The sequence below is a fragment of the Acomys minous genome, assembly GCF_964271855.1.
Source record: "Acomys minous genome assembly, chromosome: 12".
Taxonomy (NCBI): Eukaryota; Metazoa; Chordata; class Mammalia; order Rodentia; family Muridae; genus Acomys; species Acomys minous.
In genome coordinates, this window is record NC_140493.1 from 52,996,595 (window position 1) to 53,118,123 (window position 121,529).

The following is a 121,529-nucleotide window of genomic DNA, read 5'->3' on the forward strand; positions in this document are numbered from 1 at the left end:
GTTCTGCTTTTGTTTTTCAAAACGGAGTTTCTCTGTATGGTCCAGGCTGTCCTGGAACTCACTATGTAGACCAGGCTGACCTTGAACCCTGAGATCCACCTGCCTCTGCCTCCTAAGTGCTGGGATTAAAGGTGTGCACCACCAGGCCCAGCCAGCCTTTTAGGTTTTAAAAGCCCACCTCAGGCCCAGTGTCTGTCTCTTCACCTGCTGCCTGTGGCTTAGGATGTAAAACCTTCAGCTACTGCTCTAACACGCCCATCTGCGTCTCACCATGCTCATGGATTAGTGCTCTAAGACTGTAAGCAAGCCTCCAGCTAAATGCCTTCTACTATGAGTTACCTTGGATATGTTGTCTCGCCACAGCAATGGAACAGTAACTAAGAGAGCAACCTTGGCTGGGATCTGGAACGCATTATACAGACCAGGCAGGCCTCAAACTGACAGAGATCAGCTTGCCTCTGATAAAAGGTATGTGCCACCATGACCCGCCTCCGCTCTCTGTCTGTCTGTCTGTCTGTCTGTCTGTCTGTCTGTCTGTCTCTCTCTCTCTCTCTCTCTCTCTCTCTCTCTCTCTCCCTCTCTCTCTCTCTCTGTGTGTGTGTGTGTGTGTGTGTGTGTGTGTGTGTTGTGTGTGTGTGTTTGTGAGTGTGAGTGTGAGTGTGTTGGGTCCTGGAGAGCCAACTCAGATCATCAAGCTCTGTGGAAAGGACTTTTACCCACTGATCCATCTTGCCAGCCCTCAGTTTTGGGGTTTTGAGACTGGTTCTCGTGTAACCCCTGGAACTCCTTATGTAGCTGAGAATGACCTCACGCTCTCAATCCTTCTGTTTCTACCTACCTCGAAACAGGGATTACAGGCAAACCCCACCATGCCCACACGTGTTTTCAGTGGACTAAGACAATGTAATAGAAACTCTCAAAAGGAACATTTCCGTGTTTAATTTTCATTGTTTATAAATGCGGTGGTCTTAAGCAGCTATGTAAGTTGAAAACATTTAAATGGCAAAAATAACCTACTTGACAGAACACATATTTTTGAGAATTTCTTACGTCTGATGGTCAGTGATGTCATACTGACCTTTCAAGCCCCGGACCTTCAATATTGGTCAGGGTAACACAGAGGTAGAAAAGAAGGGCCTGTGGACATATTTGCTCATATGTACACATACAGAATTATAAATTACATTTTCATAAGTGTATAACTTTTAGACAGATATAGGAGGGTGTCTTAAGACAAGGTCTAATTCCTGGTACCCATGATAGAGGCAATAGAGAGTCCTCTGTCTCTGCTTTGTAGGGCCTGGGATTAAAGGCAGGTGTGTGCCTCCATGCCTGAAAATATACACGTTTTACATAGTTGTAATATTCTGAATACTTAAGGCTTTTAAAAAATATTTACTTACTTTGATTATATGTAGTAGGTGTGCATGCGCCATGATGGTTATGTGGAGGACAAAGGACAACCTGTGGGACTTAGTTCTATTTTCACTAAGTGGGGTCTAGGAATCAAACTTTAGGTCCTCAGGCATCAGACACCTTTATGTGCTGAGCCATCTTGCAGGCAGTGATGGTTAATTTTGATTGTCCACGTGACTAGTCGTTACAGGATGGGGACACTCACCTCTGAGTATGTATGTGAGGAGGCTTCAGGAGAGTGGACCTGCCCCAACCCGCGGCTTCATCCACCGAGAGACTGAAAATATGAATACACTTTAGGAGGTAGTGGGATCATGGAACATGGGGATGGCTGGAGAAAGCTAAGCTCCAGAGCATGCTTTGGAAGGTGTGACTGGGTCCTGGCCGCTTCCTGTTACCATTCTCTGTATCCTGGCTACCATAAGGTAAGAAAGTCAATTCTGGGCCACGCATGGTGGCTCAGGCCTTTAATCCCAGCACTCTGGAGGCAGAAGCAGAGGCAGAGGCAGGTGCATCATTGCAAGTTTGAGGCCAGCCTGGTCTATAAAGCAAGTCCAAGACAGCCAAGGCTACACAGAGAAACCCTGCCTCAAAAAAAAAAAAAAAAAAGAAAGAAAGAAAGAAAGAAAACAAAAGAAAGAAAGCCAATTCCACCACATGCTCTTGAGGCCCTGGTGGTCCTCGTGAGCACAGTGAAGGAGCAATCCAGCAAGGGTCAACCTTCTAGAGATGTAAACCAAAACAAGTCTGTCTGTCTTCTTCCCTCCCTCGCTCCCTGTCCACCCCCCTCTCTCTCCCCCCTCTTTTTTTTTCTTCTGAGACAGGGTTTCTCTGTGTAGCCTTGGTTGTCCTGGATTTGTAGATCAGGTTGGCCTGAACTCATGGAGATCTGCCTGTTTCTGCCTCCGAGTGCTGGGATTACAGGCATGCAGTACCACGCCTGGCAAATAAGTCCTCTTTCAAACTGTTTCAGGTATTTGACATAGAGATAAAATGTCTTGGCAGACACACACACACAAGAAATTGTCCAACAACAAAAGACAGATAGTTCCACTGATTATAAACAAGTCACAGATCAATGTGGGCACAGGCAAGAAGGATCCCAGAGCGTCAGAGGAGCTGGGGCTCAGTCAGGAGAAACGCTCACCCTCAGTGTTCCATGTCTGGTCTGTTAGACAAGAGGCCAACCTTACTTAGAGGGGACTTCCTGCTTGAGGAAGCAAGGACTCAAGGGACTGGCTCTGTGGGTGCCTTTGCATTTCTCCAATGACCACAGACAGCAGACACGGACAGTCAATACAGCGCCACATTGGCCTAGGAACAAGGAACAGGGATGATGTAGGAAACGAGTGAAAACTCACAAGAAGAAGTGCCTGTGGGGCAGGAAGGAGGGATCCTCCATGGGGTAAAGTGCCTGCCATGCAAGCACGAAGAGCTGAGTTCAATTCCCAGAACCCACCTGAAAGTCACACCTGTAATGCTAGCCAGCCTAGGTGAATCATTGAGCTCCAAATTCATTAACAGACTCAGTTTCAAAGAATCAAGTGCCAGGTTTAGTGGCGCACGGCTTTAATCCCAGCACTCGGGAGGCAGAGGCAGGTGGATCAATGAGTTCAAGGCCAGCCTGGTCTACAAGGTGAGTCCAGGACAGCCAAGGCTACACAGAAACCCTGTCTTGAAAAACCAAAGAACAAAGTGCAGAGTGACAGAAGAAGAAACTTGATGCCAACCTATGATCAACACAATTGTATGCATACACATGTGGGTGTGCCTGCACACCCACGTGTACATACACTACATGAACATACACCAGTCCTATACCACAAAAATAAATAAAAGATGGAAGGAAGGAAGGAAGGAAGGAAGGAGGAAGAACTGTAAGTGTAACTCCCAGATGTGCCTGCTCCCTGCCAGAGAGCCCACAGTCTCGGGAGCAGATGGTAAGTGTCTAAGACATGTGGACCACACAATCTTTGCCACAAACACTTAGCTCAGCTCTGTCGCTAGCCAGAAGGGCCACAGACTCCAGAGACAGGTGCCCAGCACTTACTCACAAAAATATATGAAGAGCATCTCGGATTTTTCTTTTGATTTGTTTTTGTTTTTCGAGACAGGGTTTCTCTATATATTCCTAGCAATCCTGGAACTCCATCTGTAGACCAGGCTGGCCTCAACCTCAGAGATCCACCTGCCTCTGTCTCCTAAGTGCTGGGATTAAAGGCTTTTTTTTTTTTTTTTGAGACAAGGTTTCACTGTGTAGCCTTGGCTGTTTCAGACTCACTTTGTAAAGCAGGCTGGCCTGGAACTCACAGCGATCCACCTGCCTCTGCCTCCGGAGAGCTGGAATTAAAGGCATGTGCCACTTCACCAGGCTGATAAAAAGTGTCATCTCAAACACACAAAATGGACTTGAATCTTTATAAAGCTAGGTACACGATGAAGACCAGTGTTCTTAGTTACTCTGGAGGTTGGAGGGATCCGCTGAACCCTGTTGGCATGCTTTTAAGTGTATTTTTATATTTGGTTCCTTAAATGTCTTTTTTTGTTTGTTTGTTTGGTTTGTTGTTGTTGTTGTTTTTCGAGACAGGGTTTCTCTATGTAGCCTTGGCTGTCCTGGACTCACTTTGTAGACCAGGCTGGCCTCGAACTCACAGCGATCCGCCTGCCTCTGCCTCCCAAGTGCTGGGATTAAAGGCGTGTGCAACCACGCCTGGCTCCTTAAATCTCTTTCTCTCTTCTTCACCCCACTCCCTCCCAACACTGCCACACCAGCTAGGAGAGGAAAAGGGTTAGTGAGTAGAGAGGGCATAGTTTTCCTTAGCTACTTCCTGCTGTTCAGGGTTGTCGACTTCCTTGGGGTAAGGCCAGTCCTTGTTCCCTGACATCTCCCAACTTCTTTTCATCCAACTGCATCAACAGCAACCAGAAGCAGCAGGGAGAAACACACCAGCAGCCTTCCTCTTTCTCAGAGCCCCCAAGTCTCTCTCTTTCTGTCTCTCCCTCCCTCCCCCTTCCCCCCTTCCCCCCTTTCCCTCTCGCCACTTCCTCCCCCTGCCCCCCTTTCTTGGTCTGGCTTTTATCCCCCTGGCAAAGACCATGCCCCCACACGAGGCACTTCATGGCACTTCACAGCTGACAAAATTACATGCCCTCTCAGGAGGCAATTATCACCTGTGGAAAAACTGGAGCAGCCCCCATATCCCACACGTGGGATTAAAATAAAAACATGTTTACGGATAAACCAAAATTTCCACAACAGAACCCCCAAGAGGTCAAGACCAGCCTCGGCAACATAGCAAAGATCTTGTCTCAAAAACAGCGTACACCATGTCTTAGCTAGGGTTTCTACTGCTGTGGTAAAGCACCATGACCAAAAGCAATGTGGAGAGGAAAGGGTTAACTTCACTTGCATTTTTCACATCACAGTCTAACATGAGAAAGGATTCAGGGAAGGAACATAAGACAGGAATCTGGAGTCAGGAACTGGACCGAGCCATGAAGGGAGTACTGCTCACTTGCCTTGCTCTTCACAGCGCGCTCAGCCAATTTTCTTACAGCACCTAGGACCACAAGCCCTAAGGGGACACTGTCGATCAGCAATCTAGAGACTGCACCCCAGGCTTGCCTTGAGGCCAGTCTGTCTGAGGTGTTTTTTCTCAGCTGAGGTTCCCTCTTCCCAGGCGGCTGGCTTCTATGGGCCTTCTTACAGTGAAGTGTCCAGGGTTAAAAGCGTCTCTATGACTGCGTTCTACCAGAGCTTTCTTTCCTAGTCTCTGGGACTTCCCTCTCCTGGGTCAGTAACTGTTGAGTTTCATTCTGTCACTGTGGCAACTACAATGAACCAAAACAACTTAGAGGAGGAAGGGTTTATTTCCATTTGCAGATTACAGTCCATCCCTCTGGGCAGGAACTTGAAGCCGACTCCGGAGGAACACTGCTTGTTGGCTCATTCTTAGAGCCAGGCTTAGCTAGCTAGCTAGCTAGCTTTCTTTAATTTCTTTAATTGTATTTTATATGCATTGGTGTGAGGGTGTCAGATCACCTGGAACTGGAGTTACAGTTGTGAGCTGCCATGTGGGTGCAGGGAATTGAACCCGAGTCTTTTGGAAGAGCGGACAGTGTGTTTTTAACCACTGAGCCATCTCTCCAGCCCCATTAGATAGCTTTCTTATGTAACACAGGAACACCTGCCCAGGGAAAGGTGCTTTCCACAGTGGGCTGGGCCCTTCTATATCAATTATCAGATAATTCCCCCACAGACATGCCCACAGTGTCGGCATAATGTTCTTGTGACTGTGTGCAGTTTACCCTCATTCTCAAATGCTGATTCCTAACCCCACTGTCTGGTTTCAATCCTGACACTGCATTCCGATGTTTATTCTAAGTATCTCCTGCGCCACGTCTGTGTAAACATGTCCCCACTTGTTGCCAATAAAAGCCAGCTAGCCAATGCTGAGCAAGACAGAGAATAGGGTGGGACATCCTGGTCCAGTGAGGGAGGAGAAAGATCAGGAAAAACAAGAGGGGTGCATGAGGGGAGGATCAGGAAACACCAGATGAAATGAACTTGACCTAGGAGATGAGTTCAAAGCAAATATAAGGTGGGAAATCTGAATGGCAGGAAACTATACTAGCTAGGAGGTTTAGGATGGAGTAAGTATTGCAGTGTTGCACTCTAGGCTAATTAAATAGATCCTAGTCTCTCTGTGTGGCTATTTGGGTATATACTTGGCCAAGGAGAAACCGCCCATTTGTTAAATTAATAAATCAATATTAAATGTTAATAATCATTCAACAGCACAGCCAATCTGTTCTGGAAATCCCTCCATTGGAACTCCCCTGTCTGGTGACTGAAGGACATATTAAGGTGACAGTTAAAGCTAAAACAGGTAGTGACCATCAGCTGTGCACTCTGTTTGTGGTCAATGCGTGCATTGGGCAGGATTGAAGGCAAGAAGCCTGCAGCCCTTTCATCCTGGAGGCCGCCGAAGAAAAGGCACTCTGTGGTTCATCAGAGGCCTCACCTGACAACTTGAAGTCTTTCCAACGCAGTCAGAAGGCAGGATATTCCATAAGCCCTTGTGGCCACCATCCCTACTGCAATAGTCACTGTGGCCATCTTGCTTTCGGCAAGATCAGATTCCATCTGGTGACTGAGAGATAGCTTAAGGGCCTGTTTTGCTGGGGCATGCTGTCACTGAAGTCGTCTTTAGAAATCAATGTGTCAGTTCAGAAAAGCAGCCTCGCTGGGTGGTGGTGGCGCATGCCTTTAATCCCAGCATTTGGGAGGCAGAGGCAGGCAGATCTCCATGAGTTGAAGGCCAACCTGGACTACAGAGCAAGTTCCAGGACAGCTATAGCTGTTACACAGAGAAACCCTGTCTTGAAAAACCAAAAAAGCAAAACAAAAACAAAAACAGAAAAGCAGCCTCGCTGGGTGATGGTGACGCACACCTTTAATCACAGCACGCGGGAGGCAGAGGCAGGGGGATCTCTGTGAGTTAGAGGCCAGCCTGGTCTGCAAAGAAAGCGCCAAGGTTACACAGAGAAACCGTCTCGAAAAACCAAACACCAAAAACAGAAAAGCGGCCTCAAGATCCACCCATCTTGGTTGAGTATAAGGTCACATTAAGCACAGCTATCTCCATAAGTGTGTTGTTTTTAATTACTCTGTATTATCTGTATTATTAGTAGGCCTGGCTAGCAATCAATCAGGACATTGACACTTGTTATTATAATTATTATTTTTTTTTTGGTTTTTCGAGACAAGGTCTCTCTGTGTTAGCCTTGGCTGTCCTGGACTCACTTTGTAGACCAGGCTGGCCTCGAACTCATAGTGATCCGCCTGCCTCTGCCTCCCGAGTGCTGGGATTACAGGCATGCGCCACCACGCCCAGATGACACTTGTTATATTTTAAAATATAACAAGTTATATTTTAACTTGGTTAACCTGGGGCAGGGCAGATGTCAATCCTCTAAACTACCGCCCATAGTGGGGCAGGTATCACATATCCCTTGCCATCTGCTTCTAATAATTTCTATCAAGCTACCTCCCATCCATAATCCAATATATTTGCTGATGTTCTTCATCTGGGTCAAATTTTCCATCCATGCCGGCATTGTGCTTTCTTCCATCTACCCCATGGCGGCCTCTTCTCTCTCTTTAGATCTCCTCCTCCTTTTCTTCTTCTTCCCAGGATTCCTCTCTCTTTATAAGTCTAGGAACCTTAGCCACACCTATCTCCTTTTGCCCTGCCTAGGTGGGATGGCTTTTTATTAATCAAAAGGTGGGTCACAGTGATAACAAGCAGTAATTAGTATCAAAATACATTAGACCATCCCCCAACAATAAGTGGTTTTTTTTGGGGTTTTTGTTTTTGTTTTTTTTTTTTTTTGGTTTTCGAGACAGAGTCTCTCTGTGTAGCCTTAGCTGTCCTGGACTCACTTTGTAGAACAAGCTGGCCTCGAACTCACAGTGATCCGCCTGCCTCTGCCTCCCGAGTGCTGGGATTAAAGGCGTGTGCCACCACGCCCGGCCCAATAAGTGTTTATTTAGGAGTGAATTTTTTGTTTATTTTTGTTTTTTCAAGACAGGGATTCTTTGTGTAGCTTTGGCTGTCCTGGACTCGCTTTGTAGACCAGGCTGGCCTCGAACTCAAAGTGATCCAATTGCCTCTGTCTCCTGATTAAAGACGTGTGCCACCACACCCAGCCTAGGAGTACACTCTTAAGTGTGCTCAGAGCACAGGGATGTGCCCTGCGGTACCTGCCTTGCTTAGTCACTAATACACACATTTCAGCTTTCACTGGGCAAAGCATTTCAAATGGAGGGGACCTACAGGCAAGCACTACCTTCAAGAGTGTGGAGGGACAGGAGCAAGAAGGAGGTATTGCATTGCTCAGAAGCATGAGAGGAGATGCTGCCTGGAGGCAAAGAAGCTGGATTGTCAGCTGGAGAGATGGCTCAGAGGTTAAGAGCACTGGCTACTCTTTCAAAGGTCCTGAGTTCAATTCCCAGCAACTACATGGTGGCTCACGACCATCTCTGATGAGATCTGGTGCCCTCTTCTGGCATGCAGGCATACATGCAGGCAGAGCACTGTATATGTAAATACAAGGAAACAAACAAAGAAGCTGGCTTATCCTTTGCCTGGAGCCAACTGCTCTCACTCCAAGTCCCTACATAGTTGGTATCCCTCACTGTGCCCTCAACAGTCACCACTCAACCCCAGCATTATTCTAAATAAAGCAGATAACCATGTTTCTTCTTCCCTCCTCACTGCAGTCTATTCCATAATCAGCTCTTGGCCGAACAGAAATTGGCTGTCAGAGGTTCCTAGAGGTTCCTAGATGTGGCCAGTAGCATCAGCAATTAATGGGCATACACTCCTTGGGAGTTGAGAAGACTGAGCTCTCATCGGGCTCTTCACAATGGAGGGAGCTCCTCGTGATGGTTAAGATGGAATCTAGAACCACCTAGATGGTTCTGTTCCAGTTACATGTCTGTGATGGGCTAAGCTGATTGGGATAAGCAGGTGAGAAGACTCATCCTGACCCGCCAGATTTACTAAAGAGAAAGCCTGCTAAGCACCAGCCCTCAGCCCCGTTTGTGATTGTTGATGCGTGGTGAGCAGATACCTGAAGCCCTACCGCTGTGCCTTTTCTGCCATGATGGACTATATCCTGGGACTGAATCAACATAGACCCTTCCTTCCCTGAGTTGGTCAGGTATTCATCATAGCAACATAAGCAATGAGTATGGTAGTCTTCAGGGTTCCTGCTGCTTAAGGCTCAAGTTCATCTTCCGCTAAAATGGTGGGCAGTGCCCTTTCCAGCTTCAATGTCTCCTTTGGTCCTTTCCCTACTGTCATGTCTACGATACGACCCAATCCTCTCATCCCCACTCTTTGGGAATTCTCCTTTCTCTGAACTCTCTAGACATCTTCCTCATGTCCTCCCATCCTGTTTTCAAACACACTCAAAACAAGCTGTACAAAAATAACCAGCAAATGGGTGTGGTGGTATACCCTTTAATCCTAGCACTTGGAAGGCAAGGGCAGGCGGATCTCTGTGAGTTCGAGGCCAGCCTGGTCTACAACGGGAGTCCAAGACAGTCAAGGCAACACAGAGAAACCCTGTCTTGAAAAACCAAAAAATAAAAAAAGTAAAACTCAACCAAAACAGCTAAAAAGACAAGCAAAAAAACTTCAGTGGCAAATCTGATAGCATTTCTTAACGTTTTCTGTTGAGTGGTTCCTTTTCTGGCTAGGCTTTAATGCTCCTGGAGGTTCAAGCCTGGGCATTTAAAGATTCTTTTTTAAAAAAAATTTTTTTTAACGTAGATTACATCCCGATTGTTATCCCCTCACTTATATCTTCCTGCTCCCACCATTCCTCCCTCTTTCACCCAATTCCCCTTCCTCTGGCAGGAGGGGAACCTTACCTCCACCATAAGCACACAGCCTATCAGGTCTCATCTGGGTAGCCTGCTTCCCCTCTCTCTGAATGTCCGTGGGCCTCCGCACCAAGGGGAAGTGATCAAATTGGGGGTACCAGAGTTCATGTTAGAGGCAGTCCCCCGCTCTCCCCACAATCGTGGAGAATGAGCTGTCCACAGGCTAGATCTGTACACGGGTCTACATTTAGAGATTCTTGACCTCTTAAACAAGCAAAAGGTGTCATCAGGTGGCAGTGACAGCAAGCGGCAGTGCAGGCCTCTAACCCCAGAACTCAGGAGGCAGGGGCAGGCAGAGCTCTGAGATCAAAGCCAGCCTGGTCTATGTGGAGGAATGTCTTGAGTGGATGTAACAACTGTCAATAAGATGCTTTTTAGCCAATCAGCTGGACAGGAAGTGGAAGACAGGACTTCCTGGAGAGGAGGAGGAGCTGGGAGTTGACAGTGAACAGTTGACAGTTAATGGAGTTGTGGGAGAGAAGCCGCTAGGGAAGGATCAGATTGGCAAGGGCTTGGGATATATGTAGGTTATGAGGATTAGTTTATTTTTGTTTATTGTTAGATTAGTAGCAGTTTAGATTCTGCCCAGCATAGTGCTTGCAGCTTTGAATTACATTTCAGTCTCTTTGTGTCAGTTATTGGCTTCCTAGGCTGAATAGATACAATTTATTGTAACAGATCTACAGAGCTGGTTCCAAGACAGCCAAGGCCTCACAGAGAAACCCTGTCTTGAAAAACAAAAACAAAAAGTAGAAAAGAGTGCAAATAGCAGGGGAACTTTATTCAAAGCAAAACAACACGGGAGTGTGCTGTCAAGATAAAGTGGGTCATATGGATGAAGATACTCAGGGCCCCAGGTTACTGCCCTAGCTTCTGAGGTCTGGAGGAAGGGGAGTTAGTTACTTAGGGCTGTAATCTGGATGGTTCACTATTTGACAAGAGTGTATTACTACATCGTTTCTACTGTACATGCCTCCATAATGTGTGATGTTAACTACATGCACACCCAATTACAAATAGGCATAACATGGCAAACGGGGTTTAAAGTTCACTTTAAACACAGTTTGTCTTATAATTCATATACTCCAAACTAGTTCTGCCTGGCCTCTTTCTTCTCCTTTCATTACTAGAATACAACCCAAGAGAATCTAAGATGCCAATTAAGTGGAGAAACTTGTTCCATTTTTCAGAATCTCCCTCCCTCCCCCCTCTCTCTCTCCATCACATGCTGGGGGGTGGGGGTGGGGTCATAGGCTGTTGGCTGCATTGTTCATAGGAGTGCACAGCCCAAGCCAAGCGGCATCCAGGCTTCCTAAACTATTCCTTATGTTTGTTTGCCTCATCTTGTCCTTGCCTTCTTGTATGGGTTTCCTTTTCTTCAGGCCTGAGCACAAATGTCACCTCTCAGAGGCTAGCCTACCACCCAAGCATGACATTTCCCACTGGAAATGGAAAATTTTGCCCCCAGTACACCTGGGCAAACAATCTTGAGAGCAGGCAGCATGGCTAACTTGCACACTGTGCCCTTGAGCCTGTCACTAACAATGGACATAAGTTCTACATCTATAGACTCAACCTGGGATATATAAAGTACTCGGGGGAAAAAACCATCCCTGCTGATTGGACGTGTGGAAATTTTTCGTTCTTGCTCCCTAGCAGTCTAGCAACTACTCATACGGCATTCATGAAGCCCTTATCAGGGGTACTGAGAGGCCAGGCATTGTATGACTATGTCCCTAGGATCTTAAGCAGCTGTCACCTTCTGTATTTAAAGGACTTAAGCAGGTGCAATTTCAGTATGTGTGAGGATCTTAAAATCAGTCCTCCATGGATAGTGAGGGACAATTGTATGCTTACATGGACTAGAATATACTGTAGTAAATACGACCCTGATATCTAATGTGATCCAACCCATAAAACCCTGTTTAGTTCCTCCAAATAAATTTAGTGCCAGTTTACGAGTTGTTGTCCTCCTCAGGCCACATCAACTTTCCCCCAAGTTTAGTCCACAATTCATATGAGCAGAATTCCATGGTCTCATGGTTCCACTTGCCCCAGCGCCCCACTGCCTCTGCTATTCTTGGACACTGCTCTCCGGGACCACCACTTGCTAGGATGTTTCTAACAGTCTTCATTCTGTCCTGTCCCTGTATCCTTTAAGACATGGTCCATATTCTTTTTATAAGGTCTTGCGTGGCTGGGCTGGGCTCAAACACTTGATGATCCTCTACATTTTGTGTGATAGGACTCACAGGAGGCTCAAAGACCTCTGGCTAACCCACCTGACTAACGGGCTAATCCCCATGGTCTTAGGCCATGGGCAGGGGCCGCTCTTCCTCCCTATTCCTCTGGTCAAACTGTTGCTCCTTTCTTTCTTGCTCTGTTTGCCATGAATTTGGCACATGCTTGCTGGCTCCTTCTAGAACGTGAACTCATAAGACATTTCTCTTTCTTTAGCTTTTGAAAGGATTGGTCTGTGCGGCTCGGGGACTCTCGAACACCCTAAGAGGCTTGAAAGCGTTTCTTCCGGTCGGCAGCATTTCCGAAAGGATTTTCCTGGGTGCGGTCACCAGGGTTTCGGTTGACCAAGCTACACGGCATCTGCGCAGGCGCGGGCGCGCGGGGCATCACGGGCCGCCCGGACGCGGAAGATGGCGGACGCGGCCGTGGGTAAAGACAAGTGCGGGGACCAGCGGCTCGTGTCGCTGCCCCTGTCCCGCATCCGAGTCATCATGAAGAGCTCCCCTGAGGTGTCCAGCATCAACCAGGAGGCGCTGGTGCTCACGGCCAAGGCCACGGTGAGCGGCCGGCGGGGCGGCGAGAGGGGCGGGCGCGGGCACCAACCGCCCCTCGGGCTTCACACACGCCCGGCCTTTCGGTGGCCCTGCGGGGGCCGCGCGCCTCTGCCTCTTCCTGCGCCTGCGTGCTCTGCACCACCCTTGTCTCAGCTCCGCCCATCGCGCCTCTCCCGCTGTCCTCTGCCCTGCTTCGTTCTGCCCACTCACTTCGCTCCCAGCGTTCCTCGCGTCCCGCCTACCGCGTCACTCCCGCCGTGCCTTGCGCGCGCGGAGTCAAGCGCACGTGTGACTACAGACTTAGGTTCTGTAGCTGACGTACCGCTGCGTGATGTTGGGGTTCTCGAAGCTTCCAGGGTGTCTTGGGCTCTCCAGCCCTCAGGCCTCCCGAAGTTTTTACGGTTTTATGCAGACAATACCTAGCGGTCATAAGTTAGATTCCAGGGACAAATTATAAACGCACAGCTCCCTCCCAACACAGATCGCTTTGTATTTTTATTCTGTTTTATATTCCTGGAACTCTGTAGACCAGGATTACCTTAAACTCAAAAGAGATCGGCTGGCCTCAGCCTCCCAAGTGCTGCTGGGTTTAAGGTGTGGGCCCCCCACGCTGTGCTCACGTGGTCTTGGCCATGTTTCTGATTCTAGAGGAAGCAACCTTACCCTTCTGGGTACTGGGTACTGGAACTAAAAATTCATGCGACCACTAAAAGTTTGGTCTTGAGCCAGGCACGGTGACGCACTCCCGTAATCCCAGCACTAGGGGAGGCAGAGGCAGGAGGATCTCTTTGAGTTTGAGGGCAGCCTGGTCTACAAAGGGAGTCAAGTCCAGGTCAGCCAGGACTACACAGAGAACCCCAGTCTCAAAACAATAAAGTTTGGTCTTGATAGTGGTGGCCCAGGAACCTTACTGCACCAAGCCCCAGCCATGATAACTGGCTCTTGATTGTTTTCCAGCCTCTATTTGTAGAACTCCATTGTGTGGTATTTTTACAATATTTTGGACTAGGGCCGAGGGAAGAGCAAATCTCAATTAGAGCCTGACAAAATACAGCAGTCCCCTCCCCCTCCATCATTGGATTGGTCTAGGTCCACCAAATACAAGTCTTAGGATAACAAGCCCCTTTTAGACAGTGATGTACTATTTACAGGTAAACTTTACACATCTTATTTCTAAAACATCTCAAGACCGTAGGGGAGCTTCCTGTTGTTTCTGTGCAGTCCTGGGACTTGTGTTTCCTGTTAAGATTCATTTTAGCATTAAGGTCCTAAGAACTCTCTGCAGACCCTTCCCTCCTCACTCATTAGCGGAAATAATACTCAACCTTGGAGAAGGCTCAGTTGATGCCATTTTTTGAGCCTTGGGATCTTGTCAGTTCTGCTCCTAGAAGGTACTTGGGCAAAATGAGATGTCACTTTTCAGTTGTTTTTTACTAAAGTTTTGAGTAAAGAACCTCTGACAAGAGATTCAAGTAAACTGAAAACATCTTCCCAAGACAACAGACATGTGGCAGCTCACATGTGTAATCCAGTCACATGGGAGACTGAGGCAGGAGCATCTCCAGGAATTCAAGGCCAGCCTGGACTACAGAGTTCTTTCTTTCTTTCTTTCTTTCTTTCTTTCTTTCTTTCTCTCTTCTATTTTATTTATTTATTTTTAGACTGGGTTTTTCTGTGTAACAGCCCTGGCTGTCCTGCACTCACTTTGTAAACCAAGCTGGCCTCAAACTCACAGAGATCCACCTGCCCCTGCCTCCTGGGTACTGGGATTAAAGGCGTGTGGTACCACACCCAGCCAGATAATTTTTGTTTTGCTTTTCAAGGCAGGGTTTCTCTGTGTAGCTTTGGCTGTCATGGATTCACTTTGTAGCTAGGCTGGCCTCAAACTCACAGAGATCTGCCTGCCTCTGCCTCCCAGAGTGCTGGGAATACAGGTGCTACCATGCCCAGCTAGAGATACAATTCTTGTTTTGTTTTTGTTTTTGGAGACAGGGTTTCTCTTTGTAGCCTTGGCTGTCCTAGACTCACTTTGTAGACCAGGCTGGCCTCAAACTCACATGGATCCACCTGCCTCTGCCTTCTGAGTGCTGGATTAAAGGCGTGTGCCACTACCACCTGGTTAGAGATACAGTTTTTGAATGGTCTTTTACTCCATTTTATAAAGGCTGGTGACACCCTATCTTCCACCCCACCCCCCTTTTCAGAAAGACAACAGCTCCTGTAGCTCAGACTAGCCTTGAATTTGATATCTAGTGATAGCTGCTCTTGATTTCCTGTGCCTCTTGCTCTTCATTTCCTGTGCCTTTTGCCTCCACCTCTGATATGACAGTGCTGATATGTTAGGTGTATACCACAGTACCCCTTGAAGCCAGTCGTTATTTATAATCACTTGTAAACCTTTTTTTGTTATACACTGGAGCTCAGCTGAGACATGCCTGCTGCCTGCTGCCTCACTGCTTCCGTTCTGGTTTCATGTTTCTTTCTCCTGTAAACTGATTTCTGTCATTGAACTTGAGGAACCAAGATAATCTGAAGTAGTAATGGAATTTTAAGCTTATAAAGTGTGTGCTGGGTCATCAACGTTGGCCTTTCATTTGATCTTGTTGTTGGTTTAGGAGCTCTTTGTTCAGTATCTAGCCACCTGTTCCTACAGACATGGCAGTGGCAAAGCCAAGAAAGCGCTGACATACAGTGACTTAGCCAGTACTGCAGAGGACTCAGAGACACTTCAGTTTCTTGCAGGTACTTTTAATCTTTGGGACATTCTGGTTTAAACAAAACAAAATTTGTAGTGAGCTATTCTTCCCTTTATTGTATTGCTTCAGTTTATCCTGACCTGGCACAGGGAGGTGTTTATAGCCTTCTCCATTTGAGCTTGCCAAGAATTGTAGAAGTCGACAGTATTCCCAAGATGCTTGGTTGGCTAGGCAGACTCACTGAGAGCTGTAAACTTGTCCAGTTCCCCTCACCCCCAAAACACAGCAGCTGGTGCTTGCAGCCACGGGTCAGGTTCTTCGAGGAGGAGCTTCAGGGCTAGCCCAGGGGCCAGCTTAACCTTCCTCAATTAGCTTAGACAGTGCTGTTCACAAAATCAGGTCAAAGACACACAGTTTCCCAGCTATGGAATGTGAGCAGGTCTGTAGGCCCACCCCAGGAACCAATGTGATTCTTCACCTTGCATTTCATCTCGGGTAGAAGGTATTCTAGGGTTAAAGGTGGAAACAGTACATTTTGAAATTTGCATTGTTGTTTTGATGCTTCACCATAACCAGCTATTGATGTTTCCTGTTTTTAGATATATTACCAAAGAAGATTTTAGCTAGTAAGTACCTGAAAATGCTCAAAGAGAAGAGGGAAGAGGAGGAGGAGGAGGATGAGGAGGAGGAAAGTGATGCTGGTGAAGCCCTGGCGTAAGCCAGCAGCAAGTGCTCGCAGTGAGCCCAGTGACTGACTAACAGCTGGGAAGTGACAGGCACTACAGCTTGTCTCAGACTTACAGCTTGTTGCGTTCCCTCTCACAGTGGGAAGGACTGGACAGCAGCCTCCCTCCCCCATGGGCACCCCTGGGCAGATGGTACTTCTCTGGCTTTGAGACTGGCAGCACATACCACTGAGCTTCACATCGAACTTGCAGAGAAGACCTGGAGAGCTGTATGCCAGCTGTGTGGTCACGTGGACATCCTGTTCTCACAGATGGCTACGCCGTACTGTGCTACCTTTGAATTTTGTATATTTTTTAAAAAATGGACTACACAGTTCTATTGTACAGAAATTTGCTTTTCCTTTTCCATTAAAGGTCTGTATGTATTTTACAGTAACATGCTATGTTGACGTTTTAGGTTCATCGGCTTTTCTAATGTCTTACTCCCTAAGCATTTTGTGAAATTTCAGAGTAAGCATTTCCAGCTGGAGATGTGACCCAGGTATAGTATGTTTAGCAGGCCCAGGGCCCTGGGACTGCTCTCTGCACCAAAACAAACAGCAGGCACATCTAAGTAGCTGCCCTATTCCCAGAGGAGAGAACCCATCTCATCAATCACATGCAATTGAAGAAGCAGTCTTCTGTGTGTGTTATAGTTAAGAGTTCTATTGCTATGACACCATGACTAAAAAGCAAGTTGGGGAGAAAAGGGTTTTAGTCAGCAGACACCTCCACATAGCTGTTCAACACCAGGACAGAAGCTCCAATAGGGCAGGAACCTGGAGGTAGGGGCTGATGCAGAGACCATAGTGGGTGCTGCTTACTGGCTCAACCCAGGGTTGCACTGCAATCTTTTACTTATTTATTTTCTTTTCCTTTTTCCAAGACAGAGTTTCTCTGTGTAGCCCTGGCTGTCCTGGACTCTCTCTGTAGACCAGGCTGGCCTCAAACTCAGATTCACCTGCCTATGCCTCCCAAATACTGGGATTACAGGTGCAGTCCACCACTGCCTGGCGTTACAATCTTTAATTGAGAAAATGCCTTATAGTTGGCGTTTCCTCAACTGCGGCTCCTCTCTGAGGACTCTAGTTTGTGTCATGTTTGCACACAAACCAGCCAGTACACTGTAAAGGTGTCAGACAAGCTGGCACTGGGGATAGATTGTTCTGTTCCTACCATTTCTATCCAGTAAAACCATCTTATGATCTATAAAATTTGACATTTTCATTTTGTGTGTTAGTTTTGCTGTATGTAGCCCAAGCTGGCTACTTGTGAGCCTGTCTCAGCCTCCCAAACAAAGAGCAGGGATTATAAGGATTTGCCAATCCTTCTGGCTAGCAATTTGTATGTAGTTTGTTACAAATCACTACACACAACACCCAAAACCCATCCATAGTTAATCTGTGCCCTTTACCTGCACATAACCACTGCTTTTTTCCCTCCCCCCACCTCAGCATCTCACTGTGTAGCCCTACTTGGCCTATAACTCCTATATTCTGGGCTGGCCACCTCAGCCTGAGCATTCAGAGTAGAGACAGCAAGATCCTCTGTCCCTAGTTTTACTTTTAAAGCACATTTTAAAAACTGATTTAAATAAGCCACTTTAAAAAATCCACTCTTGAGCCAGGCGTGGTGGCGCACGCCTTTAATCCCAGCACTCGGGAGGCAGAGGCAGGAGGATCACTGAGTTCGAGGCCAGCCTGGTCTACAAAGCAAGTCCAGGACAGCCAAGGCTACACAGAGAGACCCTGTTTCAAAAAAAAAAATTAATTAATTAATTAAAATCCACTCTTGACTAGGGAGGCAGAGGGAGGTGGATCACTGTGGGCTTGAGGCCAGCCTGGTCTACAGAATGTGTCCAGGGCAGCCAAGGCTACACAGAAACCCTGTCTCGAAAAACAACCAAAAAAACCAAACAAACCCCAAAATCCAAAAAAAATCTACTCTTGGATATACAGATTTATCACATGCAACATGTGACCACTATTAAGAACAATTCTAGCACCCTCTTGAAAACTCTTGAGAGCATCTCCATCCCCATGTTACCCTGGCAACCACCGAGCTGTCCTCTGACTCAGAATAAAAAGACTGATAAACAAAGCAAAGCGTTAAGAGCCGTTGCCTGTTGCTGCTATGGTCACAGGTTTGACAGAACTTGTTCTACCACAGCAAATGTTCATTCTAGGGGCTTTCATTTGCCAACCCTCCCTTCTCTTCCCAGCACCGCCTACACACTTTTCACTTAGCTGCACAGGTCAAATCAGCCTGGGGAGAGGCCTCCAGGGACTCCACCGTGTTTACACCGAGCTTACTCAGAGCAGGCAAAGAAGAAAAAAAAAATCAGGACTCAAGTTCTCACAGTCTGGAGGGCAGGGCCTCGCTCATGATGGACTCAGCTGAATGCTGTTGCTGTGTGGACATCAGCTCTCACACCACACTGTTCTGCCTGTGGTGCTCGTCAACCCCAGGTGTTCGGGTGATGTGGAGCACACCTGAGCTAGTCCATCCTTTGGGCAGAGGCCCTGGCTCTGCAGAACAGGACGAAGACCCCTCTGGAAAGGTGTGCTCCACTGGGGAAGCTGGATTTGGCCTGTGCACTTGCAGCCCACTCTCTCACAGAGACAGGAAGTAACTGGACAACTGGAGTAGGCAGCTGTAAATATGAGGAATTTTATTTTATTTTTTATTTTTTTGCTGACATACTATGCGGCAAAACAAAATTGACACCATACAAAATAACTTTATAAAATATCATTCACATCATATTTTATCAGATTTACAGCATTCTGTGCATGTTAGGGGGCTACATAAGGAGGTGAAAAAACACTATACCAAACTTTTAGTATTAGTTTATACACACAGTAAGAACAACAACATAAGTAGCGGTTAGGTTTCCCATGAATTTATTGCAAAAATAGTGCAAACTATTTAACCTAGTAAGCGGTGAAAACAAACTTGAAAGGACCCAGGTAAGCTTAAACAAGACAAGAGATGCACAGAGTCTCAGCATTCAGCTTTCTTCAGCAGCTGTCTTGTCCATGCAGACCACCCGGCCAGGCCAGCGTGGGTGAGTGCTGAGAAAGAAAGATGCGAAGGCTGCCGCTCCCAGGCCCGTCTGCCCAGCAGCTGCACACTGGCAGTGCCTTTGGGGTCATGCTACTTATTCAGTGGACACCCATGAGGTCCGTGTGTACAAGTTAAGATGCTATAACTTTGCACTGAAGATACCCACCCTTGGGTGATGTGGAGAAGGGAGTCGAAGCAGCATGAACACAAAAGACGTGAAGGGCATGGCCTGCTGAGAAGCAGAGTACCCTTTTCCTCAGGTGTGCTTGGGGAAAGATTCCTAATGTAGCATGACCTTTAGAGCCACATACTGCAGGAGGGAGAACGAAAGAGACTAACTTTTTCCGGTTTTTCTTTCAACAGACTATTGGGGTCCAAAAAAAGCACAATATCTGAACAAAATAAAGTAAAACATAATGCTACATAAAAAAGCAAAACAAAACAAAACAACCAAAAAAAAAAAAAACCAAACCAAAATGCAGCACACGCAGGTCTTTGATTTGAGGTACCTATGTAAATTTCATCACCTGCCCAAAGTACTTGTTAGGTTAAAATAAAATGCTTCTGGCAAGTCAATTGCAGGGCATTGATTACAGAGAAAGTGCAGTAGCTCTGAGCTTCACATCCGTATGCAGCATACTAAAGGGGGAGTTAGTCTATAAAATATAGCTTAAGTATCATCCTGATGGGAGCTTAAAAAAAAAAAAAGACCCACATACATCTAACTAGAATCATCTCTTTTTTTTTTTTTCTTTTTTGATTTCCTGCAAAGGGGAGGGTGGGGAGCAGAAGAAAAATGGGGGGGCTCGCAAATCACCTTTCAGAGTTCTGCCATCAAGTACAGTTGGTTCTCTTCTAGAATCCAGAGATCTCTTTAAAAGAGTAAAACTATACACTACAGGAAAGATCCCTAACTTTTATTTCTTAATTGGTATAAAATCAAATTTGTAAGACTCCAAAATATTGTGTTACCTCCAAAGAATTATGTTAAAAAAGATTGCCATAGTAGGAAAAGTTGTAAACTGCCAAATATAAAAGTGTGGAAAGCCATCGATCTCGACCTTACTTTCTTAGCCATCAGAAAGTGTTCCTGGCTTCAGAAACCCCGGGCTGCCTCGGAGTGCAGTCTTCCCCACCTCAGCCAGGCCTCCAGCCTGCCGGGAGCTTCCCCCTCTTCTGCCCAGACTGTTTAGCACCGTCACCATGCAAACCAGGAGATGGAATCGACAACAGTCCATTTGCTGCCTATGAAAGAAAGTCCTATACAAAACATGCCAAAGGAAGAGGGTTACAAACAGCTAAGAAAGCAGACACAATACTTGGGGCATCTTTTTGGGGGGTGTGGCCCCTTTGATGGCACAGAAATGAAGTGATAGCTATGAAAACATGCGTAAAAGAGTGTGGGTGTGTTAACTGTAAAGTCTGCTCTTGGACACATTCCCCTTCCTTTTCCTAAGAGGGTAGGTTGGGACCCCAATACACTATAGCAGTTGGATGGGTTACTTGCACGGTCAGTTGGGCTTCCCACTTGCAAGAGAAAATGACTATTTTGAATTTCAAAAATGCATTAGGGTTAACATAAAAGGCACAAAATAAATAAAAAGATATTATTAAAGAAACGGAAATAATGATTTCAAGTTTCATGTGGAGTTATGTCCTATTGTTTGGTTGCTTTTTCCAATTTAATTTGACAGACTTAGTAAATAGCACCCAACTGTTTAACTGAGGTAGATCCACATTGTAAAGAAAGCTGGGTCCCCTCTATTTTATCTCAAGATTGAAGATGTTTTTACAGAAACAAAAATCTGTTGTAATCTATGTAGAAGCAATGACAGGTGGCAGTACCTGCAGAGAGCGCGGCCTACGAGCCGGCTAATGAAACCCCAGCAACAGAGGCTCATCTCAAAGCAGGGGGGAGAAGCCAGACATTTGACGGTGACCCTGCAGAGGTCTCTAGACAGACTGCCACAGAAATGCACATGATCTGTTGTCATCAAGCCACACAGGAGATCGCAAGTGAAGGGGAGAAGTGTGTCCCTGGCAAAAGTTCTTCTCAACTTCAGAGGGAACACGTGCTGAGTTAGCATTGACCATCTTGATCTGGACAGTTGAAACACACTTTGCCTTTTTGTTTGTTTGTTTGTTTGTTTTTTGCATACTCTGAAATGCACAAATTCACTATTTGATTAAGGCTTAATTGTAAGTGACATCACTACTGGCATTACGCGAGAGGCCTGGTCATCCTCACGATCCAGACTGGTATCAAATTGAAGACAATGACATGAAGCCTCAGAATTGGGTTTAGCAGGTACTATAATTTTATAATTATTTATACAATCCATGTAGCAAATGAAAAATTATACAGAGGGGCCAAGGGTTATAAATAATAGTTTACACAGGAACTGTCAATTTACAAAACAGCACTGCATGGTTTCTAAACCGCAAGCACAAGACGTCATCACACAGATCCACTGTACAGGTACAAACATGTCCATGACATACAGAGTACCACCTGAAACAGGCGCTCGAAGCCACTCCACTTCTCAGAATGTGGCCAACGTTCAAATGGATGTAATACATTTTGATTCAAAATGTCTTCTAAAATGTTTGGGGGCAGGAGGAGCCACTGGGGAACTTCTGAATTCATTTTTGGTTCTTTTTCAATTATTTTATAAAAATAAAATAAAACCAGAAAAATTGATAAAAAGCCAAGGGTTAAAACCCCTCAATACAAAAAGCTGGGTGGTGGTGGTGCACACCTTTAATCCCAGCACTTGGGAGGCAGAGATAGGCAGATCTCTGTGAGTTCAAGGCCAGCCTGGTCTACAAAGTGAGTCCAGAACAGCCAAGGCTACACAGAGAAACCCTGTCTCGAAAAACAAAAAAACCAAAAGTAAACAAAACCAAACCAACAAAACCAAAAACAAAACAAACAAACAAAACCCCTCAATACGTATTAGGCAGGTAATCTGAATGTATAGGAGGTTAGAGTTGGGGCTATATGCTCTCCCTGTACCTATGAGGCAGTAGCCACTGTTGCACAGAAACATAATTATTCTCTTACAACTTTAATTTTTTTAAAAATAAAAACTCACTTGCCCCTACAATTATGAAACATGAACTTTTAACAACTACACTGAAATTTCTCCTCAAACTTGGGATTCAAATTTAAATTTAATGCTGAATTGTACCCTTTTGGAGTTTAATCATGTTCGTCTATTTGGCTTTGAAGAGGAACCAAAATTGTTAATGCATTATGTCTCCGCAGCAAGTGCTGCACAGGCAAAGGCCTTGTCTATGTAATTAATTAAAAAAAAAAAAAGAAAAGAAAAAGAAAACCAGAACAGACTACTTTTGTTAAAACCAACAAATGTACTCCTTGACACGGAGGGAGGTCTTAATTAGACTGGCCTAGGAAATGGCATCATCCCTGGCTAGAGAAGGTCAGTGAAAGAGATTACACTACAGGCATGTCAAAGCTGGAGTCCTAAATTTCCGGCCTAAGTGACAGCACACCTAAGTGAGCAGTTTCCCCAGCATCACAGAACAAAGGGACAACAATGAAAAAGCATTCCAAACTGACATTAGGACCAAATAGCACCTTACGCCTGAGGACTTCACAGGACTCACAAACACATGACTCCATTTCCCCCTAAACCTACCTACACTACAGCAGACAGTGTTGCTGAAGGGCGGAGACTGCAAGACCAGTAAGCAGCCTTTGCCGGCGCCCGCCCGACCAAGGAATGGTCTTGGGTGTCTCCCGAAACCGCAGCAGAGGTGCCCCTGCACATCAGGGCACAAAGAACAGGATGGGGCTGAGAGTGTCTCCATAGCTGCGGGCTGCAGGGTGACACCAGACTTTGTGAGAAGGAGCTGAGAGCTGACCGAGCTACCTAGGCAGTCAGCTAAAGCCCAGCCCCAGCATGATTCTGAAAGGACACGGTGAACAGACTTTAAAGGCGCAAGGTGTGGGTGGACCAGGTGTCCAGCCAGTGAAGCCAGGGCCTGGAGGGAGAGCTGAGGCCACCTGCTCTGCAGGAGTGAGGACCTGCCCTGTCCCAACAGTGAGTGGCCATTACAACCTGTAGCTGTCCCTGCGAGCTTCTGTCCCCACACGTGTGCCACGCTCTGCTGATGGCTGGTGTGGGTGCTCTTTCTTGTGACCTCATTTAAGTTAGGTAGCTTAAAGATGCGGAAGGAACTGAAATAGGGGTATCTTCACACCTACATCCTGGTGACACTTATAGGTAAGAGGACAGTGTCCGGTGTTGAACGTACCTCTGTGTGAACCCAAATAAAGGCAGCTCGTTCAGCCGTCCAGGCCCCCAGAACCGCCAGGGCTTTGCAAGGCTTCACACAGAGCTCTCTCGCTTCAACCAGTAAAGCAAAAAAATGTGAGCGGAACATGGCAGTGGCCAGTGCTCTGGGCTGTTTGGTATCCCTCACAAGTGTCGTGAGTGGCAGGGTTGGCTGCCTCTGTGTCGGTGCCCCCTGAGGGCTGTGGCTCGTACCACCGCACCCAGGCATGACCCTAACATCCTGCACTTTGCTGGATTCTCACCAAACCCCAGCCAAGTAACTTGGGGTGCAGGTCAGGGGCACCCACCCTCCGTGCCTCTGCTTCTCCGGACAGAGAAAAGCTGCCCCCGCCCGACCAATCCCCAGGCGCCTGCCCTTCCTGACACTTTTCATCTGTCCCTCAAGATTCCCTAAGCCAAGCTGGGCATGGAGGTGCACGCCTCTAACTAAGCCCAGCACTTGAGGAGGCAGAGGTAGGCGGATCTGGTCTACAAAGGGAGTCCAGGACAGCCAAAGCTACATAGAGAAACCCTGTCTCGAAAAACAAAACCAAAAAAATTTTAAAAAATAAAAAAAGATTTCCTAAGCCAAGTAGTGGAGGAATCTGGGAGCTGATGCTGACTTTCCAATATTAGCCCAAGAAAACTTTAGGAGGAAAGAGGCCAAGGTCTACTCTTCTGGACAGCAGAGTAGACAACCACCAGAGAGCTGGTTAGAGGTGGTGGGTGCCCGTGACAAACCTCCTGCAAGTTAGAGACCTGCACTGCCAACACTAGTGGAAACTTCTCCTCAAGCAGAACCCACTGCTCCTTCCAAGCAGATGGCCTGGGGTCAGAGCACAGTGCTTTCCGTCCTTCACTCTCACACAGGGTCCCAAGGGCAGCGATGCCTGCACTAGCTGAGTCCATGCAACTGCTTAGATACATGATCTGCACAAGAGTCGGTGTTGAAGCACCTTCATGAGTTTATAGTGTATAAAAAGGGAGCAGAGAGCGGGGAAGCCACTTTCAACCCATTCATAAGCAAGCAGGGGTAAAGATGCCTTTTTACATTACAAAGGAAAGGAAAACCGGGCAGGACCAGGCTCTCTCCAGGCTCAGCCACATGTGGCCCTGTACAGAGCCATTCCCTTCAGCCTGGGGGATGCATGGTTCCCATGGAGAGAAGCCCTTCTGTCAGCCTTGCCACTGCTAGAGTCTTGTGTAGCTGGGTGGCACTGAGGAGTCCCTGGTCAGCGACAGCAGGAGGGGGCCACCCCAGATCACAGTATGGCACACACATTTTCAAGCCAGAACTGAATAGAGGAGTTCACAACTCAATTTATTCAGGTGATATTTTGGCTATATTCAGTGTGGATAGCAATGCTTCAGAGCAAACACAAATCTATGAGAAGTCAGAGGTAGCTTTTATGCATCTGTCTGAAAGGTTTTTAGAAACCACCTTCTGTAGTGATTTGGCTAAGCCGATACATTCAACTTGAGACAATAAAAATGGCTGAACAAATCCAAAGACACAGAGTGAGGCTCTGCAATGGCAAAACACACACACACACACACACACACACACACACACACACGGTGATTTGAGTGTAAAAGCTCCTTCTGCTTCAGACACTGGGTACGCTGACCACACACAGTTCACGTTGGGCTGAATAGAGGTGTACTTAGAACCAAGCAGGGAAACAAGGCATGAGGGGCTGCACCGGGTGGGCTTCAGGTCTGCCTGCCATCCATGGACACACCACAAATGACAGTCTGACACAACAGTGACCTCACAGCTGGCCAAAGAAATGCAGCAATGGCCTGTTAACACTGGCTGGGCTAGTCCTATCGAATTCAAGCTGACAAAGGCCACACGGAAGTAGAACGGCATACTTTGGGGGCCTGACCGATCACAGGAAAACCAAAAAGACTGAAGTGTCACAAAGACTCCTAACTACTGTTTCCATTTAAGCCTTCAGGTCTCCTCACAGAGCCTGCCGTCCCATACAGAGAACTGCTTGTTGTAGAGTTGACACAAGGCTAGCCATGATGCTTGAGAGACAGAGCCCAGCCCGCACACTCTGGCATGTAATACTGAAACGTGTGTTGGGATTGCAGAAGTGAGGCGGTGTCTCACGTCCACACCACTCTTGCCACTGTGAATCTGTTTACAATCACTTTAAATGAGTACAGCAGATATGGAGTTGGACGCAATAAAGAAAACTGTCGCAAGATCAGTGCAACTCACAGGAATCGTCGTGCCTGCAATAGGGCACTAGTGACAGAGTGAAGTGTGCTCTGTGTACAGTAAGCCAACCAGCATGGTTACTTCAGGGGAAGGGCTTAAAACAGAAACAAAAGATCTGCATTCACAAGTGAGGTGTATGAACACCAAGGGAGTGTAGCTTCTACTCAGGGCACATTTCTTTTCTCATGGGCGTGAAAGATGACTTGGGGATATCGCAGCAAGGTTGCTTATGGCTTGTCTGGGGCCACCGGGATTGTCCACTGCCTGTGTAGCAAAATGCCCATGAAAAATCCTTGTAACAATCCAAAAGGTCAGGGCCATGCTGAAGCACCCTGAAAGTTCCTGTGACCAGCCAGTGCTACCACCACAGGGACTACCAAGAGGCCACCCAGCCCTAAGGCCTCCTGGACACTCAGGGGTCCCAGCTGCATGACTCGGGACTGGTCTACCCTTAACACATTGTATCAAATATAGAATTTGATTGAAAAACTGCTTGTAAAAATAAAATTCAAATCACCCTGCAGTGCAAAAGCATACCGCTGCATCTATAAGAAAAACAATTCATCCAGAAAAACTACATCTGTGGCTTCCAAAAATAAAGCATTCGCAAGCCTGAAGGTAAACATTGGGTCATTTATAAAAGTTGGGGAAATAATCTCTACCATATCCGTCAGGTACCACGTGCATTGGGATAGCCAACTAGCTGGATCAAACCAGAGCAGGAGAGGAAAATAAATACAACATGTGCATTTAAAAACAATAAAATAACATAGAGCAACAAACAAGACCCGCCCAGCCCTGCTGCAGGGGCTGTCTTTCTGTCAAGCGCTCAGTAACAGGTGAACATCAGACATAGGTGTTGGGCCAGCTGAGGACAGCACGGAGCGAGCGGTCTCCCCACTGGCAGTGCCCTGTGGCCTGGAGGCCAGCAAGTGGGTGAGTGTGAGGAGTGGCCAAAAGGCCAGATCTGGAGAAGGCAGAGCAGACCCAAAGTGGTATCAAGTGTGCACGCGAGGGATTCCCCAAATGGGAGAGCTAAGCCAAAACCAAGCAGCCCCTCCCTAGAAGGAGAGGCGTGCTCAGCTTCAGAGTCGGCGGGAACTAGGACAATCTGGGCTTATAACACGCAGTGACATGATGGGAGGCCTGCTAATATTACTAAGGGCTAATCTACACAGTGGAGCCTTGATTTCTCCCTAGAGTTTCGCATTGCTTCATCTGCTTGGGAGAACCTGCTGCATGGTGCACGCAGTGTGAAGGGATGGGTGTCATGACTGGTCTTTAAGAGTGAGTATCTTACAATGTACTAGGAAGAGTCCCAGCATGAGAGTCTAGTTGGGCAGCCTCTCTTAAAGAGACAGGCACATCCTAGTTTTCCTTCCAAATAGATACAGAGCACAATAACGTAATCACATTCAGTTTGCTTAAAGCAAGGCACACCTTACTTAACAGTGGGGTTGGGAACACAGCTCGCAAGTGCACAGTTCTCAAACTTGGCCAGGTATCACCTCAGGAGATAACGGCACCATCGCCAGTGTTGGGTACAGGCAGTCAGAAAGCTGGCTCCCCTAGAAGAGGGCCTGGGTTTCCACCACACTCTGAGGCCTTACACTGTCTCAAAACTTATGTTAATAATAATAAGGGAGGGCAGAAATTGGGAAAAACAATTGTTTACCTGAGAATTGGAGCTACAGCCATTTATAAACTCTGCGCCATCGGACGTGGACAATGTGCATCTAACTCAATCAGGGACATTTGGTCTGGGGATGTTTTTCATACTAAAAGCGTCACAAGCAGGCATGGGCTACAGAAGGTACTTTTCTCCAAGTATTTCGGCCCATCAAAAAGAAAACTTATCCTTCAAGATGACCAGAACAAAACTCCCAGCTGAGATATTTTTCCCCAGCCCACAAGTGTTCCTAGGTGTGAGCTTTGACAGGGGTCCTTCCTGCTCCCATGGCATCATGGGGGACGGCCTCAGAAAGCCTCAGAGCCACAGGGGGGTTGTTGTTGTTGTTGTTGGCCTCAAACACAAATGCCCAGCTGGCTGCAAGTGCCAGGGTGGCAGCAGGCCTGAGAATCTGCATTCTAACTAACTCACTTGCATGAGACTGAGATCCCATGGCAAGAGGCTGAAAACATACCTTAGACACACATGGTTTTAACAATGACTGAAAATAATCTAATTTCAGAGTCTAAAAGTTTACCAGGTGAGCCAGTTCTTCAGCCTGACCATGCTAGGTGAGCTAAGTGTTTCTCATATCCTTTCGGAAAGTTTGAGAAAGTGCCACTTGCCAATGGGATAGCAGGCAGCCCCAGTGCTTCTTAGACTGGAGGTTTGTCACTTTAAAAGATTTCTAAAGACACAGCAAGAAGAGACTAATGTCATTAGTAAGACACCCACATGCACACACAGATACACACACCCACTGAGGGTGTGACTTCCCAGGTCACTGCGTCCGCCCCTCCCACCAGCTCCAATGCAGGTGGGTAACGGGGCAGAGGTGGTACTGTGTCCTCTAGCATGAGGCGCCACGGTAGGGGGAGGGGGGGGCACCCTCCCTCCACCTTAGAGTCAGAGGTAAATCGCGCAGAGCTGGGGGTTGAAGACCATCAGCAGGGGTAGAGGAAACCCACAGAGCACAAAGCAGCACAGAAGAGAAGGCTCGTCTCCTTCTGGGAACTTGCACGTGGAGGGAACTTGCACGTGGAACGGACCTGATTCTCAGCTTCGGTACAAGCACAAAAAGCCCCAGGGGACACACACACTGAAGTGGCCACTGCCATCCACAGAGCCACTCGTAGTGTTCCTTTCGGTTCATTGGTCTCTAGGCTGGCAAACACCACCCAGAGCAGTGCATGCCTCCCCTGCCGGCCTTGCCCCCCGGCAGCCCCTGGGGCACACTCTATTCCTATGTGCCAGTCCCATGCCAGCTTTCAGTGCATAGATCCTGTGAGACCCACCTTCCATAACTGCACACCGAGAGAAGTGCACTCTTACGTGAACTTGTTTCCCAGCAATGGAAGAATAAATAAATTCCATTTGTGCTTCATCGGCTGAGCGACACACACGGACGAGGCAGGGGAGGACGGCAAATTACTGGCAAGCACGCTGTCCTTCCCGAAGTACAGGCTACACAGTCCACACTGGGGAGGGGGGAAGGGGAGGGGTGCATCGCTGTCACATGAAGCCACTTGCATATTCCTCTACTAAGCACTAAAAGCCACAGAGGTGGCCTGTCTTCAGGCTCCAAACAGCTCCTGCTGTGTGAAACAGGTCACAAGAAGCACCCCATAGTCAACAAAAGGGAAAGAGCATCTACCTACCACATTAATACTGCAAACCAGATATATATATTCTTCTCTTACATTAAAGACATAACAGTGAAAAAGGATTGTACTGTATTTATCACCACAGACCCGTATTCTTTAGAAACTTTGGAAAATAAATGTCACAGTCCTACAGGACAAATCTTATGATTAGACTGTCAGTATATTGTCTTTTTTTCTCTTTTTAAATAAATTTTTATCAAAATGGCACTTGTCTGCCAAATCTCTCGGACTTGTCACTGCTGTAAACACACGTGACCGTACCCTCTGCCACTGCGCCTTCGTTCAGGCCTCGAGGGCAGGCAGTGGCAGGCGAGAGACACTGTGGATACCTAGCAGCCTCTGCCCTGGGGCTGCAGAGCACGTGGTATCCCTTAGAACTCAACATTAGTGACAACTTCTTAGGGCCAGGCTTTAAAACTCCAATGGTGATGGTGTTGCATTCACGCTCAGAGCCTTCACAACTAGTTTGAGCCCATCGATTTCATTGAGAATCAGGTGTTAAAAACAAGTAAATCGAATGACCAAATAAATTAAAAATGTTTTAAAGCCCTGAGAGTTCATAGACTGGTTTTAGGACATTTTGTTGTTGTTTTTGTTTTTAGGGACCGGGACTCTCAGTGAGCAGCTTTTAGGTTTGGCAAACCACGTTTCCTACAGTGGGGTCTCATACAGGCCTGCAGCTCAAAATCCAAGTCTGAAATCTGGGACGGAAGGCATTCTGGAAAATGGAGGGTCTAATAAAACCAAAGACGTCTCATGTTCGATGCTGGCTGTCACAGAAGGGTTGGGCATCTGTTGGTCTGAGTGTAGCTGGTCTCGTGTGAATCCAACTTGGTACACAATCGCTAAACACTACAACATGTCAAGCAAAGTACATGGTGCGCAGTGTGTCCTGATGGACCTGGACCGCCTTGGCCAGCGCTTGGTGATCTCGCCCATTGCTCTGCCCAGAGGTATGGCTTCCTTCAGCGCTGCAGACACGGGAAAGAAGAGAAAGAGTGCGGTCTTTACTGGACACCAAGTGAGGAATTGAGCCAGGTACGTGCATGGAAAGCCATCATCAAAACCATCCTTGTCTGAACCCCCCTTGCAGGAAAGACACTTACCTGTCATGCTCTTTATCCACCAGGTGGTACCTGGCTCGGAAGGCCACCAGGTGAGCATAGTACGCTGGCGCAGGTATTGACACAGAGCGCGTGCAGCGTACATAGGTGTGACACAGCTGGTAGGTCAGAATCTGCAGCTCGTCAGAAGAAAAACGATTGTCATCCCAAAGCACGTGGTAGTGGGAAGGACGGCTTGTCCCCTGGAAGAGGGCAGAGGACCAGAGAGACTCACCATGAGGTCTTTGCTAAGAACAGCAACCAGTGTGCCTATTAAGACAGGCACAGTTGGGTGAGGTGGTACAAGCCTTTAATTGCAGGAGAGGCAGGCAGATCAATGTGAGTTCGAAGCCAGCCTGGTTTACAAAGCGAGTCCAGGACAGCCAAGGCTACACAGAGAAAACAAGACAGGCATGGTGGCACATTCCTGTGGTCCAGCACTTTTGAGGCTTGAGGAAAGAGGATTCAAATTTGAGGCCATCCTTGGGAAAATACCCTGTCCTCAATGCCCAGAAGCATCTATTCTTCTTGTTGTTGTTTGTTTTTCAAGACAGGGTTTCTCTGTGTAGCCTTGGCTGTCCTGGACTCACTTTGTAGACCAGGCTGACCTTGAACTCACAGGGATCCACCTGCCTCTGCCTCCCAAGTGCTGGTATTAAAGGCGTGCACCACCATGCCCGGCTGAACCTTCTATTCTTAAAGGCCCCATAGCTATAAAAACAGATTATACATGTATTTATTTACATATAGGAAAATCACAACCAAGCCATTCCTCCCTACTTCCAACCAGGCCTTGCCTCAAGGTCCTAGGTCACCACGCCCAGCTCGTAGACTGATAGTAGATGGGCCGTGACTCAAGACAGCTGCACAGAGAATATTTAATGTCCCTAATACAGAGAACTGATCAAAGTCTGAGGTGACTGCTGAGTACAAAGGGTTCCCCAGCCTATCACCATAGACCTCATAGACGTGTTAGAATATCACATTACACATCACACCTCATAAATATGCATTTCATGCAGGGGGGGAAAAAAGCATTTTAGAAGGAACTGAGCCAAAGATAATGCCCTCTAGATATATTAGGTATTCTACAATATTTTATTTATAACACCAAGAAAAAAAATCTCCCATCAAAGCTATATATTAACATTCAAAAAGTGGGAGGAGAAAATTTGATGTACCTTTCCCTCCAAAGTCTGCTGCAGAGGAAGAGTGGCACTCACACAGCAGCAACACTGGGAGCTCCTGCCTGCTGACCTGCTGCTAGCCAGTCTTCAGCAACCTCGCTCTTGCATCAGAAGATGGCAGAATGCTGCTATAGAACACTCCAGTACTTCCTTGTCCTGGCATTGTATTGGTAGTAGCTGAACACGAGCCCCCTGCCCCCACCAGGCTCTAACCACAGTAGTTTCCTGTAGTCTCACCTTTTAGCTCACTAGCTGCCAGCACCGAACACTCTTCACTTGGCCTTGACCGTCACCTCACTGTTCCTTACACCTTGGTCTCACAACACCCACTTCTACACAGGTCTCTTCCTAGCTCTTATTTCCCAGTGTCTGACCCAGAAACAGTCTTCTAGTCCCTAAAGTGCCCCCTCTGGCCACAGAGTGAACTGGATCCCTGTCTGCACACTGAAAACACACCTCAAACATATGATATCACAAACGTCTAGACTGGCAAAGGGAGCCTCCCCCTTACCTGGATGCCGGCATGACTGCACAGGTAGAAGTCAAACTCAGTTGGGTGAGTAATTTTTGTGTCCACGGTTGTGCCTGCTGGAATGTTCCCACTCTTTCCAACCTGCAGCAACACAGAGAACTCATCAGGCATGGCAGGGCAGGTGGGCAGGAGCACCCATTACTCAGCACACACAACTGGTAAGTACCAATGATCTCTACAGTGTAACTTGGGCTGGGGTTACTGTTCACACGGTACCCAGATGCTACATCAGGCACGGCTGTTTACTGAGGAATCTGACAGAACAGGCTCCAAGAGACTAGGCTAGGCTCTCTATTGGCTAAGGGTGAGACCAACTCCAACTCCTCGGGTTTCCATCTCCACATCCCAAGTACTGGGAGCGAATTCTGCGCCATCATGCTCAGCCTAAAATATTTCTCTCCTGTGGGACTTTCTTTCCTTCTTTCTTTCTTTTTGGTTTTTCAAGACAGGGTGTCTCTGTGCTAGTCTTGGCTGCCCTAGACTCACTTTGTAGACCAGGCTGGCCTTGAACTCACAGTGATCCACCTGCCTCTGCCTCTCAAGTGCTGAGATTATAGGTATGTGCTACCATGTCCGGCCTTGTTAATCTACTTTTCAAGAAAGTCCTCTGATGTATATCCTAGGCTAGCACTGAACTGTTTACATTCCTGCCTTGGACTCCCGGAAGCTGGGATTGCAGACATCCCAGCAACATCATGCCAGGCTTAGGAAACAATACTCCTTGAGGGTGCTGAAATTTGTCTGCAAGGAAAACTCATAAAATAACTACATCATTAGGGAACTGGAGCGGTAGGTCAGTGGCTAAGAGTATTTTCTGCTCTTGCAGAAGACTGATTTGGTTTCCAGACCCACATGTTGGCTCACAACCATCCACAACTCAGTTTCAGAGGATCTGATGCCCTCCTCTGACCTCCTTGAGCAGTGCATGCACGTGGCGCACTGATGCACATGCAGGCAGAACACTCAAATGAAATATGTAAGTCTAAAACTAGTAATAATATTAAAATACATAGCTGCTCCTTTACTGTTCTCTGCCACATTTTGTCAGGATTCACAGCTGGCCTGAGGGTCTGTGAAGGGAACCTGCCTGTACAGCCTTCTGGGCCCTGAGACTTCTGGCCTGGGTGGCTTTTAAAAAAGAATGTTTGGCTTTAGCTCCAGGTGTGATTTTGTAAAGAGACATAACTCCATAAGCATTTGTGGCACATTTCAAATTTCACAGGCTGCTGTCACTCTCTGCCGAAGCTGACGCTGCCAGTCTCCTCTGCTTCCCTGGAGGGCATATTCCCCCTCCCCCTGGGCATCAAGGAGCCACTTACACTGTCCTCACTGCTTCCCCATTATTGTCCATCCTGGGGAGAGAAGCTGCCTCCAAGCAGTAGTACCTCTGGCAATAGAGACACGGAGCCTGCAAGGGGACCCCAGCTGTAGGCCCCACAGCCTCCCTGCACGGTCTGCAGGCCCATTTCTCATTTTACAATAAATGCACTCAAGTCTCCAGGCTGAGCTGATCTGGTTGAGACCATTTGGCTTTGTTTGGCTGTGAGTGCTCTGTAGTTTCTGTTTGTTCTATCTTTAATGCATGAGCTACAGGCAGCGAAGTGAAAGTGTCAAGCACTCTTAAACTTCATTTGCATAATGATCAAAATATGTGGTTTCCACAAGATCAAGGTTGGAAAGCACCCGAGACTTCCTTGTCCTTCCATGTGAGTCTGGCACCTGTCGCCCTCCCATTCTTGCCTTTTTCAGGTTCTGGCAGAGGTGCATCACAGCAGCCACCTGCGACACTGTATCTGTCAATTTCCCTCTGAAACTCTGTAAACTTGCGTTGTATTTTTCTCTGCATCATTTTAGCACACAGCTGTGGGGCACAGGAGACCACAGCCGCAGCACTTTACTGGTAGGTGTGTTCCGTTCATTGTGGCTAGGTTACTTCAGTCTCTCCAAACACTCATGAACCAACACTGGGCTACGCTGGAGGCCATGGGCAGAGCTGAACTGCAGTGACCATCTGGCAACAGGATGGGGATCCCAGGCCTGACCAGACCCACAATGCTGGATTCAAGGTCTGGTAGACACCCCAAGCTCTTGCCCCTCTGGACAACCTATGACTCTCAAAGAGCTGCAGGCCTCAGTGCTGTTAGAAGCACAGAAAACATTTTTCTGGGTCTTGGGATGATGGCTCAATCAGTGCAGTGCTTGTCATGCAAGCACAAAAGCCTGACTTGAATGCCAAGTGTGGTCGCGTGCTCTTGCAATCCCGGCGTTGGGAAGGCAGTTCTTGGCCCTGGCTGGTCAACCAGCCTATTATCCTATTTGCTCCGTGCATGTGGACACAGTCACACACGTATCCATATGCACATGAGAAAAGCGAGCACGAGCTGCATAGGCTCCCAAGTCAGAGACACTCTCTGTGGAGAGCCTGGCTCCATTCTCTCACAGCCCTGAATGGCTCATGGCTCTCAAGTCTCTGCTTGTGCTGTTTTCATTCCCTCCTGCCTTTCTTTTTGAGACAGGGTCTTGTACTTGTTTCATAGGCAAAGATGACCTAAATTCTTGCTGCTTTTTCTACCTCCTGGTGCTGGGGTTACAGTTTCTGCAAAGCTGGGGTAAGCATCTTATCATCAACCAAGCCACACCCCAGCCCCACTGCCATGAATTCTGACAATTTTTTTTTCTCTCTGAACCACCTCTCTCTCACTTATCAGATAAAGGACATTTTATGTCTGGATCTTCCTTGTCAAACTCAGGAAGAGCCTTGCTGGATACCTGAGCCTGGGTCCTCAGGAAGCACCAGTCTCTGCAGACTGTGGCAATCACAGGGCTCTGACTCACCCGCTCATTCTTGTCTGTGCAGAAGAGGCGCGTGTGGTGCCGCTTCTGCACCACGATGAATGTGATCCCCGGCTGATAGTCCTTCTCCAGCTTGATGCAGGCCTCTCGGATGGCCAGGAGCTCATGGTGGAGTACCTGCCGGGCAGAGGCGGGCATCAGACGCCTTGCTCTGAAGGCATCTTGTATACTGGGAACAGCTTTCCCAGTCTGGCCAGCACAGCCTCAGCCGTTCTGCTGCTGTGATAAAGACTGACCAAAAGCAACTTGCAAGAGAAAAGGGCTTACCTAGTGCGTGCTTCCAGACCGCAGCCCACCAGGGGAAAGGAAGGGCAGGATCCCAACAGGAGGCATGGAGGAACGTTACTTGCTGCTTGCTCAGCTGCCTAGCCTTCCTTCTGTCATGTTTGTTTATTCTGACTGGCCTGTAACTGACTTTGCAGACCAGGTTGGCCTTGAATTTCCAGAGATCTACCTGTTTCTTCCTCCCCAGGACTGGGATTAATGGCATGCCAGTACACACACCTCAGCTAGCTTTGTCATACAGCCCTGGCCCACATGTCTAGGAATGGTGCTGCAGAGTAGACTGAGCTCTCTTACATCAAAAAAACAATTTAGAAACGGCCCACAGGCATGATGCCCACAGGCCAACCTGACTGACACAACTTATTTGAGGTTCCCTTTGCCTCAGATGACTAGTTTATCTAGATTTGGTAGTAAAAATTATGGCCACATTTATATCTATATATGGACTAAGGACACCTAGGTTCTATGGTTACAATTAGAAAGCCCACAAAACTGCTTAGCTTGGAATCCATAATGTTCTCAGTGCTTGTAAAACAGCTCCAGTACGACTTGTGGGCATGGATAAGAGTCAGACCTGAGCTCCTGTGTGATCTTAACCACCACACAGCACTCAGTAGCTCTCACATCCTCCCACCTGTCAACTGTGCGTCCTGCAATGAAGGTCTCATGTGTGGCACGTAAGTGACAGCAAGAGTGGACTTTTGTTGTGTGAGGACAGTGTCTCCCCACCTCTGCTACTTGAGTGCTAGGATGTCTGACCCCCTCAAATTTAATAGTCTCAATCAAGCAGGCTACAGTGTTTCAAAAAGTATGTCTAGAATTCTTTTTTTATTTGTTTGTTTTGTTTGTTTGTTTGTTTTTTGAGACAGGCTTTCTCTGTGTAACAGCTGTGACTGTCCTGGACTCTCTTTGTAGACCAGGCTGGCCTCGAACTCACAGCGAACCGCCTGCCTCTGCCTCCCGAGTGCTGGGATTAAAGGCGGGTGCCACCACGCCCAGCTCTTATGTCTAGAATTCTAGTGAAGCTGAGGAGGTCAAGGGAGGAGCTCAGGAGGCTCCACTGAGAGGCAACAGGGCTGTAGGTCTTTGGAGTACATGGTGGAAGCTGTCACCAGGGCTCTTGCAGAATACAGCACTAGAGGCTTTTCCAGAAAGAAACAAGGCAGACAGTGCACTCCCAGCGACCATGAATACCTGTTCTAAAGAGGAGAAGGTGCAGCTTCCGCCCTTAACAGGAAGGCACGTATACTCTATTGCATGCCATCAGCCTGTGATCAAGGCAAGCACTTCAGATCTTCAAAACGCCCAGAGCACACAGCACAATTCTCAGTCGGCCCTCTTATTCCCTAGACTCAGGTTCTATCCTCACCCAGGTCTCTACTGCCAGAGTTTATATCTGAAACTCCACTCTCACCTTCCCTGGTATGACACAGTCCACACCCATAATCTGCCCTCCAAACTATGACCGGCCAATGGACGAAGGCAGAGGGCAGCGCAGAGCGGCCTACCTGCTGGAACTGGCCCTCGGAGACGCCATCTCGGTAGAAGATGATGCGGGTGGGCTTGAAGCGTGTCGATTTGTAGAACTGAATGAGCAGCTCGCGCACCATGGCGGCCAGGTCCTGGATGATCTCCTGGCGGTGCTGCTGGACGCGCACGGTGGCACAGTAGCGGTTGGGGTGTGCGTCCATGCTGCCCACGACCTGTGGGACACACAGTCAACAGGTGGCAAAGGCTCCAGGTCCCTCTTCTAGGGTCCATCTGGAGACTAGCCTGTGAAGAAGCATCTTCTCACAATGTCCCTCACAGAAGAAAGTACTGCTAAGTACCTTCTAAAGATGGGATGCTTGCCCCATTGTACACAAGAAGAGATAATATTGAACCCTCACTCTGTGTACAGACAGATGGTTGAATTATCTGTGTGAAAAAAGCAACTAGGGGTGCCTCTAGTTTTTCAAGAACAACCACTTCTCCTAATTGCTATAAGCATATCAAAAACTCAGTATCCCCAGGAAAGTCACAGCCCCTGAAGCAAGCTGGCTGTTTGAGGGGTCATCTGAGGAAGCAAATCAGAGAGCCAGAGCACAAACTATTATGCTTCTAGGGTTCTGGGGTCAGAGGACCAAAGGCTAATTGACCGACCACAGCTGGGGTCTGCCCCCTTTCAGGTTGGGGGAAGCACTTCCTTCTACCTTGCAGCATAAAGGAAAGGACCCTGTGTCCTGGGCAGCAGGTGACCTGTAATTCCCCTGAGAAGCTTTACAGAGCAATGTCTTTAGGCCCTAGCAGACTCCTTGGGCCACAGGTTTTCTCTCAAACATAGTTCCTCTCTTATGTGAAAATAAAGACCCAGAAATATTTTAAGCTGGCATAAATAGAAATAAGTCATTGTGAACAGACACCTGTTCCTATTGATTGAGAGCCATGGGTACCAGGAACAAACACAGATTTCTGCTCAGGAGAACTGGGTAAGTTTGGCTTTGATGCCTCCTGTTGGTTGCTGACTCACCCATCCCTGGAATCAACATAAAGCAAAGCAGCTGGGCACACCTGTGAGGGATTTTCTTGAGTGGATCATCCGAGGTGGGAAGATCCACCCAAAATCTGAGTCACACCTTCTAGCTGCAGCCTTTTGCTTTTTGTCTGCTTCCCAAACTCTTGTTGGCAAGTTTTATCTATCTTGTTGTTGTAGGCAGATTCCAACTTAGACTGAAGACCAGTAACTCTCCTGGAGTTCTCCTGGACTCCAGCACAAAACTGGAAATGCAGAGACGGCCAGCCTTTTGGGCCTAACAACTATGGATTATCCTGTTATAAGACAGCCTTTAGCTGGGCGTGGTGGCACACACCTTTAATCACAGCGCTTGGGAGACAGAGGCAGGTGGATCTCTGTGAGTTCAAGGCCAGCCTGGTCTAAAAGAGAGTCTAGGATAGCCAGGGCTGTTACACAGAGAAACTGCCTGGAAAACTCAAAAGCAACCAAACAAAATGACACCCTTTAAATCAGTCCAATAAATTGTGTGTGTGTGTGTGTGTGTGTGTCTGTATGCTGTTCCTCTAGAGAATACTAATACTTGCCTAAGCCTTCTGTACACAATAGCACAGAAAACAAAGCTAACAGTGAGAAGATAGGGCCCCAGGTGGCAAAAGGCCCAGAAGACCGTTGGCCATGCCGGCTCTTTCTGACATCAGGGATTCTGACACTTGGCCACCTGAAAGCCACACCCGAGAACTACGCACAGATGATGCACATGGGAGCCCCTTCCAGTCTGGGAGTTGGAATGGGGCCCCCGCTCTCTATCGCATCAATTCCCCACCCTTTATGACAGATTAAACAACTACACTGAGGCTGGTTAGCATCTACGGCATCCCAGGCACTGAGCAAGTATCCCACATTTTTTCACAACCCTAAGGCTGATAGCAGTACATGTGGAAAAGCCCAGAAGGAATAAGCTTCATTGCAGGAGAGAAACAGCAGAGTGTAGCTTAAGGCTGAGGCTCAGCGGGGTGAGGCTGGTGCTGGCATGCTGAGTGAGGGGTGCTGGAGCCCATTCTGACTGAGGCTCCATCTGCAGGCCTGATGCACTGATGCTGGAGAAATTGTTGGTGCAGGGAAGGCATTTGTGGGGATGGGACCCATAGTTCAGTCAAATGATCCAAGAGAACTATTGTTTCCTTCCATGCACTCAGCACCCTGGCCCCAGAGCCCTGCGCTCTCTGACTAGAGTGGTGATAAGAGGACAGACACCCTTTGCCCTCTGCACTCCAAAGGCCAAAGCTCACTATTGGAGAAGTACACGGCTGGCAAAGGGACTGCGTGCTGGGTGGTCAGCCAAGGTTGACTGATGGACAGGACAAGCCCCGAGGCTATTGTTCCCACCAGATGCACCACAGACAACAGAGCAAGCACACACCTCTGTGACCTGTCACCTCCAGCACCTATTTGCCATTAACTCATGATCAGACCAACCAAGCAAGTAGGTGAGTAACCTTCATGTCTTTCTCCTCACCACACACTGCAAACCGGCCGGACACTTGAGCGCCAAGCCGCCACTCTGCCACCCCGACCCCAGCTACATGACGCTAGCAGAGAACCCAGAGGAAAATGTGGCCACTCACTGCGGCAATCGAAGGCTTCTTCCCGTCACCAGCTGGTGGGTGGGTGACATCGGCTCCCAGGAAGATGACAGGTTGCTGGAACACTGGAGGCCTGTAAGCAAGTGGGTGTTTGAGGCCCCGGCTTGGGACGCTGCATAGATGTCTGACTCTGTCCCTCTGGGAGGCAACCCCTGCACTAACAGGGGCAGTTTTCAAGAGCTCTCCCTGCCTCTATCTCAGGGCCAGGATGACAGGCACGCAACACCACACCCATCTAGTTTATGCCAGCTTTGAGCGCAGGGCCTAGTGTGTGCCAGGCAAGCACTTTACTGCGTGACAGCCCCAGGCACCAGCAGAATCTTTACCCATAAAGAAATACATAGAGGGCTAGAGAGATGGTGTAGTGTTTTAAGAGCACTATCTTGTTCTTCCAGAAGTCATGAGTTCAATTCCTAGCAATTGGTGCCTCACAACCATCCATACTGAAGTCTGATGCCCTCTGGCACACATGTGTACATGCAGATAGAGCAACCATATACATAAAATATAAATAAAATATGTATGCGCGCGCACACACACACACACACACACACACACACACAGAGTGAGGTCTGTTATGCACTTGAGAATGAGCCTAGGAAGGGAGGGACCAAGAGCTTAGTATGCAGCTGGCCTGGCTGGGTACTGGGGGTACCTTGTTCAAAACCTTCTACCTCCATAGGGTAAACTCCAGGATCTCACTGGCCCCATGGCTCATTTTGTTGGGAGCAGGGGCTGCCAGAGCAGAGGTTTGAGTGACATCCTGGGTCTCCAACCACAGAACGCACTCCCAACTCCCAAAATCCCAGCCATCTCCTTTCACAGGCACCACTTCTGGCTGAGACCTTTAGGCTGAACGTTCACTACCTGAGTGGTGGTGTGCATAGTGAGGTCAGGGGAGAAGAGAAAATGATAGTCCTCAATGCAGCATACCGAGGACCTCCAGGCTTGTCCCGACTTCTGTACTGCAGGGGCCTGGCCTTTCATACACTGTCACTAGGAGCAGATGCTACCTTTATTTCCACAGACACTTCTCTTCTAGAATGGGCAACAAGAACACAGAACCTCCACATGACTTTGTGGCGGCTGCTATAGCTGGAGAAGGTGGGCAGCATGGCCACCAGAAAGGGGTTGACCTTCCTGCCTTCCTGCAGCCCCCGCCCCCACATACATATAAACTTTGTTTTGAGACACAGCCCCTTATATCCCAGACTGGCCGTGGACTTCTGGCCTTCCTGCCTTCTCAATTGCTGGGATCATTAGAGTAGGCCTCCTTATCTGGTTTCTTCAATTCTTATCAACTTCCAGGCCTCACACCTACCCCTCAGCGCCAAAAGAAACTTGATTCTTCTACAGGTGGTATGAGACCATCACAAAGAACCAAAAGACAATTTGACACCTGTGGGCAAGGAGAGGTGAGCTGGCCAGAGGGCTCCCTTGTCCCTAAGTGTGTGGAGTCCAGACCCTACGGCGAGAGCAGCCGTGACACCAGCCGAGCACCACACCACATCTCTATCTAAGGTGACTTCACAGTTGTACAAAGAGTCAGTCAGGCACTCAGAGGGGAGTGTGTCTATTGCACACTGAAATGTCAATGAAAGTCATGTGCAGTGGAGACCCAGGGTGACCACAGCAGGAGCTCCCACTCAGGACAGAACACACGAGAAAGGAAACACTTCCTAAGTGCATGTGCATCCATGTGCCCTTTGCAGGGAGAGGAAGGCAAGTGTCCCTTCAGCCTCCACTATGCTTCTAACCATCCGTTGGGGACCGGCACCCGGCCTCAGATTTTGGATGTCATGTCTAAGACATAGACCCTGCTAACCACACTTGAGATGCCATGTCTCCTGGCCTCACTCTCCTCTGCTGAGAATAAGGCAGGAGCTGGGTATCACACCTGATCGCTGCCCTGCTACCACCAGGCTACGGGTACGGACAGGTAGCAGCTGTATTTCTCCATGTGGGTGGATGTGACTCACCTGCCACAAGCAAAGGCACATCTGCCCTCATCTTTCTCTAATCTGTAGCCCAGCAAAGGTTCCTATGAGCCCAGCCTGCTGCTGCCTCCCAGGCTCCTCTTAACTCTATGCTGCCATGGCAACCAGATTCCTCTTTCAAGGTCTCCTGTGACTTCCATATCACTGGGTCCAACGATCACGCCACTCAGTGTGGCTCACTGGCATATTGTGATGCAAGACACACTTTCCTGGGCGCCGTGAGTCAGAGACCTCCCTCCTTGCCTGTTCTTTCTATTCCCAGTGTCCCTGAGCTTTACCCTGGGCACAGGGCTCAGATCTCCCTGCCATTCTCTCAAGGGTGCTCGTCCAGCGTCATGGCTCCCGCATCTGACAATGGGCTTTCCCTACCTCCTGCCGCAGGCCACAGTCCTGTCTTCCAGCCTGAGCCACATCTCTTTTATACTAACTTGACCAAAAGCGTGAGGCAGCTGCCTTCCCTCCCCTTCAACCTCTTCAGTCTCGTCCACCTGACTCTACGTCCAAAACAGCTGGGCTCCTCATCCTGCCTGTCCGTCACTTCAGCCTGGCATAGACCGGCATGAGAGGCCTCCCAAGTCCATTTCATGTGGAGTGACAGCCAGTCCCCAGAACACAAGCCTGCCCATAATTCCATTGGCTTTATAGTTTCCTCAACCAAAGCTATTACTGTGGTCACTCTCAACAAGGAGGGGCTAATATTAACTTTGGCCTTGTCCTCTATACCCAGGGTGGGACACCAGCCTCAGGAGGCATATGAGGGGACACAGTTCCACATCGCTGTCTCTTGACCTTATGGGGCATGCTGGCAGCCAGCACTTGGCCTAACTTCCTGGCCCAGGTATAGGACCAATAGTGGCTCCTACTGGGAACTTTCAGTCCAAGTGCTCTGATCCTATCAGTAAGCAAGCAGCCTTGGGTGACTAGAGTGGGAATCCTGAAGTCTACATTGCAGCAACGTTCCAGGGACCAGTTAACAAATGCTTGGAACCCCATTTCTTGACCCATCTTGACCTCACTCACCCTCCACCCTATAATTTTTTAGTGGAGATTGCTGGCCCTGGCACATGAAGCAGGCTGGCTGCTAACCTTCAACTCTTAGAGAACCACCACACTGATCCAACCCCATGCCCCTGGTTTTCAGGGGCCCACATGAACTTAATGTGAACACTTCTCTACTGACCATTGAAACCAGCTGGTGTATGTGCAGGGTGTGGCACCTTACCTGCCCTGTGGCAGCAGGATGTTGTTGACGCCTCCCAGTTTGACGTTGATCTTTAAGCAGAGATTGGATAGGGTCTGTGGGGTGGTCCTCTGCACATTCTTCATCTGTACGCACTGCGTGGCCATCCCAAGCACTGTGTCCCCCACACGCTTGACTTCCGCTGTGGAGCAGAGGTGCACATGTCACGGCTCCTAAACAGCAGCAGCTGTCTTCTGCCTCTCTTAGGCTGCACTGGTGCAGTGCTCAGCCACGGCAGCTGCACCAGGCGCCTACAGTCAGCTTATGGAAGATGCTGGCAATGGAGGGCCAGAGTTCCTGGCTGAATCCCGCTTTAGCACTGCCAGGCACCTGTGCCGGGCTCCTTCAGTACGGGACGCTGGAGGCACATCTCATACCACCTATTTGTGATCCAGGGCCCAGGGTGGGGTGAGCAGAAGCTACTATAACCGAGGCTTCGTCATGCCTCAGCAGAAATGACACCTCATGTTAAGTAAATGCCTGGAGAGCTAAAAATAAAACCATCGGCCTCCTCAAAACTTTTGGCAAACAGAACTAACATCAAAGAGCCACTGGGATGCACTCCTCCATCCTCAGAGTCCTCCCGAAGCAGCTGGCACTGCTCCTGGGCTGCTCTAGAAACCAGGACTCCAGAGGCACCACTCAGTGACTATAACCAGCACCACCATGAGAAAGGCTTCTTTGACCTTGGAGGGGAGAGGCATGGCTGTCTTGGGTCTGCAGTCTGCTTTGGGCTAGAGAGGATGGACCTCTACTTGTAACAACCACCAAGAAAGCCCAGTTATTTTTCTTGGCTCCTGCACCACCATATCTCACACCAATACCCTCTGCTTAAAGCCTGTGGGGGCAAACAGCTCTTACCATGAAGACCTGTCCATACAACCTCCCTGCCCTGTCGGCCCCGTGAACTGACCGCTGTACCTGATTTAGTCCCTCTTCTCCAGGACCGTGGGGCTGTCCACTTACGCCTGAGTAACTACCCTCTGACACAGAGAAGCCCATCCTCACCTGCGGTGGTGGCAGAGTCCTGGGAACCAAGGGTCAGTGGTCCTCCTCAGGAACATGGCCATTATCAGGGGACTCACTTCTATGTGGCAACACTGGTGCCATAGCACGAACATGAAACCAACCCTTAAGTCAAGTTATGGACCACTTGGAGTTGCTAGACACCTGAGACTGTGGCCTCCTGCAGGACAGTGAGGATGGCCCCAAACACAGACCAGAGGAACCAGAACTCCCTCCCAGGTGCAGAAATGGGCAAGAATCAACCATTTAGTTCAGTCAACATAACGGGGAACAGGCAACCAGCACCCACTAGAACCCACTCAACTCCCTACAGCCTACTGATCACCGACCTACCGTACACAGGAGTTTTGCCAGGAAGGATGACCACTACCAGCTGTAGGCCAGCGTACGTGTTCTTCAGGTGCCGGAACATGGGCTCCACACTGTCTGCCCCCTGTGCGTATTTGCAGAAACAGGGCTGGCCCTGGATAGGCATCCCAGCATCCCGGGAGATCTTCCTCAGTTGCTCTGTGAAGGACCTGAGAGAAAAGGCCACTTTGTTAAGATGTACTGCAGATGGTATGGAAGTCACATCAACAAGGGCTCTAATACAGTTTAGCAAAGTATACTTAAAAAAAAAAAAAAAGAAGACAAAGGCACATTTAAGTTCTTCAGGGCTGAGGAGACAGCACAGCTTGCCTAGTATGTACAAGGTTTGATCCCCAACATTGCATATTCCAGGCACGATGGTAAGCATCTGAAATGCCAGCATTTGGGAGAGGCAGGAGGGGCTACAGTTCAAAGGCATTTATAACACATTGAGTTTGAGGCTAGCCTGGGACACATGAGATTCTGTCTAAACAAAAGGTTTTTTTAAAAGTTGCTTTTGGTAGCGCAGGCTGGCCTCACACTCAGAATTCTATAGTCTCCTGAGCCTCTAAGGGTTAGGGGGGAGGCACTATGTCATACAAAAATTAAATCTGAAATGAAGCCAGACATCAAAGTTATACCAACCCATGAACCCATGAACCCATGGAAGGCCCCAGGATGACTATGCTAGGATAAAATGGTAGGTAAATATGAAATGCATGTTTGCTGCCTCCCCGTAGTGGCAGTGTGGTTCCTTTGTGCCATGTAGACATAAGTAACTCTCTGTTAGGGCTCTGGTAAAACAACAGACACCACCAGCTGCCTCGTGAGTTTTCCCTGCTGCTCTGGTTGGTACACCTAGGGCCTTGGAGACACAGACCCAGGAGAAAATAGAACAAGTGGCAGCCAAACAAAGCCGGCATCTGGAGTGCCAACCAGAGACTCAGCTGACAGAGAAGGCTGTCTATGTTCAGGGGAAAAACATCCAATCAGCAGTGAAGGTGAGGACATTTAGTTCCAAGTGGGTCAGTATTCACCTCCCAGACGCTGCCTTTACAGAATCCATGTTCATGCACCTGCAAGCACACCAACAGGTGGGTGTGTCTCAGTACAAGAGAGGCCAGGGATGGAAGGTGGGCAGGGGCTAGTCAGTATCTAGCTCTTGCTCTGGCTTTCTTTTCTCTGGGCTTCTAGCTCATTCTGTCAGAAGCACAGGGAAAAGCTGCCATCAATGGAGGGTCTAGTCAACTCTCCCCTGCACTGGACAGCCTCACTGAATAGCCTCATGCTGGGTGGGTCAGGTTACAGTTACAATCTGCAGGGCTTTGGGGTCCTCCCTTCACTGCCCCCAGAGAGGTAGAAAACAAATATCTTATTTCCCCTCTAATCTTGAATAAAAGTATAATCCCTAAGAGCTCTAGGGCACATTCTGATTGGCACTGGTCAATCTTGGTCATGCCCAGGCTGCCCTGCCACTGGCAAGACCCTCACAGTGTTCCAGGCTGCAAAGCAGGCCCCTTGCCGCTCACCATATCAGCCTGCACAAGCTATTGGAAAGGCGGCCAGGCCCACGCCGGAGCTTGATGGGTTCACTGTAAACCCTCCCCTCACACAGGAGAGCAGCCATTGCGCCCAGCGCCATTGCACTGCTGTCCTGTTGTACAGTATCTTCCCACTCGGTTCTCAGCGTTCCTTCTCATTTAATTCTGAAATTTCACAGTAGCACCAGTGCAATGGCTCAACAGGAAGAGGTACTTTGTGTAAATTCAACAATCGGAGTTCAATCCCTGGGACCCACATGGCGGAAAGACAGAATCAGCTCCCTCGGCTTATCCTCCGACAGCCAGGAGCATGCTGGGATGGAGAGAGGTACATCTACCCTGCCACACACATACACACAAACGTAAAGCCAGGTGCAGTGGCACACACCTCTAGTGTCAGCACACAGGAGGCAGAGGCAGGAGGATCTCTCTGAGTTCAAGGCCAGTCTGGTCTACATAGTTGAGTTGTAGGACAGCTTGAGCTACATAGAGACAGTATCTCAGAAGAAGAAGAAAAATTTTGAGTAAAGTGTGTCTTTTTATACTCTAAATCCCCTGACTCCCACTTCTTCTTTCATGGTGACTGATTTATTCTGAGATGGAGTCAAGTGTTGCCCAGGCTAGCCTCAGTCTGGGATCAAGAAAACTTCGCCTGTCAGCCTCCTGGGTGGCTGTGACGATAGGTTTATGCTTCCATGTCAACTATGCCTCTACTTTTATTCTGCCTTTTCTTTTTCCACACTAAAGGACAGAACCCTGTGTGTGCTGGCCAAATGCTCTGCCACTGAAATGGCACTGCCTGGCCTTGCTTGTGCTTTAGACTCAACGCTCAGGTGCTATTTTCTTTCACACTTAGTCTGGCCTCGTCACACCCCATGTCCTGAAAGTCACCCTGGGCAAGGGCTGTTTGTTAGAGAAAGCTGCCAACCAATGACCTCAGAACCCCAATGACCCCGTCTGACTAATAGAAACAGGCCAGGGACATGGAGGTCTCAAGCGGGCTTACTTCAGATGAACTTCAGTACACTGGCGCTGGGGCGCGAAGCAGGCGATGGCCCACACCTTGATCTCGATGCCGGTGTGGAACTGCTTGTTTCTCATGTCCCACACACCCTGGACAGGGGTGGCGATAGCTTTGTTCTGCAAATAGAAAGTGCTTCAAAGGGAGGAAAGCAACAGAAACACTCTTGCTGCTGGTCCCCTGACCAACAATGACTCCTAAAGCACCCGGCCATGACTGGTGTGTTGTCTCCACCTCTCCAGCATCCCATAACTAGCGCTGTAAGCAACCCACACACAAGTGCTGAATGGTGGGACCAGATTGTAGAGGTGCAAGCTAGATGAGAAATGGACCAATGATGGTCCAATGGATAGCTGGACCAATGATGAACTGGTAGATGGATGCGAGTGAAGAGTCAGGTGAGTGGACAGAAGTGGTGAATAAATGAGCAGATGGAAAGGATGGGCAAATGGATGAGGTTGTGTGGAGCCAGATGGATGGATGGATGGATGGATGGATGGATGGATGGATGGATGGGAAGGTATCAATGGATGAGTAGAAGGATGCACAGGCAAGTGGGTGTGTGGATGGATGGGATAAATGAATGGGAAAGCATGAATAGAGGGGAAGATAAATAGATAGGACTGAGTCAGACACCATCTCAAAATACTCTTCTTTAAGGAGGAAGTGAAGTTTTGGTGAGATACGGCAAGACTTTAGGGAGCACTGAAAGCAATGTGCAAACCTTTAAAAAAAAAAGACACAGGAAGGTAGAGTCTTTGTCATGCGTGAGTCCAACAGGTGCAGGTCACAGCCATGTGCTGTGTTCAGTGTTTATAAGGGCTACAAACATACATGGCTGTCTTCATTGCATGACCCCAACCCCCCACATGCCATCCATCTGCACCTACCCTGCCCCCATAGAGGATGGAGGGTGGCTGAAGGACCCGCCCAGTCACATCTGTCATCTCATCTTTGACCATGATTCCAAATTCACGAACATACGGGTCTGTATTGAAGCTTGCACTTCGCATCTTGAGGAAGAAAAGAGAGGAGAGTGAGTCAGCAGAGGCTCTGCTCCTCCCAGGGCCATCTCTGCTCCAAGTACAGGAATGTGTGTTGGGGGGGTGTCCTTGCCATGGTACCCCATCCTGGGGGAACCTGAGGCCCCAGTGCTCACCAATTTGCTGATCTCCTCTTGCCGATCCGGTGCTGACCTGGCAGTTGCTCTGATCATGGTTGAGGTCTGATTGTCTGTTAATTTCTTTATACATCTCTGTCCAGCAACTATGTTACAGACCTACAGAGAAGGAGCCATACAGGTCAACACATCAGCGGTGCATGTGGCGAGGGGGAGTGGAGGGAGTTTTCAGAGGCTCAGCACCCAAGCCAGAGCGCTGGCTGCTCCAAAGCCTACCACGCACAACGGAACTTCTAGGAAAACCCAGTATGAAAGACGAGCATCCTTCAGCTTTTGTGGTGCTCTGCTGGGCACAGGGCCAATCTAGAGTTCTGGAGTTGGGCTGGGCATAATGAGTGGCTCACATCTGTTGTGTTGTCTAGTTTTATGTCAATTTGACACAAGCTTTACTCATCTGAGGGGGGAAAAGGCCTCCACAAAATTAGGCTGTAGGCAGGCCTGTATGGTATTTTCTTAATTAGTGACTGAAGGGGGGGCCCACCATGCCAGAGTGGTGGTCCTGGACTCCATAGGAAGGTAGTCTAACAAGCCATGGGGATCGGAGCAACACCCCTCCACAGCTCGGTATCGGCTCTACCTCTAGGTTTTTGCTCAGCTGGGTTCCTGCCCTGCCGTCCTTAGTGATGTAGAAGAGTACATTAAATAAACCCTTTCCTCTCCAGCCTGCTTTTGGCCCTTAAGTAACATAAAGACCTAAGGAAGACATCCATTATGTCCTCACAGGCTGAGGCAGGCAGGATCTCTGAGAGGGAGGGGTCTACAAAGAGGATTCCAGGCCAGCCGAGACTATGCAATGAGATTATATTTAAGAAAATAGGGGGGTGGGTAATTCTACCCAAGCTGCTGATCTCATCCCATTGTAGGGGAAGGAGTACAAAAGGGGACACATCTCAACAACGCCATGAATTAGCCAAGTCCTATAGCAAGACTGGGCTGGATTGGGGCTTCTCCTCCCCAGGGCAGGGACTTGCCTCCAAAGGTAGGTAGGTGTGTTTCTGCTCCTGTCCAACCTGTAAACACGGGAGGTGGGGGTAGCGCAGAACCAGCTTGTGCCTGTCCTTGAAGTACTGCGCCACTGTACACTCCACTGTCTGCCCACTCTCCTGCTGCAACGGGAACCTGCAGAAAGAGGTGAGTTAGGGAAGAACTTTCAGGCTCCCTGAACACTGGAGCTCCACTGCGCCTCCCAGGTGCAAATGTCTACACTGTGCAGGAAGCTAATCCTTCAAGTATCTCCTGGACTATTCTAGAGCCCCGCAACTCTCAGGCTGCCTATGCCTGCTGGGAAAGATCAACTACCTACACATCTAAAAGAGGTACTAATCACAGTTTCTACTCAACAGCCCAAGATACAGAAGATGAATCCAGGAAGGTCTGTATGCTTCCAGCAGACCACGGTGACTCTACCTAACTCCTGTACCCTTGGCTCCCAGCAGTCAGAAGATAGTAGAGTCTCCCAAGATAAAAGCAGGCTGCTCTTAGCTCTAGGATTTCCCTGTAGGGCTGAACCAAGGGGTGATCACTCAGACATAAATAGGGAGGTGCGCTATGTGCCACATGCAGGGGATGGCAGCTCCCAGGTGGGACAGGCCATCTGGCCCAGCTTTCTTGATGGACTCATCTGTTCTGTCCAGGTAATCTGTCACCTCCTGTCCAATGGGCAGGTGACAGGACACATATTTAGTCCATCAAACCCTGTTGTCCCATGAGGACCGGGCACCTTGGCATTCTTGCAACAATCTGTTTTCTGTGAATGAAATAAGCCAGCAAGTTCTCACTAGGCACAACAGATCTGGAACAGGGCACCGTGCATACGCATACAGTTTTCTCCTAAACACACAGTCAATTGTGTTCTTGCCACTAGACAAATGACAGCATGATGGGACACTTAAGAGACTACAGTTCTAGACGGCCCTTGCAACTGCTCCAGTCAGCAGGCCTACTCAGCTGTGCCAAGGGTCAAAATGATGCCCACAGGTGTCTCTGCTTGTCCTAGACCTAAGCAAAACAACAGACACCCCAACTCTGGTACGGTCACTTCCTGTTTCCCTGTGCATATGGGATTTTGGTGTTGGAATTTACATTTGTTTGCTTGTTTTTTAAAATTTTTGTTTGTTTGTTTTGGTTTTTTGAGACAGGGTTTCTCTGTGTAACCCTGGCTGTCCTGGAACTCACTCTGTAGGCCAGGCTGTCCTGGAACTCACAGGGATCTGCCTGCCCAAGTGCTGGTATTAAAGGTGTGCACTATATTTTATGCATATGGGTGCTTTGTCTGCATGAAAGCCTGCATACCAGAAAAGGGCATGGGATTCTATGAGACCACAGTTACAGACAGTTGTGAGCTGCCAAGATGTTTGAAGTTGAACCCAGGGCCTCTAGAAGAGCGGCCAGTGCTCTTTACCATTGAGCACTCCCCCACCTCTCACTTTTTTTTTTTTTTTGGTAAATTATTTTACTGACCAGCATGGCACATGCATTAAATCCCAGCATCCAGCAAGCAGATCCATCTTTGTGAGTAGTTCCAGGCCAGCCTAGTCTATGTAGTAAATTCCACCACCACCACCCCTTTTTTTTTGGTTGTTGTTGTTTTAGGTTTTTCAAGACAAGGTTTCTGCGCGTAACAGCCCTGGCTGTCCTAGACTCACTTTGTACACCAGGCTGACCTTGAACTCACAGAGATCCACTTTCGTCTGCTGGGATTAAAGGTGTGCACCACCACACCCAGCTACAAATCCATGTCTTTTTTTTCTTTTTTAATATTTATTTGTTTATTTTCATGTATGGGTACTCTATCTGCATGTACACTTGCATACTAGAAGAGGCCATCAGATCTCATTATAGATGGATGTGAGCCGCCACGTGGTTGCTGGGAATTGAACTCAGGCCCTCTGGAAGAGCAGACAGTGCTCTTAACCACTGAGTCATCTCTCCAGGCCCTAAATCCATGTCTTAAAAACAAAACAAGAGCCGGGCGTGGTGGTGCACGCCTTTAATCCCAGCACAGAGGCAGAGGCGGGCGGATCGCTGTGAGTTCGAGGCCAGCCTGGTTTACAAAGTGAGTCCAGGACAGCTGAGGCTAACACAGAGAGACCCTGTCTCAACAAAACAAAACAAAACAAGATAAACCAGGGACTGGAGATGGTGCAGAGGTTAAGAACACTGGCTGCTCTTGCGGAGGATGCGGGTTTGACTCGCAGCATTCATATAGTGGCTCACTGCCACCTGTAAGTCCTCTCCCAACGATCTAATGCCTTTTCTGACCTCCACAGGGCCTAGGTACACTTGTGGTAAATAGACATGCATGCAGGCAAAAAACTTATACAATAAAAATAGAGATATAAATTTAAGAACAATAAATCCCCCAAAACTATCATTATATTTTACACTATGTGTGTGTGCACGTGTCAGTACAGATAATAGAGGAGCTCATAAGAGGGCAGCACAGCTGGAGTAAAGGAAGTTGCAAGCTGCCTAACGTGGGTGCTGGGAACGAACTTGTGTCCTCTGCTAAGAGCAATACATGGAGCCATCTCTCCAGCCTGTGGAGTTCACTTTTTACTGTAGAGTATGAGTGAGTCGCAGAGGTAGCCACCACCAACACGACAGTCCCATGACTTTCCATCTGAGAAGCTGAGTGCCTAGGGCAGGCCTGAGTTGGAAAGTAGGACTTGCTGTTTGGCTGCCTTACGTTTGGTGACTGGCAGGCCGCCGGGTCACATTGCAGACACGGTACTTCCTCTTCATCTGACCACAGTGCGTTATCTCCACCTTTAGACCTGGTGACAGACAGCGGGCATCAGAACTGCTCGTCATGCATTTACAGGCCAAGCCACACCCGAGGCTTTCACACATGTGGCTCTGGCCACAGGCGAAGCCATGGGGTTCTAGAGCTGAGGTATAAGAAATGTGAGCTAGTCCCAGAATGCCCACCGTGGCTGGACCCACCCGGTTCAGAGATGCCCTCTGCCAGAAAAACTCTGAGGAATAAGTTGTGGGTACCATTACTACCCTTCTTTCTCTGAGACCTAACATTTGTGATTTAGACAGGACACCCTTGGCTGCTCATCAGAGTCAGGGGTCCTCCGTGCACGGCTTCCAGCTATCTCAGAGTCAAGTGTGTCTTGGCTCACTTTCCCCACAGCTCCCACCTCCCGCACTAGAGGTGGCACAAGAACTCATACGTGCATGGGCGGGGACGGGGACAGGGAGGGGGGGGGCAGGGGGCGGGACAGACAACCTAGCCTACTGTGCTGGGGTGCTTCTTTACCTTTAATTTCTTTGGTAAACTTTACCCTTTGGGAATCTGTCAGAGGTTTTTGTTGTTCTTCAATACTTTTAAAATCCAAAACTTCACAAACAAACTCGATCACTGGCTGTGCCTTGTAAAATGCTGTTGCTGATACTATGTGCAGGAAAAGAGAGAAACAGACAAGTTTGATGGAGTAAGCCATGTGCCTAGTTCGCAGCTCAGGAGGCCTGGCCTCGGTTCTCCTCTATGGAATGCCCCTTGGCCCTTTGTGATAAGAAAACCTATGTCTGCTACGCTCAGGGCTCCACACTCCAAGGGAGAGACTGGCCCGAGGAGGCTCCATGCACTCTGGAGCCAAAGGCAATGAATGGTAAGGGGCTAGCAGAGTCTCAAGAAGTTGCTCAAAGAATTACTGAGGTCTTGAACAAGCCTAGCCTGACAGGGACATCCAGGGCCTCGCATCCTGTGGGGTTCTCTGGTCGCCTCTAACAACAGGCATTTCTGAGGTTTTCCTTCCTTCCTTCCCGGGGCTTTTGTAAAACCTTATCTCCTCCTGGTTGTCTGTGTCTGGCAGAGGGGAAGAGGACTCGAGCAGAGGCGACCCCGCACCTCCTGAAGCAAGGGGAACAACAGGGGGGCTACAGTGTCCCTCAACATTGAAAGCTAATGGATTGTAGGGGCTCTGAACCAACCAGTGGATTCATCCATTGATGGAATCACAATCAGATGGCATTTCTGGGGCTGTAAAAACTCAGGTGAAGGTCCTGATGGAGGAAGTACTGGGTCCCTGGGGGTGTGCCCTTAGGAACCCGCCTTGCCCCTGGCCCCTTTCTATCTCCTTGCTTCCGGGCTACCATGAGATAAGCAGCTATGCTGTCGCACCTCTTTGCCCTGGTGTTTGCTTCAGGGTGACAGCATCAGCTTACTGTTGCCTGAGGCCTCTGAAACTGTAAACTAATCTTTACTGCTGGTAAATGGCTTCTTCTAGGTACGTGCCACAGCAATGACAGATCTAATACACCCTCAAGGCTGGAAGACCACTGGGAACTGCCAGCCACTGGCACCTAATGGCGTCCTTTCCTTAGTATGAATAACAAATTGAGTAAACAAGAAACATATGGGGGGGGGGAGTGAGGGGTGGGGCCCCAACCCCACACCTGGTGTGTTCTAGTAGTGCAAAGGACCTGGCAGAGGTAGCTCTCTAGGTTGGCTCAAGGGTCCCTGGGAGTGGAATGCTCCAAGGGCTCTGATACTCAACCAGGAACTACCTTAGACACCAAACAGTCGGTTAACATAGGCTGGAACCAACCAGAGCACTGCTAGAGAGGGCTCCTCTGAATGTTTTCAAATCTCCACCCACTGCAATGGGGCTGCATGGGCCCCATCCACCCTGCATTAAAGCCATGGGCTTTTCTTACCATCAATATTCAGCATCATTTTCCAAAGAGAAGGTCGGACAGACTGATGGAAGCCAAACCACACTTCTCGGCCCCCACCCAGAGGGTTGGAACAGCCTTCAGATGCCGTAAAGAAGGAGCGGCCGACGGGGGTGTACCTGCAACAGGAACAAGCCCTCTCCTCATCAGGCAGCCTCAGCCAGGAAGGGCCGGGCTGGGCCCATGGCTCTCCCCTCGTCATCCCAGCAGGCACACTATACTCAAGAGATCATTCTAGGCTTTCTTCTGTAAAGCCACATTCATTTTATAGAGTTCTAGTCTATGTCCACACAGTGTAAGCCGTTTCCCTGCGGACTCACACCAGCCAGTAGTCTGTATGGGACACTGTCAACAGCTCCCTGCTTCTGGGGCCTGAGCTCAGCTGCGGAAACATCCCGCAGGCCCGCAGGCCAGTTATGCGCACAATGACCTGAGCGACAGCCCACCCACCTGCTATGAACACACCCTCCATGCATCCTCACCTACAGACTAACGACACATGGGCTGTACCAGCATGCAGGATGCCAAAGGGAGAAGCCGTGTTCAGCTGAGGGACTCGCGCTGCTTGTGAATGGAATTATCAGGCGTGTCTGCCTCACGTCCTGCCTGTGCTTGCTAATCCTGCTTCATCTTGACAATCTCCAAAGGGATTCAGAAGGAAGAAGCCATAGGAATTCCTGCTGCCTGACTAGATATACAGATGACGCGGGCAAGGGGGTGGCTCATAGCCAAGCCTGATGCGCTGAGTTCCATCCCCAGGATGCACATGGAGGAGAGAGGGACCTCACTCCTAAGTTATCCTCTGCCCCGTATACAAAGACTGGGGCATGCCCGCACAGATAAAAGAAATGCTAGTTTGCTTCAACTATAGACAAGATTTTGTTAATTGCCACTTTAGGTGATTTCTGTACCTACCTGCCTTCCTTCCATCAACACTTCTTTTTTTTTTTTTTTTTTTTTTTTTTGTTGTTGTTGTTGTTGTTGTTGTTTTTGTTTTTCGAGACAGGGTCTCTCTGTGTAGTCTTGGCTATCCTGGACTCGCTTTGTAGACCAGGCTGGCCTCGAACTCACAGCGATCCGCCTGCCTCTGCCTCCCAAGTACTGGGATTAAAGGCGTGCGTCACCACCGCCCGGCCCATCAACACTTCTTAGCAGTGACTGGCAGGCCAGGGCCCTGCCAAGAGTGACAGCTGGCTCTGGGAGCAGTCTCATCTATACCTAATGTGTAGATAGGGGGTCAAAGAAGCACCCAATTTTCTCCAGAGCAGAGAGGGGTCAGTCCCCGGGCCTAAGCTTTCTGTTGCTCACTTGTCATTTCCTAGGCCCATTTTTACCATTCCTGAGGTCCTATTGTGTGCTTTATGTGAAAGCCAAGTTCAGATGTGGCTCCCTGGCCTTGGTCCCATGTGCTAGTCAATGCAACACACCATCTGGCAACTGGAAAAACGACAAACCACTGAAATGACTGCGCCCCCTGCTAGGTGTAGCAAAGGGTGATCCTCCAATACAAGAGGCCAGTACCTCTGGAGTTGGCCATCACCATAAATGTTGTGGAAAGGTCTCCCGAGGATGGGCATTCAATCAAGCATGACGTGGGTGGCCAACGTGCTGTCTGCATAGGCAGTGTGAGCTCACAGCTGGAGAGGTGACCCCTCTACACATTAGCATATCCCCTTCCAGCTCAGGCCCACTGCAGGTGTGGCCATCAACACTGGCTCCTCCCTTCCTTGGTCAAGATCTCAATCTTTCTGAGAACACTCCCCACCCACCTAATGCCCTCACCTCATGGATGGCAAGTGCCTCATGACAACATCCAGGGCCTGGATCGTCTCGAAGGGGACGCTGGGCAGCCGCCCCGAAAGTGCATCGTGTAACGCCTGCAAGCTCACGCATGACACCCACTTGATGGATACCTTGAAGATACGATCTTTACCTTCTCCTGGCAGCGTGACCTCCAGTTCCACCTGCCAAACCAAAGCGCAGAGGTCATTTCCTCCCAAAAAGCAGAAGAAATTAAAATTTTAACTTTATTTTTGTGTGCATGCAGGGATGTACATGTGTGGAGACCAAAAGCCTACACTTAGTATCTTCAACTGCTTTCCACTTTGTATGTTCGTTCTCTTTGAACTTGGGGCTAGCTGGTTAGGCAAGGCTGCTCAGGCAGTGAGCCCAAGGGATCTGCACCCAGGGCTGAAGACAACTTGCTTTTGTGACAACCACTTTACTGAATGAGGTACCTCCCCACACTCAATTTTATTTACTTTTAACAAATAGGCAACCACACAGCTTTGTGATGTTGGTGGTCAGCATACTGGATAATGGTTTTAAAAAAATGTATTCAGGTGAATCCTCAGCACACAGAAAACTCATGACTCCCACACCAAGCCCACTTTTCCCCTATAACCCTCGTTCAATCTACCCATAACTTAATGTCCACCGTTGGATTGCTATTGTACCTACAACACTACATCATGACTGTGGTCCACAAACTGTTGCTCAGGTGATAATCAAAATGGCATTGTTGCCAGGTGGGGTGGTGCACATCTGTAATGCCAGTACTCAAGGAGGCAGAAGCCGAGGAGCTCTGTGAATTCAAGGCCAGCCTGGTCTGCAAATCAAGTCCAGGACAGCCAAGGCTACACAGAGAAACCCTGTCTCAAAAAGGCTTTGTTATCTGTTATTGACATGTCCCCGTGATTCTGAAATACTTTATCCTTAAGTACCCAAAACTTACAGCACTAAGACTGGGTCACTTCATCCTGTAAGTATCACCACGGACACTGAGCTGGAAAAAAAGCTCAAGGGCCCGGGGCCAGGAAAAGGCAGAAAGGGGACTGGGATTTAGACTGGCCAATGCCACTACCCACAGGGAAATCAACCCAGATGTGTGTCCATAACCCCAGTATGTCTGGTACATCACATGGTAGCTATCTAGGTAGAGAAGAGAGTGAGCAGGCTAGCCTCAATCTCTGAGGACACTGACACCGAGCCATGCAGCTCTTGCTTGGACATCCTTGCAAGGAAATCAAATTGAGAACAACAACAACAAAAAATACATGCATTTTGGTACAGCACACCACTAAGAAACAAAGAGAGAAGAAAGCTGCACCCAGACACAAAGAAACAGTGTTGAGGGAGGTTGTAAACACACAGAGGCAGCTGTGTCTTCAAAGCTCCCCTGTCCTCAGCTCCAGGGCTACCTACCCCCACCCCCATAGAAGGAGTGACAGCACCAGCAGGTGTCTGGCGTCACCACCACTATGCTGGACAGGCCAGGGGGACAGCTGCAGGGCTTGGTGCCATGCATCCTTTCCTGACAGGGACGTGCAGGTCACGCCCTGGTTCGATGTGCCCAGGGAGCTGTCTAAAGGGCTACTGTGACTTTGTACAACAATCTTCTGTGCTGGATAAGGTTTTTGGGTTTGCTTCTTGTCAACTTGAAAGAAGTAGCATCACGTGGCAAAAGGGAGCCTCAACTGAGGACCTGCCTTTATCAGAGTAGTTTCTTAATTAATGATTGATGTACGAGGATCCAGCCCACTGTGAGTGGAGCTTCTCTTGGGCATGTGGTTCTGGGTTACACAAAAAAGCAAGCTGGGAAAGCCAGTGACCCACGTTCTTCCACGGTCCCGGCTTCAGTTCGTCCCTCAGGGACCCTCATTTGTCTTCTCTCAATGATGCACTATACACTATAACCGTTAACCTAAACCCTCCCACGCCCAAGTTGCTTTGTTTTTTATCCCAGCAACAGAAATTGAATGAGAACAAAATTGGTACCAGAAGTGGAGCGCTGCTATGACAGACCTTACCATGTTGTCCTTTTGGAAGGCTGTGGAAGCACTTGGAACTTGGGGTTGGCAGTGCTCGGAGCCTACCTAACGAGCTGTTGTTACGGGAGCTTGAAAGGTAAGAACGTTAGCGCGGTGCAGACAACAGAAGCCTGGCGTGTGAAGTTTCAGGGGGAAACAAAGGCCATCAGAGCTATCAGTGCGATGTATTTGAATTAAGAGTCTATGTTAGTGAAACCTTTTGTGCTTTATTGTGCTGGTCAGCTGGGGTTGAAGAATCAGCTGTGATTGGAAGTGACCAGCATCCCGGAGGTGAAATGTTCTCTTAGGGTATTTCCGTAAGGTCAGTGCAGAGGGGGCCAAGGGTAGCCAAACATGGCAATGTATAAATCCTTCACATGGCTCTGGTTTTGATGGATGAAGACTGCAGAGTTGAAGGAGTCATGGAGAGAAGCTGAGGCTTGGCACCACATGGCAGCCTTAGAATTTCTGAAGAGAAGGCATTGGTGAAGGTACAGCCTCAGTTGCAATGGAGACCCCAGGACTGAGGAGTCATAGACTGCAGCTGAGACTTGATGCCACAAGGACGGTCACAGTACCTAGAGAGAGGCCAGGAGTCCTGTGGTAAAGTGTGGCCTCACCTGCAGTGGTGACTGCTCAGAAGCTGCAAACCTGCTGGCAGCTGGCAAGAGAAGGCATGGCTGGACACAGCCCAGGGTAACGCAGCAGGCTGTTTTGGTGAAAGAAGACTGAAGACTTCAGGGACAACTTTAGAACAAGTGGTCTAACTTTCCAGCTGTGTCCCATGTCAAAGTGAGGCCATGGGGTGGCGGGCACAGGTACTGTCAGCCCTAAGGAGCTCTGCTGTCTTCCCACATGGGCCGGCAGTGAGGTAGAGGCACCAGCGGATAGAGATGAGCAGAGCTCTGCACAGGGCCGCTCCTTGGGAAGGTGATGTGATGTGGACAATGGCATGTACCCATACCAGGTACCAGGCCCCACTGAGCCACTACATAGGATGCTAAGTTAATGAATTCAAGGAGAATCCTTTCTTACTACAGATGGCCAAAAATAAACAAACAAACAAACAAAAGCAGAACAAAACAAAAAAACAACAAACCCCTGAAAACAAAGCTTTGCTGGTAGTAAAAGAAATGGAAAATATTTTTGATTGGCTCAGACAGAAGGGAAACAACCCCTAGCCCCACCCCATGTTAGCTGAGGAGTTCCCAAGCTCTCTGGAAGTCTAGCTTGTCATATGACAACACCATCAAGGGTGACTAGGATTAAGTTAGAAGCACTGTGCATCTCCAAACGTTCTGTGTGCATGCAAGCACACAGGCCGTCAAACTGTGCCCACTATACCTTCCAGAGCGCTTGTGTCTTGGGCAGTGGGCTGGAGCTTTTCAACCTTGCTCCTTATACTACAATGTAGGACCAGAGGGGCACACTAAGTCCCCAGACCCGAGACGACCCACATTGCAGTGAGGCCCGAGATGCACCATACACAGAAGTAGGGTTGTTCCACCCTGCAGTGGAGGGGTAGTCAGGTTGGCAAGGGGAGGTGTCTCATATCAGGTCCCATTACTAAGAAAGGCATATATACTACATCTATTTTCACTCCAGTCTGGGCTGTTAGCTCATATGACTGTGTGTCTGCATCTGAGCATCAGAAACGCACCCCCCCTCCTTCAGGAGGCCTCCCCTCAGGCTCCTCTTGGTGTCTAATTATAAATCTGTACCACAAAACTGTGAATAAACTCCTTATGCTTTTCTTTCTTATAAAGCTTGAAACAAAAACAAATGTGTAAATCAAACACAAAACCTTAAGATCAATAAATCTCCGATCCACAGCATGCTAACTTGCAGGGAGAGCCTGCTCGCTCATTTACACCCAGCCCTGGGATTCCCTCCAACTCGGAACCTCACGCCCATCATCCGATCCTGGAGTGGTGGCAACAACCCACGTGCCACTGGTGACTGGGAGAAGTGAGATGAGAATATGGCAAAGAGAGCTGTAGAGCCATTGGGTCCCCTCCCTGCTCTAACACAGTGCGCTCCTGTCACCATGGTGACATGGAGCAGAGCCACCAGGTACTGAGACTGCCTGGCCCCTCGGGGAATACAGACAGCCACAGAGAAGCCAAGGCATTTGGTCACTTAGCAACACATACGTGCCCGTCCCTTCATTCTCAGAAGTGTCAAAGTCTGGGCAGAAGCTTTATTACTTTTTAAATAAAGCGAAGATAAGCATTAAAATAATAAGGGAAAGTAACTGTTTTCTATGGCCACTGCACCAGCTTGACTCATCTTCCTCCTCCTCCTCCTCCTCCTCCTCACTGCAGAGGAGGTTGCTGCAGCACATCCGATTTGTTACATTGCCAGCAACACACACACACACACACACAAAGGCTATGTTTGGTGGTCTGTGGGTTGTGTTTCACTGGGAGTGTTTTCTATGTTTTCTATCTTGACCAGCTTCACTGCAAACCACAGCACACCCGTACACCTCATGATGATGCCCACACACAGCAGCTGCCCTGGCCTCCCAGATGAAGTGATTTTATACACCAGAGAAATAAGTAACCTTGGGACATTTGTGAACCTCATTGTACTAGTTGGACCCGGACAAGAAACCCACAGCCTCACCTTGTCCCTGCCAATTGGAAGGGGCATGGCGGTGTACAGATTCTTCCTTCCATCAAACACTGGCTTCCGGTCCCCGAAGATCTGGGTCTTAAAGTGCTGGACCATGTGCTCCACAATTTCCCTAAAACAGAGAATTCAGCAAAATGTCAATGAAGTTGAAGTTGAAGAGGTGGCCCGGGGCTGGCATCTATCTGAGACACACTAGCACTTGTGCCTACATGTGGCTTTCCACTGCCTTCTTTGGGGAAAGGGGTAAAAAAAACAACTAAGACCTGAAGCGTGCTTATCTCATTTCCTGGTCACACAAATGCAGCAGAACGTCCTTGTGAGTTGCACGGGCAGATAGTAGGTGCTACTCAGAGTGTCCAAGTACACCAAAGGGGAGCCAGTGGAATGTCTGTCCAAAGTTGTAGACCAGACACCCTCATTCTGTTGTAAGGCTGATGTCCCTCATAGTCCACACACATTTTCTGGCACACAAAGAGACCACACTTGTTACAGTCACAGGCATGGTGTGCAGCCATCACCAACATCTTGAATGAAGCCCCTCACCCACTTTCCCCAAGTCAAGCAGAGAGTAGCTGCAGAGACCTCTGAGGAGGACTCTCTGCGCTGGCTAGGCGCATACTAGGCTCCTGACCTCAGCATCAGTATGTACTCTGTGCCCTATAGCAGCCCACATGCTGAACACGGGCAACAGCAGCTAGCCATCCAGCCTCATCCTCGCCAATGGAGACCAAATCACCAGTCCTCAAGGACCTACGGCTTCCAACACTATCCAGAGATATAAAAAGCTCAGAGAGGTGCCAAGAGGCCACTACGGGTGCTCTCTTCTGCACCCTGCTTCCTAGCCCCTGGGAATGGCTGCGCAGTAGCTGGCATATGCTGCTGTTACTTTCACTACAGTTCTGGAAGTTTCTTTTTAAAAAGGTCATACTTCATTTCAGTTGGTTTCTAATTATGCAGGTTTTATGCTACTGCATTCTCTTTGTGACACAAAGCTAAAAGCTTGCTCAGACTGCCTCCCACCCCAGCTTTCCCACAAGACTATGAACACACACACAAAGACACACAGACACAAAATCTTGTTTTGTTTTCTGAGCTCAGAGGTTAAGAGTACTGACTGCACTTCCAGAGGTACTGAGTTCAATTTCCAGCAACATGGTGGCACATAAAAAATTTTTAAATTGCTCTTATATTTTGTTTTTTGAAAAAAATTTTTTGTTTTATTTTTAATTACACGTGTTGCGTATGGGTGTGTGCGTGCACGTAGTCCCTGGAGCTGGAGTTGCAGGTGGTGATTAGCTGCCTGGTGTGGGTGCTGGGAAAGTCACTAACCCGCCTGCCACAATCTCCAGTGCTCACTATTCTTTCATACTTAGATATCTGGGGCCTGATGTTGTCCTACTATGTATCTTAATAATGTGTTCTTATTACCATGTACAACGTCTATAAATGTAGATACCATCAAGCCATGATAACATGTGGTAAGCTACTGACCCCCCATGTCTCTGAAGGTTGGTGCCCTATAGCTACCCTTTTGAAATAATCACCAAAACTAAGATACCAGCCCAGAGGGCATGAAATATCTTTACTTTAATATATGTACTAAACTGCCTTCTAAAACTTCTAAAGCAGATTGTGCCATATGGGAGGCTGACGCCAGGGCCAGGAGGAAAGGGGCATACATTTCCCCTGCAGTAACTATATTTTGTGTAAGTCTAGCCATGCCCTCAACAAACGTGGGGTCTAGCTATCTCCTGAGGGCTGGGTTTATGAACTGAGCTTGAGGGGCATATGGCACTGGAGGGGGGGTGCAAAGGACTCACCACTGTGTCATAGCACTAACGTGACACATCTCTGGCCATCAATGCCTCCATATTAGGCCCATCTTGGCTTCACAGTCTGCTGTGCATGGAACAATGGGAAAGAGAAGAGACAAAGACAGGGTAGGATGGGGGCAGCAAGACAGACTAATGGGGGAGGGGTCATGAAATCAGCACTCAGCTGCCATCCTGCCAAGCCCATTTTGCTAAACTGACCTGCTGGGGTGGAAGTGGGATCCCGGGGGACACAGTATCACCACGCAAGCACAGGTAAATATTGGCCTGCTTCAAGGGGGGAGATCTCACAATCAGGTACAACACTATTTCCAACACTACAGCACTTTGACCATAATATTCTTGAAATCGGACCAATTTAAGGTCAGTCACAATTAACATCGAAATGAAGAGCATTAAAGGTTTGCATATCTAATCAGCCAGAAGCTCTCACAATAATTTACAAGCCTAGCAGGCTGGCCCTTGCTTCAGTCTGCAGCACCCAGCCCCTCAGTTGCTGAGAGACCAAGCTGACGCAGTTTCTAACCATAGCAACCTCAGCTTCTTACAGACATGACGCTGACAGGAAAAGAGCAGCCGAGTCTGTAAGACATCACATGACCGTTGCCAGCCACGTGCCAGGGCCTGATGCGAGCCTGAGTCACGCCTCCTTTCAGAAAGGGTTTACTGCAGCTGTGGACCGCATGACAGGAGCCTGATGGGAACCACAGAGCCCAGGCGACAAAAGTGCCTTTGCCCACCCTCATTCCAGTCCAGAGGGGGTGCTACAACACTGAGGCCAACAGGTTCCTGTTCCAAGAAGCTAGCGAGCAAACTGACGCAGCCATTTATCAATCTTCATTGAGACAAAATAAAAGCCCTGGGACAGCTGGGCAGCCCTGCCAGGTCCGTTACAGGAGCACATTTAAAGGGTCTCGTCTGATGCTTATCGCATTCTAGGCACACTGTTCAGCAGGTCAGATAACTCGTTCTCCTCCTCCAGAAGCTGTTACAGAAGGAGATGCACCCGCAAGGGGCAGGCTCTTTCTTCCTCAGGTACCAGCACCCCAGGGGACAGTCTGAAATACAGATTAAGGCTCTCCCACAATACACTTGGCTTTGGATTTAGCCTCTTGCCTTGAAATGTGCCGAGAAAACAGGAGGCAGCTGTTTGGGGATTTGGGTTACCGGCATGGGACTGCCAGCTTCACAGTCACTGGGGTATCCTGGCCTTGGAGCAGTTTCCAAGTCAGAGCTAAGCAGTTAGGCAGAGCCCAGGGCTGCAGAGGTGGAGATTTCTAGGCCAAGAAAGATGGCAACTAGATTGATTCCCTCAACACACTGCACATGACAGTGCACATGAGCCAAGATTAAGTGTCAGTATATGATTGAACCACAAAGGCGGCATACAACCTAAGGGAGATCCTGTGCTGTGACAAATCTCACAGAAAGTTAACTCAGTGAGTGAGCAAGAGAGGCTGTCCACAAGCACAAATGCAACGTTTATTGATGGTTACAACAAACCGAAAGTAATCTTCAAGGGGTCTAGGAGAGGGCTCAGTCAGTGAAGTGCTTGTCATGGCATCAGGGCCCAAGTTTTGACCATTGTGCTGGAAAGACAAAGCCAGCTGGGCGCTGGGAGCTCACAGGCCAGCAGTCTGCTCTAATCAGGGAGCTTCAGAACCATGAGACAGACCCTGACATAGAAAACAAGGGCAACACATGAGGAATGACACAGAGGGTGACCTCTGGCTGCCACACGCACATTCACTAGTGAATGCATACAGAGGTTTGAGGAAAAGCAATAAAAAGTATCCCAATTGGAGCAGGGCATGGTAGTGTGTGCCTTTAATTGCAGCCCTTGGGAGGCAGAGGCAAGCAGACCTCTGTGAGTTCAAGACCAGACTGGTCTACAAAGGAAGTCCAGGACAGCCAGGGCTACACAAAGAATCCACGTCTCCAAAAACAAAACAAAACAAAACAAAACAAAAAATTTTAAAAGGGAGTATTTTGCTTCTTAGATCACAGCTGGCCAACATGTAGAGCAGCAATGTTGATGAAGGGGAGAAAGAGGCTTCAAGAAACCAAGGCCAATATTGATTGCCCCACACATCTTAACAGGCCAACACCCAAGTTCAAGAAACATGAAACTCTCCCCGCCCCCAAAGAACTATGAGTTCCAAAAGATTGGCACATGGGCATTCTGTAGTCATATAATGGAAAGGCAACATGAAAAATAAGAAGAGGGGCAATTAGCTCCGCAGTTAAGAAAACTGGCTGCTCTTGTAGAGGACCTTGATTCAATTCCCAGCACCCACATGGCAATTCACGACTGTGTATAACTCCAGTCCCTTACACTTTGATCTTACAGTGTACAACACTTTGCAACTTTCTGAATTATATGCTACACAACCCTGACACAGTAATCTAATGAGAGGACAATTTCAGATTCGTATCCCACAGATACAAATGCAAATCAGTTCCATATAGAAAGAATACGTCATGAGTCTCAGAGATGCATGACTCCTTTTTAAAACACATGTGTTAGCATGAAAAAAATAACAAGATATGACCAACAGCCAATTCAGCAGTGACAGAATTTAGCTGACTGTTGGCACTAGTCTCATCTGTGTGTAATCCTTTATCTAGGTTCACATCCTGAAGAGAAACTGACTTTTTCTCACTTAAAATCAGTAACAGGACAGGGTGGTCACTGCACTGCTCAACATCCAGTTGGGTTTCCTCCACACTGCATGAATGAAAGTAAAGAGATAAGATGTAGTATAAACTAGAAAGAAGCCAAAACCTTATTAAAAACCATGTTAAGGGTGGGACTGCTGAGGTGGCTCAGTGGCTAGGAGCACGGCTGCTCTTCCAGAGTACAGGGCTTTGTTCCCAGAGCCAACATGGTGGCTCCCAAGTCTCTGTAACTCAGTCCAAGAGGCTCTTACTCCTTCTGGTCTCCATGGGCACTGCATACACATGGTACTTACACATACACACGGGCAAACACTTGCACACGTAAAAATTGTTAAATGAATTAACAAATTCACATACAATTCAACCTTACAAGTGTACAATTCAATGGTTTAGTGAGTTGGAATGTGGACACCATCCCATCAGTCTGATGCATGTCCACTGCCCCCCAGATAAACCTCTCTACTCCCTGGCTGTCACTTATCTGTGTCTGGAAAATGACATTTTAAGATATTAGTTACAAAAGCAAAGAACATAACATTTAGATTCAAAACTGTAATAACCTAAAAATTCCAAGAGCCCCATTTCATTTTCTTGGTTTTTTTGTTTGTTGTTTAAAGCAAAGAGCTAGAACCCAGAGAAGTCAGCAGTGTGAGACTCCTGCCTAGAGTGAAGGCTGAGTAGTGGCCTAGTGTGTGCACTGCCCTGGGTTCAATCCCAGCACCATAAACAAGACAAGCCCATGAATTATTGGCCTAAAGAGAGACCAAACCAGGTACTGGAACAACCACATGCACAGCTGACTGATCCTCACTTTCAAAGGTGCTGTGATAAACAGAACAGAACAGAAACACCTCTACAATACCTCATCTCACGCTGCACACAAAACGCTGCCCAGGATGGAGCACAGATCTGAACACAGTAGCCCAAACTGTAATTCTTCCAAAGAAAACAGGATCTTTATGACCTCTGTTCATATAAGCTTCACAGGGCAAACACCTGTCATTTCTAACAACCATAGACTGGTTTACTCATTAAAAGGTACTATTAAAAAAACAAAACAAAACACTAATACAAAAAGAAAGCACATTTCCAACTGGAGGAGATTACTCCCGACAGAGATCCAGGTTGCGCAGAAGCAAAGGACACCTTATGAGTCAAAACAACAGGGCAGAGGCAGCAACACTCCCCACAAGGAAAGGAAAGGTGCTCACCAGCTGTTAACAGGGGCTGAGGAGTGAAGCCACAGGTGCAGCCAGTACATCCAGAATGCTGACAGGGTATGGATAAACCAGCCTGCTTTACCCACTTTGTTGATGGAGACAGAACACTGCACCTGCCTGGGACTATGGGCAGACACCCAGTCACCCAGGAGTGGCACATAATCGCCACTCCTCACTTTGGCGATTGGAAGGAAAGCCCGTATCCATTCAAAAAAGGAAGGAAGGAAAGAAGAGGGTTTTCTTTCTTTCTTTCTTTCTTTCTTTCTTTCTTTCTTTCTTTCAAAGAGGGTTTTCTTTCATGGAGCTCATTCCTAACAGCCCAAGTGTTACCAGAAAGAGTAAATTAGCAAACACTCAATGAGAGCTAGGAGGTGGCTCGCTGGATTAAAATGTCTGCCACGGAAATATGAGGACTAGTTCAGATCACTGGAACCCACATAAATGCCAGCGAGGCGTGGGGCCACCGGTAGAGGAGGGGAGCTCCATCCAAGCTACACTACTAGCTTAACAGAGAGCTCTACATTTAAATGAGCACTTACTGCCGTGATGAAGGAAGATGCCAACATCAACCTCAGGCCTCCTCATACACACGTGTACACACATGTGCACACAATTCAATACAATACTCCGTAACACTGAGAGTAGCTATTACAATATACAGACAACACGGTGAGTCTCAACAAAAGACGCTGCTGGGCCAAGGAAGTGAGTCTGCATGGCTTCTGTTGGCCAGGCATCCTATAAGCTGACAAAAGCTGCAACTATGTGACTTAAGGTCAGGCTAACTGGAAGAGGTGGTGGATATAGCAGACCTGTTAAAACTCTGCAACAGGACATTTACATATGGGGATTTCATTTTTTTTTTCTCAAATTACATTTAAAAACACATCCTAACAACTTCATGGGAAAGAGTCAGCAGCCATGCTGGGCTGGGATACCTGTTCACTCTGCGAGGGCATTTCTCTGGTTTAATGTCCAATTCATAGTGATAGATGTCAATTTTGGGGATGTCCATTTCAAAGAAATTGGCCTGCAGTTTGATTGTTCTCCCGGAGGTGCCGAAGTCCGGCCGAGGTGGAGGCTTGAAGGCATATCCTTGGATGGGTGATGTTGCCGGAGCAGGAGACGCGAGAACTGGAAAACAGTGGGCAGACAGCAGACTTAGACTGATCCCTCAGAATCATGGTGCACCCCAACTTTCCCATGCCCTTTGGATCTTGAGGCCCACACCTCTCCATGTGCTCCACTCTTGTTTCCCCCTCTGTTCACACACGCCTACCACCTCATGACATCCCTGTGTAGACACACCTCACCACAGGACCCCTTACCTACCAGGGGCAGGGGACATAGCAATGTGCCTGCCTCTGGCAGCCTGCGGGACAGCAACTGTGCCAAACCCTTCTTTTCACCCCCACTCTCAACCCCCATCCTCTTCTTGTTCTCCCAGATCACAAAGCCAGGCTTCCTCTGCTGGGGACTTCCATGTCTCACGTGGGCTCTGAGAGAGTTTGCACTGTGGCAACAGCTAGACGTTCTCCCCCAAGCTCCCATTCCACCAGTGTGGCTGAGTCCTACCCCTTCCCTCAGGAGGCTGCACTGCAGCCCACCTCCCCTTCCCTGCTCTTCTCCTTTGGCTACCACCCCTCTGGGTGCGTTCCCCAGCAGGGAGCCCATCTGATCATGCACAGCCCCAGCACAAGAACTCACGTCGGCTTTTTGGGGTCCCATCCCAGTTTCTAGGCCCCTGACCTTACTGTCATGTCGTACGCATCCTTCCTCTCCATTCACACAGCTCTGTGGTGCTCTAGCATCTGCCCACATGCTCAAGAACTCGGCCATTCACACTTCAGCTTTACCCAGTCGTCTCTAACCAGCTTCGCCCTCCGGCCAACGTCAGGCTGCACCGCCTCCCTCCCTCCCTCCTCTACTTCCATTTCCCTTTAGTCCCATCCCAGGGTCAGTCTGTCCAGCTGTGCAGCCATCCCAAAGTCTGAGAGGGTGCAACAGAAGCCAGACCCTGGGCTCCCCACCACTACCCAAGGACACTGGGGCTCAGACAAGGACTGAAATAGTTCAAGTCTCTAGGAAGCACCCTTAGCAACCGTCAGAGTCCTGGGTCCGGCAAGTCCAGCTTTCCTGATCCCAATGGCCTCACACACACATGCATGAGCATTGCTCCCCCACCCCCACCCCCAGCAGCATTCACAGCACCTGTGCAATTTTTGAGACAGGTCTTGCTGTGTGGTCCTCACTAGACAGAACAGGCTGGGCAACTTGCAGCTGTTCTCCCATCTCTGTCTCCTGAGTGCATGCACCAGGTACAAGCATTTACTGTGACACTGCTAACTACTTTGTAGCCATGGGAAAAGTGTCACATCAACTCCAATACCAGTAGAGGACAAATCACAAATTGTATTCAGGAGAAATACAACTGTGTGTTTGATTCAAGACCACTCTTTACTTTTCATTCAAATGTCCTGTTTCAAAAGACAAGCCGCCTGCATTTTTAAAACTCCATAATCCCTGTTAATACTCACTGGGAATAAACACTCCACCAAAAACAGATCGACAGCTGTCCCGGGAGTTCAGGGCTTGCTAAGGTGTCCCTGAGCTGAGCAGTCAGATCTCACCTCTACACTAATGTGACTTCAGAGATGACATGTTGACGGCTTTGAAAACAGGAACCTCTCTACCAGCCCCTCTTATTGCCCTAACATGGGGCAAGGCTGAAGACCAGGGGCATAAGAAAACTTTCCTCAAGCAGGTTTCACCTTTCTAGATGAACTTCACTCAGCAGGAGTAAGTCAGTTTATTTTCATTAACTCAATAGGACACTTGCCATCCTTCCCTCCACAGACCTTGCAGGGGACACAGGTGAGCTCAACAAAGCTGTCCCCTTCCCTGCAGACCAAACAGAAGACCAGTCAGCAGACCTGTGGTCCCTGCTTTCAGGCAGTCTCCACTGGTTCAAGGAGAGGAAGCTTAAAATACAGGATCAGTTAAACCAGCCAGGAAGCTGGACACACTCATGCATATGTGCCAATAATCACTCCTGGTTGGGCAGTCCCCACTTTACAAAGGAAATCTAAGGAGCACTCCTAGGGAGCAAAGAGCCCAGGATCCTCCCTCCAGTCACAGCTGAGTCCTCCTCATCAACCTGGCCAAAGCATGTTTACAGAGGTCCACTTCTCGGGTCACCTGAAAGCTCATCCCTGCGCAGCAGCCATGGGAACTGAGGAGAATCATCACCCAGCTGGCGATGCAGGCAGAATTAATAACGGGAACGGGCCTGAAGTACGATCTCAAGATGACTTCTGGGAAGAATGAAAATGCAGCCACTTCGTAGAAAACCATGTAGAATAAATAATCACATTTGGATCATGCACGTTCTCCGGCCTAGACCTCTTCCCAAGTACTGTAATCCCTCCTCTAAGACACCAGAGGCCTATTTTTATCCCTTCCAGGGAGCCTCAAGTACACACTGCCAAACAAGCAGGAGTTTCAGACCCAAAGCCCTGGAGAGGAGCTGGCTCCGCATGAGCACAGAGCTCCAAGAGAAGGGAGCAGATCAGGGGAGCACCTAAGCTTGTGAGGTGTAGGCTCTGGACCTGACAGGTAATGTACCAAGATGGAAGAGGCAAGCAGGAGGCACACACACACATACACACACACACTCTCATACTCCTCCAGTCTGACACTGATGCTACCTAGATAAATACATGAGGGAAAGCACCAAAGACTCCCTGGTGTGTTGGCCCTGCCCTCTCTATCCTCCAAGCAGTCTCCAGAAGCCTGCTGTCCCCTCCGCCAACCCCAGGCAACACCCAGACACACTACTCTGGCAACCAGTCTCCTAGGCTTGTTCTGAATGTTTCCAGTTCTGTCTTGTCAGGAAATCTCTGGGACCAGGAAGGCAAACCCCATCTTTCACCTAGAAGTTCACAGACCCTCAGGACTGAAAAGGACCTTGGTGGCCGGGGAGGGTGGGTGCCACCTTCAAGTTAGACATTGCTTACTGGAGAGGGTTCCCTGGCAGGGAGACTCCCAGGGCCCAATCCCAGCATGGTGCCAGGAACAGCGCAGGCGCCCAGTGTTTGCCGACTCGCTGATCACTTAGCACATTTGTTTTAGAGCTCCATTTTTAGAGCTCCATCACAAACAGCGAAAGGGAAACACAGAGAATGAGTAATCGACTTCCTGTATGAGCAACTGGGTCCAGGAGACCAAGAGATTTGGTGTTTATGACAGATGCCAGAAAAGGCGCCTGTGAACAAGCCTGCCGCAGTACAGGATGGCCTCAAAGTCCAGGGCATCAGAGATTCCCCACTAGCAAGGCGCTGGAAGGCAGAGGATGCTGAGCCCTACCCCTCCCACACCTTCCAGCAGCACCCTCAGTGCGTGGTCGCACAGCCTCCCTTTAAAGGATGACACTGCACTCCGGAAACACTTGCTTCCGTGCTCAGTTCAAGCACAAGCACCAACCCTAAACAAAGGAGTGTGAAATAGTGGGGAAGAGTGAGTCCTGGGAGCAACTGACAGGACACCTACATGAGGCCTGGAATGCCTTGAATCCCCAGCACAGATCTGGTTCAAGCCACCACATCAGTGCCAGAAAGGCCTCAGCCTCCCACATCATGACTGACTAGCAGGAAGGGGGTGGGGGATGGGAGGCACACACCATGTTCCCAGGGGCGCGCAGCAGGTAGGTGGTGGCAGCCTAATGGGCCTACTTCATTGATGTTTCTATCTGCCCTCAGGCACCTAAGGCAGGGTCCTAAAGAAACCCTGTGGCTCAACCCTGACGGCCCAGGTTCCACGACACTGCCCACTCCTTGCAGTGGGACAAGCACTGGATGACAACGTTGAACATCATCTACAACCCAGACCAGGGCTGTGTAGTAAACATTTCCAGGGAGAACTTGCTTCCTGAGGGGTGTGGGGCAGCCCTGAATAGAAGGCCCAGCCCACTCCTCCAGGGCAGGCAGTCAGGAAGGGGGTGGTAGACAGACTGTCCCTGCCCAGGGAGCCCAGCTGCAGGATGGTGACCTGTGCTTGGCCACAAACCACTACCAAGGAAGGTCATGGTGCCTTCTGGAAAAACGTACGCTCTCTCCTCTTATAGGCCCAGGAACAGTGGGACCTGGATGTCCTGCACCCTGCTTTTCACTTGGCCCCTCTGCGCAGGCCCTCACTCTTGAGTGTTCTCAGGCAAGACTGTGTGTGTGTCTGTGTGAGCGTCTGTCTGTCTGTCTGTATGTGCGCGCGTGCGTGCATGCGTGCGTGTGTGTATGTATGTGCCTCAGTGTGTGTGCCTCTGTGTGTGTGTGCGTGTGTGTCTGTGTGAGCGTCTGTCTGTCTGTCTGTCTGTCTGTGGGTCTGTGTGTGTGCGTGCGCGTGCATGTGTGTATGTGTGTGCCTCAGTGTGTGTGTGTGCCTGTGTGAGCGTCTGTCTGTGTGTCTGTGTGTGTGCGCCTCAGTGTGTGTGTGCATGTGTGTCTGTGTGCGCCTGTGTGTGTGCGCGTGAGCCTGTGTGTCTGTGTGAGCATCTATCTATGTGTGTGTGCACGTGTGTGCGCGCGTGTGTGTTGGGGAGGCACTGAGTAAAGGGGCCTACTCCTCTATTCACAGAGGAGATGGAACAGTCATTATTGTCATATACTTTAGTCTCTTCAACCTTTATAATAAAAAATTACAGAAGACAGAGCAAGGTAGACAAATAAAATGTCAGAGAATGTCAGCACTCAAGACAATCCCTGTAAGACAAGCCTCTAAGTACACACGCCCCAGCTAGACCTGACATCATTTTTTCACCCTCTTCCTTCCTTTAACGTTACACTATGCCCACGGTCTCCAAACCTCCTCCGTGCTTTCCAAACTCCCTCTGGACCACACAGAGACTAGGCTGACGCCCCTGAGAGAACACACCTGTCCCTCTATCCTGAGACAGAAGCTAGGACCCACAGTGGGGGCTTGGAAAGCAGTGTCCCTCAGTGCTGCCCTGCCCCTCCAGACACCCATGCCCTTCTCCTCAGGCTGTGGCCTCTAGTCTACAGCTTCTCAGATCTGAGACAGTCACCTCAGGCACATCACAGCTTGGAAGTCTACCCAAGCCATCCCTGCAGATGACATCTTCTGGTACCTAGAATGCCACGGACAAAGCACTTGATAGGAGCCAGAGGCTATGTGCACTGTGGGTCCCCTCAAGGCCACCCTCACCCCAGCATGTCACTTTCTACATTGCAAACTGCACATACAATTCTGAGACTCCTTTCTTTTGTTTTAGATGGTCTCAAGCAGCCCTGGTTGGCTTAAACCTGCTATGTTAAATTCCTGATCTCCCTGCCCCCACCTCTCCAATGCTAGGATTGCAGATGTACACCGCCACATTTATACAGTGCTAGGTGGTTAATCCCAGGACCTTCCACATGCCTAATGGGTCTACCGAGTTATGTTACAGCCCAGCATTCTGACCGTCTCTCCCTTAGGATGAAGGCTACACCCAAAACCTGGCACCTCAGGTCATTTCAGGAAGGCTTAGCCCTGTCTGTCCCAGAACCTCTCCAAACAACACCAGATGGCCCGAGGCCAGCCCCCCTTACTAGCACTGTGGTGAGCTTCCTGCCATACGTGGGACTTTCCAGTTACATGTGAAGAAGTCCCTTTTTTGTATTACATATTAGATTTGGTATTTTGATGGCTTTAGTTCAGTGTGACTACTTTGATCTATCAACCGATATATTTTCTTTCATCCATGAAAACCATTATTCTAGAAAAAATTCCCACACAAACGTCACCAGGCTGACAAGGGAACTCGTGACCTGATGAAAGTGTGAGAACCAGCTTCCCCGGGGCTCGGGGGCCAGTGTGGCCTCATCTCTAAAGGCAGAAGCTGATTCCTGGCTCCTAAATACATCAAACTTGCCCTCACTGGCTACGGGGGATAGGCAGGTCAACCATTCCTCTCTAGGGGCCGTTCAGGGACTGCAGTGCCTGCCCTCCTGAGGTAGGAACGGCAGCGAGGTCAGACCAGCACCCTGCAGACATGGTAGGGCCTCTGCCGTCTCCATGGCTGCAACAATGTGCGTCAGTTCATCATTTACCGCTGCCATGGCAACCAGCCTCTCCTGCGGCTGCTCATCATGCAGGCTGCTGGTGCGGGCAGTCTCAAGTTTGAGTTAGGAGGCTGCTGTCCTGAGGCCTGACGATGGCGCCTGCACATGTCATCCCAGCATGTCCACACAGGGCTATCATGTAGCCCTGGGATGTGACCTGACATTAGGCATTGCAAGGCAGAAGGATTACAAGATGTCCCCATATACAAGTACCATGGACCACATGGAAACCATTCTGGGAAATGTGCAAGCAGATAGGTGTGACTGTCCACAGAGATTTTCTGTAGAACAGGGGCACATTCTCACAAAACCGGGACACAAGAGTCTCCACACTGAGAAAGGAAGATCATGAGTTCGATAGAGGCCAGCCTGTGCTACACAGGAAGACACTTCTCAACAAATAACTAGGAGAAAGAAAAAGAAAAGAAGAAGAAAAAAAAAACCCACACACAAATGAACAACTATTCAAGGACCCGAGCAATGGCTCGATAGCTTGATGGCTAAATGGCTAAGAGCATTAGCTGATCCTGATCTTCCAGAGGACCCAGGTTCAAGTCCCAGCACCAACATGGGGCAGCTCACAAACCTCCACAATTCCAATTTCAGGGGATCTGACGTTCTCTTCTGGCCTCCAGGGGCACTTGCACACACCCACAGGTATGAATAAAAATATGCCTTTTACCCAACATTCAACCTGCTCAGCTATGCAGAAGACAACTCCTGCAAGCCCTCCCTCACAGCAGGCTTTCAGTAAGTGCCTCCTGTGTAGCTAGTACACATCTTGCCGCTCCTGTGCCAGCTGAGGAACATGTCCTTGACCACAGGGGTCATGTGACAAATCACATGGAGCAGGAAGTCACCTTGGAAACTAGAAAGAGAACATTCCTTGCTTACGTAGCCCATAGAGACATAAGGGTCTACCACACCAGGTCTGAGGGACTCAGTGGGAGGGGAAGAAAAGGGAACCACAATAGGACAGTAACTACCCTCCCCAGAGGCTGCTTCCTGTCACCACCCACCTGACAAAAGCATTCCTGCCATGACATCTAAGTATGAGTTATATGACCTTTAAACAGAACAAAGGTTTCATGATGACTTCACTCCTGGGTGACTTAAGTGTTCCTTACAAGGGGAAGTGGGGGTGGGGGTTGCTGCCAGTAAAGCGCTTGCCATAAGAGCATGGGGACCTGAGCTCAGAGCCCAGCACCCATTTACAAAGCCACTTGAAGGGCCAAGAGACAGGTCTCTGGAGCTAGTCAGCCAACTGGTAAGCTCCAGGTTTAGAGAGAAGCACTGTTTTTAATCCTATTCTGATCTACCCAATGGACAGGACTTTCTCCACAGTTATGTGGAGAGCGGGGACTGACTCTGACATGAACTCTGGTGCCCCATATTTGACCACATCCTCTTGGTGGGGAGGCCTGGTGGCACTCAAAGAAAGAATAAGCAGGCTACCAAGACAGACTTGTTGCCTAAAACCATATAGTGGGGAGGAGGTCCCCCTCGGTCATAGACCTAGGGGAGGGGAATAGGGTGAAAGCGGGAGGGAAGGAGGAACGGGAGGATACAAGTGATAGGATAACAATTGAGTTGTAATCTGAATTAATAAAAAAAGAATATATGTATATGCGTGTGCATATATATGCACGCACACACGTGCATGCACACGTGCACACACACACAACAGAGAACAATTGAGAGAGACATCTGATGTCAACCTCTGGTCTCAACATGTATACATACACACAGACACATGTGTATATATGTGTGCACGGCGCGCGCGTGCACACACACACACACGCACACTCTCTCCTTATGAAAATCTCAGCCAGGGGTGGTGGCACACGCCTTTAATCCCAGCACTTGGGAGGCAGAAGCAGGTAGCCTGGTCCACAAAGCTAGTCCAGATAGCCAGGGCTGTTACACAGAGAAACCCTGTCTGGGGGGAGGGGGAAGGAAAGAAAAAGAGAAAGAGGGAGAGGGAAAGAGAGAGGGAGAGGGAGGGGGAGGGGGAAGAAAGAAAGAAGGAAAGACAGAGAAAGAAAAGAACATCTCAACTACACACAGTAGCTTAAGCCAATGACAAGCCAGCTGTGTTGGCGACAGCCTATACTCCAGCACTAGGAAAGCTGAAGCAAATGTGCTACACTGTTTCATTCTAGGTTAAGAGTAAGTCTGTCTCAAACAAACAAAAACAAAAGGCCTAGTTCTGAAGACAAGCAAGCCCAGGGCTCTCCCTCCAGGACTCAGCCGGAGGCATCCACGGAGGGAAGATCGGAACATTTCAAGCCCTGTCTCTCAAAGCCAGTGCTGTTGAAGGCACATACCTCTTTGTCTAGTACTCTGTGCTCATGTGAACGCTGGCCAGATATTATGAATGAGAAGAATGTGACACAAACAGCCAGGGAATCCGAGTACCCATGTCACACCCTGGGCCATACCATGCCGGACACCAGCCCCTCTCTGCCATAGTCAGCTCCCCAGGGTTGGGTGCCCAGTCAGGCTTCTTGGCTAGACAATAGTTAGACAGGGCTGTCCAGGCCAGAGCTGGGCAGTGCAGGCTCCTGAACAGAGTGGAATCGACAGCCTGCAGGAGCACAGGCTGGCAGTGGGTTCTGCTAAAAAGGTGCTTTTTGAAGACTCAGGATACACGGTTGACAATCCTCCTATCGTGCATAGAGCCACATGCCACCCACGCTGACAGAGCTGCATTAAACACAGTCACAGTCTTTTTGGACAAGCAAGGGCTGCCTGGAGTGTGTACCAAGACCAGAGTCAGGGCCATCTGCTCCTTAGCTGGAAAGAGAATGTGAGTACCTTGCACTATCAGCACAACCAGTGAAGAACAACTGTCAGGCAAGACTCTGGTAACCAGTAACCAACCACCGACAAAACAAACTGCAAGGCCAGCCCTGCTCCAGAGGAGGCTTTCAACACAGGAACACACGCTCACGTCTGCCTCGCATCTGGCTCAAAGAGTTGCGGCCAAGTACAGCTTGGACGGGTACTGTGCTTGTGGTCAGATACCTCCCACCTCAGTTCTGACTCCTACAGCTTGGCAAACTCCACTGTAAGCTGAGCAAGCATGCAAGGATATGAGGAGGGGAGAGAGAAAAGCCAGAGCAGGAAGGGAGGGGCCTCCGGCCTTCCATGTCCCGGCTCCCAGACCGAAGATGTGGCTGAGGCAGTCCTGACCCTAGTTTGGGCACTGATGCACGATTCCTGGTGTGCCTTAGAATGGGACGGTTGTTTGGGGCCATGGCGGAATTTAAATGTTCCAGAGCACACAACTCTTGGAGACACATAACCAGGAATTCTGGCTATTACCTAACGTCCCGATCCATCTCCTGTTCCACCGCCAGGCCCTTCAGTGAGGCCCTTTCTCCTGTGTAGTGTCTTCAGAGGATACCCCTGGGCCACAAGAGTAAACAAAGGCAGGGACCCTTCTCTAACCTGTCACCTCTGAAAGCCATGATGCTGCCTGGGAGTTTTCCTTCTGGGACTCCTCTATTGTCATCATAGTTACTTTGGGTGACACAGGAAGTGAGGCCCTAGGAGGTGAACGCAAAGGGGAGTTGACACTCCTCAGTGTGAAGGTGCTTGGTAAGGAAAGCCCAGGGCTTCTCAGAGGAGCCATTACTACAACGGCTCATGTGGCACTTTTGGTTTAATGAGTATTCTGCTAAATATATTTTGACCTTATTTCAGCAAGTGATATTATGTGCTATGTGAGTGCAGGACGCACACAGCAGCTTAAGGTTGGCTAGGACAGTAACACTCCACACATAGCTCCAACCGCCCACTTTCCTCTCAAACTGAAACAGGTGATTTACAGTGGGTTTTTAAAATTTGTGTGTGTGTGTTTCAGTATGAAATTCCAAGCATCACCCTCTTTGAGAAATAGCCCCCCGGGGCTGGAGAGATGGCTCAGTGGTTAAGAGCACGGCCTGCTCTTCCAAAGGACCCGGGTTCAATTCCCAGCACCCACATAGCAGCTCACAACTGTCTGTAACTCCAAGATCTGACACTCTCATACTAAGGCACATAAAAATTAAAATTAAATATTTTTTAAAGCAAGAAATAGCCCCCAAACTCACCTCAAAAGTGGTTTTTGTGAAGTAAACTCTGAACTGTTCCCTCAAAAGTTAGAGGGACAGCCTCATGTCCAGCAACTCTTCCCCCTGCGTTATTTAAAATACCACACTAAACACAAGAGCTGTTCAAAAGCTAGCTATGAAGCCAGATCCCCAAGGCTGCATGCACCCAGTCACTACAACTGCCACAAGGTCGCCCAGCTGCTCTGAGCACCTGTTAAACGCTGTCCCAGTGAGCCTTGGGGTAAGTTGAGGAAGCTGAGCAGAACACCTTACTTACTCTGGCTTTCCCTGGGTCCTGAGTCAGCATACTTTATGGTCCTAGCATCTGCCTCTTGCTAGACTAAGCATCTTGGCTGACCGTGGATGCCAACTGTGGGCTGGCTAAATAAATGAAAGCATAGCTCTACCAATGGCATATCAGTAAAGTCATTTTTATTGATTTATAATTCAATGTTTCCTTTCTCAGGGAGAAGCCCAAGCCCCCTTGGGGGCTGGTTCTTCAACAGGGTCAGCATCTTCTCAGGTAAGGCACCTGACGTGCTCTTAACCACTGAGCCATCTCCAGCCCCAATTAAGAACATTCATCAGCTGAGCAGTGGTGGTGCATGCCTTTAATCCCAGCACTTAGGAGGCCGAGGCAGGTTGACCTCAGAGTTTGAGGCCAGCCTGGTCTACAAAGAGGAGTTCCCGGATAGCGAGGGCTACACAGAGAAACCCTGTTTTGAAATACGAAAGAAAGAAAGACCAAAACAAAACAAAAACAAAAACTACCCACAAAGTACTTTTAAGTGCCCAGGACCACGAGGCACTGTGAACTATCGCAGCCTTCACAGTCATGAAGGAAAATGGGTCAGCAGACAATGCCCTATGCAAAGAACCATTCCTATCCTTGGTAACTGACGTTTTAAAAAATGACCCGACATGACAGCTGTAATTACAAAGGGCAGCTCAGGCTGGGTGTGGGGTGCATACTTACAACCCCAGCACCTGGGAAGCAGAGGCAGGAAGATCAAGGTCACACTTGGCTACCTAGCAAGACTTGTTCTCAACAAACCATGAAAAAGAAAACAAAACAAAACAAAAAAGGCCACAAAGGCAAATGCGAGCAGACCCAAGGCTGTCAAAGCTGCTGAGAGCAGCCACTGCTCCCTTCACAAAAAGAGGACCTAAAATAAGTCCAACTCGAGGTCCACGGTGGGTCGGCTGCACTCTGCATGTTCCCAGCTTGGGACACAGCTAATGTCCTTCATAGTTACACAGTCCTGGGGAGATCTCGGTGTGTTCCAGTCCCTGAGACCCCGTCCAGCTAGGGTCCTGTTCTTCCACCCAAAGCCAGCAATCCCGCCATTCAAAACAAGTCCAAGTCCCTGATCTGGGGGCTTGTATCGTGGTTAGGGGGTTCACAACGGATCTGTACCTACAGCTTTGGTGTTATCCGCACAGCTCCACCCACTGCGGCTGCTTGGCCAGGGTCTACTTTTCACCTGAGCGCCTCCATCTGGCATGTACAGGGACTCCTTGCCAAGCTGCGTCCTACACGCACGGTGTTCAATCACTCTGAGGAGGAAAGGAGAGCACCTCTCCGTTTTGACACACTTCTCGTTAGAAGCCCGAAGGGGCTGCCTCCATGCTGGCGGCCCAGCGCTGCTCAGGCTTGCTGAATTGCAGAGTCCACAGGGCAATAGCAGTGTGATCTTGTTTGCAGCGGCACACCTATCCTGCTAAGGAGAGTGCTACTTAGTGAACTTTCACCTGAGGAGAGTACTGTCCGGCCACCTTTCACTTGTGCTCTATCTGCACATGTGCCAGCATCAAGAGTAACCAATAATGGCCGTTTACCAGGGCCTGTCACCACTTGTTTCCTAGCCTGAGCCGAGGAGGGAGACAGAGGCCTCAAACCTGAATCTCTAACAGCCATGAATAAATAAATCATCCATCAGATCCACTAACTGGCTCGCTTAAGTCGGCTTTGTCCTTATGGTCTGTGAGACCAGGTACGTTTTAAGAGAAAAAAAAATCAGGGGTGCCAGGTGTGGTGGTGCACACCTTTAATCCCAGGACTCAGCACTCAAGGGGCAGAGACAGGCGATCACTGTGAGTTCGAGGCCAGCTTGGTAAACAAAGCAAGTCCAGGACAGGCAAGGCTACAGAGAAAAAACCCTGTCTTGGAAAAACAAAACAAAAACAAAGCATCAGGGGAAATGTTACACCAGGAATGGCCAGGTGTGAGGCTGAAGCTGCACTGTGGCAGAGCACCTGAGCAGTATGTGGGAGGCCCAGAAGGAAGAGAAAGCAAAGGTGGCCCCTCCCCCGCGTTTCAGCTCCACCCCATGGGACTGCGGCCAAGTCTTGGCCCTCTGCCTGTCTTGGAAAGAATGAATGTCATATTTTCCGTTGAGGCAGCAGAACCTATGAGCATCTTCTACTAAGCTACTCCACACAGGTCCCTACTCAAGCCAAGGTATCACCTGCCACCCAGGAGAGCTGGCAAACGGCCCTTCTGTCGGGGACTCTTGGCAGACAGCAGTGCCAGCCAGTGCCCAGGCTGCAGGGCTCACGCTGTCCTCTGGTCACTCGTCCACCTCAGAACTCATCATTCTGCATAATCTAACACAAAAAGGAGAGGTGGAGAGGGGTGGGACCTGGCAGCCGGAAGTGGGCAAGTGACCCCCAAAGCAATAGGACACTGACAATGACATCTCAAACCCCCACTTACTTTGATGGGAGGAGGGTTGAACCAGGACAGAAAATCCTGGCCAGCTGATGGGGCCACTGCAGGATCTACCACAGATAAAGGTGCACCAGGAGCCAGGGGCTGGGCTCGTCTGCCTCCCTGCCTCCTAGGACACCTCAGAGAGGCCCTGCTGAAGCTGGCCTGCTTGCTGTCCTGTCTTCCATCTGGTTTTACCAGATGTAACTCGTACCTCCTTGTTTCGTGCCAGGCCAGATATATAGTAAAGGTCCTGGTTAGAACAGTGGTGGGTCCACAAAGCTCCTAGTGTGTGGCCGCACAGCCACCTGCTCAGCTGCTGATCTCCAGTGCACTCCTTCTATCCCTCTGTGCCCTGCGGCACTGACCTCCTGAGCCCGCCTGTACCGCATGGAACAGCCTCTTGTGGGTAACTGAGGCAGCTGCCATCTTAGAGCCCTCTGGTACCCAGAGCTTCTGCACACCATACCCACTCCTGACATGGTGACCGTCATGTGTGACCAACAGCAGGCTCCCATGACCTGGGTCCTCCTGTGCACCCTCTTCTGCTGTGCTCAACTTGAGAAGTGGCCCGCACACCCCTCCCAGTCCATGCTTCGTGCACCCCCATCAGTGAATACGCCTGTCTGCCTTCCCGTTACACCCGAGCCCAGCTAAGCAGGGTGGTTTCTCAGCTTGCTGCCACCTGAGGCTGCCATAAGCATGCTCACATCATGCAGAAGGCAGATTAGTAAGAACCTGCTCAGAGGGAGCCGCCTGTTGGCATCCACAATAGTGTCTTGCAAGGCCAAGCCATTGCCTAAAAGACAAATTCACTAATGGCCACCGTGGTCTGGGTGCACTGACCTTGCACTGAACATGGATGGGGCCTCCTGTCTCCTGATCCACTCCTGCCCTCCCAGCCCCTGACGCAAGCAGAGGTCTCTTGCAGTGCAGCGCTTCAGTGGAAGCCTCAGGACAGCCATGGCATCTGGCACAGCCAGGACCCTTTCCAGGCACTTGTCTCCTCCTGCTTCTCCTACCTCTGTCCTCACAACCCAGAATCTGCAGGGCTGGGCCCCTCCAGGCCGCTCTGCCTCAGTATCGCTGAGACCCTGTCCGGGCACCTGCTTTCCATGCTCCACAGACTCTGATCACCCTGGGCCTAGCTCCCTCACCTCTCTCAGTGGCCTGCTCTGTGCTCCCGCTGGGGGGCCCGGCCAACCCCTGAGTGGCATCTACACTGGCTAGCTCCAAGTCCTACCGCCCACTCCCCAAACAGGCAGGGTGTCGTGGCTACTCTAAGTCTGTGTCACTGAGTCACCAAGACCCCATGATAAACTCCTCGCCCACTCTGTATGTGTCATGGGGCCACTACTGGGGCCAAAATATAGGCACCATCACTGGCTCTTCCATTTTGTCTTCCACACTTAAAATGTCAAATTGAGTCTACAGTGTGTTGAATGTATTCAAGTTCCTCTTAGTGATTAGGATCTAGGTGGGCAGACGGCCAGCTCTGGAGAACAACAGCATGGACACACTTGCACCCCTTTTCTCTCCAGGCTTAGGGTGCTGCAGTTGAAACTGTGGGCAGCTACAGGGCTGGGTGTGTGGCTCCGTCAGTAGAGTGCTTGCCTAACATGCACAAAGCCCTGGATTCAACACGTAGTACCAAAAGAAAACAAGAGTGATGCTGCACAAAGCGTGGGCTGCCACACCATTTCAGCTGGGTCGGTGTCAGAGTGGCTGCATCCCCTCTCACCTGTGCCCCCGCTTCTAGAACACACCAGAGCCCCAGCAGCACTGTCCAGGGTCCTGTGAGCCAGGGTGGATGCTACAGCACTTGACAAGTGCAGTGTCTTGTGTTAGGAGCTCTTCAACTACAAGTCTCACGTTTGTCTTAAACCACAATAGACAGAATCACCACCTTCACACTTGTAAGTTGGAGTACACCCAGAAGAGTGAGACACACATCCATGATAGTCCTTTCAGACAACATTCAGAATGTTCTTCCTACCAAAAATAAATAACAAATTTGAAAATCATACCAACCAGCCAGGTGCAGTGACGCACACCTGTAATCCCATCACGTAAGGAGACGAGGGAGGGCGGGGCTCTGTGGGTTCCAGGCCAGCCTGGTGCTTTGTCCTGAGGAGTGAAAGTTCCCTCACAGGCACCTCCCACCTTCAAAACACAAACACACACACACACACACACACACACACACACACACACACCCCTGTACTGTAGCTCCAGAGACTTCACTTTAATTCCCCAGGTTGGACCGAATACAACCCCAGAGGAGCTTCTTAAAAGCAAATTTAACAAGTGACAGAAAACAGAAAATGTCCCCAATTTGTCCCACCAGCTACTTAAAACGGCACTTCTAAACACTGGCATCCTATAGAGGGGAATTTTTTTTTCCTAGTCAGAATAATTAATTAGGGAGTAAATTGTTGGAATCAAGCAGATACAATCCACAGGATGGTTTGGCTTCTTTAATTGATTCCTTCCTGAGGACAGACGGCTTGCAATTTAAAATACATTAAAACTGTTCCCTCGTTCTCTGGAATACTAAAAAAACAACAGTCCTAAATGCAGGTGGCTTTGGTTCTGGACTGTGCCAGAAACAGGGCCTGACTGCTGTCTTTTAGAGGACTCTGTTATGGAGTTCCCACAATAGGCTCTAGCATGGACACATCTTTTTTAATAAATTCATTCTCACAATTTCATACATGAGTACCATATTTAAACCATTTCTATCACACCCTCTTCCCACTCCAACTCCTAAAATTCACTTCTTCAATTCATTCACTTCTCTCTCTCTCTCTCTCTCTCTCTCTCTCTCTCTCTCTCTCTCTCTCTCTCTCTCACACACACACACACACACACACACACACCCTGCTGAGCCCATTTACTATTGCTTGCACATATGTGTGTTTAGGCCTGACCACCTAGGTTTAGATACTCTATGGGGGTCCTGTCCCCCTTTCTCAGCAGTCATGAGTGGCCTGTAGTTCCTCATCATCTCGACGTGGGCCTTGTGAGCTCTCCAGGTGCACACTGTGATGGCGTCTATCTCACACCAGCCTGTAGCAAGTAGGCTCTCCACTTTTGGCCAGCCAAGAGAAATGACTGGGACACTGCGGCTGTATTTAACATAAGGAAGAATCCCAAAGTCACCAAGAAGCCAGTTGGCTACAAGCACACCTCACAGTGAAAAGCCCGATACCTTCCATGCCAGAGATGGGCTGTTTGGAGGCAGAGTGATGGAGCGGCCTCCTTACCATTATTCATAGAAATTTACCACCTTAGCCACATTCAGATACTGTGTGTGCATCACTTACCTCCTTAATCCCAGACACTTTCATCACCCCCAAAAGATACCATGAACCCACTGGGTACTCTCTTGTAGTCCTTCGTAATCCTATCCCTCTACACCTGTCCCCATGGCTCTGCCTGCCCTGGCCACTTTCAGTAAGAGGAACCACAAGGACATGCCATTTCCTAGCCTCTTCACTCTGCACTTGAGAAGCACACCCATACTGTCTATGTTGGAGCTTCAGAGCCCTGGGCATCACCCCTTCCAAACTAAGGTGACTTCCACATCCCTTAGGGACTAGTGATAGAAAGCACTTGCTTTAAAAAAAAAAAAAAAAAGAAGCAAGCAAGTGCTTCAGGTACTGTCCTAGAACTCTATCTTCAAGGAAGGCGAGTACTGACTCCACTGGTGAGGCTGAGCCAAGTGAGGGGGAGGGGGAGGGGGAGGGGGAAGGAGAGAGACAGAGAGGGGGGGGGAGGGAGAGAGAGAGCGCGCGTGCGAGCGCGCACACCTTAATCCCAGCACTCAAGAGGCAGAGGTAGATGAGTTTGGGGCCAGCACCATCTATAAAGTGAGTCCAGGACAGAATAGGCTACACAGAAAAACATTGTCTCAAAAGCAAAAAACAAAATAAAACACCTTACAAAATAAAGAGAGGTAGAAGTGGGACAGAGAGGCTCATAACTGCACCCCCAACGTCAATCCCAGTGGCCTTTGGGCTGCGTCATGGAGAGCAAGGGGAGATGAAGACCGGGCAGAGTGGGCAGTGGGAAGAGGGAAGATTAATCTTCACTGTCATTGTGCCTAGATTTGGAATCATCTAGGAGACACATCTCTGGATGCATCTGAGGATGCGCAGAGAGGAAGTACTAAGGAAGAGAGACCATGTCGAATGCAGGTGACACTATCCCATAGGCCAGCATCCCAGAAACAATACAAAGCGTCTCCCTGTTTCCTGACTGCAGGTGTGAGGTGAGCCGCTGCGCAGGCTCCTGGCCCCATGCCTCACCTGGATGGAATATACTCTCAAATCACAAGCCAAAATAAATCTAAGCTACTGTTATCTAGTTATTTCATCACAGCCAAAAGGAAACTACCCAACACAGGGCACTCTCCACTACCCACAAAACACTTGACTCACTCCGGTCACCAGCAGCAAGGGAAGGGTCATCTCTAGAGTGCCCACCAGGAAGTGAGTGTGAGCTGAGACAGCCATCTGCACCACCTGCTCAAGTTAAAATGGAGGCTTTCCTCATGACGCCACGGCTCTTAGCAGCTTCTCTGCAGTTCGCCAAAGCTGCCTGAGGGCCACAGGAAGTCAACAGACAAGGGCAGATGTGTGCACAATTCCTACCCAACTCTCTTGTCACAAACAGGGCAGAGATCGGCAGCCCTGGGGTGTGGGCGGCATATCTCCTCTCACTTGGAGGCACAGTGGGGAGCAGGAGACCGGAACATAGAGTGATGGCCCTTGGCAGGCCCTCCACACACTCAGCCTGCGCAGCAGGAGAGACTTCAAATCAGGAAACAGCTTAACTACAGGACACAATTCTAGAACACTTTGGGATCTCTCTCTCTCTCTCTCTCTCTCTCTCTCTCTCTCTCTCTCTCTCTCTCTCTCTCTCTCACACACACACACACACACACACACACACACACACACACACACCATTCTGGAGAGGGTAACATCTAAACTTAAAATGCTTCTAATTCAGCAGGTCCATGGCCAGTGACCCCAACAACTCCCCACGATGTAAATACAGAGGTCAGGCCATGTTGTTGTCAGTACTGAAGACTGTAAAGCTGCCAAGGAGTGGACACATAGGCAGGTGAGGCTACCCTGAATCTTCAGCCATTAGGACTTCAGACACCATGAAGAAAGCAAGCTCACCTTCAAATGTCCAGAGCCCATGGGCTGCAGATATGGCTCAGAGGCTAAGAGCACTGGCTGCTCTTCCAAAGGTCCTGAGTTCAATTCCCAGCAACCACATGGTGGCTCACAACCATCTATAATGAAGTCTGGTTCCCTCTTCTGGTGAACACATGCAGTCAGAACACTATATACACAACAAGTAAATCTTTTTTAAAAATGTCCAGAGCCCCATAGATACACCCATGTTAACAAATAAACGCCCCAGTAATCGGAGTGCATTACTTCTTGAGTCGTAGGCCAATGAGTCACATGGACATGCAACAGCCCCCTCCTGCCTGAAACACTAGAGGCTGTTACCATTGCTCCTGGTGCACAAGTCACAGAACATGAGACACCAGGCTGTTACTCACCTGGAAACTTCATTCCTATTGGCTAGTGTTCACGGTGCTACAAGATGCTAAGCACACTGCCAGGAAAAAAGTAAGCCTTAATCTCTCCCAGCTGTGAACCCTGAAAGCTACAATGACTAATGGGACAAGATATGCCCACTGGTGCAATAGCAGCCCAAATATTATGGGAATTACCAACCATTTTCTGATTAGATCAGAGCCCCCGCGATGGAACCTATACGCGGCACTATTAAAGGGGCCGAGAGCCTGGTTAGACAGGGCAACAGCCCACCACTAGAAGTTTCCATTTGCACCATCAGCTCCAAGTTTCAAAGCCCAGGCTCCTGGGGACAGCAGTAATAATCATGAATGGGGTATTAGATTTCATAGAATCAAATTTGTCAGTGTTCGGAAGGTCCAGGAACTCACGAAACTATGTGCCAAATGGCTGATAAAAGACTTAAAAACCGCAGGACCCTGCAGGCCTACAACTGTATATGCTTTCCTACCACGCTGTAGCCAACTTTTAATAAACCATCACAGGGCTGGCGAGATAGATGGCTATCAATAAAGAGCGGCTGTGTTCCCAGCACCGACATGTAGAAGGACAGCTGTGATTCCAACCCCGACTCCAGCTCCAGAGGCTGACATCCTTTTCAGGTCTTCCAACACACATGGCACATACTCCACAAAGACAGGTACACATAAATGAGAAGAGTCTTAAGAAAAGAAAGGCTGGGTATGGTGGCCCATGCCTTTAATCCCAGCACTCGGGAGGCAGAGGCAGGAGGATTGCTGTGAGTTCGAGGCCAGACTGGTCTACAACGTGAGTCCAGGGCAGCCAAGGCTACACAGAGAAACCCTGTCTCGAAAAATAAAACAAAACAGGAAAAAAAAAAAAACAAGAAAAGAGAGAGAAAGGAAGGAAGGAAGGAAGAAAAAGAAAAGAAACAAATATGGAAGCAGGGCTCATCAAAGCAGGGGAGGCTGGGGCAGGGGGATCAATAGTTGCAAGGCATAACGAGACAGTGTCTCAAACACATACAAATGTTGTGTTTGTGCCTGTAACTCCAGTACAGAGAAGCTTCAAGGCCAATGTCTAATCCTGTCGGTAAAAGGAACACACACACACACACACAATCATATATGGGGGGGGGGGACTACACAATAACTCGAATTGTATTTTTCTTTAGAACTGTCTTTCATAAAAAATATAGTATTTATGTGAGTACATATTTGGCATGCTACTGCTTCTTAAATATATCCTTTTTGCATAGTTTGGGGGTTTTGTTTGGGTTTTGTTTTTTTTTTTTTTCTAGATGAGGTTTCCCAGCATACCCCTGGTATACAAGAATTCAAACTCAGAGATCCACCAGCCTCTACTGAGGAGATTAAAGGCATGTGCCACCACACCCAGCTGGTTTTATTTTGATTTGTTTCTGTTTGAGGCAGGCTTTCACTGTGGCTTCAAACTGGAGGTCTTCCTGCCTCAGCTTCCTGAGTGCAGGGACCATGGACATGGACGTCTTCCTACAGTCAGTATAAGACGCAGGGCTTCATGCTAGGCCGGCACTCGACAAGCGGAGCTACGTGTACACCTGACTGTTAAAGTCCTCAGGCCTCAGGATAACACAAGCACTGAATGGTATAATGCCCCAAGGAGAAAAGGTCTTTGGAATCATTAGGGACAGAGGATAGAGCCCCAAGCTCCACTTGAGCCATGGTCTGAGTCTGTCATTACGTGAAAATGAATTATCATCTAGACTGTTTCTCAAAACAAGGATGCAGGCGGGACGTGGTGATGCACAACTTAAGAGAGGCAGAAGCAGGAAGATCTCTGAGAGCTGGAGGCCAGCCAGGGAGATATAATGAGACCCTATCTAAAACTCCAACCAACCAACCAACGGCATCACACCCCACCTGAGGTATCTTTGAGGAAGGAGGTAATATCTGCAGCAACTCTGACACACACAGACGCCTAGCAAGGGCGGTGGAAACCCGCCTGTCCCGTGGAGCCCAGGCTTCCTCAGTGCGGACCAGTCTGTTTTCTGCCTTGGTAACTGGGTCTACCCATGAAAACCCGATGACTCAGAGCTGAACGTACTCCCCAGTGTGTGGTGCTGGACTGAGTCTCAGGAAGTGAGAGTGTGGCACACTGTACCAGGGCCCCTAGGAGGAAGCCACCACCTCACAGTGAAGGTTATGAAGGGCCACCTTGCTAGTCATCAGCAATTACCACAGCTCAGGTGCTCTGAGCCACTTGCACTGTATTCAAACTGAGCCAGTCAATGTCTTTGGAAGCCAAGCCAGGATTAGAGGGGGGGGAGCTCATGGCGTCTGTGCCAGCTCTGGATTTTCACAACCCCAAAGCTAGGGACCAGGCACATATCCTGCCCTTGGTTTCTAGAGTTTGGCAAATCACTGTGTCCTCCACGGTTATCTGGTTATTACAGTTTAAACAGCTATTTATTGAGTGCTTAGCTCAAGAGACAGTAAACATTGTTCATTTCAAAATACATAAAATTGCACCAGGGAAAGTCGCTGAACAAACGGATGCCTCTGCACTCAGAATGGGGAGACAACACTCCCCACCTGGCAGCCAGGCCGCAGGGTTAAAGGGCAGGTCTATCATGTACCGCACCAGGCCTGCAAGATAGGGCAGGGAAACCGAGGGCTGCAGCCCACAGCTCATAGCAAGGTTACCCAATGTTTTCCTTCTTCCTTTTTTGTTCTTAGGTGTTTTTAATTTCATTATGAAAAAAACAAAAACAAAAAGGGCTAGGCTGAAGTTGGGCGTGGTGGCACACGTCTTTAATCCCAGCACTCGGGAGGCAGAGGCAGGCAGATCTCTGTGAGTTCAAGGCCAGCCTGGTCTAAAATGTGAGACCAGAACAGCCAAGGCTACACAGAGAAACCCTGTCTCGGGGAAAAAAAGGTGGGGGAACTAGGCTGGGTGTGTAGCTCAGTAGCAGAGCACTGCCTTGTTTGTGTGAGACTAGACCTAGGTTCCAACACGGAAACACTAGCACCCTCCTGTTCTAGCTCTGTGGAGCACCAAGACCAGGAAAACACAATTAGACTAGATGTAAATGGTCCCAACGGGCCACCATCCTACCACTTAAAGGGGGCATTCCAAAGTGACAATAGAAACAGGGGCCAAGGCAAACCAGTGGACTTCTGCTTTAAGCATGGCTCCCACCTCCATTCTGATAGAAAGGCAGGAAATGACTGAGCACCAGGGGCTTTCACCCTTCACGAGAGCTTGGCAGGCAGCAGCAAAAAAACTAATGGGAATACAGACCAAGAAAAAACAGTTCCCACAGCACTCTTGAGGACACAGTCACAAAAACAAAACAAAACCAGCATTTAGAATTCAAACTAGCAAACTTTTAAAAAGAAAAAGAAAAACTGTGTGGTAGCATACACCTTTAGTCTCAGCATCTGGGACACAGAGGCAGGAAGATCTCTGTGAGCCAGCCTGGTCTACATAGTGAGTTTCAGGACAGCCAGGGCTATACAGTAAGACTAAGAGAGCCTGGCATGGTGGCACACGCCTTTAATCCCAGCACTCAGGACGGCAGAGGCAAACAGATTGTTGTGAGTTCTAGGCCAGCCTGGTCTACAAAACAAATCCAGAACAGCCAAGTCTACACAGAGAAACCTTGTCTCAACAAAACAAAACAAAACAAAAAAAACCCAAAAACATGTCAGATCCTTTTGCTAGGCACAATAGTGCTCTCCTATAATCCCAGTACTCAGGGAGGCAGAGGCAGGCAGATTGTTCTGAGTTCAAGGCCAGCCTGGTCTACAAAGTGAGTCCAGGACAGCCAAGGCTACACAGAGAAACCCTGTCTCCAAAAACAAAAACAAAAAAAGATGTGTGCTACATGGCAGCCCTCCGCACACAACTCTGCAGTCATTCACATGCACTCCATGTGACTGTATGACCACTGAGACACTTATTATCCATGATTGTGACCAACACAATGGTGAGAACAATCAGTCCATGTGACAACGACACATTACTAAACGCCACAGACAAAGTACAAAGCATTGTGGTAATTATTCTGATGCCGGAGGTAATTATATATGAATGCACAGCAACTCCTTATAATAACAATAAGAAGAATTATTACCACTACCACTTTACAGACAAGAAAAGAAACCCAAGGAGCTAAATACTGAGCAAAGAGGGGAGTGAGCCTTGGAAACTGACCATTTCCCCAGGCCAACTCCAAGTCTGGGACAGTATTTTTCCCACCTCACCTTGGGTACAATTCTCACCCAGAAAGGAGTCATTTTAAAAGGTGCAGAAGCAGCTGGGCATGGTGGCACACATCTGTAATCCTAGCACTCGGGAGGCAGAGGCAGGCAGATTGCTGTGAGTCTGAGGCCAGCCTGGTCTACAAAGTGAGTCCAGGACAGCCAAGGCTACACAGAGAAACCCCATCTTGAGAAAACAACAACAACAACAAACAAAACAAAACAAAAAAGAAAAAAAAAAGACCCATAAGCAAAACAACAGTCCAGAAGCCTGGCAGTGGTGGTACACGCCTTTAATTCCAGAACACAGGAGGCTGAGGCAGGCAGATCTCTCAAGGCCTATAGGACCGAGACAGGCAAGGCTACACAGAGAAACCCTGTCTCAAAAAACCAAACCTACAAAGCAAATAAAAGGTGCAGAAGTGTCTCAGCATGGAATCTCCAGCCCAAGGGCCCGGCGTTTTCAGGGAGCAGTCTGCTCACTCCCTGTGTTAACAGACCTCCCAACTCATTGGCGCCTCTTCCCTCAGGAGGACCACGGCAGAAGCCAGGGAGGCAGACAGGTCAGAGCAGAAAAGAACAGGTAGTAACAGAGGGCAGGCTGCATGCCACACCCCATGAGCCTTCTCCAGCTCTCAGGGAGGGCCTCGAAGAGCTGCCCCTACCCTGCAGTGTGCCATGTGACCTGAGCTCAGCTGATAGCAGCTTATTTTATCTCCTAAATTCTCTGAAATGAGCACACATACCTCTTGACTGTGAAGAACAGAAAAACCCAACCTGAAGGCAATGTGGTTGTGACTGTACAGGCTCAGGAGACTGTGACAAGTTCAACATGGAGGCCAGGCGACCAAGTGCCACCTCTTAAGATAACACTGCTGGCTGCCAGGCCTCATCAGCGCCACACAGAGACCAAAGGAGCATATGCCAAGCTACGCGATGGCATGTGGCAGGTGGCCATTCCTGGCCTCAACAGCTACTGTTGCCAAGTAGCCAACCACAGCTTGGGCACAAACTTGGTGGCAACTGATACTCTGAGGGCAACACCAAGGTAGACTACCTAAGTCAGGGCTCTTGGCCTCCTCACTGTTCAGATTTCAACCACAACACAGTGGCCATGTGCCCTCAACTACAGACTATTCACCTGCCAGCCCGGCGCAGAGGCCCTTGCATGCTTGACGAAGACAACAGTGGCCTATGGCACAAGAAAGTAGAGAAGGCACAGCCCAGATGACAGCTGGAGGGAGAAAACACAGAGGCTCCAAGGATGGCACAGGTGACAAACCATAAACCACAAGAGCATCTAGGACGGTGTGTGTCAGCCCTGCCAGGACAGAGAAAGAAGAATGAACAGCAATTCTGGGTTGCAGGGCCAGAGATGGGAGGAAGCAGGCACAGGGCAGGCTGGGAGGGATAAGCTCTCATTTGCATACAACTTCATGTGTGGGGTGATGAGGACCAGGCTCTTCACCTGCTGACAAGCTACAAGGACGTATGTGGGAGGCTGGAGCCAATCTCGAACTCCCAGCTTCTATGATTAATACAGGAAAATGAATGTCATCAACGTGTCAACACAGTATTTTCTGGCTACATCCACGAAGGGATGCCTCAGCAGCAGGGAGTGCACAAGCACCCTGGTTATGGCATCTAGCCTTACTCCACTAAAGAAGGGAACTACCGCAGCCTCTCAACACGGGGAGCATGTTAGGAAGGGCTCCGGACATGAACACTCAAAGAAAGCAAGTTAGAGATCAAGATTGTGCAAAGTCAAGTCCACTCTCGCCCAGAAGCCAAAAGACACACACACCCATGAGCTTCCTGCTTCCTATAACTGGTCCTGTGCTAGCTGGGCGTACAACACCCGAGTCCCAGCTACACTCAGAGATCAAGGAACCTAAGCATGAGCGAGGCTGGGTTTCCATCCCCAGTGGGAGGGAAGGAAGAACAAAGGATGTTAGTGGTTGAACAATTCAGGTGGGTGGGGACAGACAGGTGAGGCTGGTCAGCCCCAATGCAAGGCATGGACAGGCTTTAGATGTTCTCCTCAACTTTTCTGTACATTTGAGTTCTTTTCAAAAGTAAAATCCCCTTACTACTTTCTCCAAGTGTATAACACTGTCGGCAGTGTGTTGGTGCACAGGGCCTGCCAGGCCTGCTGCAGTCAGACCCTTGAACCTCTGCATCCCGCCCTGGCTCTCCATCCTTCTGGGTGGAGCATGACAGGCCCCAAGCACCTTCTCTTCTGCCTCCCTCTGGCTCCCAGTCCCCTCCTCAGGCAGAAAGTTGTGCCTGGCTTTCAATCTACCTTTTGCCAACTCTGTGAGGGCCACTCGTGGTTTTCTGCACACGTGGGAGTGACCCGTGGTTCCCATTTGTGTTCCTAGATTTAAGCTGGTGGGCAGGAGCCAAGCTTGCCCTCACTGCTTCAGCAGCCAATACTCAGGCCCTATGACTGATCAGGACCCTGGATTCTTAGGGTTCTGCCACTCACCTAGTATCTAGGCTACCAACTCTACAATGTGTTCTAGAGCGATAAGTGAACCTTATGTCTTAGTATATCTGCAATAAGTATGTAAACTGCACATTTCCCCTCAGCTTTGATAGCTAATATGACAGAAAAGTCTTACCAAAGAACATTACTTCTAACCCTGGCCTGGTGGTCCACACTTGTAATCCCCCAACTCAAAAAACAAGAGACCAGTTCAGTCTGCCTTGGCTACATATCCAATTCAAGGCCATCTTCACACAAGATCCTGTCTCAACCCTCCTCCCCACTTAAAAAACAAGCAAGCCAGGATGGTGGGGCACACCTTTAATCCCACAAGAGAAGCAGAGGCAGGCAGATCTCCTGAGTTCAATAACAGCCTTGTCTACAAAGTGAGTCCAGGACAGCCGTGGCTACACAGAGAAACCAGAAGAAAAAAACAAAACAACGAAAACAAACAAACCCTTCACTTTCCTAAAACTCTGCTGTGCCAGTGAAACCTGGCAAGGGGCACAGTGCACTTCTGCATGGTGACAGCAGGTACAGACGCAGTGTAGAAAGCAGGTCCTCAGAAGGCTGGCTCTCCATCACCATGGAGATGGAAACACTGTGAGCACACAAACGTCCAGAGAAGCATACCAACCTCAGCTGGAAGGAACCAAGGACCCCAAAGACACAAATGGAGAAGTGAGGGTGCACCCATACAATAGAATATTGTGGGGTAATAGAAAATAATATTCAGAATTCAGTGGTACTGTGGAATTCCTTGAGCTAGGAGTTCAAGACCAGCCTTGGTAACTAGGTGAGAACCAGCTGAGAAAGGAGATTACGGTTGGGGAGACAGAAACAAAGTCCCAATACACCTAAGCAAACTACGCAAACACAAAAGGCCATATGCTGCATGATTCAGCTCATAAGAAAGGTCCAGCAAGACAATTCAACAGCCAACGAGTCTCGGCTTCCAGCGTCTGGCAGAAGGGAGTGGAGCTGGAACTAAGACTGGAGGTGCTGCCTGTGGGTGAGGTGTATGCAGATACACAAAGGACCAGAGCAGGGTGACAGGTGTCTCCGATGCCTGTGCTCCTCTGAGGCAGGGCCTCTCCCTCTCCCTCAACCTGGAAGTCCTGTTTTGTTTTTGCCAGCTGGGCTGGAAGCCAGCAAGTTCCCGCCATTCTCCTGCCTCCACCCTCTTGGTACAAGGATCCAAACCCTCTCCTCAAGCTTGCACACCAAGCCAGCTCGCCAGCTCTTCACACCTGCCCATCTCATCACTGTAATCATGTGTGCGCGCACTGACTTGTGAGTCTGAGTGCAGGTGCCTGTGGGTGCAGACACTCAGGTCCCCAAGAGCTGAATACAGGCAGCTGTGAGCCTCCTCCCAGTGTGAGTGCTAACGAGGAAAACCAGGGTCCTCTGCAAGTGCTGCATGTGCTCTTAACCCTTGAGCCATCTCTCCAGCCCCTTAAATGGCTAAACGTGTGTGTTTTTAAAGGTGGTCATTTTGAAAGTAATTCCCTGCTCTGAAGCGCCAATCATTTTTCTTCTCCCTCTGTTGACCATACAGACTGACTTGGACCAGAAACCGAGAGCATCACACACTGCGCTGAGTCCTGCTGGGTCACACTAGGGTGAGGACCAGTGGGAGCCCCAGGTGCCAGAGGAGCAGGAAGTGAGGATAGCCACCTGCGGCAGCAGCTGAGGTTTGTCAGTAGGAAGGATGACTTGGCAAGATTCTCACCACTTGCCATTCTGCAACATGACTTAAAAACACCTGTTTCAATAAAAATATGCAAAAATAAAACAACTGTTCTTTGGAGTAACAGTACCACAGTGAGCTTAGAGGGCTAGTCATGCACGCCAGGGCCAGCATCACCCTCTCCACCCTCTCCACCCTCCCTGTGGCAGATGATGATAAGTGTCCTTTGAGCCGTGAGGCCCAGAGCTCTGTCTCCTGTGAGCACTGAGGCAACTCCTTGCCACCCCAGGCAACTAGCATCCTCTGGGGAAGGGTGACCCAACAGAATGAAATTCCAGTCCCTCCAGAGGCCAGCCTAGTTCTGCACTTTCCTTGACAGCACGCACACACATGCACCACGCACACACATGCAACACACACACACACACACACACACCCCTCAGCATTTCTTCCACCTATTTTACAGTGCTGTTTTCAAGCAACCCACCCCCCTAATGCTATCCATGAAAACAAGGCCCCCTGCCAGAGGACTCCCAGACCCTGTGGGCACCACAGATGTTCTTTCCCCAATCCCATCCCCACGGCCCTGGTCCTCACAAAAGGAGCCTATCTAGCTGTTCCCAAGCCCTGTGGCTTCAGGTGCTCAAAAATGTACATCACAGTTGCCATGGCATTTCTGGAACTCCTTACTGTTAACTTAACCCTAGCGCTCAAGGACAGTGCAGACAAGCTGAGGTCGCAGCACCCCAGCACGGTGGTCCTAGTACACCTTGAAGCTTTTCCAGTAAAGAGGGCCGGGTAGGCAGACAGACAAGCAGACTTGTTTTGAGAAGTCCTCTGGTGATACAGCATCTCCTAAACTGTGTCCAAGACAGGGGCAGTTCTCTCAGGCCCATCCAACCCCAGTTCCTGGCCCAGCCCCACTCCTGACAACTGAGCTCATGGGAATGGCTTGGGGCTGTTTTCTGCCTTCTCAGGGCCCCTACTCAGAGCACCAGCAATCAACCTGGGCATCTCCTGGGCCTTCAGGGTGCAGAAGGTGAGAGGCCTACAGATGACTCTGGCTTTCTCCTTCAAGCCCATCCGCCCAAGGTAAGAGGGCTGATTTAGTACCAGCTCTGTGGCCCCAGCCCACTCAGGCCTAAACTTCCAAAGCCTTACTTACCCACTTCATCTGGCTTTTCCAAGCCCATCTCCAACACTCACCCACGTTCAGATTACTTCCTTCAGCAACCCAACCTTAACAGCCCAACCCTCACCCCCAAACCTGCAGATTGTTACTCTTTTAAGGGTGTCGCCACCGACAGCAGTAGAAGCCAGGACACTGTGAAATCTGGCCTCTCTTCCTGCCATGGCCGTGAAATTCCTTACTCAATGTTTCCTGACAGTGGTTTGTCAGGATGGAGGTGCAGCCAAACCCTAAGGCTGCTGAGCGTGTGCTGGATTCAGACTCTAGTTTCATGAAGTGCACACATCAGTCTCCCATAGACTCACTGCCTACTGAGACAATGGCGCACTGACTCAACTCCAGTCAGCCCTGTAGTGGTTTGAATGAGAAACGTCCCAAAGTTTTGAGCATTTGAACAGTTGGTACCTGGTTGGTTAGAAGGTGTGGTCTTGTTGGAGGTGGGTCTTGAGACGGTATAGCCTCTGCCATTTCTATTTTTCTTTGCTTCATGCTTGTAAATGTTTGAAAATGTGCTCTATCGGCTCCTGTTCCCACTGCCATGTCTTCTCACCATTATGGACTCTAGCCCTCTGGAACCATAAGCCCCAAATAAACTTCCTTCTGCAGGTTGCCTTGGTCATGGTGCTTTATCACAGCAGCAGAAGTAATTAGTATGACCCACACCCCATCACCTCCTCCTCCCAGGGTAAGAAGGCTGGGAGAGCTGACAGAGGGGGTCCTGAAGACTAGCTCTGAGGAGCCGTCACCTCCCCCACATAGCTCCAAGTCTGTCAGTCCTCCCATAACTGAAAAAAAGGGTCCATGCAGGCCTACGCAGATGAGTCAGTGGTTAAGAGTACTGGCTGCTCTTCTGGAGGACCAGGGCTCAATTCCCAGCAGCCGCATGGCAGATCACTGCTGTCTAACTCTAGCTATATGGGATCCGACACCCTCACACAGAGATACATGCCGGCAAAACACCAATGCATGTGAAATTAAAATAAAATTTAAATTTGAAAAAATGTTCCATATAGTTCTGACCAACCAACCACCTACCATTTTTATTTTTACTCCCATGCCAGCACAGCTGCCAGCTCCTGCCCAAACACACATGCGAAAAGCTGTTGGACAGCTCTTCCAGAGTCTGAGCACCTGACATCACAGTGCATGGGCAGCAGTTTCTGCTCAGGCCTCTTCCTCCCACAGGTGCTAGCCTGGCTTTCCGTGGTCCTATGTTCTAGCTCCTAGCCACCAAGTCCTTTCTCTTTAAACTGCTGGCACCATCCAGCTAAACCCCAAGTCAATTCCTCACTCCCTCGTGCCGGCATCCAACAAGCGCAAGATGACCCAAGCTGCCCAGGCCGCCTGCTCTCCGGTGACTCATTTAAGATGCTTCCAAGGACTCAACTCCAACTGAGCTTCTGGGAGTCAGAACCACAGCAGAGACAGAGTCAACAGCACCTACACAAGGCACACATGTAAATATGAGAGGTGGACTCTCTTTGCGTCTTCTCAGTCTCACACATGCCCAAGAACTACATGACTGGGACTCATAGCTGTCTCGGCACAGCGAACAGAGAACACCACTTGTAAGTAGGCAGCAGTGGGAGCCCAGCTCTGGCGGGTCCTGTGCGGCTACCTTGGATAATCACCCATCCTGACAGGGTGCTCTCAAAATGACTGGAAGACAACTCCCCCCCTTTAGCCAGTGCCACATGGGAAGGGGAAAGAATCCAGGTCACAAAGTCCAGAGGGCGTGAGCAACCTGAGCAACCCCTCACATGCTCCAGACAGGCACTGAGACCCACACAGAGGACAAACTCACCACACATGCCTAAGAAGACAGGTCTGAAGTGGATGACCATGTTCGTCTGTCCACTGCCCCTGCTGAAACTATGGAAGACCAAGGATAGAGTTCCCACTGCTGGTCCAGTGCCCAAAGGCCAGAGGCACTGTGTTCTTGGCTGACAGCAGAGGGCCTGGCTGCTTCCCACACACACAGTAAGCCCCCTGGATGGGGGCTGCAGTGGCACATTTTGGTACAGGATCTCAGCGGGTGTCCACCCACATGTACCCCTTCAGGCATCCTAAGGGCTCTAGATGGCTGGGTGTGAAGCGAGTGCGTGCACTCAGGCCTGTTGCCCCTGAGCCCCCAAGCCTCACTTAGGGATGGCCCTGTAGGGCTGCCCACAGTCCCAATACCTCACTCGCCTGCAGAAACCCTGCATGGCTCTACTGAAAAACTGACAGGAGAGCAGAGTTGTCTGGTCTCAAAGAGTAAGGGGACCACGGAATAAATAGGGATTTCAGGTTCTTCAGCTTTAGAGGTGAAAGTGGGAATTAGTTGTAGCTTGACACTGTTTCACTTGATGGCACAGGCAGCAGGCTGGGTCTGGGCCAGCGGAGCCTCGCTACCCAAGAGATAGTGATCCTGGTGGGGCAATGCCACAGGGTGCACACGGCAGTTGGGACAGATAAAGGGAGAGAGTGCACAAGACAGAGCATGGTTCCTCACCTCACACCTCACAGCCCAAAACTGGGAGGGGAAACTCACCTGGGGCATAGGCTAGAAATAGGGCTGCAAAAAGACAACACCGCCATCCTGACCTTTTGACTTCTTGCGCATTGAATCCCACATGCTGAATGTTGGCCATATAGAAACTGGCTGCTGCAGCAACTATGAATGTTACATTCAACATGACCCTTGCAAAAACAAACAAACAAACAAAAACAAGAAAAACAAAAACCCTCTCAGAATGAAGGAGTCAGGCTGGACAGAAGCAAGTGGGTCTCCATCAGCCCCTCACAGAACAGGAAAGCAGGTGAGAGGCTCTGAAGGCCAGGCAGATAGTTTGAAGAATTGATGCAAGGGGGGGGGGGGCGTGCAAGGGAGGTGCCTGCGCTAAGGTGTTTAAGACCTGCAGTGTCAGTAAGAAGTTGAAAATGCAAGCAAAGGGGGTAGAGGCCTAGTTTTCTTTTTTGTTTTTGTTTTTCAAGACTGGGTGTCTCTGTGTGTATTCCTGGCTGTGCTGGACTCATTATGTAGACCAGGCTAGCCTCGAACTCACAAGGATTCACCTGCCTCTGCCTACCAGGGCAAGGGTTAAAGGCGTGCGCCACCACGCTCAGCGAGGCCTGGTATGATGACACAATGGGGATCTGCCACAAGGGAGCCCACGTGAGCTCAGGGCCACCCAGGCTACACAGTGAGACCTTATTTAAAAAAAAAAACTGAAAGCCAAAAAGCAAATTAGCATGGTTTTCTATTATCTTCATATTCTAGCAACAACTGTAGGGGCTGGAGAGATGACTCATCAGCTAAGTTGCTACTCATGCACGAGGACTCAGAACCAGTTCCCAGCATCCACATGGAGGCTCCAAACTGTCCATGACTCTGGTCCCAGGAGACCTGATGCCGTCTTCTGATCTTCAGGGCCACTGGGTAGGCATGTGTTACACACACATACATACAGGCAAACACAAATACACATAAAAATAAATCTAAAAAGCAAGCCAACTGGGGCTGGAGAGATGGCTCAGTGGTTAAGAGCGCCACCTGCTCTTCCAGAGGTCCTGAGTTCAATTCCCAGCAACCACATGGTGGCTCACAACCATCTATAATGTAATCTGATACCTTCTTCTGCAGATAAAGCACTCATATGCAATAAATAAAATAAATAAATCTTTTTTTAAAAAAGCAAGCCAATTATGATCATGTTTCTGAAGCCAAAAGAAATGACTAACACTTGATGTAACAATAGCAGTAGACTGTGTTCAGATGTGCCTTTACTAGCCCATGGTGGTGACACAAACCTGTAATTCCAGGACTTAGGAAGCAGAGACAAGAGGATGAGCTACCCAGGCCATTCTGTCTCAGAAAAAGGAAAAAATAAAAATAAAAAAGGAAAAAAAAGCCACCAATCCCTGTATTTTGTACATACAAACATGGCAGGGTGAAATGACAGGTCTGCAACGTGCTTTAGGATGTGCGTGGGGGAAGGGACCGCTGACAAGCCGAGGCGGGAGCACTGACAACTGCAGGAGAGGGATGCACTGGCAAAAACTAAATCTTGCTTTCTTTCCTAATTGTAAAATTACTTCACAGAAGAAACTTTTTAAAAACCGTGTGTTACATTTCCTACAATAACAATTCATAACATTAAAAAAGAAGAAAGAAAAGAGAAACATTTTTATCAATACTGCCAGCCCAGTCTCTTTCATTGTAAAGAGTAAACACAATGGTGTTGACAGAGAAACACAAAAGTTACAAAATGTTGCCTCTTAAGAATGTATAAATCAAAGTTTTTACGTCTCCCCCCCCCCCTTGCACACTTATTTAAATTCCTGCACAAGCTACTGGGATTTCCCACAAGTGCTCAGCCACCATGCTGTGCATTCCAGCTGCTGGCAGCACTTTCCCTGCGGCACACAGGCCGCCAGGCTGCAGTGGTACCCTCAGACAAAACTGGGAATTGGGGAGAATCCGGGGAGCAGGGCCAAGTAAGTGCTGCCATTAGAGACCACAGTGAATAAAATAAAGGGATGATCAAAATCCTCGTCCTGACTGGCATCTCTCAAGCCACCTGTCACTACCACTGAGGTTATTTTGTAGCAAAGACTCCTGGACTTTGGTACAGGAGCATCTCCTAGAGGGTGGTAAAGCTCCTGCCAATTTAATTTAAGGTCCTTGGGTGGGGAGACCCCACCTAGAACCCACTATCAGGCTGGATTGAGAATTTACCTACCCTAAACCACTAACCCTTCCCCATAGCTTAGGAAGGAAAAGGGGGAAAATAGGAGAAAAACAAAACAAACAAAAAAATCCCCCGAAACCTGTGGGGTTCTGAGCCTTGGCCCTTGATGTTACTAACGTCACACGTGAAACAGTACTTGTAACAGGCACAGTAAGAACCCACTATGAAATCTATTTTTAAAGTTAATTTACTAAGTATTTATTTCCCATCAAGCTCAGAAGCAGCAAAAACTCTTTGTAACGTTTCTATGCTTCAGATACAATGGCCTTCCATTCTCAACTTGGAAATAAGATGGACTCTCTTTGAAGAGACTGTATTGAAGGGGGGGGCTCCTTCTAAACGAAATTAAAAGCCTTGGTATATACAATAAAATGGAGCTGCACTCCAGCCTTGCAATTACAGCACACTGGCCCACCTTAAACTTGGGTTCCTTCCCGGCCTGCCATTAGCCAAGAATTATCCTACAGGCGTCTCTTTTCTCACCCAAGGCTTTCTGGTTTTGAGGGGGACTGTTTTCTCTGTCAGGCCACAATGCGGAGGCCCACGCAGCAGCAGCCATCTTCAAAGCTGCCAGTGACCAAAACCGACTGGTTGATCCAGAAGGCTACCGCATTCTCTTTTAAAAGGCAACAAACATCCCCTGGCAGAACACACAGTAGGCTCTTAACTTCCACCCTACCTGGAACCCACTGGTCTAATTCAAACAGGTGCTTCAAACCATGGGTCAAGGTCAAAGGGACTGAGAGCCACGTCTATGGGAGTGCTCAAACAGGTTGCCCTAATGCTCGCTGGCTCCCGGATGTTAGTTAAAAGGGTTGGTTCTCTGCCGGGTCTTCAAGATGAAGACCCACTGTGGCAGGCTGAAAGAATCAACACGCAAAATAGAGGAAAGCCTGGCCTCGTCGTCCCCAGGGAAGTCGCTAGAAACTGGCACTCTGGAAAAAACGTTCAGCCTCGGAGCTAAGGTTTGCTGGGTTCCTCCACAGCGCTGAGCTGGGGAATTCCCACTCTGGCAGGAGGCTACCCTGGCCACTTCGCGGCTGAGGGCATCCAGAGCCCAACATCTGCCACCAGAACTCGGGCACCTCCCAGGCGCAAGGTTAAAGGGGGTCTTCAAATTGCTGGAAGCCCTCTAATGCATTTACAAGTTGGTCCAGTGGGCATTCGAGGAGCCAGCCCTATGACATCGAGAGAAGAGGCGCACTAGGCTCCGAGCAGGCAACCGTAGGGAACCTGGGAGGCTCTGGGAGGTTTCCAGACCCCACAGTGGGGAAGTCTGGGGAGGCCCCAGGGCTGAACCACTAGGTCAGGTGGGCAGCAGGGAGGGCCCGCGGGCGCCAAGTACAGCCTGGCGGACAAAAGGGGGCAGGCTGAGCCCGAGCAAGCGGCGGGGCAGCCGGGAAATGGAGCCACGTGCCTGGCGGGAGAAGGCAAAAAAGCCTCCCAACACTTGACTGCTTCTCAACCCCGCGAGTAAACCGCCCTCCACTCTGCTCGGGAAGCGGGGTGGAGAAAACGCGTTCGTGCTTTTCAAGTTTTCTGGAACTTTTCCAGAGAAACGGGCAGGCTGGTGGGAAGGGGTGCCACGGCGGCCACCCGCTCCGCTAGGAAATCGAAGGGCGACTAGCACTTGAATGGGGAGGGCGGCTGCCCTGCGTGGAACTGCGTCCAAGCGGCCGATAGCGGTCCCGGGGCCCCCAGGGTTCGGTTCCTGACCCGTCCAGCTCTCTGCCCCAGAGCCGGCATACACCGTCCCGCTTGCTGTGCGCTCGGGGCCGGCGGGAGGAGCGTTGCGGGAGGACCGAGACCCGCTGCAGGCCGGGCCTGCCCACCCCCCCCCCCCCACGCGTCCCGGCCGTGCCGCTCCGGCTCACTGGGCCTCCCTGCCCCGAGGCCCTGCCCGGCCGCCCCGAGGCCACGCCGCGGCACCACAGGCCCCGCCGCCCTCGCTCGCCCCGCCCGCCAACCGCCAACCGCCGCGGCACGAGCGCCGGGCGCCGCGCGGACTCACCGGGGCCAGCTCCCGAGTACATGGTGGCGCTGCCGAGGGCCGCGGCCGAGGGCCGGCCGCGCGCTCCACGGGGCCCCGACGCCGCGAGCCGCGACGAGCCGCCGGCCGCTCGATCCGCCCCGGCGCGGCCGCCTGGCAGAACAGGTTTACCCGACGCGGCCGGGGCGGCGGGCGGAGGCGGCGGGAGCGGAGGGGGAGGGGAGCGGGAGGAGGGAGGGGAGGAGGAGGGGCGAGAGGGACTACGAGGGAGGGAACGGCGGGGAGGGAGGGAGGGAAGGAGAGGGCGGGGAGGAGGGAGGGGACGGCGGGAGGAGGGGGAGGGGAAGGTGGCGGGGAGGGAGGGGGCAGGGGAGGAGGCTGGAGGAGGCGGCGCGCGCACAAGGGGCGGCGGGACGGGGGAGTGTGGTGGCGGGCTGCCCCTTGCGAGGTTGCCCCGAGTAGGGGACTCCAGAAGCGACCCGGGACACGCGGGTCGAGGCTTTCCAGCGGCCGAGCGAGGCGACGCCTAGCTTCCGGGCGCGGCTAGCCCAGCGCGGCGACCCGAGTCGGGAGTCCTCCCGCGCCGAGCGGCAGAGCACGGCCACGTCCCGCCGCGCACCCGCCCCTGCACCTCGGCCTGGCTCTTTAAGTTATTAACGAAACGGCGGCGACGGGAAGCTGGCTCCCCACCCAGAGCTTGAGCTTGAACGCGGCTGGGCCCGTGCGTGTGACCACACCGCCACCTCCCGGCTCAGCTCGGCTCGGCTCGACAAACCTAGCCGATCCCAATAAAGCACCAAAGAAGCAGAGCAAGTTCAAGATTAATTTTATCAGCTGTCAGAGAGCAGATCTAGTTGGGGGGGGGGCTCCCCGCTTTTTGGGCTCAGAGCCCCCAAGCTCTGCTCTGAGGCCTCCCAGACCAGCATACTCTGTGCACATCTGTCCTTTCCCCACTTGTTGCTGGCACGTGCTCCTGGTTCTGTCCAATTGTCTCTGAAACCTTTTCTGTGGTAGTGCCAGTGGCAGCTCTTGCCTCACCCCGCACAGTTGGAGAGTGTCTTCAAAGCCCATGCTTTTGGCCCAGGCCGAAGACAAACAGGGCCCCCCCTAGCACCAGGACAGGTTCCTCGTCTTGTGCGGTGGGCAAAGACAGTCCCAGGAGCAAGAAAAGCACCTCTCCTGCCAATTAGCATCCGATGGAGGAGGAAGAAAATAGATGAGTTACGGCAGGGCTTCTCCCAGCTTCTCAGAAGGCAAAGGGAGGAGGGTGGCAAGCTGAAATCCAGTCTAGGATATATATAGAAAGAAAAACATGGGTCGTTCCCCGGCCCCCAGCTGACTGACACAAATGGATATAGTCAACCATAGCTGGCCCTGGTGGCTACCACTTGTGGTCACCACTACTACTTTGCTCAGGACCAGCCAGTGCAACATAGACCTAATGGGGGGGGGGGGGGAACGGTGTTAGACTTAGCAGTAGAGCACTGGCTGACTACCTATGCGAGACCCTGTGCTCCCTCCCAGCACTGCCCCCTCCCCCCAAGTCATGAAGGTAGAGGCCCCAACACCCTGATAACTGAGCATGGTTTTATACATGCCTAGAATCTCAGAACTCAGAAGGTGGGGGCAGGGTTCAAGGCCAGCCTAGTATACATGAGCCCTGTCTCAAAAACAAACGAGCAAAGCATATAATGAAAGGTGTTTCTGAGCACCAGGAAGTCTGGGTACAGTGGGCATTGCTGCTCATGACAGGAAAGATGGACGGACACCTTGGGCCCTCCCTCCAGAGTGGACTGAGAAATAGAGAAGAGTGTGTGTCCGTGAATGGGCTCCAGTCAATGCAGCTAAGTGCAGCAGTGTGGTTGGCCCTCAGCCAACAGGCCAGCCTCCGCCTGGCCATGTGATTTCATTTGTAAGAGTTCCGAAACATCCAGGTGTGCCTCCAGGAGGCTGAGGCTATATAGGAAGGAGTCCCCACCTATAAGAAGAGAAGGAGGAAGGCAAGGAGGGAGGGAAAGGTCCCAGACAAGCAAAATTAAAGTAGTCCAGAGATGCCTTTGTAAGTAGCCACCACCTAAGAACAGCGAACTGGTGGCTACTGTGTCAAGCTAGCAGGAAGGGTTGCTGCTGAGCAGGGCCTTGGGTACCTGTGGTTCCAGCATGCCTTTCCAGCAGGCATGTTTCACTCGGAGGCCCACAGCTCCTTCTCGATGGCACAGCCCGTAGGGCCTGAGGAAAAAGCTGCAAGCTCTGCAATAGGATGGAGGCTGGGAAACTTTGTTTCCAGGCAGGATAGTCTCAGGAATGCTGGCTTGTGTCTCTGCTGAGACCCAACAGTGCCCTCTGCTGGTGAAAGGACGTCATTGCTCTCTCTCTCTCTCTCTCTCTCTCTCTCTCTCTCTCTCTCTCTCTTCCCCCCCTCTCTCCCCCCTCTCTCCCTTTCTCTCCCTTTCTCTCCCTCTCTCCCTCCCCGTCTCCTTCTCTCTTCTTCCACAGTTTACTGCCTAGCCACCCAGAGTGCAGGGTGCCCTTTTCCAAGATACAACCATCCTCTCCTGTGCTGTTGCACCATCCAAAGAAATGCAGACCTCTCCCTCTGAAGATTTCATCCCCTAATCCCACCAGCAATGCTAGGACTCGATTTACAATGGTGTCATTTTAGCCAGGCATGTTGGCGCATGCCTTTAATCCCAGCACTCTGGAGGCAGATGCAGGCGGATTGCTGTGAGTTCGAGGCCAGCCTGGTCTCCAAAGCGAGTCCAGGACAACCAAAATAACATAGAGAAATCCTGTCTCAAAGACAAACAAAACAATGGTGTCATCTCCACTCATGCCTAGAACCTTTTCCAGTTCCCAGTCTGGCATGGCATGTAGTATTAAAAGTGTCTCTTGCTGCCTGGCATGGTGGTATATGCTACCATTCACGGAGGCAGATGTCTGTGAGTTCAAGGCCAGCCAGGTCTACACAGTGAAACCCTTCTTGTCTTCTGTGCCCAACCCCTCCCAGTGAACTTCTTACTCTTGTGCTGGGTCTCCTGGTGCTGTATGTAGCTATAGGCTCAGGCACAGGCTGAGATGGTGAAGCAGGCCAGTCCGTAGCTTAGAACACTTGCACACCCTGTTTTGATCAATAACCCATAGAGGGGAAAAAAAAAAAGAGAGCCTGAGGAATTGCACAGAGCGTGCCCCAATACCCTAGGGCCTGAAGGCTTCAACCTTAGGGGACCTTAGTTCCTTCAAGTTGGTGTGGTCATACATATTTGTAATTCTAGCATAAGACTAAGGGGGGCAGGGCAGGGCTGGGCGTGGTGGCAGAGGCAGGTGGATCGCTGTGAGTTCCAGGCCAGCCAAGGCTACACAGAGAAACCCTGTCTCGAAAAAAACAAAACAAAACAAAAGACTAAGACGGGGGATGACCAGATTAAAGGTGTGTGCCACCACCCACTGGGCTTCCTTTTTTTGTTTGTTGTCCTTTTGTTTGTTTTGAGACAGAGTCTGTGTAGTCCAGGTTGGCCTCAAATTCACCAAATAAATAGCTGAAGCTGGCCTTGAACTTGTGATCCTTTGCCTCTACCTTCATGACCACACCTGGCTCCCTTTCCTTTCCTTTCTCTTGCTTACTTACTCCTTCCCTTCCTTCCTCCAGTCCGTCCATCTTTGTCTCACTATAGTGCCCCAGGCTCTCGAATAGGTGTGTCAGTACAAGACACAGGAGCTTGGCTGCCTGCACTCATCAAGGCTTCCCAGGCTACTGATGGGACACTGAGGCAGAGGGGCCACCCAGCTGGCTCTGAACCCTGCTGCCGACACTAAAGCTTGGCACTTCCTGACAGGGTCAGTGGGGCAGTCCTCCCAAAAGATCCTGTCTGGGGCTCCTCCTCAATCAAGGTCTGAATGTACTTGGTTCACAAACTGTGACACATGAAATTGACACCTAAGGTATTGCATTAGTTTTAATCCTCACAAAGGATGACTCTTGACATTTTAAAACATTGACATTTAAAATAAAACCATCTTTGTGTGTGTGTGTGTGTGTGTGTGTGTGTGTGTGTGTGTGTGTGTGTTTCAAGACAGGATTTCTCTATGCAATAGCCCTGACTGTCCTGGAACTCCCTTTTGTAGACTGGACTGGCCTTGAATTCACAGAGATCCTCCTAACGCTGCCAGTCATCACCTGTCAGGAGGGCATGCGCACATCATGTTTATGAAAATGAATTTAGCATCACTAATCACCAGGTACCTGAAGAGAAAAACCACAGTGAGATTTCCTTCACACCTTTTAGGATCAGCAGTTATCAAAATAGAAAGGCTGGTGAGTACTGGCAAGAGTGTGCAGAAACAAGAGCCTTTGCACAGCATCGGGGTGTAAAGCAACACAGCTATTAGTGGAAACAATATATAGTTTTCTCAAAATACTCTAAACAAAACTACTATTAAGATCCAGCAATCAGCTGGGCGTGGTGGCCCACACCTTTAATCCCAACACTGGGGAGGCAGAAGCAGGTGGATCGCTGTGAGTTCGAGGTCTGCCTGGTCTACAAAGCAAGTCCAGGACAGCCAGGGCTACAGAGAGAAACCTTGTCTTGAAACACCAAAAAAAAAAAAAAAAAAAAAAGAGCCAGCATAGAACCAAAGGAAATAAAGTCAGTATGTAAAACAAATAAATCGCCCAGACTTCTATGTTCACAGCAGCATCAGTCATAACAGATATTTCACTTTACTTACATCAATACGTTCATCTTCACAAAATAATAAAATATCCCTACAAAAGGAAGGGACAGGGGAAGGGGGCTTATTTCAGCTTATAATTCCAGGTGATGAGCCATGGTTATGGAGAAGTCAAGGCAGGAACTTCAGAGAGCCGGTAATGTCACATGTATAGTCAAAAAAACAGAGAACATAAATGCAAGCATGTTTGCTTGTAGTCATGTCAGTTACCCTGCTTCTACACAGGTCAGGACTCCCAGCCTAGGGAATGGTGCCGCTCACAATGGGTTTGGTCTTCCCACATGAATTCACTTAATACAATACTCCACAGATATGCCCGCAGGCCGTATCTGGGTAGAGGACCCTTTATTGATATTCTATTTCCAGGTGACTCTAGGATGTATCAAGTTGATAATTAAAGCCGACCAACATGGTAAAAAAGGATGAATGAATAAAGATGTACTTGTGCATATATTTTGTAAAATTGAACATTCTTTAGTCTACAAAAAGAGGGATAAAATTTGTGGCTAAACCTGCTTGATTGTCTATTAAAATAAAGCAGGCACAGAAAGATGCTAAATGACCGTATATTAAGTGAATGTAAAAAAATTCCAACTTCAAGAAGCAAGCAAAGAGTAAAATGGTGGTTGCCAACATCATTGAGTGATGAGTTAGAGAAATGGGAAGATTTTGAGTGAAGGATAAAAAATTCAGATGGAGCCGGGCGTAGTGGCGCACGTCTTTAGTCCCAGCACTCGGGAGGCAGAGGCAGGCGGATTACTGTGAGTTCGAGGCCAGCCTGGCCTACAGGGTGAGTCCAAGACAGCCAAGGCTACACAGAAAGACCCTGTCTTGAAAAACCAAATAAAATAAAATAAATTCAGATGGGGGGGCGGGGCTGGAGAGATGGCTCAGTAGTTAAGAGCACTGCCTGCTCTTCCAAAGGACCCTGGTTCGGTTCCCAGCACCCACATGGCAGCGCACAGCTGTCTGTAGCTCTAAGGCCTGACACCCTTACACCAACACATGCACATAGATTAAAAATTAAAATATTTTTTAAAATTCAGATGGAGGCCGGGCGTGGTGGCGCACGTCTTTAACCCCAGCACTCGGGAGGCAGAGGCAGGCGGATCGCTGTGAGTTCGATGCCAGCCTGGTCTACAAATCGAGTCTAGGACAGCCAAGGCTACACAGAGAAACCTTGTCTCAAAAAACCAAAAAAATAAAAAATAAATAAATAAATTCAGATGGGTAGGATGAATTAGTTCTATAGATCTCTTTTTGGTTTTTCGAGACAGTTTTTCTGTGTAGCCTCGGCTGTCCTGGTCTTACTTTATAGACCATGCTAGCTTTGAACTCACTTCGGTCTGCCTGCCTCTGCCTCCCTGAGTTCTGGGGTACAACACCACAGCCAGCTATATTAGCCTTTTTTAGAAGGTTAATCTTTCAGAGGAAACTCATGTGAAGATAGAACAATGTCAAATTTCAAAAATGTTATCATTGAAATATGGACATTGTGGCACATACCTATAATTCCAATCCAACGTGTGAGCTGTGTAGTAAGACCACATTTCAAAAATATTGAATCTGTTAGTGTAAGACCCCCAGCACGGTGGTCTTAATGTGGAGACCCCCACCAAGAACCAGCGAGACCAAGGTTTTGGTTGCAACACGCAAGAGGCTTTATTGCAGGGGGGTCGGGTACCCGGGCGTCTCAGTCTCTGGAGAGGCTGGCGCTCCGAGCGAGTCTTTCGGGGGGCCTTTTATAGGGATTTGAGCGGGAAGCGCGGGTACAGAAGCGAGAAGCATAGTTACAGGGCTCTGATTGGTAGATTTAAATGAGGCGAGGTTATGGCCCGGTCATCAGATGGGCTCTGGGAACAGGGAAGTTTACCCGTTCTCTGGGCCAGGTGGCCGACCACAAATATTCTGTTTGACAAGGACAAACTGTTTCTGTTATTTCAGCATGTTTTCATTTCTTTCCTCTGGGCCCCAGGCTTCATTCTATCCCGGGAACCCATTATTCTAGTCTTGCCTTGCAAGATAGCGTTACTGCTGCTATGCTTGCTATGGCGGGTGCACAGGGGAGGGGGTCTTACATTAGTATCCGCATATGCATTGTAACAGCTTTTGTTACCATGGGTGGCCGTGTGCTGAGCTGTGAATTTCTCCCGTTTGCAGCAGGGAAGACAGGAGCCCTGGCCTTGGCTTCTATTGGGTTCTCTTGTGTCCAGGATTGGGCATAGGCTCTGTATCATGAGAAACAAATCAGCTCCCCCCAACTTTCTCATCTATATAGATACAGTCTAGACTTCCTGACTGGAAAATGGCGATACTCAAGTCTGTTTGTGGGGAGTTTGCTTTGTAAGGATTCAATATCCTCTTGCTTGTGACAAAATTTCTTCAAACTTTTTTTTTTTTATGTTTTGCCGGCATATATGCCATTGTATTTGTGCCCGGTGCCTAAGAGAACCAGAAAACGATGTTTGATCACCTACAACTGGAGTCACGGATGGTTGGAAGCCATCATGCGGGTGCTAGGACTCAAACCCAGAAGCCCTGCCAGAGCAGCAAGCGCTCTTAACTGCTAACCCATCTCTCTATCCTGCTGCTGCAAGGTTTCACATGGCCCGGAAGAAGCCTTGATTAACTGAGAGACCTAGCGTATTGAGCCACTAAAGGCTTGGATGTAAAACTATAACACTGCCATTCTACATAATGATCCTGAAGCATCTTATATTTGATGAACTAGGTTAGATAATGTGACGGGAGCTAAAGCATGTGAGAGCACTTGGTGGAGATATAAACTCAACATTCTTAGAGTCTATCCAGCTTGTCCCACTCCACTGTCATCTCCTCGTTTCAACTATCCACCTATCTAAGAATGTTAGGAGATCTTTGGGCAAACATTTGCCTGTGTACATGTGTACTGAGCACACAAGAAAATCAGAAGTGTGTCCTTGCTCACCTAGGTACCAGCCAGGACACAGTACGCCATGTTTTCAGAAAGAATACAAGCGATGACTGTGAGCCTTACCAGTGCCACTCTGAAGAGTACATACACCAGGCTTTGTCCTGGATAAATCGTGCAGTCTCTCATTACAAAAAACTAGCCACACTAAAGGGAAGTTTTCCTAGTATCTTCTCTTTATGACGGCTAACCTGGTTGTCTGCTGTCTGTACCATGACACAGTGGAGAGATATAGAGGAATAATGTGCTAAAAGGGATGGGTGAGATGCCCATGCTCTCTCCAATATCCCAGCCAACTCCAAGCTAAGGCTGGGATCTTGTGCACCTTAGTAAGGAATAAAACACACAAGCACACACAATTGCATATTTGTAATTTTTTTTGTCAAAAATCCTTTAATGTATAAATTATAAGTCAATCTAGTAAATTCATGCTGTGAGATGCTCCCTAAGATAATTCCTGGGCTTTTCAAGAAAGCAAGTAAAGGGCTGGAGAGATGGCTCTGCGGTTTAAAGCACTGTCTGCTCTTCCAAGAGGTCCTAGTTCAGTTCCCAGCAACCACATGGTGGCTCACAACCATCAAACTGGGTCTGATGTGCTCTTCTGGCCTGCAGATAGATGTACATGAAGATGAAGCACTCATACATAAGTGAATTTTGTAAAAAATAAAGCAAGGGCTGGAGAGATGGCTCAGTGGTTAAGAGCATTGACTGCTGTTCCAGAGATCCTGAGTTCAATTCCCAGCAACCACATGGTGGCTCACAGCCATCTATAATGTGATCTGATGCGTACTGTATGCATAATAAATAAATCTTTAAAAATAAAAAATAAAGCAAATCAATGTAATATATGAATTTTTTTTTACACTTCACACAACTTAAGGACATTTAGAATCTTTTCCTGCTTTATTTAGCAGAATATCAGCCAATTTCATCCACAAATATGTAATGTGTATGTGTGTGTGTGTGTGTGTACACATTCTCAAAACAAAGCAAAACAAATCTGAAGTAAGTTCAGCACTGAGGTTGTGACACAGTAGTGGAGCACTTGACTAACATGTACAAGACCTTGTGTTTAATCCCTAGTGCAATAGGAAAAACAAAATTAAATAGTGGGTTAACTTGGTTGAACTTCAGATGTTAAAATTCAGTCCATAGCCGGGCGTGGTGGCGCACGCCTTTAATCCCAGCACTCGGGAGGCAGAGGCAGGCAGATCGCTGTGAGTTCGAGGCCAGCCTGGTCTACAAAGTGAGTCCAGGACAGCCAGGGCTACACAGAGAGACCCTGGCTCGAAAAACCAAAAAAAGAAAAAAACCCCAGTCCATTACTAGGAAAGGAGCAATGGGGATCAATAGAGAGGGAGCTAGTAGGGTACAAGGAATCCGATCAGGAAAAATGGAAAGGGAGGGGCTCTTTAGGAAATGGGGGTGGAGATACTGAAGGAGGGAAGATAAAGTAAAAATAAAGGTGTCTAAAGAAGTCCTAAGGAATCATGCTGCTAGCTATCTAGACGAACCCTGCATGTATAATTCAGGGTACAAATATGTGTATAGCCGGGCGTGGTGGCGCACGCCTTTAATCCCAGCACTTGGGAGGCAGAGGCAGGCGGATCGCTGTGAGTTCGAGGCCAGCCTGGTCTACAAAGTGAGTCCAGGACAGCCAGGGCTACACAGAAAGACCCTGTCTGGAAAAAAACAAAAAACAAATATGTGTATATAGTTTAATTGAATGTTTCCCGTCTGGGCTGGCAATGCTTCCTCCACCAGCCAAAGACCACAACCCAACAAAAGCCTCTGGTTATTGGTCAGATCTGTCCAAGAGAAACCTAAGTATCCATGCTATTGCTACTGCCTCCGCTGCTCCCCAGAGGTGGACGATAAGGCCTTATTGCCTTAGTTGGAGCTTCTGTTACTGTGAAGAGACACCATGACCACAGCATTTAATTGGGGCTGGTTTGTTTACAGGCTCAGAGGTTTAGTCCATTAGCATCATAGTGGGAAGTGCAGTGGCCTGCAGGCAGACGTGGTGCTGGAGAAGGAGCAGCCAGCAGGCAGAGTGAATAACAGTGGCCCTGGATTGAGCATCTGAAACCTCAAAGCCCCCCCCCTCACCTCCCCCCCCCCACACTTCCTCCAACAAGGCCACACCTCCTAATGGAGCCACTCCCTATGAGCCCACGGAAGCCATTTTCATTCAAACCACCGTGACTATGTACTTCAAAAACAGGGGTCAGAAGTCCCTAAACTGGAACTTATCTGAAGACTTCTCCCTGAGGACTAGCTTTCATAGTACTAGAAGACACCGTGCTAGTTTCCAAAGGCGGGAGGAAACCAACAGTCCTACCCAGCTATGATGCCTATGAACCATATCAATCAGTGATAAATATAGCACGACAACAATAAGGGTGCAATAGTGGTATACCTACCTTGGTGGAAACCAACAGCTCTGTAACTAGACCTCCTCAACAGGATGGAAACAGTGTCTGGTCCTGGAAATCTAGCTAACTCCTCACTGCTAGTGAAGTCATGGATATTGGAAGAACCCACACCCACGCCTTTACTAAAGCAGCACAGTACCAAACAACAATGTAAACATTTGCTCTTACACCCACAGATCAGTATAGTCTTCACCCCTTATAAAGGAAATGTGTTTTTTGCAACAGACAGACTGCTACAGAAAATCACAACCAAAAAAAATGCAGAGTTGTGGAGCCCACCTCTGCACATAAGGCTCAGGGAAAACTAAATGTTAATTTTCTTTCTTTGTTTGCTTTTTTGAGACAGGGTCTCTCTGTGTTAGCCTTGGCTGTCCTAGACTCGCTTTGTAGACCAGGCTGGTCTCAAACTCACAGTGATCCACCTACCTCTGCCTCCCGAGTGCCGGGATTAAAGGCGTGTGTCACCACACCCAGCCGTAATGTTAATTTTCTTTTTTTTTTCTAAAGATGTATTTACTTATTATTATGTATACAGTGCTCTGCCTGCATGCACACCTGCAGGCCAGAGGAGGGCATCAGATCACACTCTAGATGGTTGTGAGCCACCATGTGGTTGCTGGGAATTGAACTCCTGACCTCAGGAAGAGCAGTCAGTGCTCTTAACCACTGAGCCATCTCTCCAGCCCCAATGTTAATTTTCTTTAACACATTCTTTCTCTTACTTTAAATAAGTATAAATAAGAGAAAGAGCACAAATGTGGTCAAATGTGGGCACTGTAGGATCTCTCTCTGGTTTTGTTTTTTGGTATTTTGTTTTTTTGTCTTTCGTTTTTTGTTTTTGTTTGAGACAGGGTTTCTCTGTGTAACCACCAACACCCGGCCACGATAAGACAGTTTTATAAACCAGGTATGTTGGTGCACTCGGGAGGCAGAGGCAGGCAGTTTTTGTGAATTCAAGGCCAGCCCTGTCTACAGGAGAGAGTCCAGGACAGCCAGGGCTCTGTGTAACAGAGAAACCCTGCGGGGTGGGGGTGGGGCACTATCTTATCACTGCAGAGACCGAAAGCAGAGGGGATGTGGATTTCCTATGACTCATCGCCCTTGAGGCTCCATTCTTTGATGTGTAGGTTCTGACTGATCAGAGGTTTAGCTCTGGGAACTTTCACACCCATCTTATCTCCTCAGAGAACTCATCTGGAGGACATGTGTTCCTGGAGGCACGCACGCGCGCGCGTGCGCGCGCGCGCGCGCGCGCACACACACACACACACACACACACACACACACACGCAGTCACAGCCCTCAGGCCGAGACAGGAGGAGCTCTGGAAGATGCAGACCAGCCAGGCTACATAGGGAATTCTAAGGCAGCCAGTGCCACATTGCCAGACCGTGTCTCAAGAAGATACCGCTGAACCAGTCAGACGGCTTGGTGGATAAAGACTTCCTGTCATGAAACCTGATGAACTAGCTTCAACCATAGAGGAAGGAGGGAACTACATTTTTCCAACTTTTTTCTTTTTTCCCTTCTTTTTTGGTTTTTCGAGACAGGGTTTCTCTGTGTAGCCTCGACTGTTCTGGACTCTCTTTGTAGACCAGACTGGCCTCGAACTCACAGCTATCTGCCTGCCTCTGCCTCCCAAGTGCGCCACCACCACCCAGCGACTTTTTCCAAGTTGTCGTCTGACTTCCTCATATGAATAATGAAAGGCAGTCACATGTGTACACACATGCATATGCCAACACACAAAATAAAAATGTAACACAGCATATATATATATATATATATATATATATATATATATATATTTTTTTTTTTTTTTTTTGTCTTTTGAGACAGGGTTTCTCTGTGTAGCCTTGCCTGTCCTGGACTCACTTTGTAGACCTGGCTGGCCTTGAACTCACAGCGATCCGCCTGCCTCTGCCTCCCGAGTGCTGGGATTAAAGGCGTGCGCCACCACGCCTGGCACAACATATATTTTTAAAAGCCACAAAAAGAGTAATATATAAAGGCTAGGATGGATCTCAGTGGTAGAGCAGTTGACTGGTATGTGTTAAGGCCTTGGGGTTTAATTCCTGGCAAGGCGGGCACAAGGCTCCAAGTACAATAAAAATAGTTGCTATGTGGTCAGATGTGTATCAGTACAGAGCTGGTTAAACAGCTGTAAGATTTAGAGGGCTGGGGAGATGGCTCAGAGGTTAAGAGCACTGGCTGCTCTTCCAGAGGTCCTGAGTTCAATTCCCAGCAACCACATGATGGCTCACAGCCATCTAGAATGAGATCTGGTGCCCTCTTCTGGCATGCAGGGGAACAGGCAGGTAAAAACATTGTATACATAATAAATACATCTTTAAAAAAAAAAATTAGATGCAAAACGACCCAGTGTTGACTGTAAGCTTGACTGCAGAGCTGCCCAGGTCACTGGTGGAGCATAGTCTGGAGGTGTCTACCACTGTGGGGCTTATGATGTGATGCAGCTGTGGCGGGAGCCTGGGCCTCGGGGGGATGATCCTGAGGCCTGCATGGTGCCTGTCTGTTTCCAGTCAGCAATGGAAAGATGAAGAACCTCCACTAATGCACCTGCTACCACCACCGTGGAGCCAAGTAGCCGTGGATCAAACCCTCCAAAGTCACCAGTCAAAAGAAATCTCTCCTCTCCTAGGGGCCTTCAGTCCAGAATTCAGTCAAAATGGGGAAAAACTGGCTGATATAGTTGTGGAAAAGTTAAGTTAGGATGGAAATTCATCTCCTCCTCTGTCTTCTTTTCTCTCTTTCTCTCTCTGTCTGTCTGTCTCTCTCTCTGTCCCTGCCTTTCCTCCCCAGGACAAGCTAGATCAGTGCTTTATCGCTGACCTACATGTAGCCTAGTCCAGGAAGTACATATTTCAAAGGGAAAACCAGGCCTTTCTTTGTCCGAAATTGAAGAGCCGAAGGAAGAGCAGATGATGAAGGCTGGTTGGCTGGTCAGCTGGGAGGGCTCTGACTGTTCTTTGTTCATTGTTCCTTTTTCCAATGTCATTGCCAAGGGAACTATGGGCCCCAAATTGGGGTGGGGTGGGGGCGTGACATCAGGAGGAAGTTATCAGATCAGAGTGACTCATCCAGCCTAAGGCCAGCTGTAAGGGCCTACAGCTGACTCACTGGTGCTTTCCTAGTGCGCAAAAAAGCAAAGAGCTGGAACCTATTGGCATGCTGGCCCTAACCAAGCTCAGGTGTTTGTCAAAGAAGTGGCCATTGAAGTGACCGCCCTACCCCCTAGCCTAGCTCTCTAAGACACCTTTGTGATTAGGGTAGGCCTGAGGCATGTTCCCTGGGCTGCCCTCACAGGTCTTCACGCAAGATGCCAGCCAGCAGCTTGGGTCTCACCAAGGCCACGGAGACCAGTTTCCCCTTTGCAGCTGTGGGCCCAGCCTGACCTAAGTTGCCCATGGAGCCCTGGCTAGCTGGGGGAGGCCTCAGGTAAACATAGATGCCTCAGCCAACCAACCGCCAGCCAATCCTCAGATTGTCCAAAGCATTGTTACACTGCAGAAACTAACTGGCACACACCATAAAGGGCTTTTCACAAACTGGAAACCAACAAATTGACTTTCTCAAAATAAATAAATAAATATAAAATAAAATAAAATTGACTTTCTCACTTAATACAGTTCAGTTTTTGCAGTCCTGGGGATTGGATCCAGGGACTCAGCAAGAGCTCTACTACTAAGTACACCACAGCCCTGACACTGACACACTCACTCTAAACGTTTATATAGAACTGCAAATGACAGCCAGGCATGGTGGCTCAAACCTATAATCCCAGAGCTGGGGAGACAGAAGTAGGAGGATTAATATCAGTGTGAGGCTAGCCTGGGCTACATAGTAATCATGAGGCCAGCTTGGGCTAAGTATTAGACTATCTTAATGAAACAGAACAAAGTGAGACACACAGAAAATGACTTTGAGGAGGCAGAAATACAATATTTGTCTTGAGCCAGGGTGGTGGTGGCATACACCTTTAATTCCAACATTCAGGAGGCAGAGACAGGTAGATCTCTGAGTTGGAGGCCAGCTTGGTCTACAGAGTGAGTTCCAGGACAGCTAAGGCTACACAGAGAAACCCTACCTGGTGGGGAAAGCAAAAAACAAAAACAAACAACAACAACAAAACCCCAAAACACAATGTTTGTCTTGAAAAGGACAAGCGCACTGGGCATGGTGGCGCACACTTTTAATCCCAGCACTCGGGAGGCAGAAGCAGGTGGATTGCTGTGAGTTTGAGGCCAGCCTGGTCTACAAAGTGAGTCCAAGACAGCCAAGATAACATAGAGAAACCCTGTCTTGAAAAAAACCAAAAAAAAAAAAAAAAAAGAAAAAAAAGAAAAAGAAAAAGAAAAAAAGAAAAGAAAGAAAGAAAGAGAAAAGATGCCCGGCGTAGTGGTGCACGCCTTTAATCCCAGCACTCGGGAGGCAGAGGCAGGCGGATCGCTGTGAGTTCAAGGCCAGCCTGGTCTACAAAGTGAGTCCAGGACAGCCAAGGCTACACAGAGAAACCCTGTCTCAAAAACCAAAAAAAAAAAAAAAAGAAAGAAAGAAAGGAAAAAGACAAAGGACAAGCCCTGGGGACATGAAAAGGGAAAAGGAGCCTCTTGACTGTAGTCTGGCTGGAGGCTGTATGGAGCAGAGTCAGGAAATGGAGTACAGTTAACTGCACAAGGCCTTTCTCCCTTCCCAGCTACAAATGTGCACTTTTGTAGGAATCTCACCAGAAACCCCATTTATACGGGAATGGCACATACTAAGTCTCTGTGCAACCCTACAGGCTCCAGGTTTCACCAGACTATAATTCCACTCAAGGCATCCGCACAGCCACAGTTACCTCACCCATCAAAAGACAAAGGGAGCCAGGTGGTGGAGGCGGCTCACGCCTTTGATCCCAGCACTCTGGAGGCAGAGGCGGGTGGACTTCCATGAGTTCAAGGTTAGCCTGGTCTACAGAGAGAAACCCTGTCTCAGAACAAAAACAACAAAACAAACAAAACTCAAAGGAAAGGAAAAGAGGGGGTGTTTTTAGCAAACTTTTGAGGTGTAACTTGAGAACCACCGAAATTATTTACGCGGTTGATGCTGCGAGACAAGTCATTGCTTACTCTAGGAGAAGCTTTATACATGTGCCTGAGCACCTGTGCTTGGACAGTTTGTTTGTTTTGTTTTGTTTTGTTTGAGACAGAGTTTCTCTGTGTAGCCTTAGCTGCTTTGGACTCACTTTGTAGACCGGGCTGGCCTCGAACTCACATTGATCTGCCTGCCTCTGCCTCCCTGAGTGCTGGGATCAAATCAAAGGAGTGTGCCACCACACCGGGCCGCTTGGGCACATTTTACTTGCTCCTATTCTTCCTTGAGAAGCACACCACTTCTTGGGTGTGCCTTACTCTTTTCTGAGAACTGTGGGTCTCCTCTTCCCTGGAGAGCTGTTGGCCACCAGCCCAAAAAGGCAGGAGGGGCAGAAGGCAAAGCCCAGGGCTCAGAGCGTGATTGAGAGTGACCACTCCCAGATCCACTTAAGGGAGCTAGCTCTACTTTATTCAGGGAGAACAAAGGCTTTATAGGTCTTGGGGAGTGGGTGGGAAGCTCCTAGGATAGATGTACTTAATTGGTTGAAAATAGGAACTTCAGCCGGGCGTAGTGGTGCACGCCTTTAATCCCAGCACTCGGGAGGCAGAGGCAGGCGGATCGCTGTGAGTTCAAGGCCAGCCAGGTCTACAAAGTGAGTCCAGGACAGCCAAGGCTACACAGAGAGACCCTGTCTCGAAAAACAAAAACAAAAGCAAAAACAAAAACCAAACCAAACCAAAACAAAACAAAACAAAAAAAAAGAAAATAGGAACTTCAGCCAGATGATAGTGGCACACACCTTTTCCCCCTTTGGCACACACCTTTAATCCCAGCACTTAGGAGGCACAGGCAGGTGGATCTCTGAGTTCGAGACCAGGCTGGTCTATAGAATGAGTTCCAGGACAGCTAAGAAGGCTACACTGAGAAACCCTGTCTCAAAAGAAAACAAAAACAAAAACAAAAAAACCAAACAAACAAGCAAAAAAACAACCCAACACCAAAAATAATTACCTTAAAGAAACAAAATAGGCACTTCAAAGATACTTTATTTGCATTAGTCAGCACACTCCTATCATGTGAACAGGAACACAGTACGGAATTATCCTGTAGGCACATGGAGGGGAGAGCTAATGGGGAACTGTGGTACAGGCCATCTATCAAATGTCGTTAGGGGTACCTATGTCTAACGACACTCCTCAGAGGAGGTCAGGCAGAGAGGAGGAGGCCCTGCTGGGGAGAAGGAGTCCTCCATCTAACACAGAGGTCGGAATGGCCATCCGGACTGGGAGGACTGCAACCTCAAAACAGCAGGGTCCTTCCAACAGAGCACTTCTGTCTCCTAATGCTCTTATAACCCTAATGGCTACAATCCTGGCACTTTGAGAGGTGAAGGCAAAAGGATGGTCACAAGTTCCAGGTCAGTCAAGGATTCATAATACTAAGACTCTATCAGAAAACAAAACACAAACATAGCAAATGGCTGCCATCTTTCACTTGGTAAGGCTGAGATAGCCTAAGGAACTGATGTGACCACATATGCAGAGATGTAGCTCAGGGTAGACAGTCTGAGGACACTGGTGTGACCTCGCACACACAGAGATGTAGCCCAGGGCAGATAGCCCGAGGACACTGGTGTGACCTCACACACACACAGACACAGCCGGGGGCATGGCAGCAGTAGTGAGTTCAGCAGCCTCAGAAGGGCCGCATGCCTGAGACCTCTGGCTCTCCTTATCAATGTAGACGTCAGACTCCATTCTTGCAGGTACTAAGGCTCAGTTCTCAGTCCTTTGTGCCAGCCTTCATGGGTACCCTGAAACCTGGCAGTACTGGCTTTTTGCTTTGTAAGGAACGTAGACCCCCGGCCTTTTGTGAAGTGTTCTGTGATTGCTGAAATCTATTCAGGTGTGGGCTTGGTGAAATGGAAACCTGAGGAACGAGTCATGTCTTTCCTAAGCGGCAGCTGCTCTCGGCTGTCCTTGGCTGTCTGTGGGTGCCTCCCACCATGCTGCTGCTTTCGAATAACAGACCCCTGGGGGCATGGTCACCACCAGCACCTGGCTCTCACACTCCACAGCACAACAGATGGAGATGCACTTGTATCCAGACATATACCTCATCTTAGCACAAGCCGAGGCATTACTGTGTTGCCATAGGAACAGATGCTCACTAGGCAACTGGCGGTCAACCTCCAGATGCAAAAATGCTGATGAGGAGGTTCCACATAAGCAGGCATTGGTGACTCTTGGGTGTTGTCTTTCTAGCAGGTTAACATCAATCATCCAGGAGGGCTGAAATGCTGGAGCCATGTTGATGTTTACAGTGTACTCTGTAGTCACCAAAATCCAAGAACGCAGAGAGGGACAAGCAGTCCCTCACAAATCAGTGACCCTGGAAAGGGAGCCCAGCAAGGTTCCCAGCTCTAGTCCTCCTGGTGATGACTATGTGGTGTTTCCCTGAGCTCATGTGAGAGAGCACTGGGTAAACCCACAGGACAGACACCACAGGCCCATAACCTACAGGCAGGCCTATAGTGTCACAAGGCAGGAGTGGTGGTGCTCTGTGGTCCCAGAACTTGGAAAGCTGAAGGAGGTTGCTATTTGAGGCTAGCCTGGGCTACACAATGAGTACTAAGAAGTATATATGGCAAGACCTTGTCTCAGAAAAGGAAACTTCAAAATCAGCCTGAGCCCCATGGTAAGACCATGAGTCTAAACAAAGCTAGTCCAACTTTGTGACTGGCAAGCAGTCAACAGCTTCCCAAGAGGAGGAGTGGCTGTGACAGCAGTTCTGTGTAAATGGCCCACACTGGCTATTCCAAGGTGAGCTCTAGGAGAAGGGACAGGCAATGTGTACCATCACACATGCAGCAAACTAAGAGACAAATAGTAAAACAAGTCACTGTTGTTTAACAGTATTCACTTGTGGTAGCACATACATTTGATCCCAGAACTGTAGAGGCAGGCAGATCTCTGTGAGTTCTAGGACAGCCTAGTCTATATATCAAGTTCTAGACTAGCTAGGGTGACATAGAGAGACTTTGTCAAAATGCTATTTTACTATCACATGATAGAACTGATTTTTGTAAGGTGTCGTCTGACCACATATGGCATGGAATGTACACACACACATACACACACACACACACTGTCAAATTTTAAACATTTTCAAATAAATAAAAGGACTGGGATAGTTCAGCAGTAGAATGTTTCCTTAACATGCCCAAGGCCCTGGCTTTAACCTTCATTACAACAATACCACAAAACAAAGCCATGCCAAGTATGGAGGCACATACCTGAGGCAGGGGCAGGCACATACCCTTAACCCCAGCATGTAGGAGACAGAAGCTGACAGGTCTCTGTGAGTTCTAGGCCAGCCTGGTCTAAAAGGTGAGTTCCAGGTAGCCAGAGCTGCATGGTGAGACCCTGTCCTACAAGGGGAGGGGGCAGTGGTGGAGAGACAACTCAGTGGTTAGGAGCACTTGATGCTCCTGCAGAGGACCCAGGGTCCATTCCCAGAACTCACATACTAGCTCACAACCATGTGTAACTCCAGTTACAGAGGACCCGATGCTCTCTTCTTACCTCCATGAGCACTAGGCACACATGTGGTATATATTGCATGCATACAGACAGAACATTCACACACATAACATAGAATACCTGTAAAAAAAGGAAGTGATACCAACCAGTCACAAACCCTTATCATAAAAGCTTGGACAGCAGGCAGAGAAGGTGGCTCAGCTAGAATCTACATGGTAGAAGGAATTAACTGATGCCACAAAGTTGTCCTCTGACCCCCCACATCATGCACATACACTTAAATACTCAAAAATCTTTTAAATGATTTGAAGACGGGCTGGAGAGATGGCTCAGTGGTTAAGAGTCTGCTCTTCCAAAGGTCCTGAGTTCAATTCCCAGCAATCACATGGTGGCTCATAACCATCTATAATGCGATATAATGCCCTCTTCTGGTGTGCAGGTCTACAATGAGACAGAACACTGTATACATAATAATAAATAAATAAATCTTTTAAAAAAGATTTAAAGACAAACACATTAAAAAAAGACTAATGAAGTTCACACATTTTATTTTAAAAATTTATTTGAGAGATGGCTGTTATCTTCCAGTTGAGTAAGTGCAATGAAATCCCACGTTTGCAGCAGATTCTCTGCCAACTTTTCAGGTGGTGAGAATGCACTGAAGCACCAGGCAAGTAGTGGCACACGCCTTTAATCCCAGGACTTGGGAGGCAGAGGCAGGCAGATTTCCGGGATCCAGGTCAGCTTGTCTACCGAGGAAGTTCCAGGATGGCGAGGGCTACACAGGGAAACCCTGTCTGAAAAAAATAAAAATAAAAGGAGTGCACTGAAGCAACTTCCTGGGAACCCACCAGCCGCTCTGACCAGGGAAACATGCATGCTCACCTCTTCCGTAGTTTTTCCTCCAAATCCAAAGCCCTAGTTTCACCCCCAGCTCCATAGCAACTCTTCTACTCTGGCCCCATTCCCAAGGGAATAAGCAGATCCTGGTGGAACACCCTGATTTCCTCTGTCTTGTGGACCCCACAGGCCCCTGTCCCAGTCCATTTCCATGCCTGAGTCAGCTCCCAATACTTAGAAACACACTTTACCTGGAACCCCCAGTGGCCACATGCATCAGGATCACTTAAGAACCCCCTACTAGGCAACACACAGCCACTGCTCTAAGAACAGGGAGGGCAACAGAAAGCAGGGAACAAAGCACCCACAAAACAAAGACAAGGCCACATATGAGCACTCCAGAATTAGTCTTCCCAAGTCCAGATGCCAAGACAGCAGCATAAAAACACAGTAACAGCCAGGACGATGTCTCCACCAGAGCCTGCAACCTTCTTACCACAGGAGGCCCTGAGGACTGCAACGCAAGACAAAGACTTTAAAACAGCCTTTAAGGGTGGGGCCTGGTGGTGCATGCCTTTAATCCCAGGACTCGAAAGGCAGAGGCAGGCGGATTGCTGTGAGTTTGAAGGCAGCCTGGCCTACTAAGTGAGTCCAGGATAGCCAAGGCTACACAGAGAAACCCTGTCTCAAAAAATGAAAAACAAAAAACAAACAAAAAGGGCACGGACATATGTGCTACCGACTATAAGAGACCACAAACCCCAGCCCAGACT

General features: G+C 49.1%; 2 protein-coding genes and 1 long non-coding RNA gene across 3 annotated transcripts; 1 reads left to right on the top strand and 2 right to left on the bottom strand.

Moving 5' to 3' along the window:
* The first annotated feature begins 200 nt into the window (after nucleotides 1-200).
* CHRAC1 (chromatin accessibility complex subunit 1) lies at nucleotides 201-16,484 on the top strand. The gene is made up of 4 exons (XM_084803050.1): nucleotides 201-468; nucleotides 12,329-12,669; nucleotides 15,282-15,408; nucleotides 15,962-16,484. Exons 2-4 carry the CDS (start codon nucleotides 12,523-12,525, stop codon nucleotides 16,078-16,080), a joined length of 393 nt encoding a protein of 130 aa, XP_084659176.1. The 5' UTR covers nucleotides 201-468; nucleotides 12,329-12,522; the 3' UTR covers nucleotides 16,081-16,484.
* A 2,254-nt stretch (nucleotides 16,485-18,738) lies between these two features.
* Nucleotides 18,739-101,360, bottom strand: AGO2 (argonaute RISC catalytic component 2). The gene is made up of 19 exons (XM_084803049.1): nucleotides 101,186-101,360; nucleotides 66,268-66,463; nucleotides 59,590-59,710; nucleotides 54,935-55,116; nucleotides 53,135-53,271; nucleotides 51,735-51,869; nucleotides 51,156-51,243; nucleotides 48,439-48,586; nucleotides 47,447-47,566; nucleotides 47,178-47,300; nucleotides 46,273-46,406; nucleotides 43,711-43,895; nucleotides 42,334-42,493; nucleotides 39,097-39,187; nucleotides 36,486-36,680; nucleotides 34,675-34,809; nucleotides 31,819-31,920; nucleotides 30,124-30,323; nucleotides 18,739-29,988 (listed from the first exon to the last, which is right to left on the bottom strand). The coding sequence occupies exons 1-19, from the start codon at nucleotides 101,205-101,207 to the stop codon at nucleotides 29,880-29,882; spliced, it is 2,583 nt and encodes an 860-aa protein (XP_084659175.1). The 5' UTR covers nucleotides 101,208-101,360; the 3' UTR covers nucleotides 18,739-29,879.
* On the bottom strand, nucleotides 78,203-97,643 carry LOC311609728. Its single transcript, XR_014783481.1, has 3 exons — nucleotides 94,847-97,643; nucleotides 78,406-82,376; nucleotides 78,203-78,332 (listed from the first exon to the last, which is right to left on the bottom strand). It is a non-coding gene; the product is annotated as an uncharacterized lncRNA (long non-coding RNA).
* Nucleotides 101,361-121,529: the final 20,169 nt, after the last annotated feature.

What these genes read in the sequence shown, in the direction of transcription:
- CHRAC1 (XM_084803050.1), top strand. Translation starts at nt 12,523, where the DNA reads ATGGCGGACGCGGCCGTGGGTAAAGACAAGTGCGGGGACCAGCGGCTC. An exon ending in TGCTCACGGCCAAGGCCACG is followed by an intron (nt 12,670 to 15,281) that starts GTGAGCGGCCGG and finishes TTGTTGGTTTAG; the next exon opens with GAGCTCTTTGTTCAGTATCT. An exon ending in GACACTTCAGTTTCTTGCAG is followed by an intron (nt 15,409 to 15,961) that starts GTACTTTTAATC and finishes TCCTGTTTTTAG; the next exon opens with ATATATTACCAAAGAAGATT.
- AGO2 (XM_084803049.1), bottom strand. Translation starts at nt 101,207, where the DNA reads ATGTACTCGGGAGCTGGCCCCG. An exon ending in TTCCAATTGGCAGGGACAAG is followed by an intron (nt 55,117 to 59,589) that starts GTGAGGCTGTGG and finishes TTGGTTTGGCAG; the next exon opens with GTGGAACTGGAGGTCACGCT. An exon ending in GTGGATAAAGAGCATGACAG is followed by an intron (nt 29,989 to 30,123) that starts GTAAGTGTCTTT and finishes CCGTGTCTGCAG; the next exon opens with CGCTGAAGGAAGCCATACCT.